Below are 144,179 nucleotides of genomic sequence, written 5' to 3'. Positions count from 1 at the left end.
GGACATAGGCTAAGAGAGCAGTAATAACATCTCTCCTTGGATCATACAAATTTAGCATTGAGAATATACATATTCCTGGAACTACCTAAGAATACAGTAGCAGGAAAAACCTGAAGCCTAGGACAGTGCACACTCTAATACGGGAGCAGAGTTCTACTTTAATATAAAGTTAAAAATCAAGAAATATACTGGAAAAATGAGCAAAGAACACAAAAAAGACCTGACCACAAAAAGCTACTATGGTTACAGTAAAGTTCAAATTACCAGCTCAAAAGAAGTCAACAACATTAAAAGAGGTACAAGCAAAGCCTCAAAGAAAAATAAGAATGGGACATGAATCTAAAAGTATTCTTGGAAGAGTTAAAAATTATTTTAAAGATCAAATAAGAGAGGGATTGAATAAACGTTGTGAAAAGAAATGAGAACAATGCAATAAAATTATGAAAGGAGTGTCAACAGCTTAACAACAGAGGCATACACACAACCTGAAGAAAATAACACATTAAAAATAGAATAATCCATATGGTAAAAGAGGCACATAAATCCAATAGGAAAAAAGAACTCTAAATACAATTGGCCAAATGGAAAAAGAGGTACAAAGATTCACTGAAGAAAACAACCCCGGGTTTTTCAGAAAATGGCAGCTGAAAAGCAGGGACTAGCATGAGCTCCCTGCCAAATCCCTCCAGAAACCTATAAAAAATGGCTCTGAACCAATTCTAGAACTGCAGAACCCACAAAACAGCAGAGGGAAGCAGGGCTCCAGCCCAGGACAGCCTGGATGGTCTCTGGGTGAGGTCTATCCTGGACGGAGCTGGGAACAGAGCAGAGCGGAGCAGAGCAGAGCCCAGCGTGAGCAGCACGGAACAACCAAACCAGGAGCCAGGTGGAACATGCCCTAGCACCCTGAATAAGTGACCTGCAGCAGTTACCAGACTTCTCAACCCAAAAACACCAAAGACAACAGAGAAGGTTAGTGGGAAAAGCTGCAGGAGTAGAAGGAGTTTGTGGTTCAGCTACCGCCCCAGGGGCAGCGGAGGTGGGGCAGCTACAGAAGTACAGCTGCAGCTGCTTCAGGCCCCAGGCCCACCTGGTAGGAGGAATTAAGTGGTAGATCAGAGCAGGAGTGCACAGCCTGCTGAAGATCTAAGCCCAGTCTGGGTTGGGGGTTCTTGGGGAAGGAGGAGTGCTGGTGTGGCAGAGCTGGCACATCCCCACAAGTGTGGAACATAGAACTCTTTAGTCTACAAGCAGTCATACCCTGCTGAAAAACTCAAGGGTCAAGTTAGTTGGTTGGGAATATGGCCAGGCAGCAAAAACGCACCCAGATTCAGTCTCAGACTCTGGAATCCTTCTTTGGTGACCAAGAAGACTAAAACATACAGCCAGAAGAAGTCAACAAAGTCATAGAGCCTACAACAAAAGCCTCCAAGAAAAACATGAACTGATCCCAGGCCATGGAAGAGCTCAAAAAGGATTTGGAAAAGCAAGTTAGAGAAGTAGAGGAACAATTGAGGAAGAGAAATGAGAAGGATGCGAGAAAACCATGAAAAACAAGTCAATGACTTCCTAAAGGAGACCCAAAAAAATGCTGAAAAATACACTGAAGAAAACAACACCTTAAAAAATAGACTAACTCAAATGGCAAAAGAGCTCCAAAAAGCCAATGAGGAGAAGAATGCCTTGAAAGGAAGAATTAACCAAATGGAAAAGGAGGTCCAAAAGACTACTGAAGAAAATACTACCTTAAAAATTAGATTGGAGCAAGTGGAAGCTAGTGACTTGATGAGAAATCAAGATATTATAAAACAGAACAAAAAGAAGGAAAAAATGGAAGACAATGCAAAATATCTCATTGGAAAAACCACTGACCTAGAAAATAGATCCAGGAGAGATAATTTAAAAATTATTGGACTACCTGAAAGCCATGATCAAAAAAAGAGCCTAGATAGCATCTTTCAAGAAATTATCAAGGAGAACTGCCCTGATATTCTGGAGCCAGAGGGCAAAATAGAAATTAAAAGAATCCACCGATCACCTCCTCAAATAGATCCCCAAAAGAAATCTCCTAGGAATATTGTCGCCAAATTCCAGAACTTCCAGATCAAGGAGAAAGTACTTCAAGCATCCAGAAAGAAACAATTCGAGTATTGTGGAAATATAATCAGAATAATCCAAGATCTGGCAGCTTCTACATTAAAAGATCAAAGGGCTTGGAATACGATATTCCAGAGGTCAATGGAGCTAGGACTAAAACCAAGAATCACCTACCCAGCAAACCTGAGTATCATGCTCCAAGGCAAAATATGGATTTTCAATAAAATAGAGGACTTTCAAGCTTTCTCAGTGAAAAGACTAGAGCTGAATAGAAAATTTGACTTTCAAACACAAGAATCAAGAGAAGCATGATGCTGCTTCAACCTGGTTCTCCTACTATCTGTTTGACGATTCCTTCTTAGTCTCGTCTGATGGATCTTCATCCAGGTCATGATGGCTAATGGTGGGTGTCTTCCAGGTTTCTGTTCTTACCCCTCTTCTCTTCTTCCTCAATACTATTTCACTTAGTGATCTCATCAGCTGCCAGGGATTCAATTATCATCTCTACAAGGATGCTTTTCAGATTGATTTATCCAGCCTTAACTTCTCTCCCAACCTCCAAATCTATTGTATATCTCAAAGTGGAAGTCAAAAACTGGATTCACTATCTTCCCTCCCCACTTATGAACTTTCCTATGACTAGGGCACCACCATCCTCCTAGTCAACCAAGATTAGCATCTAAGTATCCTCTTGGCTCCTCTCTCTCATCTCCCACATCCAATCTGTTGCCTAGTCCTGCAGATTTACCTTCATGCTGCCCCTCGTATAGACCCCCTTTTTTCTCCTCTGATACTGCCATTAACCTAGTACAGGGCCTTATCACCACATGCCAAGACTAGTGTAATAGCTTTCTGGTTGGTCTTCCTAACTCAAATTTCTCTTCATTCTAGTCCATCCTTCACTCAACTATCAAAGTGATCTTGCTAAAGCACAATGGTTCTTAATTACCTCTTAGAGTCAAATACAATATCCTCTGTTTGGCATTTAAAGCCCTTAATAATCTGGCCTCTTTCTATCTTTATAGTCTTCTTATACCTTACTCACCCCCACCTACTTGGTGATCTAGTGACACCTTCTTGCTGTTCCTTATAAGAGACACTTCACCTTCCAACTTCAAGCATTTTCACCAGCTGACCTAGAATATTCTCCTTCCTCATCTATGGCTTCCTTCAACAGTTTTTAAAAAAATTTAAAATCATGGTCAGTCTGCCTAGAATAATTTAGCCATCATAAAATCTACTAATAAAAAAGTTTTTAAGCCAATTACTAGCTGTGTGACTTTGGGCAAATTACTTCCCCTGGATGGACTTCACTTTCTTCTTGTGTAAAATCAGAAGATGAGACACAATGACCTTTGTGATTCCTTGAAGCTCCAAATTTATGATCTCATGTTCCTACATCATCTTTATCTCGAGGTTTTTGGAAATAAAGGGGATGGTTGGTTTGCGCTGAGGAGCTGATTATTTTAAGGGCAAGTGACTGGGTTTTAACTGGATTCAACTGGCTACTTTAAAAATAAGCATTTGTTTGGATTCAATAAATATCTGCCACCCTTCTCCCCCCCCCACCAAAAAAAATCCCTTAAAATTTGTATTTGGACAAGTGGAAGCTAATGACTCCATGAGACATAAAGAAATAATAAAATAAAGTAAAAAGATAAAAAAATAGAAAAAAAATGTGAAATGTCTCATTAAGAAACAAGAGAGCTGGGAAACAGATCCAGGAGAGAGAGTTTAAGTATTATTAGACTACCCAAAAACATTATTTAAAAAATGAGCCTAGACATCACATTTTAAGGAAAACTCCCCTGATATCTGAAAACCAGAGGGTAAAACAGAGACTGAAATAATCTTCCAATCATCTCCTGGAAAAGGTCACAAAATAAATATTCTCAGGAATAATATAGCTAAATTCCAGAGCTCCCAGGTCAAGGAGAGAACAGTGAAAACATTCAGTAAGAAAGAATTCAAATATATTGAATTCATATTCAGTATGACACAAGATTTAGCATCTCCCTCATTAAAGGAGCACAGGGCTTAGAATATGATATTCTAGAATGCAAAGAACTAGGATTACAGACAAGAATAGCTTGGCAATCAAAACTGAGTATACTTTTTCAGAATATTTAATGAAATGGAGGACTTTTAAGCATTTCTTATGAAAAGACTAATGTTGAATAGAAAATTTGACTTTCAAATACAAGACACCAGAGAACCACAAAATGGAAAAGAAAAATGAGAAATCATACGAGACTCAAAGGAGTTAAACTGTTTACATATGTATATGGGGAAATAAGATATTTGTAGCTCCTAAAAATATTGTCATTATCCAGGCAATTAGAAAGAGTATACATAGATAGAAGATGTGGCTGTGAGTTGACTATCATGAGATGATCTAAAAAAAAAATAAGGCATGAAAAAGAGACATGCACTGGGAGAAGGGGAAAGAGAGAGAAAGAACAGGGAAAACTATCTCACAGTAAAGAGGCACACAAAGAAGAGTTTTTACACTGGAGGGCAAAATGGGGTAGGATGGCAGGCCATACTTGAACCTTACTCTCATCAGAACTATCCCTAAGAAGGAACCACCCCTACCCAATTAGTTGGCTATAGAAATATATCTTACATAACAACAGGGAAGTAGGAGGGGGAGGGAATAAAAGAAGGGTGAGAGGTGATACAAAAGTGGGTAGTTTAAGGGAGGCAGTGAAAAGAAAGAAAACAGACTTTTGAGCAGAAATAGGGTAAAAAAGGAGAAAGAAGGATAAACAGGGAAAAATAAGAAGGAGGGAAATACAAAGTTACTAATCATATCTGTGAATGTGAATGGAATGAGCTCACCCATAAAATGGAATCTGGTAGCAGAATAGATTAGAAGCTTGAATCAATAAAATGTTGTTTACAAGAAACACACTTGAACAAGACATACACTGAGTAAAAAATAAGGAGCTGAAGCAGATCCCATTATCCTTCAGCTGATCTTAGAAAAAAAGAAAGCATAGCAATCATGATTTCAGACAAAGCAAAAGTACAAATGGACATAATTAAAAGAGATAAATAGGGAAACTACATTTTTTAAAAAGGTACCTTAGACAATGAAGTAGTATCAACACTAAACATATGTACAGCAAATGGCATGGTATCCAATTCCTAAAGGAGAAGTTAAGTGAGTTACAGGAGTAAATACATGATAAAATTATACTAGGTGGGGGAACTTAACTGCCTGTTCTCAGAACTAGATAAATCTCACTATAACAATATGAGGGAAAAAAAGTTAAAGAAAAAAATAATTTTAGAAAAGTTAACTATAATAGAACTCTGGAGAAAACTGAATGGAAATAGAAAGGACTATAACATTTTTTAGCTGTGCATGGCACCTCCATAAAAACTGAACATGAACTAGGGCATAAAAATCTCACAAACAAATGCAGAAAGGCAAAAAAATATTAAATTCACCCTTTTCAGACAATAATGCAACAAAATTACATTATTTAAAGGATCACACATACTCAGATTAAAGTCAATTGAAACATAAATAATCTAATACTAAAGAATGAACAGGTCATAAAACAAATGATAGAAACAATCAATAACTTCCCTAAAGAGAAAGACAATGAGACAATATGCCAAAAATTATTGGATGCAACCCAAATACTACTTAGGAGAAAATCTATATCTCTAAATGCTTATATCAAAAGAAAAGAGAAATAAAAGATCAGTGGTTTGGATATGCAATAACAGAGAAAACAACAAATTAGGAAAAAAGCAAATTTAAAATCTTGGATTAAACACCAAATTAGAAATCCTGAAAATCAAAGACAGGTTGTTAAAATGAAAGTAAGAAATCCACTGATCTTAAAAAAATAAAAGTAGTATTTGTCTTATGCGAAACTCCAATAACATAGATAAGACAATGATTAATTTAATTTTAAAAAGGAAGAAGAAAAACAAATTCCTACCATAAAAAGTGAAAAGGGCTATTGCACAACCAATGAAAATGAAATTAAAGGAATTATTAGAAACTACCATGCCAACCATGTGCCAGTAAATCTTACAATCTGACAATAAGAAATGGAGAATATTTACAAAAATATAAATTGTCTACATTAACAGAAGGAATAGAATACATAAATAGCCTTACTTTATAAAAAACTTAGATAAGCATAAATGAGCTCCTAATTAATTCCTAAAACCAGAAAATTCATAAGTTAATTCTATTCTATATTTAAAGAACAATTAATTCCAATACTGCATAAATTATTTGGAAAAATAGGCAAGAGTTCTTTGAAAATTTTCTTATGATACAAATATGGAATTGAAACCTAAACCATGAAGAGCCAAAACAGAGAAACTTACAGACTGATTCTTTTAATGTTTATTGATGCCAAAAAAATAAAATACCAGCAAGGAGGTTAAAAAATAAATCACAAGAGAATCTATTATAAGCATGTGGGATTTATATCAGAAAAGCAGGGTTGATTCAATATTAGGAAAACTATCAGCACAACCAACCATATCAATAACAAATACAACAAAATCATATGATTATCTCAATAGATTTAGAAAAAATTTTTGATAAAATACAATACCTTTTCTTCCTATTAGAAAAATAACCTCTTGATACCTTAGTAGTAAACATACTTTTCCTTAAAATGGCAAGTAGTATCTATCTAAAACCATCAGCAAGCATATACATAATGGGGATAAGCTAGAAGCCTTCTCAATAAAACTGGGTAGAGAAAAGATGCCAATTATGACCACTATTATCCAATGTTGCATTAGAAATGTATCTATAGCCATAAGCCAAGAAAAAAATTGGAAACAAAACTTTCACTCTTTGTTGAAAATATCATGGTATACTTAGAGAACCATAACAATAAAATGACCAAATACTTAGCAAATCTTATGGAATCTACTAAAAATATTAGTTTGAATAATTACAAATTTCACCAGATTTTCAGGATATAAAACAAACCTGCATAAATCATGAGCATTTCTATATACTATCAATGAAGTCCAGCAGAAGGGACAGAAAAAAATCACTTAAAATATCTGCAGACAGTATAAAAACTTGGGAGTCTACCTGCCAAGACAAATACAGGTATTATATGAACAGAATTGCAAAATACTTTTCGCAAAAATAAAAATAGATGTAAACATTTGGAGAAATATTCATTGCTAAGTGTTGGCTGAGCCACTCTAATAAAAATGACAATTCTGCCTAAATTAATTTACTTATTCAGTGTCATACCAATCAAATTAGCAAAAAAAAATAGCACAAGAAAGTAATTTCAAAAAAAATCATCTGAAAAAAGTCCAGAATATAAAGGGAATCAATGAATTTGAAGGAAGTTGTCAAAGCAATATCAAATCTCAAAACATATTACACAGCGGTAGCTATTGAGACAATCTGGTATTGACTAAGAAATAGAATGTTGGATCAATAGATTAGATTAGGTACGTAATATACTGTAGTAATTGACCATATTAATATATTTTTTGATAAGCCCAAGGTTCCAAGCTTTTGGCACAAAAGCTCACTATGTGACTAAAATTTCTGGGAAATCTAGAAAGCAATTTGGCAGTAACTAGATATAGACCAACATTTCATTACTATATATATTAATTCACAGTAACTCTTACCAAAATGTAATTAAAAGAAAAAAGAAACTGACAGTGGTGACTATCATCTTGAACCAATGTGTTCCTCCACAGTATTTATCAGAAAATAAAATACTTCAGGACTTGCATTAAACAATTTATACAGAGGCTGTTGCCATTGCATCAACCATAGGAAAAAAAAAAGGTGATGCTATCATGGAATGTTCTAAGGATATTTGTCAAATGTCAATATGATAGAAGTAATTTGAAAGAGCTATTAAATATCTGTGGGAAGTGATTGGAAGTTTACATCTAAATCTAGCTCATATGTGCAATCAGAAATTTGAATGCCTTACCATTAGGCAATACCGACAACAACAAAAATTAAAAGTATGGAAAGGATACCAGAAAAACAAGATTTCCTTGGTCAATTAACAGTGAAAAAGTAAAGGCAATACAGAGTCAAATCATTGCACAGAACTCAACAAACATTTCAACACCAATTTAAAAACTTTACTACAGTCTTGTTAAAAAAAAAAGGAATAAAAATATCCCCCAAAGAAGAAGGATGTAGAAAATTTCAGTATAGCTCTATGATGGCAAGAATTCCCTCACAATGAAAATATAAGTTGGATCAAGTGAGCAAAGAAAATTTGCACAGCATTAATAACCAATAAAACAGTTCCATGAAGGGATGTGACTCAACCTTTAGTTTCTCCGCAAATATTGTAGGGAAAGATAAGTTCCATAAAAATTGGCTCAAAAGCTTTACGGTCCTGTGTGGATCACTAGCAAAGCCTTTTATTAGAATCCTTGAAGACACAACCATGATCTCATCTGTCTTGACAGAAAACAAAAGCTACCTACTATCAGAGAAAGGGCTTGGAAAAAAGAAGGGAATACATATTTATACAGGACCTTCTATGTGCCAGGCACTGTGTTAACCAGTTTATACATATTATCTGAAAAGACTAGAACAAGTGTTTATTCTAAATAAGGGTCAATTACTTATTGATTTACTATATGTAAAGTATTCATTTTGTATTGCTTTAAAAAGAAACAACTAGAAAAAGAAACGAGAAAAATATATTGGCAAAGAAGCAATAAAATGATCTGTCAAAACATCTCAGAACTATAAAGAACAATTTATTGTTGAGTTATTAATTATAAAACAAGTTATTCAACATGTGGTATAACATTTATAACATATATTGATGATAGTAAAATCTCTGACTCTATTCAACATTTAGGGCTTGGTCACTTTCTATACATATAGAAATTTGAACAAAGTATAAACAGAACACTACAATGTTTGGTGTCCACATGGAATATTGCTATACATTTAAGAAATGTCAATAATATAATAATATTAAGACTAATTGGTATACATTATTTGATTTGCCCATGAATAGTTTAAACATGTTATACTTGTGTCTAGCCTTGAATCTATTAGAATTTCTTCAGAAGAGAAATGAAAATAAATTACAAATGAAACAGAGGAGTCAAATAAAACCATCTTATTAATTGTTTTATGTATATGGATGGCATCTCCATCAGGGGAAAATTAAAAATAGTTCTTTTAATTTTTAGAATATTTTGTAATTATTTCAAAATATTATTTAAACTCAATAAATTAAAATTTCCACAAAAGACAGTAAAAGCTATGAATTTAAATCTGGATGTCAAATTTAACCAACAGATGAAGGCATCACTTAAAAATACTTATTTTCCCACACATAAAACTATAAAGATGAAAGCTACATATGAATATGTGAAGTTTTATTAGGGTTTTCTATATATCATGCTTACTATGTGCCAGATACTATAATAAGCACTTTACAATTAGTAACTCATTTCTAAACAGATATAGATGAAATACATATGGAAATAGATAATTATAATCAGAGAATAAATAGTATAAATGATAGACAAATCATTAATGATAAACATTATGAGACAATATTTAAATTTTTTCAGATGGAGCCAAAATAGTAGGGAAATTTTATATTTCTAAATACTTTTTTAAGCATAAAAGAGAAAGAACAAATAAATAAATTGAAATGCGATTAAAATACTGGAAAACCAACAAAGTTGAAAACCTCTATTACATAACAATATGGAAACCCTGAAAATTGAAGAAAAATAGCAATTGAAAAACAAAAAAGATGAAATAGAAAAAATTTGTTTCTTTAAAAGAAAGAATCTTCTTGGAATTCTAAAAATCAAAGTTAAATGTGAATTTATTCCCCAGTTGATAAATTATGAAAGGATATGACCAAGCAGTTTACAGATGAAGAAATCAAAGCTATCTTTAGGCATGTGAAGAAGTTTTCTATATTACTTTTGATTAGAGAAATGCAAATTAAAACAACCCTGAAATACTACTTCACACCAGTTAGATTCATTAATATGACAACAAAGAAACATGATAAATATTGGAGAGATGTGGGAAAATTGGAGCACTGATGCACTGTTGGTGTAATTATGAACTGATCCAACCATTCTCGAGAGGAATTTAGAACTACATAAAGACATCAAAACACTCCTAAGAATTTACCTGGTTATCTACACTGCAATGGGAGCATTATGATAGACTAAATACTAATCTTTTGTTGCCCAGAAACAAAATTAATCTATGAAAATTTAAGTACAACATGTTTATTAGCTGCTATCATACAAAAAAAAACTCTCAAAGTATCTGAAATACACAGAACAAATAAATTTCCAAAGATTTAGCAGGAGAAATCAAAACAATATGTGAATAAGATAACATATATATAACTCCTGATATTCTGTTTGCTAATGGTAGAAGGGAAGGGTAAAACCATTTCTTAAAAACCTACTACGTGTCAAGTGCTTCATAAATATTATCAAATTTTATCTTCACAATAACTTTGGTGGGGGGGAGGTAATATTATTATCCCCAATTGACCATTGAAGAAACTGAGACAGAAAGAGATCACATGACTCACCTAGGGTCACAGAGCTCATAAGTATCTAAGGCCAAATTTGAACTCAGCACTTGCTGATTGCTGGTCTGGCACCCTACCATTTAGCTGCCAATGTGTACTTGTCAAAGTTGCATTAAAGCAAGCCTGTATGTGAGGAGATTATGTCGTAATATTTTTATTCAATTACAGAAAGTATTTTTCTATTTGTAGAATTATCTGCAGAATATTTAATATTAGAACAAAACCTAATGGCATGATAGCAACTTCTTCCTGGCTGAATTCTGACTGTCATAAAACAAGAAGGAAAAATTTAAAACACAATAATGAGGACAATGAAAATAGCTACATTATTATTACTACTACTCGTCATGATGATGATGATGGTGGTGATGATGATGGTGATGATGGTGGTGGTGGTGGTGGTGGTGATGATGATGGTGGTGGTAGTGGTGATGATGATGGTGGTGGTGATGGTGGTGATGGTGGTGATGATGGTGGTGGTAGTGGTGATGATGATGGTGGTGGTGATGTTGGTGGTGGTGGTGGTGGTGGTGGTGGTGGTGATGATGATGATGGTGGTGGTAGTAGTGATGATGATGGTGGTGGTGGTGGTGGTGGTGGTGGTGGTGGTGCTGGTGCTGGTGGTGATGATGATGATTACAATAATAATCCATGCTCATTCTACCTCTCAGGGTTGTTGTGAGAATGATAATAAAGATGACATTTAGATATTGGTTAAAGTTTTTTAAAGGGCTTTTTTCAAAACAATGATGTGAATTTGGATGCATAATTATTTTTTTTTTCTTAAACAGATGAAGAAACCAAGGCTCAGGGACATAAAATGATTTACCCAATATTTTTTAGTATGTGTTCAAACTATTATTCAAGCTAAAGACATACAGTAATTGCTTCAGATCAGAATGAGACTACAATCCAATTTTGGTCAACAGATGAAACAAATAAGGCCACAATTTAGTCAGTGAGAAAAACGTTATTTGAATGGAGACTCTCCTGCTTCAAAGATATCTATCCCTAAGTCTTGCATTCTTTCAGTTGTAACGTACTGACTGGTATCAGAAATGATTGATGTTAGCATTTTTGATAATATTATAAGTATGCAAGTTATTGTTGTCAAGATCATTTAATCAAAATAAAATACCTGAGATTTGATACATTTTATCCTTTTAGAGCTTCCATAGTGCTAGACGTAAAATCATTTGATTACACACACACACATGTACATACACACACCCTCTTTATATGTATAAACATACACATATATACATACACACACATACACATCTACACAAACACACAAAATATAAATACATACATGCATTTTCCAAGTGTCTCCTTCCTTCCCTCTTTGTAACTTGCACAGTGCAACTCCTATCTTTCTGATGAACGTATTAGGTAAAATATCTGATATTGTAAAACTGTGGCTTTTAAAGCCCTTCATAACTTGGCCCCCTCCTACATTTCTAATCTTCTTATACTTTACTCCCCTCCATGGATTCTGTGATCCAGTTATTCACCTTGTGTGGCCACAGTGGCCTTTGTTTTCTGTGAGTGACTCAGTTTATCTCATTGAGCCTTGCTGGGTGCTGGGTCTTCAGCTTCTCTTCCGGGGCAGGAAGCCCAGAGACCATGCCTGGGAGCAGAGAACTTCCTGTGTGATGAGTCATGGGGCTGGCTGAGGGGAGGTGTTGACTTCAGAGCCACGCCCTATTGGGTGTTAACCTAGGGGAAGGGGCCAACTCAAGAACCAATTGGCCCTGGTCATTCGGGCAGCGCTTAATGATGTCAAAAACTCTATAAGAGGGGAGAAGATGGTTTGAAGATCCCATTTTTAACTTTCCATTGGAGCCAGAGACGCCTACAGCTGAAGCTGACGCAGGAGCTGCTGGTAGCCGAGCTGACCCACGTGTGGAGCGAGGAGTGCTGAGCAAGGACTTGAGGCCAGTGGGTAATCTTCTTACCGTAGAGGGGAAGCATGTACATGATTTTGTTTTATACCATCATGCTTCTCTGTGGCCTCCTGGTTACTCTTGTGAGGCGGACTTATTGGGCCTAGAAGCTTTTGATCAAAATATCAAAATGGGGACGCTGGTTTATGGGTCTGTTACAGTGGAGTTTAAATACATGCTTTAGTTCTTCTGCCTTCTACCTAGAGAATTCCTTATATCCTGTGGTTCCGAACCTTTCAGGCATACATATGATTCTCTTTGAAATTATACATTCTGCCTTCATAGTACACCTTGCCATTCCTCACAAATCTCTATCTTCCAACTCTGCACATTTTCTGGCTATCTTTTCTCCTGGAATTACTTCTACCTTCTGGATTCCCTGGGTTTCTTCAAGTCTTAACTAAAATAACACCTTATTCAAGAAGTCCTAGGTCCCTTAATGCAAAAGACATCCCTCCAAGACTGCCTCTAATTTACTTTGTATGTGCATTGTTGTCCACATATTAATTTTGTTTTAAGATTGTGAGGTCCTTGGGGGGCGGAGCCAAGATGGCAGCTGGTAAGCAGGGACTAGAGTGAGCTCCGTACCGAGTCCCTCCAAAAACCTATGAAAAATGGCTCTGAACCAATTCTAGAACGGCAGAACCCACAGAACAGCAGAGGGAAGCAGGGCTCCAGCCCAGGACAGCCTGGATGGTCTCTGGGTGAGGTCTATTCCACACGGAGCTGGGAGCTGGGAGCTGGGAATGGAGTGGAGCAGAGCCCAGCCTGAGCGGCGTGGAACAACCAAACTTGGAGTCGGGCGGATGGGGCCTCTAGCGCCCTGAATATGTGAGCTGCGGCAGTAACCAGACCCCTCGACCCACAAACACCAAAGACTGCAGAGAAGGTTAGTGGGAAAAGCTGCGGGAGTGGAAGGAGTTCAAGGTTCGGCTTCCAGCCCGGGGGCAGTGGAGGTGGGGCAGCTCCAGTTGCTGCTGCTTCTGGCCCCAGGCCCACCTGGTGGGAGGAATTAAGTGGCGGATCAGAGCAGGAGTGCAACAGCCTGCTGAAGATCTAAGCCCAGGCCGGGCTGGGGGTTCTTGGGGAAGGAGTAGTGTGGGTCTGACAGAGCTGGCACCTCCCTCCCAAATGTGGAACATAGAACTCATTAGTCTACAAGCAGTCATACCCCACTGAAAAACTCAAGGGTCAAGTTAGTTGGTTGGGAATATGGTCAGGCAGCGAAAATGCGCCCAGATTCAGTCTCAGACTTTGGATTCTTTCTTTTGTGACAAAGAAGACCAAAACATACAGCCTAAAGAAGACAACAAAGGCATAGAGCCTACAACAAAAGCCTCCAAGAAAAACATGAACTGGCCCCAGGCCATAGAAGAACTCAAAAAGGATTTGGAAAAGCAAGTTAGAGAAGTAGAGGAAAAATTGGGAAGAGAAATGAGAAGGATGCGAGAAAACCATGAAAAACAAGTCAATGACTTGCTAAAGGAGACCCAAAAAAATACTGAAAAATACACTGAAGAAAACAACACTTTAAAAAACAGACTAACTCAAATGGCAAAAGAGCTCCAAAAAGCCAATGAGGAGAAGGATGCCTTGAAAGGCAGAATTAGCCAAATGGAAAAGGAGGTCCAAAAGACCACTGAAGAAAATACTACCTTAAAAATTAGATTGGAGCAAGTGGAAGCTAGTGACTTGATGAGAAATCAGGATATTATAAAACAGAACCAAAGGAATGAAAAAATGGAAGACAATGCAAAATATCTCCTTGGAAAAACCACTGACCTGGAAAATAGATCCAGGAGAGATAATTTAAAAATTATTGGACTACCTGAAAGCCATGATCAAAAAAAGAGCCTAGATACCATCTTTCAAGAAATTATCAAGGAGAACTGCCCTGATATTCTAGAGCCACAGGGCAAAATAGAAATTGAAAGAATCCATCGATCGCCTCCTCAAATAGATCCCAAAAAGAAATCTCCTAGGAATATTGTCGCTAAATTCCAGAGCTCCCAGATCAAGGAGAAAATACTTCAAGCAGCCAGAAAGAAACAATTTGAATATTGTGGAAACCCAATCAGAGTAATCCAAGATCTGGCAGCTTCTACATTAAGAGATCGAAGGGCTTGGAATGCGATATTCCGGAGGTCAATGGAGCTAGGATTAAAACCTAGAATCACCTACCCAGCAAAACTGAGTATCATGTTCCAAGGCAAAATATGGATTTTCAATAAAATAGAGGACTTTCAAGCTTTCTCAGTGAAAAGACCAGAACTGAATAGAAAATTTGACTTTCAAACACAAGAATCAATAGAAGCATGAAAAGGTAATCAAGAAACAGAAATTGCAAGGGACTTACTAAAGTTGAACTGTTTTGTTTACATTCCTACATGGAAAGATGATGTGTATGATTCATGAGACCTCAGTATTAGGGTAGTTGAAGGGAATATGCATATATATATGTATGTATATGTTTATGTGTATATATATATAAGTGAATGCATATGTATGTATATATCTATGTGTATGTGTATGTATGTGTATGTATTTGTATATATATATGTGTTTATATGTGTATATATATGTATATGTGTATGTGTATATATATATATGTAAAAGAGAGAGCAGACACAGGGTGAGTTGAAGATGAAGGGAAGATATCTAAAAGAAATAAAATGAAATTAAGGGATGAGAGAGCAACATACTGAGAGAGGGAGATAGGGAGAGATAGAATGGGGTGGATTATCTCGCATAAAGGTGGCAAGAGGAAGCAGTTCTGTGGGAGGAGGGGAGAGGGCAGGTGAGGGGGGAATGAGTGAACCTTGCTCTCATCACATCTGGCCTGAGGGGGAATACCATACATACTCAGTTGGGTATCTTACCCCACAGGAAAGAAGAGGGAGGAAGATAAAAAAAAAAATAAAACGTCGGGGGATGATGGAGGGGACGGCAGATAGGGGTGGAGGTAATCAAAACAAACACTTTGGAAAGGGGACAGGGTCAAGGGAGAAAATTCAATAAAGCGGGATGGGTTGGGAAGGAGCAAAATGTAGTTAGCCTTTCACAACATGAGTATTGTGGAAGGGTTATACATAATGATACATGTGTGGCCTAGGTTGAATTCCTTGACTTCTTAGGGAGGGTGGGTGGGAAGGGAAGAGGGGAGAGAATTTGGAACTCAAAGTTTTAAAATCAGATGTTCAAAAAAAAAATTTTTGCATGCAACTAAAAAATAAGATACACAGGCAATGGGGTGTAGAAATTTATCTTGCCCTACAAGAAAGGAAGGGAAAAGGGGACGAGAGGGGAGGGGGGTGATAGATGGGAGGGCTGACTGGGGAACAGGGCAACCAGAATTTAAGCCATCTTGGAGTGGGGGGGAGGGTAGAAATGGGGAGAAAATTTGTAATTCAAACTCTTGTGAAAATCAATGCTGAAAACCAAATACGTTAAATAAATAAATTTAAATTAAATTAAATTTAAAAAAAAGAACAAAAAAAAAAAGATTGTGAGGTCCTTAAGGGCAGGGACTTTATTTTGCCTTTGTTTGTTTACCAGGCTGCTTAATACATATTAAGTACTTAAGGAATGTTGTTTTGACTGATCAGCATTTTCAATTTGGGAGTGAGTGAGGTGATGCTGGGGAAAAAACAGATAAAATAGAGAATGTAAGAGGGGACCAGGTCAAAATGAGCTGTGGATATTAATATCTTTCTTTTAAAATCATTCTCTTGCATGAGCAATCTGCATTTTGATCGTTTGCAATTCATCATAACAGTGACCATCAAAATCCACTTTTAGAGAGTTATTTCTTTTGGTTAATGAGTATTATATTTTAAAATGCAAATTCTCCTATGAGGATAAACTTCTTAATCCAGGCCTTAGATTATTCAAACAGAGACAATTGCTCTGAACAGATTCCTTCATCTTAACAGATGACCAAAGACAGATGAAATGAGACTTTTTTGTTTTGAGCATAAGCATGGGGGGAAATTTAAAGCAATTTGGTGTACTGAAATATTGGTAGGAAGAGAAGGCTTTTTAGGTAGGAAATATTAGAACTCTTTGGCTAGTGAAATGACAGTGTGAGAACACTGGGTACTGTGGCAAGACAATCACATTTCAGGAGAAGAGAGTGCATGTACTTTTGTTGCTCCCATGGTGGCATGTCCATATCTATTCATTTTTATCCTTCTTGTCTATATCCATACCCCAGACTCTCCCTCCCCACTCTCCAGGCAGCCTCAGGACACATATATAGTAGTGACAGTTAAATATTAAAGCCATGTCAGATTCCAAGACTCTCAGTGAGATACCATGAAGTCAAAATGCCTTCTACCTTCAGACATATCAAATGATTCCCAAGTAATAAGTGTCCCTTACTGTATGAAAACTGTAAATGGCATCCAAATTAATTTTAGAAAATACAAACCTTATGAAAATGTGCAAGCTAACAACATCTAGGTGTTAGTAAATGTGATTATTTAGTAATGAAAATTATTCAGTTTTTAGTTCTAGGTAATAAATTAAAAAGAATTCATATTAAACAGAATGAATTATGTTTCTTTGTTGGTTCTATTTTGGTTCTATATTGTGGAGAGATCTTATGTGTAATTTTTGAGTAATGAGTAATAGACATGAGGAACAATATTCAAATGGAGGATTGGCTCTGTGCCTTCTTAGTCTTATATAGACACAAGTCACTTATCTGAGATTGGCTTTGTCTTCAAAACGCTTGTGCCATCATCCTCACATTTCCATTTTAGGGAAGATATCCTGGCCAACTACAAAATATGTCAGCAATAGGAGTTATTCAATATTGTCATTTCTTCATTGGGGATGTCATACAAAATTTGTTTCTGAAAACCATAGTAATGTCTAATTGTGTTTAAAAAAGTAAATCTCCTAATCTTCTTCTAATAAATTTCTATCAATTATCATATTAAGGATCCATATACAATCTACATCAAACTAATTTTTCCCACCTAGGAAAGAATTAGTATGCATGTTGTTGGAATAACTGTTTATACGCAAACTATAATACTATTATTATCTGCTTATACTTTTTAGTATAGGAACATCTTAGACAACACCAGGGATGTGGTTACTAGAAGAACTAAAAGAACAAAAACAAATAAACTTGCATCTAATTTAGGAAGATATCATCGCATTGCAAATAACAGATATAGTTTTAAAAAGGTAAGTACTTTTGTTTTTCTACAATTCCTTTCCAATGATTCTAGAATTAAACACATCATGAGGAAAGTAGCTGGGCACATTCATAAATAATTTAATCTGTTTCATATATTTTGAAATAGTGCTCAAAATTCTGAATGGTTCCCCTTTGACTACAAAATAAAGTTAGAATTCCTCAGCTGGGAAACTTTCTATAATAGGGTCCCAATTGATCTATTCAGTCTTATACTCCAGTACTCTCTAATACATAATGTATGCCATAGAAAATTCAGTGTTTCTCAAACACATGCCATCCTTTCTTACCTCTGAGACTTTGTTCGTGCTCCTCCCTTCATCTGTCATGTCTTCTTAATATTCGAAGGTCAAAATCCTATCTATCATTCAAGGCCAAAGGCAAATCCTTATTTCCTCATACTTGCAGATTCAAAAAGGTGAGTTACTGATTCCACTTCTTGCTTGATTAGGTTTGTAGAAGATCCAGAATTTTACATAGGAATTTCACATTATAGAAGTTAAAGGACATAAAAAAGAAAAGGAAAAGATAGGATACTTAAGCTGATGTCTAATTTTTGATAGTTTTTTTTTTTCTCTTTAGAGGAAGGAAATAATAATTTCCCTTTCAAATCCTTAGGCCATTAGAGATTTCTTGAAGGAACTCTAAGCTTTGACATAGTAATATTATTCCCATGGAATCTGGTCATCTTCATTATCACAGATCCCAAACCCATAATCAAATTTTATTCCAAGGATAAGATGCCTTAGGATATTTTAATAATTGCATCAATTTGCAGGGTGCAAATTTCTCCCATCATAGTGTATCCATACTAGGTAACAATGCCCTTCTTTATATTTTCTTACAAGGTATATTTCTAAGACTGTCAAAGCCAATTTATTATTTTTCACAAATCACAATCATCAAGTTGAAATTTTGGGGAGTTGTTTTTGAGAATAAACAATATAGGTCATTCACTGATATGTTTTCTCTCTCCAACTCAAGTAAGCAGAACAAAAATTACTTATGCAACTAGAAATCAATATTTAAGGCATTCTTACAAAAATAAATAAATAAAATCTCTGACTAATGAAAGCTGTGAATAAAAAAAGATTTCTTAGGATTTTTGTTTTTTTTTTTCTATGAAAGAAATTTACAATGGGTGGTTAGTGTCATAAGTTCATAGATTGAGATCTTACAGGGCCCTAGTAGCACATGTGGTCCCACACCTTCATTTTACAGATGAGAAAACCTCCAAATGCCATGTCTCTTCCATTGTTCTGTGTGCCTGCCATTCCATCTGGTATCATACATTGCATTAATGAAATTACTCAATGAGTATTAAAGCTAGATAGAAAGATGGGAATAACATGGTCTACCTTCCTTCCCCTTTTTTCCCTCTTGTAGATGAAACCAAGATCTAGATCTGTCTTGCCCAAAGTCAACTATCAAACAAATGGTACTGCTGAGCTTCAAATCTCCTCTGATGACAAAGATAGTGATATTTTCCCTATCCCATGAGTAACATGTCTCCAGTTAAAAAAACAAAACAGAACAAAACGAGGAGTCAGGACTCCTTTTCATCATTACTTGCTTTCCTCCCTGGGAAGGACAATTTCTATTCTCTACGGACTAATAGATTAATCCTGCAAGGGAGTTAAAATTTGAATATGTGCCCTCAGTTTGGTTAGATCACTAAGTAAATTGATCATTGTGGTTAAAGTTTACACAAAAGGAAATGCTTATTTGTTTTATTTAGTGTAGTTTTAGCTTCTGTCACTTCAATAAATGATGATAATGAGAGAGTTTATCCGCATTGTCAATTTACCTTGCATTAGGGGCAGAGTGGTTTGGAATAATTTGAAGCTATGAAAAGCAGCCACAAAAGCAATCCAAGAGAGAAGGAAAATCTGGTGAATTACTGATAATTGATAGGTAAACTCACATCTCTTGCTGTGATACAACATGAGCTCCAGAGCCAAGACTTGGATTTGAAATTTTTATAATGAGGCTTATTACAAAGGCACTGAATGGTGAGATTCCTATAAGAGATTTCCTCCCAGTTTCTGTTATCTATAGTCTGCCCCTCCATCCCTTTTTAGTACATTTTATCTTACTCAAGCTTCAGACAGGCTCCTGCTGAGAAATGAAGGTAGACACAGCAGTGGATCATGTTTCAGACAAACCCAAAGCTCAGTGACCCATACACAATGTGCTTACCTGCTGCCTTTTTGTCAACATCCTGACAAGGTCACTATGCATTAAGCAGAATCATTTGGACTCTAACACTCTAATTTTCACTATTCCTCAAAGCCATAGGGACAAGAACTGTTATTTTAAAAATATTTGGATCCTCTTTGGCTCCTTAGTGGGCACTTTCTGCCCATCCAAAACAACAGAGTTTGCATACAAATTATTCTATCAGAAAGGAAGGTGATGTAGCTAGTTACCAACTAAATCATGGAATCTTATAACAATCAACCTTTAGATAAAAGGACAAACAACAACAATGACAGTGACTATAACCTATTCTGAGATCTCAGCTATTCAGAAATATGATTGGTTATGGGATATAGAATAAAGTCCGCAATATTCTGAGCCTTGCCACAATCTGTACATTTGGCATTCACAAATGGGATTATAGGGAGAGATTCTAAGATGAATCTTTATGTATTTGAACTCTGCACTGGATGAAGGATCAAAGACTTAAAACTGGAAGGAGCATGAGGCCATATAGTTTGATCATCTAACTTTACAGATAAGGAAATCAAGGTTCAAAGGGAAATTGAGACCAAAAGTTTAAGTGAATTACCCAAAGTCAAACAGGTAGAAAGAGGAAGACATATGATTGAAATCTGGATCCCATAACTCCAAATCCATTACTCTTTCTAATTTACCAAATCTTCCATAATAATGGAAAACACCTTTGACAGGATACATCCCTGTCTTACACCTCTTTTGATATTAATTGTCAAAGAGTAATCAAACACAGTTGTCTAAGTTGTTCTTTCAAATAATCTCATGATTTTGGAGAAGATATTTTAAGGTAATGATGATGATGATAAGGAGCATTTGCAAGGTGCAATATGATTGGTAGAGCATTTTACAAATATTATTTCATTTTATCCTCACAGCAGCCCTGGAAGGTAGGTGCTATTATTGTCCATATTTTACTTTTGAAGAAACTGGGGCTGACAAGGGTTACTTATCCAGAGCCCTACAGCTAATTAACGTCAGAAGCTTAATTTGAACTCACATCTTCCTGACTCCAGGTGCACTGCTCTATACACTGCACCACCTAGAGTCTTTTATAAAATCAAGTGCTTTTTGTGGGCCAGAAAATTATCAAACTTAATGAATAAAGTAGAGTCTTGCATTTTCTAAGCCTCTTGTCACTATAGAATATCTTCTCAGAAAATCATTGGTGCACATTATCATAGCTTTCCAAAACTTCTTCTTAAGTTAATAATATATGGGATCATGGATTTAGAACTCTAAAGGAATAGTAATGACCACCTTATGAAATGGACTCATTTTAAGGCATTGGTTGCACAATGGATAGAGTGCCATGTCTGGAGGCAGGAAGACCTCAGTTCAAATGTGACCACAGACACTTACTAGCTGCATAATCCTGGGAAAGCCATTTCATCCAGTTTGGCTCAGCTTTCTCCTCTGTAAAAGGAGCTAGAGAAGGAAACAGCAAATCAGTCCAGTGTCTTTGCCAAGAAAACTTCAAATGGGGTCACAAAGAGTTGGACACAACTGAAATGATTGAACAAATGAGACATTAAAGAAGAATCATAAGTTCTAAGTAGTGAAATGACTTGTTTAAGGTTATACAAATAGTAAACCTACAGAGTAGGAATTTCAACCTAGGGCTTCTGACAGCAGATTGACTTTATGCCTCTCTGCCAGCTTTGGTGGGAAAGTATTGGGTCTTCAGTTCTCAGGCAACCTTCGATGTTTGTTTTAATTAAAAATGAAAATTACTTGTGATGAAATGTTGCTATTTAAAAAAGTAATAGCAAAGGCACAAGGATAATAAAAATCAATAGAAAATATTATTCTGGATTAGATATATTATGTATTAAGTGAAACCTTCAGAAAGTTATGGATGGATATCCAAACAGTTGCAATACCTTTGACAGCCCTTCACAGCTCTGTTTCTCCCTTTATGGTCTGAAGTCATCTGTAGAAACCTTTTAGTAGCAGGAGCAGAATCTTGGAATGAATTAGTAGTAGTGTTTGTTGGTGCATAAAACATCCACAAAGACTTTCAACTGAGGATTAAGAAAAGTGGTTCACTGGTTATTGTAATTAACATTTATTGAGCATAGAGACTGTAAAATTTTGGATAGACCATCAAGAAGACAAAGGTCTTACTCAGTGGGATTTTGATTGATCATCTTTCACAAGGATTCCTTTATTCAACAATAGTTCAATGAAATGGAAAAGAAGAAAGACTGTCAGGCTTATAGGTTTGAGCTCAAAGTTGTCATGGCTTCAAATACATTTTATTTTTTGTTGAATTAATTGTTTTGTTCACATGGAATTCTCTTTCTGCTAAAGCTCTTGCAAATTGAACTGAGATTTTGGTTTAGCTTTGTTTAATCAATGTGTCCTCTATTGACATATTTCTCACATAGGTATGTGTTTTCACCCATCAGGGTATTTTCTTCAACATTGCAGATTATAATGAATCCATCGTTTCTCATCCTTGCTGCTGTTATTCATGTCCTTTCATAATCCTCCACCGTGGGCCCATACCACATTCTAGGTTTCTTTCTCTCATTATCTTGACATGATGAAATTGCTTGGTTATCAATGAAAAGGTTATGCTAATTCAGTTGTTACACCTTGTTTTCAACAAATGACTGAGTCACTTTATTTTACAATCATATACCTTTCTGATGGAATCTGTTATGCTACCGCAGTTGTGAAATTTTGGTCGATAATATGCTACTATTTATGCACACCCAATATCCCTTTGCAAATAAGGAAATGCATTTATTACATGAATTTAGTAAATAAAAGCACATATTATAATGTGTCAGGCATTGTGCTAAGAACTGGAAATGTAAATACAAAAGTGAGGGAGTCTTGGCCCTCAAAGAGCTCACATACTATTGGTGGAAACAACATACATGGGAGAGTAGTCATCAAAAATGTGAGTTTTAATTTAGGAAATCACAAGGATCTAGAGATTATTGAAAGAACATTTGATTAACAAACTCTTTATTGCTGTAATGGTAGGATTTATTTAATTACTTTGGCCAGAGAAAGAAATAGAAAGCAGTGACAATATAATGGGAAAGCAGAGGAGCCTGGCTGGTGATAAGATGCCCCCAGACGAATGGCTAAGTGGGATACAAAGGCTGATCTGGGATGAGTTGCCAGTTGTTTAGGGAAATCTGGCTATCTTCTACTCCAACATATTTATATTTGTATCTACAATCCAGTAGCCTCTGGAAATGACTTCTAAATGGACTTTATATACTGCTTATACACTGCTTGGAAATGGTCATGTATCCTAGACTATGAGTTCTTCCACTTGAAGCTTATAATTACTTAAAACAATGCCACTTATTGTTTTAGTTAGTGATTTCTTGAGGCACTGAATTTAATACAGTTCAATCCAATTCAATTGCATTCACCAAACATTCATTAAGGCTCTTTTTTTTTTTTTTTTTTTGCAGAATGAACACTCTACTAGGATTTAGGGAAATGTCCACTTTCAAATTTTGAAAAAAAAAGATATACATAGAACAAATTTCCCTTCCTAAGAAGGTACATCACTAGAAAAATAACTTGATATAGTAAAATCTATAGAATAATTAAACATTTTAAAGCACATCTAAGAACTCAATACCAGCTTCTCCAATATTTTCTTCTTATACACTTGGAGTTTTTATTAGTAGTGGTGATAGTAGTAATAGTTGTATTTGATGTATTAAACATTCGACAAAAAAAGTGTGTGTGTGTGTGTGTGTGTGTGTGTGTGTGTGTGTGTGTGCATGTGTGTGTTTAATCAGGGGAGTTTTGACCAATTTGATTAGCTTACAGGACAGTGATACTTGGTTTGGGATTTTTTTTGTATCTCATCAATTGGGGAATGTAATTTTAGGTGAACTGACAGGTTTGTACTGCTGTGGGTCAGAGTCAACTCCTTTACACTGGGCCTATAACTTGTTAGTTTCCTTTTTCAAGGTAGAGCACAGAATACCGTAGACTAGACAGATTCCTGTGGAGAACTGCCTGTGTATATTCACAAACTCCATCCCAGAATTTGGAGCCCTAGTTGTCACTAATGTACATAATTTGGTCCCAAAATATATGATAATCACATAGACTCTTATCTAGATGGCTTGGGAGGAAAATTCCTGAAAACTATGTTACTGGAGAAAAGAAGGTAGATTTCTTGTACAATGTAAAGTTTCTGAAGAGTTTAAAGAACAAGCCATTTGTTTAATGAATAAAGAGGACATTAATATTCTATTGAGAAGTAGAGTCTCATGCACGCAGCCTCAGAGTTAGAAGGAAAGCAAAATATATAGAAGAGCAAAAAACTTTGTGTTTTGCCTTGGTAGCCTTTTAAAATTTGGGGGGTTATTATCCCAACTGCCATTTACACTGACAGATTGTATCCTCATGTTGAAGCCAGTCAAATCTCCTCTTCAGAGACTCAGAGGTTTCACTAAGGAATTAGGTATATCTTTTTGTATTATTTATTTAAGATTCTATTCTTTCCAAAATCAATTATGATTGTTACATCATATCTCCTCTATACCATTGATTAATCCCAGTGGTGAATTCCCCAGTATTACTAAATTAATTACTATAAATTACCATTTACAAAGAACTATATATCTCCCTCATAAATAGGAATACTCTATCACCTTGGTACTTAAGGAGAGTTGGCACAAACTTAAAGTAATTTCTATAAATCATTCACTTTAACCACTTCTCTATTAAATGTCATATAACTATTTTTTCCACATTCCAATGATTATTTATTTAATATTTTTAGTTTTCAGCATTGATTTTCACAAGATTTTGAATTGCAAATTTTTTCCCCATTTCTACCCCACACACCAAGATGGCATATATTCTGATGGCTCCATTCCCCAGGCAGTCCTCCCTTCTGTCATACCACTCCTCCCCATCCCCTTTTCCCTTACTTTCTTGTAGGGCAAGATAGATTTCTATGCCCCATTGCCTGTATATCTTATTTCCTAGTTGCATGCAAAAACTTTTTTTTTGAACATCTGCTTTTAAAATTTTGAGTTCCAAATTCTCTCTCCTCTTCCCTCTCCACCCACCCTCTCTAAGAAGGCAAGCAATTCAACATAGGCCACATGTGTACCATTATGCAAAAGCCTTCCACAATACTGATGTTGTGAAAGACTAGCTATATTTTTCTCCTTCCTATCCTATTCATCTTCGTTCAATTTTCTCCCTTGACACTGTCCTTTTTCAAAAGTGTTTGTTTTTTATTACCTTCTCCCCCATCTGCCCTCCCTTCTATCACTCCTCCTTTTTTTATCTCTTTACCCCTTCTTTCCTGTGTGGTAAGATACCCAATTGAGTGTGTATGTTATTCCCTCCTCAGGTCAAATCCAATGAGAGCATGATCCACTCATTCCCCCTTGCCTGCCCCCCTTCCCTTCCTATAGAACTGTTTTTTCTTGCCAATTTTATGTGAGATAATTTATCCCATTCTGTCTCTCACTTTCTCCCTCTCCCAGTAAATTCCTCTCTCATCTCTTAATTTGATTTTATTTTTTTAAGATATCATCCCTTCATTTTCAACTCACCCTGTGTCCTCTGTCTATATATACATACATACATACATACATACATATATATATATATATATATATATATATATATATATATATATATATATATATATATATATATATTCCCTTCAGCTACCCTAATACTAAGGTCTTATGAATTACAAACATCATCTTTCCATATAGGAATGTAAACAAAACTGCTCAACTTTAGAAAGTCCCTTATGCTTTCTCTTTCTTGGTTATTTTTGTGCTTCTCTTGATTCTTGTGTTTGAAAGTCAAATTTTATATTCAGCTCTGGTCTTTTCACTGAGAAAAATTGAAAGTCCTCTATTTTATTAAAAATCCATATTTTGCCTTGGACCATTATACTTAGTTTTGCTGGGTAGCTGATTGTTGATTTTAGTCCTAGCTCCATTGACTTCCAGAATATATTCCAAGTCCTTCAATCCCTTAATATAGAAGCTGCTATATCTTGTGTTATCCTGATTTTGTTTCCATAGTACTCAAATTGTTTCTTTCTGGCTGCTTGCAGTATTTTCTCCCTGATCTGGGAGCTCTGGAATTTGGCAACAATGTTCCTAGGAGTTTTCTTTTTAGGATCTTCTTGAGGAGGCAATCGGTGGATTCTTTCAATTTCAATTTTACCCTGTGGCTCTAGAATATCAGGGCAGTTCTCCTTGATAATTTCTTGAAAGATGATATCTAGTCCCTTTTTTTTATCATGGCTTTCAGGTAGTCCAATAATTTTTAAACTATCTCTCCTGGATCTATTCTCCAAGTCAGTGGTTTTTCCAATGAGATATTTCACATTGTCTTCCACTTTTTCATTCCTTTGGTTCTGTTTGATAATATCTTGATTTCTCATAAAGTCATTAGCTTCCACTTGCTCCAATCTAATTTTTAAGGTGGTATTTTCTTCAGTGGTCTTTTGGACCTCCTTTTCCATTTGGCTAATTCTGCCTTTCAAGGCATTCTTCTCCCCATTGGCTTTTTGGAGCTCTTTTGCCATTTGAGTTAGTCTATTTTTAAGGTGTTATTTTCTTCAGTATTTTTTTGGGTCTCCTTTAGCAAGTTGTTGACATGTTTTTCATGGTTTTCTCACATGACTTTCATTTCTCTTCCCAATTTTTCCTCTACTTCTCTAACTTGCTTTTCAAATTCTTTTTGAGCTCTTCCATGGCCTGAGACCGGTTCGTATTTTCTTGTAGGCTTAGGATGTAGGCTCTTTGATTTTGTCGACTTCCTCTGGCTGTGTTTGGGTCTTCTTTGTCACCAAAGAAAGATTCCAAAGTCAGAGTCTGAATCTGAGTCCTTTTTCGCTGCCTGTTCATGTTCCCAGGCAACTACTTGACCATAGAGCTTTTTGTCAGTGTATGACTGCTTGTATAGTATAGAGTACTTTGTCCCAAGCTTGAGGGGCAGCACTGTTGTTTTCAGAGCTATTTCTACACAGCAGGCTCTGCCACGCCAGTGTTCCTCCTCCCGCAAGAACCACCAATCTGTACTTAAACTCAGATCTAAGCAGGCTCTGCACTCCCGCTTGGATCTGCCACTTAATTCCTCTAACCAGGTAGGCCTGGGGCAGAAAGCAACTGCAGCTGTAGCTCTGGAAGCAGCCTCAGAGCTGCACCACCTCCACTGCTCCATTGTTGCTTTCATTTGCATCTCTATATCTGTATTTGCAAAGGGGACTGCCTCCTTTTATTTGTCAATGCTTCTATCAATCCTTCCCATATTTACTAAAAGGGGTGATCGTTAAGGGGAAGAATTCAGATTTACCAAGACTGATATGGGAGGTCCTCAATGAACAAATGAGAGGAGAAATTGAGTGGGATAGTGAGGAACTCTCATGAAATCTAAATCCCAACCTTTCTGTAAATTGAATGGGATCAGCATGGTTCAGGGCTTCTGATTGACAGCTAGGTCTAAGTCTTGAGTTACTGAGAAATCACCTGACTTATAGGAATCCAGAACTTAGAGTAGCTGGACCCACTTCGTCCCCACTACCACCTCAGGATGAGCCTCACCAAATAAGGAAAAAGATGTTTTTTATGAGCTTGCATTGGTTAAACTAGCACTTCCTTGTTCCTGGGTTAGATTTCTCACAAGATTGTGAGCCTGAACTCCACCAAATAGGGAAGGTCAATGGTGGAAGGAGGATGGAACCGCTAAGGTATATAATCATGCTTTACTTCCTGTATCACAGCTCTCCTACTAGCTTGTTGCTGGTGGTGATGACGCCTGTTCTCGTGAAATTGTAATGAAGAAGTTTTCTGTTTCTACCTTGAAAAACCTCTGATTTTTTTTTTTATTAAATGCTGGGTGGTCTCACCACACACACCATCTGAAAGTAGGGGAAAATTGAGACAGAAAATTATTTTTTAATGATTTCACATAACCTTCAGGTAAGAAAACCCAGAGGTTCCTCTACTACAGAGGACCACAGTAATTCATCCTCTTATCTCATTAAAAGGAAAGGAAAACAGATGAATTTCTCTTTTGGAACATTATTTTCACTCTCACTTTTGGCTTAGTAGCCAACTATATTCATAAAACAGTGATAGAACGCCCATACAGGCTCTGAAATGGAGAGGAGGGCACTCTGTTACGGATGCCCCAGAACAGGCTCACTAGATATCATTGTGGGACAACTTGACATGATCACATTACTGCAGCCTAACCAATTAGAACCCTGTGCAAATTTTCATTAATACTGGGAACTATTTGAACTTTGAGGAAGTTTAGTTGTATAGTGGATAGAGTGCTATACCTTGAAACAGGAAGAACTGAGTTCAAATGAGGCCTCAAACATTTACTAGCTGTGTAAACATGGGCAAGAGATTTAACCTCTATATACTTCAGTTTTCTCATTTATAGAAATGGGGATAATAATAGCACCTGCCTCCCAGGATTGTTAAAAAGATAAAATTAAATAATATTTATAAAATGTTTTACATACATTAAAGTGCTACAGAAAGGTTATTTTTGTTATTGTTAAACAACACAGATGGAGAGAGAGATTGTCTTGTAGTCCCACAAAACTTGCTTTTGCTTGTCTTTCAGGATTTGGCTAGTATAGTAAGGCTAGATGGCATTTAATGCTATGTAAACTGTTTTTCCTAGGCATGCCCAGATCTTCTAACATGGAGACACACTGCATCCTGTGGTTTCTTACTACATGGGTCAGAAAAGCCTCCTTTATTTTACTGTGTAGCTGGAACAGGCTGCATCTTTTAATTGGATAGATAAGGATAGTCACTCTCTTTTCAGGCTCCTTTCTGTTCTCTTTGTATTGAGATGGTGAAAATTCACCCCAGGTGCAACAGTGCAGGCATCATGAACTGAACTGAGGTGGTAGGGGTGTGTGTGTGTGTGTGTGTGTGTGTGTGTGTGTGTAGGTGTGTGTGTGTGTGTCTGTGTGTCTGTGTGTGTGTGTGTGTCTGTGTAAATATTACTTTTCTCATCTCTCTTTTATCCTTGTTCCTCCTAATGAATGGTTCTGAGGGTATTTGCTTTATATCTGTTTTTTTTACCCTTTCAGTTTTCAGTGCTGACAGTGATCCCCAGTGGACCTAGGAGTTAAAGGTATGGCAATATTGGAGACAAGATTGCAGGCAAGATATTGCAACCAGCTAACCTGGCAGGGACACCTGGAAAAGTTAGTGTGTTTGGGACTGGGAGGAGTATGGTGGTTAGATTGGAATTTGCCCTGACCTCTATAGGAACTGGGCTAAACTCTGAACCTAACCCCTTCCCTCCCAAGAGACTGAGTGTTATACAGGCATGGATTAAGCCTCAATATGTTGAAAGAGTATGCATATTTTAATATATTTTTAAAGTAAATATTCCTTTGTAAAAGTTAATCTGACTGTTAATGTTTAAATGGAACTGAGGTATAGGAGATCCACTGTCTATAACTGAGGAACCCCATCAGTGGTGGCTAGAGTAATTGGCATAAAGCCTAGATATTCAAAACCCCCTTAAAGATAGGAACCCTGGAAGAGAGGTCAGATTCAATATACCTGGCCATCAGCTAGTGTAAGTCAGGATAGCCAATGTTACAACTATACCAATACCTCTGGTAAAGATAGATGAGGGGTAGAGCAAACCTCCAGACTTGACCCTTCTCTCGTTCCCCTCAAAGTGAAAATTATGTTCTCACAAGGGAAGGGAATGGTAAGAATCCAGAAATATCTATTCATACTGCCTATGAGTTATGTTGCTATATTTAGATATCTTGTGTGGACAAACATTTTTCATGGGGACATATATATTTCAATCTGAGATGTTACATTAACCCTTTCTGCACTTTCTATGGGAGTAAATTAAGACTGTCCTATTTGTGATATACATTTTTACCTCAAAATATAAGAGCTGGGAGTCCAGCCCCACACCCCTCCCCTCCACACACACACATACAATCATGAATACTTTAACAATTATATGAAAGCTACCTTAGAAGATTTTTTTTCCACAGAAAACTCTGTTTAAGGGTCAAACCAACAAAAAAGTAGAGAAGAGGTTCTGTAGGATTGAACAAGGTCCGTTCAAGACTAGATCCTAAAGTTCTTGGCTCTGGTAACAAAAGCAACTGACATTTATATAGCACTTTAAGATTTGCAAAGCTATCTGACTTAGCTCTTTGTCCTCAAAAAAGAGTCTTCCAAGAAGCTGAGTCAAAATTCAAATCAAAATGATAATTGTAACATAAGCCACAGAGAGACTTACTGGTATTGTTGGAAGTGCCAGAGCAGTCTGAGGTTTTGTTGAATCTTGAAAGACAGTTATAATACATTCTGTGTGATCACAGTGCTGACCTGTCATGGGAGTTAAGTGTGTTTAAACATCCCTCCAGCATATTTTTTGCTTGCTCCTTTTTTGTCAGATTTCTACTCAGTTTGTTCATGATAAATTCAACTTTAAGGGTAAAAAAAGAATGTAAAAGCCTGAAGCTTTTCACGGACTGCATTGCTAATCTAATGACACTATAATAGTTCTCTTGCAAGCAGTAGTAATGGTTAAAATTAACCAATAAACCTGACAGCACATGGAGCAATCTTTAAGTACAAGTAAATTCCCTACTAGCTGTCAGCCAGGCACAGAAAGTCTGCATTACTAATGCCATTTCTAAAGTTAATTCAATATTTTATAAAACTGTGTCTTTCAAAATGACAGCAAGCAATAAGGAACTGCATAATGTTTTAGTTCCTCGATTTAAATGTAAGACATTTCTAAATGATTAAAAAGGCTTCCTATCCTCAAATAAATGATATAAACTAGCACTTTTAATTGACTGTAGTTGTACATAAAATCAAAAACCTATAAAGCATTATCATATGGTCAACATTGATAGTGATAAGCTCCAGAGAGTCCACTGAATTCGCATTTATTTTTAAGGGAAAATATTTTTAAAGCCTTTGAAACCATTGTAATGTCTAAATGAATTCCCTTCTCTTTTCTTCCTTTCCATTCTTTCTTCTCTGCTTTTCCCTTCCTTTTCCTCATCTTCCCTTGCCTTCTTTTTTCCTCCTCCCTTCCTTCCTCTTTTTCTCTCCTCTGTCTTTCCTTCTTTTCATCCTTCCTTCCCTCTTTCCTCTCTTTTTCTTTCTCCTCTCCTCTTCCCACTCTTTCCAACTCTTTGCCTTTCTTTCTGACTTTCTCCCATCCAATATTCTTCTTTTATACTTATGAGCTTAGAAAAGGACAGAGGAGAAAATTCTGATGCTTATTCATTCCCTCAAATCATTATATTATAGACAATAGCTCAGACAATATTGCTAATACTCTGCTAAGAACACAACAGCTTAGGCCAAGGCTGTAGAGGAAATTCACATAGAGGATCAAATAAGGATCTTGTATTTTCACTGTCTTTCACTTATTTCCTGCTCTGCTTGTGTTCAGGACTAACTGCCCTGCAACTTTGCAGCAATTGCTTAACCCTTCTGTGTGTCAGTTTCCATGTCTGAAAATAAGTAGTTGAATCCCATTATTTCAAAGCTTCATTTTGGCTTTTGAAATGCTTTGATATTTCACTCACATATTCCTTCTGCATCCTTCCCAAGTTTCTATTAGAATATTGGGAAAAAGGGAATACTGGACAAATGCTAAATTAAATCAAAAGGAATTGAATGGAGAGGACAAAAGCATGAGTTATCTTTGAAAAGACAGTCTGCTTGGACTGTGAAAATGATGGCCTCCAAATATATGCTACAATATCTGTAATGTATAACTGAAGTTATGAGTAGTATCCATAAGCCTTGATTTCAAATTACTCTCATAATTTATTAATAAGTAGGCATAATAAAGGAAGGGACAGGAAGGTGGTATAGTGGATAGTGTCCTGGGCCTGGAGTCACAAAGACCTAAGTTCCAATTCTGCCTGAGACACTTACTAGCTGTATGATCCCGAGCAAGTCATTTGACCTGGTTTGTCTCAAATTCCTCATCTATAAAATAAGCTGGAGAAAGTAATGGCAAACTACTCCAGTATTTTTGCTAAGAAAGCCCCAAAAAGGTCACAAAGAATCATATGTGATTTAAAATAATTTTAAAAAAAGTTTCTTCTGTAGATCTCATCCTGCTGACTATATTGTTACCAAAACATCTTTAGGTTACATTTGTATGGCATTTTAAGGATTTTAAAATACTTTCTTAACAAAAAAATAAAAATAAAGAAATAGTATATTACATTTATGCATTCATTCATTTGTTTATTTATTAATTCCATTTTACACTTGTTGAAAGTGAGGCTCTATAGATTAAATAGCTTTTCCATGATCATTCACCTTGTAGGTGTTGGCAAATCTATATTGATTTTTATGATTTTCTCTATACCTTGTTTGCTTAAATATTACTTTCCCTGGCAATAGATAAGACAGCTACCTTCTTCCATTCCCTTTTATTCATTTATTAATGTACATATTTATGCATTGATCCATGTATTTATAAATTAATTCATTTTGGGGATGGAGACTTTTATAATAATCGAGTTGAATATACAGTCAGAGATTATTGTGGTATATGATAAAAGGTGGTTTTTCTAAATATAACTTTTTTCAAACAGATTTCCTAGTAGTTCTTGTAAAAAGAAAATGAGCTTTTTTTACCTAGGAATTGTTGCTATAGGACTTATCAACTAGTGGGCTGTTTTCAGTTGGTTCCATTCCAATTTATTTTATTGATCTATTTTTTTAAACCAGTATCCAATAGTTTTGAAAGGTTATTGCTTCATGAGGTAATTAGAGGTACGGAAGTGTTGTGCCTATTCGGTTTATAATTTTTCATTACTTTCCATGTAATTCTAAAATCACAGATTTTTTGTTCTTTGAAATGAAATTTGGATTTACTTATTTCCATGAAACATTACACTAGTAATTTGATAGAGTATTATATATCTAGATAAATTTAGGTAGCATAGTGATTTTAATATATTATTATTATTACTCAAACAAAAAAGAAGATGAATTTATCTTTCTGATTAGACCATTTGCCTTCCTATATTTATATCTAGGTCTTCCACTAATGTTCTTCTACCATTATAAATTGTCTCCTACCATTTACAGATGGTCTTTATAGTTTGTTATTTTTCTAAGAATCATTTTTTCATAACTTTTTGATCTACTATATTTTGGGGAACAACTCTTGATCCCACATTTTAACAATTCCCTAAATACCTTATGTATCAGACTTCTCTGTACATGGCATATGATGTATTTTTCTATGCACACATTCTGTTAGTCTATTTGCACTGCTTTTGTTCAAGAAAAAAGACTTTTTGACTTAATTAGCATTTAGTGTAGGAGTGTGTAACACCACTCCTAATCAATGGTAGGTGGTAGGATGTTGCATCAGTTTAAAGAAGAGACAGCTTTCAGCTTTGTCTCTTTTCTATTACTCTTCAGTACTTCAAACATCTGAACGGTTTAAAGTCCTAAAATATGGTGCAGTTAAAATGTTGCATGCTATATGCCAGAAAATTTAGAAAGCTCAACAGTGGCTACTACACTGGAAAAAGTCAGTTTATGTCCTAATCCTAAAGAACTGTGCAAAAAAGTGTTCAGACTACCAAACAATCAAACTCATTTCACACACCAGCAAGATTATGCTTAGGATTCCGCAAGTGAAGCTTAAGCAATATGTGAACCAAGAATTACCAGAAATGCGGGTTGGTTTTTGAAGAAGTAGAGGTACTAGAGGCCAAATTGCTGACATTTGCTGGATTGTGGAGAAAGCAAGAGAGTCCCAGAAAAGGATTTACTTCTGCTTCATTTTCTACAATAAAGAGTTTGATTGTGTGGATTACGACAAGTTGTGGCAAGTCCACAAAAAGGTGGGAGTACCAGATCATCTTACTCATCTCTTGAAGAACCTCTGTGCAAGTCAAGAAGCAACAGTTAGAACCAACCATGGAACAAATGGTTAGTTCAGGATTGAGAAAGGAGTATTATGAGGCTGTTTATTGTCACCTTATTTATTTAACTAATACATAATGTTCATCGTGTTAAATGTGAGGCTGCATGAATCAAAAGATAGAGTTAAGGTTGACAGGAGAAATGCTCATAATCTCAGATATGAAGATGACACCATTATGGTAGGAAAAAGTGAAGAAGAATGAAGAATCCTCTTGATTGGAGTGAAAGAGGAGAGTGAAAAAGCTGGCTTGAAGCTTAACATTAAAAATAAGCCATAAGAGCATGGCATCTGGTCTTATCACACCCTGGCAAATAAAGAGAGAAAGAATGGAAGCAGTATCACATTTTAGATTCTTACTCTGTGGCAAATCTAGATAGCATACTAAAAAGCAGAGATTTTACCTTGATGACAAAGGTCTTTATGGTCAAAGCTCTGTTTGTTTGTTCCCAGTTTTAGTATATGTTTGTGACAATGGGACTATAAGGAAAGCTGAATGAGACAAAATTGAGGCTTTTTTATTGTAGTTCAGGAGGAGACTTTTGAAAGTCCCTTGGACAGCAAGTAGATCAAATCAGTCAATACTTAAAGAAATCAGCTCTGACTAGTCTTGGAAGGAAAAATCCTGAAGCTGAAGTTTGAATAGTTCAGTCACATAATGAAGACAAAATTCATTGGAAGAGACTGATTCTGAGAAAGATTTAAGTCAAAAAGTAGAAGTGAATGACAGGGAATGAGACAGATAGATATTGTCATGGAAGGAATGAACATGAACTTGGATAGACTTTGGTACATGGTGGAAGATAGAAGGGCCTAGTTTTCTGTGGTCCATGGGGTCATGAAAGGTCAGACATGATTGAATGACTGAACAACAACAACAATGGCAAATGGTGCATTGTGTCTCTAGACTCTTTGCAGAAGTGTTGAACGATGACCTGTTTGCCTTATGCCTACCTTTTTATCACTCCCTTGGAGAGTAGACCTTCATCTGGAAGAAATTTCCCCTTGAAATATACCTGGCTTTTCTGTAGTTTTCCTCTTCTGAGTAAGCAATTGAACATCAGCCACGAGTGACCAGGTTTGGAGGCAAATCCATGAACTCAAGCGTTGCAGAGGTTCTGGGTCCAATGAGCATAACTACCTCATTTCAGGAGAAGTTTTTGTGTGAGAGAGGACAGCCACTACCAAGAGAATTGACACAATTTTAATCATTTTGCCAAGAAACATGTACCATAAGTTATTTGAACAACATAGAATTGTGGTAAAATGTACAATATTTAGTCAGCTTGAGCTCTAATGAAAATGTTATAGATCTCTTTTATAACACCTTGAAATAGTTTGTTCCTCAAGAGATCACAACTTTCATTAGATACCCTATTCACGAGGACTGAAGAAATTATAATGAATATTTCTAAGAAGGATCATTTTATTCCTTCCTCTTTCATACTCCTTTCCCCTTCAATCAAGGGGGTGAAAACTTAATTCTCAAAGCAGGCAATAAGGTCCTCTGTAACTCTAGTCTTCTCTGTGTGTAGAGGGAGAAGGAGGGGAGGATATGCTTGTCTTTTATATGTCTTTACCTTCATCATCTGTCCCTTCTCATGTTATGTCAATATCTCTTTCAATCAATGTTTCTTTCCTCAGCTATCTCTGAACTATGTACCTTGTCTCTTTCAACTAATTCCTCCTTCGAGTGACAGTAACATTGAAAATGGCTCTAGTTAAGAAAAGCTATTTTCCTGAAATGTCTAATGCTATGTGTACTTTCCCTACACCCCCCCCTTTTTTTAAAGAATACATTACAAGAAACTTACCTCAGCCTGTCTGATAGTTTGGGTTGGCTTCAATATGGTAACAGATCATTCTCTCTGTTGACAGGACATAACTCCAATTTCTTCCCCTGTGATTTACATCCCAATATTCTATCATATTTTGCCAGAATGAATAAGGCAGGAGGAGAATTTTAAAGCATTCTGTTTGCTTCTTCTTAAAGACCTAATCACCTTTTTGCCTTTTAATGGATATCTTTGTTCCACCCAGTCCTTCTCCTCACCAGAAGAATTATAACACCAATAATATTGATTTGCTATCCTTTCATTCATTATACTTATTTACTAAAGAAGGAATGAGATAAAGATGTGTTTCTGACCTTATTACTTTATTTTTCTACCACCTTCCTGATTTTACTTCCTATATCTATTGATAAATTATGTAGCTATTTTTTGCTTTTCAGTATCTCTCAATATTAGATGTTAATTAAAAATTTTTAAAGACCCTTTTATCACACACTCATTTCTTTGTCTAGCCTAGCCCCATAAAAACATATATTTCATCTCATAAACATTCATTGGTATTTGAAAAAAAATAATCTTTCGTCTGTTTGGTCAGTCTGAATATTGAATACCCTGCTTAACTTGGGTATTTTTGGATGGATGATTTGAATTTTGTTGAATGTAAAATTATTTTCTTTGATGTTTAGCTTTAATTTTAGAATATAGTTCAATTTTGGTACATAGTTAAGCTTTTAATAATTAATTTTTATTATAGTTCAGCATTTTATGTTCAAATTCTATTCCGTCATTTTTAGTAAAAATATATTTTTCTAAATTCTAGATTTTCTTGTTACCTTTGCTGATTACTTACACCTTAGAAGCTCTACTCTATGTCTTTATAAATTTTATATTCTCCCTTCATTCTTTGATTGCTTTTATGATTCTTTTTTGGAAGTTTAGGGTGTAGGCATATTTAGGGAAGAGTAGTACCACTGGTGTGAAGGCTGCCAAGCCCTTTGGAGGGCTGCTTTCCACCTTTGGTGTTCATCTGATTCAGCCAACATTCACCTGTGGCTCTAAACGCTATAGCATGCACAGTGGCCACTCCCCAGTAAATGATTACAGCAGATGGGCTAAACCAGGTTGAGAATGACAGAAGCATTTCAAACCATTTGGTGAGTTAGGGAGGTTTCTATCCCCAGAATATTATGACTTCTTATTGGAATGGGTGGATTCAAACAATTTGTTCCAATGGCCATGAAGGCAGCTGAAATAGGCACTGTGGAATGTGCAGAGCTTGACTAGATATAGAAGACACCAAGGTCATTCACTACATCCTGAGCCCTGAGATGCAATAGAATATAGATTGGTTCTCTGCTTCTTGGGCTAATTTTGGCCTGACAACTTAAAATAAACAGAGGTTCTCTACCAGCCAGCACCACATCATCCATACATGGAACCATTAATTACAGCAAATGGAGAAATTCTTAATGTTGTGGATAAATTCACTTACCTTGGCTGTGTGCTTTCAAGGGATGTATGCATAGATAATGAGGTTGATATGCAAATGGCCAGATCTAGTCCTGTATTTGTGAGGCTCCAAAGGAAAGAGAAGAGGTATTATACTACAAACTGTAGGTCTACAAAGCTATTGTGCCAACCTCATTGTTATATGCCTGTGAAATAAATATATACTGAGGACAGTATACTATCATACCAGGAAACTGAAAAACATCCATTTGAATTGTCTTAGGAAGACTGAAGATCACCTGATAAGAGAAGGTAATGTCTAATGAGGTCTTTTCTGGAACTGAATTGCTAAGCATTCAAACTCTACTACAGAGAGTTTAACTCCAATGTGTTGGCCACTTTGTTCAAACACCAAACATACTTTTTCCTCAAAGACTATTTTAGGGAGAACTTCCATAAGGCAAGCATTCACCTGGAGGTCATAAGAAAATTTACAAGGAGTCTCTCAAGGTTTCTCTGAAGAACTTTGGAGTCAGTTATAAGACATGGGAGACACCGGCACAGGATTACCCAGGATGGCATGCCTGCAACAAAGAAGGCACTGGGCTCTAGGTGCAAAGCAGAACTGCAATAACTGAAAAGAAAGGTTAAATTGCACAAACTTAGAGACATATCCACTCTAAATTTTGATATGACCTATTAGTACCTGAACCGTGATAGGCCTTCATCATTTGTATTTGTCTAGTCAGCCACGTTCTGTGTCTATACTGATTAATACTGGCACGAAATCACTTGTGTAAACTACAGTTTTAGGCATTAATTTGGAGATATCCCCTAAATAATGTCCCTAGGATAGGGGGCAAGAAAATAAAATTACAGAGTATGTGGAGGCCTATGGAGAATATTATGCTCAAGATTAGAGAAGATGGAATGGAAATACCTTCAAAGGTATATGTTGCTTAGCAGAAGGTAGTGGCAAAGAAATGGGTCCTGAATTGTGTTGTTGGATGGAGTAGTTAATATTGTACAAGAGAGGGGAAAAAAAAGCAGAAAATAGGAGGAAATGGGCAAAGGAAGAGGGATCCAAGTTTTTTAAAAAAGGGAAACTTCTCAGAGTTTGCCTTTCGCAGTATTCTGGGGCCCCTCCCTCATTTACTTTGAAGCCAGTTCTCCTGGATCAACCTAGAGACTGAATTTATAGAGTCAAGAAGTCTTCCAGTCAAGTGGCAAAAAGTGTATTGTAATGCTACATAGCAGGCAGAGCTTTTTAGGGAACTTGCTACTTAATGGGGGTGATTCTAAAGCTTATAAAGAAAAAGTTCAGGGAGGCAGAGCCAAGGTGGTAGAGTGAAAGCAGCGATGCAGCTGGGCTCTCTTACAAATTCTTTCAGATACCTCTAAAAAGTGAATCTGAACAAATTTGAGAGTGGTAGAATCCACTAGGAGACAGATTGTGGCAGATTTCCAACCCAAGAGAGTCTGGAAGATCCACAGGAAGGATTTGTTGCACCAGACTGGGAGAGTACATTGCGCGGACTACACCTGAATATAGCAGAGTGGGAGCAGGCCCTATGGTCTGAATCACATGCAGCAGTGGGGATTACCAAACCTCTCAGCTCAGGACTCTGTCTGAGGTGGATGAGGGAAGCCCAGGGACTGCAATAGCAGTAGCAGCAGCTACTCCTGGGTCTATCAGCCCCCAGACTAAACGTTTGAAACTCACCTGCTTGACCATCCAGGAGTGATGATTGCAGAGTAAATTGTAAGTGTTCTCATCCTCCCCCCACTTCCTGGCTGACATGAAATACCCAGAGAACATTGCCACAGGAAAAATCCTAGAATAGTGGAGCCAGAAGTAGGGGTATAGCTGTCTTTTAGCTCAGGAAGCTAGGGAGATGGGTTCCTCTTGTGGTGGCTGAAGGGAACCAGTGAAGGAGATGAGGTATCACCCCGATCCCATTAAAATATGAACATGAATCAGCCAGTGGCAGCCCTGAGTGTCTGAAGAAGCAGATGGCCTTGTTTTTAGAGAAGCAGCAGACCAGCAAGATTTCCTGAGTGCCAGGGGTATGGAGCTGTGAAGCATTAATGTCAGGACCCCAGGAGTGCCTACACAGAGCCAGGGGAATTGGCAGACACCACTGCAGAAAATGGCTGAGGCTACACATGCTATTGCACAGCCCTAGGGGAAGAGGAGGCTTCCAGCATCCCGACAACCCCTCCTCCACACCTCATACTGCAAGCTTCAATGTAACCTTGGGGAAACTCAGAAAGACTTCACTGGGCCTTGATCCTTGGCACACAACAGCCATCTGTTGAATTTGAACTGGTTTCAAGCCCAAAGAGCATTCTTGGAAGAGCTCAAAGAAGATCTGAAAAGCCAAATTACAGAGGCAAAAGAAAAATCAAACAATTCTTTTAAAAATACAACGGAGAAAATGAAAGAAAAATCACTGATAAGTATAAATTGTTAAAAAGTAAAATTGATGAAGTAGATAAGGAGGTACAGAATCTAATGGGAGGAAATAACTTCCTGGAAAATAAAATTGGCCAAATGGAAAAGGAGGAACAGAAGCTAACTGAAAAAATCAATTCATTAAAAATTAGTATTGGGCAAATAGAAATAAATGACACTAGGAAGCATCAAGAATCAGTCAAACAAAATCTAAAGAATGAAAAAATAAAAGAAAATGTAAAATATCTCATTGGAAAAACGACTTACCTGGAAAATAGATCCTGGAGAGATAATCTAAGAATTATTGGTCTACTGGAAAGCCATGATGAAAAAAGAGCCTAGACAGTATCTTCCAAGAAATCATCAAGGAAAATATCCCGAGGTTCTAGAACCGGAGGACAAAGTACTCTTCAAAGGATCCACTGATCCTCTCCTGAAAGAGATCCCAAATTGAAAACTCCAAAGAATATTTTAGCCAAATTTCAGAACTCTCAGGTCAAGGAGAAAATAATGGAAGCAGCCAGAAAGAAAAAACAAATCAAGTATCATGGAACTACAGACAAGATCACACAGAAGATTGCAGCTTCTAGGTTAAAAGATTGTAGGGATTGGAATATAATAATTGGAATAATAAGGCAAAGGAGCTTGGACTAAAACCAAGGAACAACTAGTCAGAAAATTTGAGCATAATCTTTCAGGTAAGGATAAAGATATTCAATGAAATAAAGGACTTCCTGACAGTCCTGATGAAAAGGCCAGAGCTCAATGGAAAATTTGATCTTCAAAGAAAAGACTCACAAGAGGCATAAAAAGGTAAACAAGGGGAAAAAAGGATAGAAAAAACCTCTTCTTATTCCATGAGGGCAAATTATTTATATCCCTATATGGGAGGATGATACTTGTTAATCTTGAGAATGGTATATTTATTACAACATTTAAAAGGGATATATATATATATATATATATATATATATATATATATATATATATATATACACACATATATATGTATATATATATACATATATATATGTGTATATATATGTATGTATATGTATATATACACAGAGGGTGTGAGAATAAATTAACTAATGTGATAATAAAATCCTAATTAAGGGGTACAAAGGGATTGTAATGGAAGAAGAGGTAAGGAGGAGGCAGAAAAGAGTTAATTATATCACATGAAGAGGCACAAAAACATATTACACTAGAGAGAAAGAAGGGAGGGTGAAGAGCAATGTTTGAACTTTACTCTCATCAGATTTGGTTCAAGGAGTGAATAACATACTCTGTCAACTATAGAAATCAAACTTTCCTATAGGCAGTGGAAGAGGAAAGGGGAAAGAAAAGGGAGGGGGGTTAGAAGGGAGAGAAGTAGTAATAAGGGAAAAGGGTAACATAAGGAAGAGGGGCTGATAGGAAGGGAAAATTGAGGGAAGCAGTCGTCAAAGGCAAAACTCTTTTGAGGAGGGCAAAGGAGAAAGGAGAAACAAAAGCATAAAAAGGAGGAAGGATAGGATGGAGAGAAAGACACAGATAGTAATCACAACTATGAATGTGAATGGGAAGAACTCTCCCATAAAACAGAGGTGGATAGCAAAATGGATTAAAAACCATAATCCTGCAATACACTGTTTCCAGGAAACACATTTGAAACAGGGGGATACACACAGGGTAAAGTTAAAAGGCTGGAGAAGAATATATTATGTTTCAACTAAAGTGAAAAAAAAGCAGGTGCAGCAATCCTAATCTCAGACAAAGCAAAAGCAAAGATCTAATTAAAAGAGATAAGGAAAGACACTATACCCCACTAAAAGGCACCATAGACAATGAAGCAATATCATTACTTAACATACATGCTCCAAGTGGTAAAACATCCAAATTATTAGAGGAGAAGTTAAGGCAGTTGCAGGAAGAAATAGAAAGCAAAATTATACTAGTGGGGAACCTCAACCTCCTCCTCTCTGAATTTAATAAATCTAACTTTAAAATATACAAGAAAGAAACACTTTTCACACAAATAAAGTCACATCTAAACAATTGGAAAAACATCACTTGCTCACGGTAAGGCTGAGCTAATATAATAAAAACAACAATTTTACCTAAATTAATTTACTTATTTATTGCCATACCAATCAAACTACTAAAAATTACTTTATATAGCAAGAAAAATAATAACCAAATTCATTTGGAAGAACAAAATTTCCAGAATATCAAGGGAATTAATGAAAAGAAATGCTAGAGAAGGTGACCTAGCCATACTAGATCTTAAACTGTATTATAAAGCAGCAATCATCAAAACTAATTGATATTGGCTAAGAAATAGAATGGTGGGTCAGTGAATAGTTTAGGTACACGAAAATCAGTAGTCAATTACTATAGTAATCTACTATTTGATAAACCCAAAGAATGCAGCTTCTGAGATAAGAACTCACTATTTTATGAAAACTGCTGGGAAAGCTGGAAAATATTATGGAAGAAACCAGGCATAGACCAGTATCTTACACTGTATGTCAAATGAAAGTCAAATTGGGTTCACAATTTAGATATAAAGGCTGATACTATAAGCAATTTGGGGAGCAAGGAATAGTTTACCTATCAGATTTATGGAGAAGGGAAAAATTTATGATGAAAGAAGAGACAGAAAGTGTTATGAAATGCAAAATGGATAATTTTGATTATGTTAAATTGAAAAGTTTTGTACAAACAAAGCCAATGCAACCAAGATTAACAGAGAAGCAGAAAATTGGGAAAGAATATTTACAACCACTGTCTCTGATAAAGGACTCATTTCTAAAATATACAGGGAACTGAGTCAAATTTACAGGAATACAAGTCATTACCTAATTGATAAATTGTCAAAGGATATGAACAGGCAATTTTCAGAGGAAGTAATTAAAGATATCTATAGTCACATAAAATGCTCTAAATCACTATTGATTAGAGAAATGCAAATCAAAACAGTTCTTAGGTACCACATCTCTCCTGTCAGATTGGCTAACATGACAAAACAGGAAAATTGTAAATGCTGGAGATGTGGGAAAATTGGAACACTAATGCATTGTGGGTGGAATTGTGAACTGATCCAACCATTCTGGAGAGCAATTTGGAACTATGCCTAAAAGGCTATAAAAATGTGCATACCCTTTGATCCAGCAATAAGGCTGTATTCCAAAAACATCATCAAACCTGGAAAAGGATCAGCATGTACAAAAAACATGTGTAGCAGCTCTTTTCGTGGTGGCAAAGAATTGGAAATCAAGGGGTTTGCTCATCATTGGAGAATGGCTGAACAAGTTGTGGTATATGACTGTAATAGAATACTATTGTGCCATAAGAAATGAGGACCAGACAGACTTCATAATAAACTGGAAAGACATATATGAACTGATCCTGAGTGAGGGGAGTAGAACCAGGAGAGCATTGTATACAATTACAGACACATTGTATCTGTGATGACTAACTGCTAGACTTGGCTCTTCTCAGCAATGCAATGTTCTAAGACAACTCCAAAAGACTCATGATGGAAAAAGAGCAGACCTTTAGAGGAATGATGGCTAGTGATGTCAGCTCCCAAACTCTGAACAAACGGGGAAATAAAAATACCCACAATAATAACAACAAAAATATCTACATCCAGAGAAAGAATTACAGAGTCTTGATGCAGACTGAAGAAAACTATTTGCTCTCTCTTTTGTTTTGTTTTGTTTCTTCTTTCTCATAGTCCATTCCATTGGTTATAATTATTTACAACTTGACTATTGTGAAAATGTATTTAATGTGAAGGTATATGTAGAACCTATATTGGATTACATGTCATCTTAGGTGGGGAGGGGGTTGGACAGGAAGAGGGAGAAAATTTGTAACTCAAATACTTGTGAAACTGAATGTTGTGAACTATAAATAAATAAATTTAAAAGGCAAAAAAGAAAAAGTTAAGTGGCTGATGTGCCAAATATGCTAATTAAGTGGTAACATACAATTTCTGTTCTTTGGGCACAGGAATCATTCTTTACTGGCATGGCCTGGGCAGGGGGATGATTCTGAGGGATGTGCTTTTGGTCTGTTACGTCTATAACAATATAGCCTTGGGAGTTGATGTCTAAAGGTTGACCTCTGGGTTCTGTATGGTAACTGTGATAGGGCTTTTGGTACAAGATAGTCCTGTTCATACAAGGGAAATTCTACAGAGGTCAACTTGTTCTTGTAACAGGGAGAGGTAGTTTACCTCACCATGGGGCCCACCCATGAGTTATTGCCAAAGATATGATTTTTCGGTTGGGGAGAGATATGGTCCTAGGGCTGGGGTCTAAGCACTTCATTAGCAGCAATGTAGCAAATACATTTCACAAATGCATAGATATAAATTATGGCATGTGCCACAAAAGTGAAAGAGCATCCAACTTCCCTTTCTTTTCCCAAAAGTTAGTACTTTGTGTAATAAGCTGTGTAAACTTCTTTTTCTCTTTTATTTATTTTTCCTTTGTATTTATTATTTTTTTAAGAAATGCTAGAATGAAGCAAATAATTATACAACTATTAGTAGGTTTTCATACATGTATGTGTATACATATACATATATCTATACAAATGTGTATATATACACATATATATACTTCTATACATATGTGTGTGCATGCACACATGTATGTATAGATGTATATGGATATATATGTACACATACATATATATTAATATGTTTGGATATAAATATATGGGAGGGTGTATTCTGCATGGAGTTAACAAACAGCAGGGTCACTACATGTATTTTAATTGGTAGGAAAGTGCCAATAAACAACCATTTTTCTTCCATATCTGAAGATGCTAGTGGTGAGATAATTTCTAATATTTGCCCTTTCTCAATTATCATGAAACACTTGAAAATTTATATAAATAATCCATGTCTCCTAAACCAGGGATGGGGAACCTGTGTCCTTGAGGCCATATGTGGCCTTCTAGGTCCCCAATTGTGGCCCTTTAACTGAATCCAAACTTCCTGTAACAAATCCCCTAAATAAAAGAATTTCTTCCATAAAACTTGGATTCAGTGAAAAGGCTGCACCCAAGGACCTAGAAGGTGACATGTGGCCCCAAAGTCACAGGTTTCCCATCCTTGTGGCCTAAACCATTGCTAGGAAGGTCCAACTGCCAGACATCCCATGAAGGATTGAAGGATTCTACCACAAGGAGTGAGGCACCTCAGGGAAGACCTTTAAATGGAAATTATCTTTCTATCTCTTGCTGTTGGGCTTTGTTAGTAACATATAGGAATGCCAAGGATTTAGGTGGGTTTATTTTATATCCTGCAACTGTGCTAAAGTTTTTATTATTTCAAGTAGTTTTTAATGGATTGTCTAAGTAAATCATCATATCATCTGCAAAGCATGATAGCTTAGTTATTTCTTTGACTATTCTAATTCCTTCAATTTCTTTTTCTTCTCTTATTGCTAAAACTAACATTTCTAGTGTCAAATTGAATAATAGGGGTAATAAAGAACATCTTTATTTCACCCCCCCATCTTATTGGAAATGCGCCTAGCTCATCCCCATTACATATAATGCTTGCTGATGGTTTTAGGTAGATGCTATTTATAATTTTAAGGAAGACTCCATTTGTTCCTGTGATTTCTAGTATTTTTAATAGGAATTGGTGTTGTATTTTATCAAAAGCTTTTTCTGCATCTACTGAGGTAATCATATGATTTCTGGTAGTTTTGTTGTTAATATGATCAATTATGCTGATAGTTTTCCTAATATTAAACCAGCCTTGCATTCCTGGAATTAATCCTACCTGTTCTTAGTGTATTATTTTCATGATAAGTTGCTGCAATCTTTTTGCTAATATTTTATTAAAAATTCTTGCATCAATATTCATTAGGGAAATCAATCTATAATTTTCTTTCTCTGTTTTGACTCTTCCTGGTTTAGATATTAGTACCATATTTGTCTCATAAAAAGAATTTGGTAGGACTCTTTCTTCTCCTATTTTCCCAAATATTCTATAAGTTATGGGAATTAATTTTCCCTTAAATGTTTGATAGAATTCACATGTAAAACCATCTAGCCCCAGAGATTTTTTTCCTAGGGAGTTCATTGATGGCTTGCTCAATTTCTTTTTTCTGAGATGGGATTATTTAGGTATTTTGCTTCCTCTTCTGTTAACCTGGGCAATTTATATTTTGTAAATATTCATCTATTTCCCTAAGGTTGTCAAATTTATGGGCATACAATTGGGCAAAATAGCTACTAATTATTGTTTTAATTTCCTCTTCATTGCAGTTGAATTCACCCTTTTCATTTTTGTTACTTGTAATTTCGTTTTCTTCTTTTTTTAATCAAATTGACCAAAGGTTTATCAATTTTATTTTTTTTTCATAAAACCAGCTCTTAGTTTTATTTACTAGCTCAATAGTTTTCTTAACTTTAAATTTATTAATCTCTCCTTTGGTTTTCGGTATCTCTAGTCTGGTACTTAGTTGAGGATTTTCGATTTGTTCTTTTTCTAGCTTTTTCAGTTGCCTGCCCATTTCCTTGATTTCCTTTTTCTCTATTTTATTCATGTAAGCTTTTACAGATATAAAACTTCCCCTAAGAACTGCTCTTGCTGCATCCCATAATTTTTGTTTTGTTGCCTCATTATTGTCATTCTCTTGAATGAAATTTTTGGTTATTTCTATGATTTGTTCTTTGGCCCACTCATTCTTTAGGATTTGATTATTTAGTTTCCAATTAATTTTTAGTCTATCTTTCCATGGTCCTTTATTCCAGATAATTCCTATTGTGTCATGACCTGAAAAGGATGCATTGACTATTTCTCCCTTTCTGCACTGGGTCGTGAGGTTTTTATGCTGTAGTACATAGTCAGTTTTTGTGTATGTGTCACATACCCCTGAGAAAAGGTATATTCCTTTTTATCCCCATTCAGTTTTCCCCAGAGGTCTATCATATCTACCTCTTCTAAAATTCTATTCATCTCCTTAACTTTTTTCTAGTTTAGTTTGTGGTTAGATTTATTGAGTTCAGAGAGGGGAAGGTTAAGGTTCCCCAGTAGAATAGTTTTTCTATCTATTTCTTCCTTTAACTCTCCTGGCTTGGAAAGCAGATTCTAACTCTCTCAAATCTGATCAGAGTCACTTTTTAGAGGTATCTAACAGAATATGTGAGAGCTGGGGTAAGAAGCTGTTTTCACTCCACCATCTTAGCTTTGCCCTCCAATCTGCAATTGTGAATATAATTAAAGGGACATTGTTGACCCCTTTAAAGTTGATTTCCTTTAGAAAAGCAGACCAAAGAACCTGTACTAGCAAGCCATCCTGGATGTGCCAGGGTGCTTGCTGTTACACTAATGTGACAAAAAAAGGATGAAACTAATTTTGGAGGGGATGCAGAAAAATTGAGACATTAAGACATTGTTGGTAGAATTGTTATTGATTCAATCATTCTGCAGAGCGATTTGGAAGTATGCCCAACTGTACTTACCCTTTGAACCAGAAAAACCACTACCTCATCTGTATCCCAAGGATATGGAAAAAGGAAAAAGACATATGTAGCAGCTTTTTGTCTTGGCAAATAATTAGATATTGAGAGGATGCCCATCAATTGTGGACTGACTAGACAAGTTGTACTTTATGATAGTGATGGAATGTTTTCTGCTATAAGATTTGATGAACAGGATGCTCTCAGGGGAAAAAAAAAACGTGGAAAATTTTACATGAACTGATGCAAAGTGAAATGGGCAGAATCAGGAGAACACTGTACAGCGTAACAACTATCGTACAATGATCAACTTTGAATGACTTAGCAATTCTCAATCTAACAATGATCCAAGCATCTGAAGGATGCTATCCATCTGTAGAGAAAGAACTGATGGACTCTGAATGCAGATCAAAGTATACTTTTTTTTTACTTTTTCTTTTTTGTTGCTGTTTATGTTTTCTTTCACAACATGACTAACATAGAAATATGTTTTTCATGACTTCACACGTAAGAAAAAATATGGGTGACTTTTCAGGGGATCATTTGCAAACCCATGGATGGAATCCTTTTATGTGGGGATTCTCATTGGAGTCTGTTTTCATTGGGGGCCAAAGCAAAGATCTTGCTTTGTTTGACAACTGCCTTTCTCTCTTTCTCCACTGGAAATCAGAGGAAAATGAGAGCCAGCTTCAGTTCATCAGATTAGAACAGGAAAATGCTGCTAATGAGGATGGGCTTTAGGCTAGGTTAGTTAGCCTCTTATCTGAGTGTGCTGTTTTGAGGCACTCCTTTTTGCTACATTTTTCTTTTACCACCCATGGAAGAATTAAGCCCCTTTAAAGTCTGTCTTGCAAAAATTCTGGAAAGCTTTAGATTTAGAAAAAAGTTACTGAGCATATAAGATTTTCTTTAGTCCTCATTCACAGTTTATAATGCCAGCACCTTTTCTTTCATCAATCTTTCTTTATACTTTTCTACATGTTTCTTTAATAAAAATTAAGCAAGACCTGGGAATTCCCACATGGATACCCAGAAAAAAAATGTAATGAAATGGAATAAAGAAGAAAGGTCCTAGTATATTAAGCTTGCTGTAGGTTCATTGTTTGCTGTCCTTCAGGTGGATCTTAATTTATTTTTGGCAGTGAGCATTGTGATATTTCCATGATTTATCTACATCCCTGCTGTCTTATTGCACACATTGGCATAGCTGTAGTGGATTAGGGCAAAACATTAAGGCAAATACACAAAGCTGTAGACCTTAACCATCATCCCCTCACAACACAGTTTGAAAATGCAAATGTTACCTCTGAGATAACACAAAAAAGTCTAATTTAAAGATTTTTAAAACATACCTCCTGGAAATTTGGCAGTGGTGAGAACAAAGTGCAATTAATTATATTCTCTCTGCTACTTAAATCCACTTTCCTAGGGTTCAGGACATTGCTTGACTAAGCAGATAAATCTGGGACTGTCAGGAAGCAAGTTATTTACCAAAGGAAATAATATCTAGTCTTATGGAAAGCTCCTCTGTTCAGCATGTAAAGCATTTACAAACCTGTCTCTATCCTTTCTTTCTAGTATACTTACTCATCACTATCCCTCACCAAATCAGTGTTCAGCCACATTGACCAGCTTGCTGTTTCTCACACATGATGTACCATTTCCCATCTTCTTGACTTTGCGTTTAGAATCTCTGCCTTCATGCAAGCCTTTGCTCAAGTCACACCTTTTGCAGGAGGTTGTTCTAGTTTCCTCCAGTTACCGGTGCCTTCCCCTCCAAAGTCACCTTGTGCCTACCTGCACTCTGAATGTATCTGGGATGTGTCTGTGGGTGGACTAGAACCAGCTTGTAAAAGTTCACAAGAGCCAATGGTTAAATTAATAGTGTAAGTATTTATACTATGAAAACTGGCAAATGCTACAAATCAGGGCTTGATTTTTTTGTGATTATCTAGATATTAAAAAATGATAAAGAAAATGTCAGCCAGGCAGATTAAACATAAAAGTTTGTTGGGCATAAGTTTTTAAAGTTTAGAAGGCTGTTTGTTGAACATCTGCCACAATATCCCTGAATATACCTGTCCATGTCTATGCTGTTATCCACATTAGAATGTAAGCTCCTTTTTTCTTTTTATCCCCAGAGCTTAGCATGGTCATCACTTAATAAAAAGTGGTTGATTGAAATAGATGCAAAAAACCCCTTACACACATAGTATACCCCTTTGGGATGATAAAACTCACAACAGTAATTCTGAATTAATTAATAGATGAATGAAAAATATTAAATATTTGTTAGATTTCTATAGATCATTTAGCATAAGAACATACTAAATCATGACCTCTCACTGAACAGTTAAAGGTAGCACAGCATAATGAGATAATTAATTTCAATATATTTCTTTTATTTTTAAAAATTTATAATTTAAAATTATAAATGACTCTAGACATTTCCCAATATATACTTTATCCCCATTATATTATATTATATACATTGCATCCTCACGTGTAAAAACAATTTTTAACATTCATTTAAAATATTTGATTCCAAAATTTCTCCCTCCCTTTCATTTCCCCTCCTTTCCCTTTCCCCTCCCGATTATGCTAAGCAATTTGATATGGGTCATACATATGCATTCATACAAAAATATTATAATATCAGTCATGTTGTAAAAAGAAAACACAAACAAAACTACAGTAAAATAAATTAAAACATAGTATGCTTTGATCTGCATTCAGCTTCAACAGTTCTTTTTCTGGAAGTGCTTCAAATATGTTTGTTTTTATTGTTTTATTTTTTCAAATTCCCTCTTCTCTTTGCTTCCATTTTGAGTTCATCCCATTCAAATTCACACTTATGATTACGAGCTGAGTATTTCCCTCCATCCTATTTTTCCCCTGTTCATCCTTACTCTCTCTCTGTCTGTCTCTCTCTCTCTGTCTCTCTCTCTTTCTCTCCCTTTTTCCCTCTCTCTCCCTCTCCCTCTCCCTCTCTCTCTCTCTCTCTCTCTCTCTCTCTCTCTCTCTCTCTCTCTCTCTCTCTCTATCTCTATCTCTCTGTCTCTCTCTCTTCTCACCTCATCCCGTTTCACTAGTGTTTTTTCTTTTGACTACCACATTCCCCAATTCACCCTTCCTTCTATCAACCCCCCTCTTTTCTTATCCCTCTCCCCTTCAACTTCCCTATGGAGTAAGATAGATTTTTATACCCAATGGAGTTTATACTTTATTCCTTTTTTCAGCTAATTCTGATGAGAATAAGGTTCAACAAATGCCCATCCACATCATCTTTCCATCTACCATAATAGGTCTTTCTTATCTCTTCATGTGAGATAATCTACCTCATTCTACTTATACTTTCCCTCTTCTTGCAGTGCAATTCTTTTTCTCTTCCCTTTATTTTGTATTTTTTTGGATGTCATCCTATGAAAGTCAACTTATATCCATACCCTCTGGCGAAGTATAGTCCTTCCTACCTCTGTAATAAAGTTCTTAAGAGCTACAAGTATCCTGCGTAGGGATGTAAACAGTTTAACCTTATTGAATCTGTTAGGTTGTCTCTTTTTTGCTTCTCTTGAATCTTGTATTTGAAAATCAGATTTTCTATTCAGCTCTGGTCTTTTCATCTGGAATGGTTGAAGTCCTCTCTTTCACTTAAAATACATTTTTCTCCTGAATTTTACTCAGTTTTACTGAATAGGTTGTTGTCATTTGTTTTTCGTTCTGGAAGAGGACCATGATATCAGGAAAAGGATGCTATGACTTGTGATTGAATTGGATTTAAGTGAGGGAAGGTTCTGCAAAGTTACCAACCTCACTCTCTCTTCGAGAGACATCTTGGACCAGTGGCAAGATATAGATCAGGAAGATTGGAGATGGCCCTGGAATGTAGTGAGAGACCATGGCCTTTTTAAGTTAAGCTCTTCCCCAGGTTTCAGTTTGACTGAGGCAATGCCATTCACTGATTAAGGCTAAGTAATACATGAGGCAAAGAATGGCCTCTTTAACTTGGTCAAAAAAATTAATCTGGGAGAAGACCCTCAAGGTTTCTTGCCAGACGAGAAACAATTGTGATTTACACTCACTTTGAGCAATCAGGGCCCAAACAATGACCAAGTGAGTCTGTGACCTATTGTTGGTCAATCAGTGAGAGCCAGAGTGATTATGTTTAAGCCATGGGCCTTAAGATAGAAATTTCGTCTGCAATCCCAAAGGTATCTTTCAAGATTTCAGTGATCAAAATTTATATTCCTTTGGGCAGAGCACCTGCAGGTAAGGGTATTATATCCTATGTGGACAGAAGGAGTGGGGAGATAGAGAAGAACTGGGTAGAGGGTTCTTAGTTGTAATCCTAGCTCCTTTGCCTTTTCAATATCATATTTCAAGCCCCTTCCACCATCTTTTAGGTTAGAATCTACTAAATCCTGTGTAATCAAGACTGTGACTCCACAATATTTGAATTTTTTGTTTCTAGTTGATGGTAGTATTTTCTCCTTCACCTGGGAGCTCTAGAATTTGTCTCTATTATTCATGGGAGTTTTCATTTTGAGATATCTTTTGGGAGGTGATCAGTGGATTCTTTGATTTCCATTTTATTCTTTTGTTCTGCAGTATCAAGAAAGCTTTCATTGATAATTTCTTGAATTATGATGTCCAAACTCTCTAAATTCATACCTTTCAGGTAATCCAATAATTCTTAAATTGTCTATTTTGGATCTGTTTTTCAGTTCTGTTGTTTGCCAATGAGATATTTCACATTTTCCTCTATTTTTTCATTCTTTTGATTTTGCTTTATTGTTTGTTGACATCTCATGGAGTCATTAGCTTTTACTTGCCCAAGTTGAATTTTTAAATAATTAATAACTTCAGTCAGCTTTTGTACTTCCTTTCCCATTTGGCCAATTCTATTTTTTAGGGAGTTATTTTCTTCACTGAATGTTTGTCCATTTCTTTTCCACTTTTGTGCTTCTTTTACTAAGTTGTTGACTTTTTTCATTTCCTTACATCACTCTCATCTTCTTTCCCATTTTTAACGTTTCTTTTATGAGTTTTTTTTTTTAAATTGAGCTCTTTTCCAAGCATTAATTTTTTGGCCTTAAAGCCTGTTTTAGATTCATATTTAGATTTATATTTTTCTTTGGGGTTTCACATGAAGTCATTTTGACCTTATTATTCTTTTCTAAGTTTGTATTTTGATCTTCCTTGTCCCTATGGCAGCTTTCTGTGGTCAGGTTCTATTTTTTGCTCATTTTTATTGTCTATTTTATGACTTTAATTTTATGTTAAAATTGGTCTCTTCTCCTGGGGTGGAGGAGGCGCAGTTCCAAGGCTGTTGGTCCAAGGGCACTGAGCCTCACTTCTGTTCTCTGCTCTGGGGTTGCAGGGCCTCATTGCTGTCATTCTGTGCTGAGGCTGTGGGGCCTCACAGCTGGCTTGCTAGAGTGTGGCCTCTTTCTGGCTTTCTCAGACACTGAATGCACTGGACTGTTCTCTTTTGCCTGGTTGTGACATATCTTTCTGGTCAACCTTCTAAGTTGTATTAAGCTGGAAAATTATTTTGCCCCAACTTTTTGTTGGTTCTGCCACTCCAGAATTTATTTTGAAGTGTTATTTTAGAGATGCAAGTGAATTTTGGAGAGTTCAGGTAAGTTTCTGACTTACCCCACCGTCTTGGCTCCACCCCCCACATATGCTTTAGCTCACTATTTCTCCTCTGTTCAATTTAATGACTCTTTTACATGAGTTTAAACATTTTTCCAAAATCTCTAGACAAAATTATAATTTATACAAATTTTGTCATTATCATGTATAATAAAATCTATAATTCCACCACTCGTATATTAGTATAAATAAGTTTTACTTTTGAAGGAGACATTCAGGAAATTAAAATTATTTTTCAAAATATTGAATAATTTGAGAGAAGACATTAGTCAAGCTAGTCAAAACACCAGAACAAATTTGCCAAAAGAGGACAATTTGGGGAAACAGGCACTCTCGTGTTAACTTTCTATTATATCAACCTTGTAAATGGAACTTTATAGCTAATTTACAAACTATTGTATTTTCTATTATAAACTCCTTATATATGTTCATTATTTTTCCCTCATGAGCCTTCTTGATGTAAATAAAACATTTCTTTCCTCTAGTTTAAGTCCTCCCTGCATCTGCAAAATTTTAGAATTTCCAGTTTATTCTTAGCTCTTATCCTTCTACAGGCTTTCCTTGGCAATTCCTTACATTCTCATCATTTGAACTATTAATCAAAGCAGCTGACTTCTGAGTTATATAAAAATCTCAATCTGTCTCCTGTGGTTTTAGACACTTGTCTCCAATTGTCTGCTTGGTATCTCTCTTAAAGTATCCTCCAACCACATAAGGTCAGCATATCTAAATCTGAATTAAACATCTTTCCCAAAATCATTTCTTCTCCTGACTGTTTTTGGGTAGCCATATTTACAAACTTTTGACCTTTTACAGCATTTCACTTTTACCTTTAATATAATCTTATTTAAATTATAGGTATTTAAATTGTAATTATTTATGTAATTCTACTTTCTTCCATATGAGGTTATAAAGGTCCTTGAAATCCTTTATACCCCTACTTTAATTTTATATTTTTTTTCCTTAAGACCCAATTTAATTACTACATGACTCATGAAGGTTTTCAACCCCTCCCAAAATCCTATCAAAAGAAAAAAATTATCAGGAGCAGCTAGGTGGTATAGTGAGTAGAGCACTGGCCCTGGAATCAGGAGGACCTGAGTTCAAATCTGGCCTCAGATACATGACACATTTACTAGGTGTGTGATGTCCTGCCTTTCCCTTTCAAAAAAAAAAGAAAATTATCTCTCCTCTAATTTCTTATAGTATTTACCTGTATCTTTCCTTTGCCCCAATTACATGCCTTTGCCTGTCTCCTATTAATGGAAAATTATGTCAAAATTAGGCTGCCCAGAGAAATTTATCATCATTGTACATCAATTTCATGATGCCATGCTTGCCAGTGTTCTAGATAAGGGACAATGCTCTCGTGCTTTCCCAGTCACCAATGGAGTGAAACAAGGCTGTGTGCTTGCTCCCATGCTTTTCAGCATGATGTTTTCAGTCATGTTGTCAAATGAGTTCAATGAGGATACAAATGGCATCAAGGTCAGCTACTGCACTGATGGTAAATTCTTCAACTTGAAAAGGCTGCAAGCCAAGACCAAAGTGGAAAGAGTGTCAGTGCATGATTTTCTGTTTGCAGATGATATTGTACACTCAATGCAACCTCTGTAGCTGGGATGCAACAAAGTATGGATCAATTTGCTGCTGCTTGTATGAATTTTGATCTAACAATTAACACCAAGAAAACAGGTGCTTCATCAGCCACCAGCACACCATTCATATGTGGAACCAAATGAAGAAGTTTTTAATGCTGTGGATAAGTTCACTTACCTTGGTAGTGTACTTTACATGGATGTACACATTGATAATGAGATTGAGGCATGCATTGCCAGAGCTAACTCAGTGTTTGGGAGGATCTGAAGGAAAGTATGGGAGAGAAGAGGTATTAGACTGATTACCAAACTGCAGGTCTACAGAGCCATTGTGCTGATCTCATTATTGTATGCCTGTGCAACCTGGACAGTCTACCAGTGCCATGCAAAGAAACTGAATAACTTTCCTTTGAATTGTCTTAAGAAGATTCTGAAGATCACCTAGCAGGATAAGGTACCAGACACTGAGGTCCTTACTTGAACTAAACTGCCAAGCATTCAAACTATGCTTTAGAGAACACAACTCTGATGGGCTGGCCCTGTTGTTCAAATGCAAAACATATGCTTTCCAAAAAGACTATTTTATGGAGAAGTCACAGAGAGCAAGCATTTACATGGCAGTCAGAAGAAGCAATACAAGGACTCTTTCAAGGTCTCTTTCAAGAATTTTGGAATTGATTGTATGACATGGGAGATACTGGCACAGGACTGCTTAGCATGGCATCCCCACATCAGAGAAGGTGTTGTGCTCCATGAGGAAAGCAGAATTGAAACAGCTCAAAGGAGATGTGGGATGCACAAATTTGCAGAATCCACCCCTAATGTTCACAAAAACTATTTGTGCCCAACTTGTGATAGAGCATTATGAGCTCATATTGGTCTGATCAGCCACAGTCAGACACATTGAAACATAACTATAGCACAGTGATGTCATTTTGGTCCTCTTCGAGGAAGAACATTAGGGGTGCAAAAATAAAGAAAAAAAGGGCAAAAAGTTTGCCTCAATCTGCACTCAGACTCCATAATTCTTTTTCTAGATGTGCATATCTTTTTCCATTATGAGTCCTTTGGAACTGTCTTTGAACCTTGTTTGGATGAGAGGGGTCAAGTCTATCAAAGTTAGTCCTTACAGATATCGTATGTCTATAATCATGTATAATGATCTCCTGGTTCTGCTCCCTTCACTTAGCATCAGTTCATGTAAATCATTCAAGGTTATAATGAAGTCTGTCTGATCCTCATTTCTTATAGCACAAAAATATCCCATTACTTTCATATACTGCAATTTGTTTAGCCATTCTTCAAGTGATGGGCATCATTTGGATTTCCAATTCTTTGCCACCACAAAAAGAGCTGCTATAAATATTTTCGTACATAGGGACCCCTTTCCCACTTGTAAGATCACTTTGGGATATGGCCCTAGCAGTCATATTTCTGGGTCAAAGAGTATGCACATTTTTATAGCCCTTTGGACATAGTTCCAAATTGCTATACAGAATGGCTGGATTAGTTCACAACTCCACCAGCAATGTATTAATGGTCCAATTTTCCAAAATCCTCTCCAGCATTCATCATTTTTCCCTTTTGTCATGTTAGCCATTCTGACAGGAGAGATGTGGTACCTAAGAGTTGTTTTGATTTGCATTTCTCTAATCAATAGCTATTTAGAACATTTTTCATATGCCTACAGATATTTTAATTTGTTCCTCTGAAAACTGCCTGTTCATATTCTTTGACCATTTCTCAATTGGGGAATGAGTTGGATTCCTACGAATTTGGTTCAGTTCCCTGTATATTTTATATTTGAAGCCTTTATCAGAGACACTGGTTGTAAAGATTTTCTCCCAATTTTCTGTTCCCTCCTAATCTTTGTTGCATTGGCTTTGTTTACAAAAAAAACTTTTCAATTTAACATAATCAAAATTATCCATTTTGCATTTTGTAACACTTGCTACCTCTTGGTGGGTCATAAATTCTTTCCTTTCCCATAAATCAGACAGGTAAACTATTCCTTGCTCTCCCAAATTGCTTATAGTATCAGCCCTTATTCCTAAATCATGAACTTAGTTTTCTTTTTCTAGCTTTTTCATTTGCCTGCCCAATTCATTGATGTCCTTTTTCTCTATTTCATTCATGTAAGCATTAAGAGATATAAAACTTCCCCTATTTGAAGATCAAATTTTCCATTGAACTCTGGCCTTTTTATCAGGAAGATCTGGAATTCCCTTATTTCATTGAATGTCTACCTTCTTGCCTGAAAAATTATGCTCCATTTTTCTGGGTAGTTGACCCTTGGTTATAGTCCAACCTCTTCTGCCTTTTGGAAAATTATATTCCAATTCCTCCTGTCTTTTAATGTAGAAGCAACAAGATCCTGCATGATTCTGACTGTAGTTCCAAAGTATTTGAATTGTTTCTTTCTAGCTGCTTACATTATTTTCTCCTTGACCTGATAATTCTGGAAATTGACTACAATATTCCTTGGAGTTTTCAATTGGAGATTTCTTTCAGGGAGTGATTGGTGGATTCTTTGATGACTATTTTACCTTTTGGTTCTAGGACCTCAGAGCAGTAATCTTTAATGATTTTTTGGAAGATAATGTCCAGGATTTCTTTTTTCATCATGACATTCCAGTAGACCAATACTTTTTAGATTATCTCTTCTGCATCTATTTTCCAGGTCAGTTGTTTTTCCAATCAGATATTTCACCTTTTCTTCTATTTTTTTCATTCTTTAGATCTTGTTTGACTGATTCTTGATGCCTCACTGAGTCATTAGCTTCTACTTGCCCAATTCTAATTTTTAACAAATTGTTTTCTTCATTTAGCTTCTGATCGTCCTTTTCCATTTGGCTAATTTTCCTTTTGAGAGCATCATTCTTTTCAATTAGATTTTGATCCTCCTTAACCATTTAGCAAATTGTGCTTTTTAAAGATCTGATCTCACCAGCAATTTTGTTTTCCATTTTTTCTTTTACCTCTCCAATTTGGTTTTAAAATCTTCCTTGAGTTCTTCAAGGAATGCTTTTGGGGCTGGAAACTAGTTGACATTCCCTTTTGAGGTTTCAGATGTGGGTATAGTGTCAATGCTGTCCTCTTCTGAATTGGTATTTTGATCTTCCCTGTCTCCATAAAAAGAATCAATAGTCCTTGGCTTTCTGGATTGCTTCTTTATGTTATTTGTCTTTTTCCTGCCTTTCAAAGTGGACCTCTGCTTCTGGCCCCAGGGGGATCTATCCTACGGTTCTTCTGTTGGGGACTGGTGCCCTGGTTACTGGCTTTGTGTGCTATGGCCTCTGGTTTTGTGAGGCATGGCAGAGGGGTGGTTTGGCTGCTGGAAGTTTCCTCCTCTCCTTGGACTGTGCTAAAGCATGAGTGGTCTCAGCCCTTGTCTGCACTGGTGTTTGCCACTTCCCCTGGCTGTGTGAAGACACCTCTGGGTTCTTGGTGTTGACCCTTGTGGGCTCCACCCCCCAGGGCTCAGGAACTCCCATTGTTTGGGTACTGAAGCCCCACTTCTGGCTCCTCTATTTCAGGGTTTCTCCCAAGGGAATGTTATCTGAGTGAGGAAGGGAGGGATGAGAGCCATTTTTACCTGGTCATCATGGCTCCTGGAAGGTCAAGAAGGCAAGTTTCAAACATTTAGACTGGGGGCTGTAAGTCTTTTGAGTAGTTGCTCTCACAGCAGCAGGCACTGTGCTACTGTCTCCCATATCTCTGAAAGACTCTTGTCCTGGGCTGGGAGGCCTGGGGATTGCCACCAGTTTTGTGCACCCAGCATTCTCCCAGCCTGAATGGCTGGCTGAGCTCTTCAGCTGCTCCTGCTTTGATGTGGTCTGGTGTAGTTCCATGTGCTGGGTGCTCTCCCAGCCTACAGATCTGTCCTGTCAACCCTGCAGACTCTCCTGGCTTGGAAATTTGCCCCACTCAGTCTACTAGTGGCTTTTAACTCTCCCAAATCTGAATAAAGGTGCTGAGACAGCTATCATTTTTAGAAACCATAATTACCAAAGTTATATGAAAGGGACCTACTTATTTAAAAATAACTGGTTAGTCACTGACCAATAATATAGTAAACATGCTTATATTGAAGTTCCATAGGTACCAAATGCATATGCTTATTAGGTATCTTAGGCAATTCGATTCACCAAACATTCATTAGATATCTATTGCATAGAAGGCACTGTGCCAATTCTTTGGAATATAAAGATGAAAAATAAAGGCATCTCAGCCCTCAATGGACTTTTAGTCCACTGTGAGAAAAGACACATATACAGATAAATTTAATGGAAATTAGTAGGTTTTGCAGAGAAATGAAGAGGTCAGAGTAATTAATAAAAGAATATCTGAAAAGAGAGAGATTAATTCTGAAATAAAAAAATCTGTAGGAATGAAAATGATGATGAAATGAAGAGAAATATATTGGCTGAAACAAATGCTAACGTATTTGATATTTTCTTGGTAGATCTGTTCTGATGTGTCAAAGTCTCTATTAGTTTGTGAAAAACTAGCTAGTGTTAGTTGTAGGAAATTGAAAAGCTTCAAAAGAAATAAAATGAAAGAAACTATTCAGTAGTGCATAATACAGAAATGTGAATAAAGAGATTTTGGTTTGAGTCTCATCTGTAAGAATTACTGGCTTTGTAATGTGCAAGTTGCAGCTCACTGGCACTATGGACCTAAAGTCAGGAAGATTTGAGTTCAAATTCTTGCTCACATATTTCCTAGCTCTATTACCCTAGGAAGTATCACTTCATCTTTAAGTCTGCCTCTGTTGTATCATCTATAAAACGGGGATAATAACAATATCTACCTCCCAGGGTTGTTGTAAAGATGGAATGACATCATCTTTGTAAAATGTTTCAAAATCTTAAAGTCTTACATAAATGCTAGCATTAATTATTAAATAGAAGTTATTAAAGTTATTTGCCTTTGGAGAATCTGAGTTTCTTTAGGTTTTGAAGATAAAATACTTCATATAAATGTTTACTTAGTATGTTAAAGAGATAGCATAAAGGAAAGTGAGTTGTAAACTGTAAAATATCATAATTGTTGTTGAACTTATTGTACATGAAGAAGTCTGGTGTGGTGGAGAGTTGTATTTGGAATCAGGAAATCATGAATTCAATTCCTATCTCAGACTTGCTAATTGTGTGAACATGGGCAAATTGCTTAGGCTTTGGTTTTCCAGAGAACTAAGACTATTATTTACAGATGAGTTGCTGATTTAAATTGAAGAAAAGACTTTCATAATGGAAGTTCTCTGCACAGATAACATCATAGGTCTGGGCCAGGGGAAGAAATTCATATACGATATCTATCTACTGACATTGGAATTATCAGGTATTCATTTTCCAGTATATTAGTAAAAACTCATTTATTTATCACTTTTGTTTCTAGTTTCTACATTATAGCCCTTATACTTCTCCTTTTCAGAATAACAGATTGGAAAAAGTCCTCCAGGCTATCTAATCTAATTCATACATGAATAAGAATCATATTTTCTACATATTCAACAAAAAAAGCTAAAACTATGCATTTTTGTACCTGGGACAAGTACAGAAACAATCTCCCAGAGAGTATGGGGAGTGTATCCTCAACTGATTGAGGCCCAGAATAGTCTAGGGAAGGATAGGAGCTCATCCCAACCCTCCATTTGGTACCTTCCTATTTTTTTTTTAAATTACTTTTGTTAACTTTATGGTAAGCTCTCTCTCTCTGACTCTGTCTCTCCATCTCTGTCTCAGTCTCTGTCTCTGTCTCTCTCTGTCTGTCTCTCTCTCTCTCTCTTTCTCTCTCTCTCTCTCTCCCTCTCTCTCTCTTTCTCTCTTTCTTCATTCTGCTATAGGACAACAAATCCTGTCAACGCCCTTTAACCCAGTGTTCCCTAAATTTGGCTCCCTGAGGCATATTCCCAGTTTACCCACCACAATAACAATTTGTGGAAACTTAGTCAATTCTTCCTATTTTAATCGTTGCCCTGTTGCTTGCCAAAGGACTTCTGAGAAAACAGAAAGATTGTATGATTGGTTAAGTTGTAGACAAGAAAAGAATTTGGACTAGCAGATGGCAGAGAGATCATGACATGGCCCAGGATATCCTTGGATAACAAAGCATATACATATATTATTTTATTTGGGATTGCATTTACCTGAAGACTCACTGAAATTCATTAGAGTAGTTTATTTTTGGAGAGAGGTTGTAGGTACAAGTTTCTTGAAGCCCTTCTTCCTAAGGCATGATGTGAGGGTACTTTGTTGTTGAATGGTGGTCATACAGTTACCCTGAATCCCATTTCTTATGTAAAGACAGACCAACTCCTCAAAACTGCTTGTTTGTACTTTTGATCCTATGCATTATTATGGGAAGTTCCAGGATGTTTTGGGTTATATACTCCCAAACACTTGATTTATTTATCATTCCCATTGTCTGAATTGCTTTGTAGTTGTCCTTGAAACAAGTGAAAAGAATACATTCTTTTTTATATTAGTCTGTTTACAAAGAGGGATGTTTATCATGTACTGACATGCTTTGGAATATTGTTGACTACTATATCACAGATTACTGTATTACAAAGAATCTTGGGGCATGATTGACTAGAACAATCCTTAAGTTTTACAATAATATATTCCATTTTATAGATCAGTCAATCAAGTGGAATCCATTAATATCTACTACGTGGCAGACATATATACAGAAACTGAGGCCCAATGACATAAGTGACTTCCTTATGTCTTTTGACTTCCAGGCTTATACTTTTTCTACTAAATTTTATTCTGTGATATCCATGGCAAGGAGATAGGTGAGAGAGATGAATGAATGAGTCTGCTTTAAATGTTTTCTACTCAGAAAAAAAGCATTTCACCCAAATCAAAATGGATTTTATTCCCAGTGAAAAGTCAAATATAATGACTCATAATATTAAGAAATATGATCATTATGTTGTAGATGGAAATGATATTGCTTAATTTACTGAGAGAAGAGGGAGTAACTTAAGAGTTCTTTGAAAATATCTATTTGAAAAAGATAGCAGGGGCAAAAATAATCACAGGAGAAAGACAGAGATGATCCAACTAGTCATAATATGTCTATTGACATGTTAACCTACTAAGAGAAATAGTGAATATAATTGCAAGGCTTCATAGTATTAATACATTTGAAATTGAGAACTGTAGCTTCAGCCAAAAGAATAGAAAAAGAGAAATCCTCATAAAAGTTTCCCTTGGAAAATTGTACAAATGGAGAAACCCAAAACAGAGGATGGCAGTCATGCAAACATTTTCATTTTGTACAGTGAGATGAAGAAAGTTTGAGGGATTGAGCAAGATCTTATTGGATATTACTGGTTCTTCAAATGAATTTTTTCTCATGTTCAAAATGAAGTTTAGTAAACTTGTAGGTGTTTTGGATGACATATCAGAGGCAGAAATTTCTGAGTTTTCTGGCCCAAAATTTCTTACTAAGGGGTAAGTCAAGGTAGTTGTTCTATGCCTCTTTGTCCCCCTCTTGTAATGATATTCCTATTGCTTGCAATCTGTTCAGCTTGCCTAAGGGTTGAAGTTATACCACAAAAGATAGTTAAGTACTGTACTTCACAATTATGTGGATGCAGGTGATTAATTGGAGCAACAAAAGGCTTTATAGAAAGACCTTTAACCGAGGTACTCAAAATACTTTGCATTAATTAGCCAACTCAAACTTGGACCTTTTAAAGCTCAGGGAGTCTATACAGACCTGAGTATGTTTGCTAATATCTCAATGATTAGCAAATTAGTAAAATAGCCTTTAAAAACACTTCTTTTAAGTTAAGGATTGGGAAAATTTTAAGTTTCCACAATTAAAACCAATCATTAGCACCACTCTAGCTTGTTTAGGAATATCTGTATAGGTTCTTAAGGGTGAAGTGTCTTGGGTTACAGTTATACAGGTGTCAACAGTTCTTAACTGCTTTTCTCTTGATCAAAACAAATCAGTACTCTGAGGTTCATCATTTAATAACTTTTATAATCTGGGTCCAACCTAGCTTTCCAGACTTGTTTCACATTATTGTTCTTCTGATACTTTATATTCCAGACAAATTGGATTACTTTCTCTCATCAGTTCATGGCATTTCCTATCCTTTCTTCTTGGGCTTTGCTTTAGTTTTTCTCTGTCCTTTGAATTCTTTAACTTTGGCCTTTTGTCATCCATAACTCCATTTGCAGCTCAACTAAATAACTTGGCCTGTTTTGAAGGTCTTTGTTGGTCTTCCTAATTATTAGTGCTTCCATTACCACCAAAAGATTACTTTGTACTATTTTCCATTCACTTCTCTAGGTTCCAGTTGTTTCTCCCATGAGGATATAAGCTTCTAGAGGGCAGGGAGTTTTTCATTTTTGTCTATTTCCTCAGATACTAACAATGTCTAGCACATGGCATAGGGTTACTAGAGACTTGAATTTAAATGATATGACTAACCCTGGATTTTAACACAAATAGTATAATTTAAAGTTTCCTTTCTATAGTGTTTTTCTTTCAAACTTTTTGGTAATAAAAATTGGAAAAAAATTCCCTTTGTGTTTGAATAAATGTCCTAAATATAAAACTTAGAGAAAAATATAGACATGAAAGAAGAAAACCAACCATATTTTCAAGTATATCAAATATTAAATTCCCTTCTGAATAAAAAGTCTTCACTTTTCTCACTTTAAGGAACATTTTCTTCAAGATCTGGGTAGGAATTGATCTTGAAAGCCATTTCAGAATAGGTTTTTCTGCCTGCATGTACTGACATGTTGGTTGGTCACAGCAGTTCTTACAAGGCCTCTATTCTGATGTGGATGGTGATTCTGTGGTAGGGGGGGAGGGGATGAAACATCTATTACTGCAAAAGAAAGTTATTATTTTCTACAGCTCTGTTTTCTCATTGTTTTGAAGATGTCAGTCATACTCAAAGTTAGAGCCCTAAACTTCCTGAATCCTTCTTCATTCATACTGAGAAAGCACCTTCCTATTGTTCTGTTTATAGAGTAGAATCAATAGAATAGAATCACCAGGAATGGAAAATGTAATACCTAGAAAATATTTTACATCTGAGCCAATGATATAGTGACTGAAGTGTTGGATGTTGAGGCTGTAAGACTAGGGTTCAAATCATGTCTGTGTAACTTGCTAGCCGTTTAAAAACCATCAAAGCATTTAATCTTTCTAAAGACCTCTGATAAAACAGACTAACAATGTATATAATAACTATCTCATGGGGGAAAAAGATCTAGATGTAAAACACTGTGCAAATATTAAAGTTTTATACAAATGTCAATTTCATATAACTAACATATTAATCAGATCAAACACTAGCATTGTGTGAACAAATTAAAATTTTTGGTCATGTAGGCTTTGATCTTTCATAGTTATTGCTATACAGATTTATAATACAGGTACTGTGAAATACAACTATACATTTTTTCCTAGGCTTATTGTTGGAAATGTTGGGATAGTGAAAAGTTGATTAACTGTAACACTTAACTACAATGTAAGTTTCTGCAATCTAATTCTAAGGATGGTGAAAACATGAAGGTAGTTGAGAAAGCTGCTGTAAAGTAATAGCTGAGATCTTTTGAAGAGGAGCCAATTAACTGTACTTTGGTAGGTCCCAAGAAGGCAACACTTAGAACACTGTATAGGAATGGCTGAGATACATATTTTAGTCAAATATATATATATATATATATATATATATATATATATGTATATATATCTTAAAAATCCTTTTTCAAGACAAGAGCTGTCTAAAACTGAAATGAGCAGCCCCAAGAGGTGATAAGTTCTCTATCACCTATAGTCGTTTGGGAGAAACTGGATATCCACTTGGTGGGGATGCTATAGAACGGATTTCTGCTAAGTTAAATTTTGGATTAAGTGAATTCTGAGATCACTTTGAGTTCTGAGATTCCCTGATGACATCAAAATAAAACCGACAATGCCAGTAACAAAAATTGATTTTCACTATACTGCATGGTTTGTTGTGCCAGGAAGGGATGGTAGTGGCTAACACATTTAAAAATGTATGTCTGCCATCACAAATTACTTTCCATAAATAAATGAATCAGCTCCCTAAGTAAAAAATTGGGACCAGATGTATTTATAAGAAATTTCTAACAAATATTAAAAAAAAACCCAGTTAATTCTAATAACAAATAAACTGCTTGAAAAAATAAAGGAGGAGTCCTACCAAATTCCTTTTAAAAAACAAACTTAGTTTTGATACCTAAACTAGGGTGAGCAAAAACAGAGAAAGAAAGGTACAGGCCAATTTCCCTAACATATTATAACGAAAAATTTTAAATGAAATAAAAGCAAGGAAATTACAGCAATATATGACGCAAATAATATGTACTGACTAGGTTGGATTTACATAAGAATGCAAGGTTGGTTAAATATTATAAAACTTTGAGCATAATTAAACAAATCAATAACAAAAACAAATAATAGGATTACATCATCAAATGAAAAATAAAACATTTTAACAAAATGCAACACCCATTCCTGTTAAAATCAGGAAAAGCATAGGGATCAACTGAACTTTTCTTAAAATGATAAATAGCTTCTATCAAAAATGGAGAACAAGCATTTTCCGTGATGAGGATAAACTAGAAACTTTTCTGATAATTCAGGGGTGAAGCAAGAGTGTCTATTGTCACAAATATTCAATATTATAATTAGAAATGTTAGAATAAGAATAAAAAAACCAGGACCCAGAAATATCATTTTTTGCAAATGTGATATATTTAGAGAGCCCTAGAATATCAATTAATAAACTGGTTGAAACATTTAACAACTTAGCAAAGCTGTGGGATATAAAATAAATCCACAACAATTATCATCATTTCTATATATGGTATTACCAACCAAAACTGGCAGGAAAGTATAGAAAGAGGAATTCCATTTAGAATAACTGCAGTGTAAAATATTTGGGAATTTACCTGCTAGGACACATACAGGAACTATATGAAGACTTTTACAAATGTTCTTCACACAAATAAAGACATATTTAAACTACTAGAGAATTATGAATTACTCAAGGTTAGGCCAAATCAGCATAATAAAAGTGACAAATTAAATTACTTATTTGATGCTCCAATCAAGCTAACAAAGAATTTATTTATAGATCTACAAAAAATGATAACAAAATTCACCTGGAAAAAGAAAACATCAAGAATATCAAGGGAATCAATAAAAAAAAGAGAAACTAGCAGTATGAGATTTCAAAATATCCTACAAAGCATTACTCATCAGAACAATTTGGTACTGGATAAGACTTAGAATGATTGATCAATGGAACAGATTAAAATACACAACACATAGAAGCAAATTAATTCAGTAACGCAAAAATAAACCCAAAGATCCCAGCTATTGTAATAAGTACTCATTATTTCACAAAAACTGCTGGGAAATCTGGAAAGTAGCTTGTCAAAAACTAGGCATAGAACAACAACCCTTCAAATTATTGACTAGTCTTGGACAAGTAAATTTATCTCTCTAGGCAATGGTTTTATAAAGTGTCCATTGAGGAAGTTTAACAAGATAAATACCATAGTTCTCTCTCAATCCTATACTTTCTTTCTTTTCTGAATTCCAATGGCATACATTGTCAATGATACATAGGTTAGCTCTTAACTATTAACTCTTAACTATTCACATGAATACTGTAAGTTTCCAAGGCGGGGGTGGGACTTGGGTTGTTTGTCAGAAGCTGGTTAATGTACCTTTTAAAAAAATATAGGTCATAAAAAAAAGGGTCAGAGGATCCTGCCAAGGACATCTTTGCCAAAAGACACTGTCAAACATAGGAGAAAAATTGATTTTATAAGGATTGCTAATAATCACTGTCCTGAGAAGCATTGTTCCTCATTTCAGAGGAGACAGTGAGCCTGATGACTTTGCACAGCTCTGCCTCACTTAAATCCACTTTACATGCAAGTCAAGATATCATGCCCATGATGTCATTAGTCATCTTTGAGAATGAATGAGAAAACATAAGAACAACAAAGAGCTCTGTATGAAGGTTCTACACAGAAAGAGTTACTTCCAGAGCAGTTGTGGTGAATTAAACATTTGTCACATATTTCTTACAAGTATTCCTCACTACTATTATGGTCTAAGTTTAAGCTTACTCCTCCCATGGATGCTGTGCCCATTTGTGGGAAGGAATGAACCAGGATTTTAGAACATTTTGTATTAACTGTCTTTACCATGTTATATGAATAAATACCATTGGTTAAAAACTCATTAAGGCTATCGAATGACTGGCAAGGGAGACTACTGCATTGAGCACTTAGGACCTAAAGTAGGAAAAACACAGTCTGACAGTTATCTCTGGAGCCCTGAAAGAAGTAGTAGCTGCCCTCTGGGGAAAAAACCTATCAATCCCAGCACAAACTGGTGAATGCTACTATTTCTTCTTGTTGTTGTTCTTCCTTTACCATACATGGTCCCTCCCTCTACTTGGGGTGCCATATCCTTAATGTGGGCATTATGTCTCTAGGAATATAATTTTTCACTTATATTCATGCAATATTTTGGGGTTTTGAGGCCAGATTTTTTAATTTATTCATTTTATTATTTATTTTTAAAATTTTTACTTTTTTTCCCAAAAGCTAAGACAATTTACTTTTTCTATGGTGATCTGGGTATGGTGATCTGGAAATGATTATAATGTAGAATATAAATATGGTAGTAAAACTGAGAAAGCAGAGGAGAGGGAGAGAAAGACAGAGAAAGAGACAGAGAGAGGTAGAGATAGAGAGGTAGAAAGGACAGATTTGAGAGTTTCATCATCTGTGATTGAAGCAGGAAGTGATGGATATTAAATTGTTGAGAAGAAAGTTCATCCAAGCAGAGAAATAAGCTAGTTTTACTTAGATGCTGTTTCCAGTGAGGCATTAGTTAAGCAAAGTGTGGAATCAATTCAGTTTAGCAGTAGGAGCAAAAGATATGCTCATCCAGGACATTTTATGGACAGTTCCTCAGAGAGGACACCAATGTTTAAAGTCCAGGAATATATCATATTTCCCCATGTATAAGATGCTCCCATGTATAAAGCACACCTTAATTTTGAGGCCTGAAATTTGAAAAAAAAATGTATTACATAAAATTATTGAACTCAAGTTTTATTCATCTGCTCATAGCTTTCAGGCATCTTTTGGGCAAGTCTGGTGCATGTACGCATGCTTAGTACATTCCATTTCATGAACCTGAAGCACCAATTGTGTCCTCCTTTGAAATCAGTAACTTCTTTTTCATCAGCAATTCTTCTTGCTTCATGCTGAACCATCTTTATGGACACAGGAATTCTATTTGCCCTTTGCTCTTCAATCCATATGTTCAATTCTCTCTCTAAATCAGGCCATTTTGCTGACTTGCCTCTCATGGCCTTTGTCCGGCATAGTGTTTTCAGTAGGGCTTCTTCTTCCTGTAACCAGTTTCAGATTGTTTTCTCAGTTGGAGGAGGACCAAACTTAAGTTCAGCAGCATGATTTCCATTCACTTCTGCAAACTGGATCACTTTTAACTTGAATTCAACACTGTATGAAAATCTTTTCTGAGCCATTTCTGGGCAGAATGTGGCAAAATGTAACCTAATATTCCAGTAACAAATGCAAAACAATGAGTGCAAAAAAAGCAGGAAATGCAAGTAAAAACATCTACACCACTGTATAAGACACACCCTGTTTTTAGACTCCAAATTTTTCAAAAAAATGTGCATCTTATAGATGGAGAAATACAGTAAGTTATTTGGAATATATAGTCTTTTTTTCATTCATGTGTCTTTTTGTGTAGTGTCTGTACATTTCCACTCTCCTCACCCTCCTGCACAGATATTGAGTGCATTGGTAGCAGAGTATAACCCAGATTTCTATGGATTATTATGTATTTATTGTTCCAACTTTTGATATAATGTATTAATAGTTGTGATGTTGAAAGAGAGAGAGAGACAGAGATACACATACAGAGAGAGGAAGAGAGAGGGAGAGAGTGAGAGAGAGAGAATATAAATGCTAAGACAGAGCAATTGATTAGATATATTTGGTTAAAGAGAAGAAAAACTCAATAGTGGTGCCAAGATTGTTAAAGTCTATTACTCAGAATTTTGGTGCCTTCGACAGAAATACTAGAGTTAAGAAAAAGGTTTGAAATTTACCATGAGTTATGTTTTAGACATGCTGCTTTTTAGATGCTTTGTGGGACATCCATCTTTGTGAATAAGATACACATATATGTTTTTGGATCAACAGCTAACCACTGAATATTCTTTTCTACTTTTGATCAATGCTGATCTACTTAAAGAATTGAACATAAGATTTCAGTTACATTTACTAAATATTTAGTGAAAGAGAAATATCCTCAAGTTCAGAATATATGTGCATATATGTATACATATGTAAATACATACACATACATATATAGTGATATAGAAATCAATATATTTAAGGAAATGAACCTTTTCATTCATCTGGAAAAACAAAACATTATCTAACATGCTACTGAAAAAATAAAATGATGAAAGGAAATGCACAATTTGGGTACCCCACCCCCATTTTAAGATTATACAGGAATGCTTTTTGAAAAATGCAGAAACTTAACAAGTTCACATTTCTGAGACAGAAATGACACATCAAATGCGAACATTAGCAGACCTGTTTTGTGGGTAGTTAAGTTGTAATTTCTTACATGTAAACTATAATTCACTCTACCCTTCATATTTTGTATAATAATTTTAGGATGGTTTTAAAAGCGAGGGTGCCCTAGCATCTGTAAAGGTTCATCAAGTATTGACTTTTTTCTTGTAATAATGACAGTAGCAGAACACACAATGGTCTACTCAGCTCCTGCTTGGTTATTAAATCTATTTTAAGAATTAAATTTCTTTCAAAACTTGTTAAGGGAAAACAGAAATCAAAGAATTCAAAATCCTCAGAGTTATAAAACATTATCCCTTTGTTCTCTTGGTTCTAGCCACAATTATTTATAATGTTGAATGCTTGGTGAGTGACAGTCATTTTGGAAAGTTAAATTTCTAGAGGCTCCTTGAACTGACATTTCAGCCTAGAAAATCATCTTTTAGAGAGTAAAAAATAGAATATCTGTCCAGTTAATATCTTTCACTGCTTGCATGATTTTATTCCAAGTATCTTATAGGAACATTCTCAAGACTAACTTCTTGCTTAAGAAGAATGAATGTAAAAATGTGTTTTAAGGTATTAGACAATGTACGCAATAGTTAAGAAAGGAAGATGAGAAGATTATATAAGTTTTTCATCTAATCAAAAGAGAGCTGAAGCCCAGTAATAACTGCTTTTTTTCCCAGTAGAAGCATGCTACTACCATTCTTGTTGATAGTTGCCAATGAAGTTCCAGTTGCTCAGTTGAATAAGATACAGTCATCTCTGCCACTGAACAAAAACAATTAGACAATTTTGCAGTTGGAAAGATTTTTAAGGCTGTAAACTTTACCTTAAAAATAAGCAAGCTCAGCCACAGAAAGATGAAGTGATTTTCCCAAGATCAGGGAGCTTCTTCATACCAGACCTAGAATAATAACTGGTATGCAACAGAATGGAACCCAAACTTACTGTGGCAGCTTAAGGGGGAAGAACAAGCATTGTGAGTTCCTTAACTGAAGAAAACTGGGGGACCTAGAAGGCCTTACCTGACATTACAATAACCTTCCATCAGCCTTAGTAATATGCATATTCCTATTGAATGTGCCATTGGAGCAATTGATATTTTCCTTGTTTAGCTTAGTACCCTCATTTAGCATTGAAATCTCAATTTCTGCCTACTGCAATTTGTCTCCAACCCTCAGAATCACACAGTCTCAGGACCAGAAGGGACAGCAAATATCATCTAGTCCAACATGAACTGGAACAGTAAATGCCTTTGTTTCATATTCAAAAATGTGTCATCTAACTTTTACCTGAAGAACTCAAGGGAGGCCACCTACTCTACTTTTGATTGCTTTCATTGTTTTGATTTTTCCTTCTTATAGATAGTCCAGATTTGGCTCTTTGTAATTCTGCTTGTTGCCCCTAGTTCTGCCCTCAGGGACCAAGCAGAGAGAATATAATTAAACTTACATGTGATAGCTGTTCAAATACTATTATGTTGTTCCTTAGTTTTCCCTTCTCTATGAAAAACATTGTCAATCCCTCCAGCTGATCCTCACATATAATGCTCTCAAGGCATTTTGTGAACCTTGCTGCCCTCCTTCAGTTGCTCTAGAGTTTATCAATGTCCTTTCTTTAAAAGGAATGATAAACATGATGAAAAACAATATTCTATATGTGGTCTGAGTATAGCAGAGCAAAGTGAGTCTGTCCCTGAGAATTATGCTACCCTTAGAGGATCCCAAGTATACATATACTATGGTTTCATAAGAACATATCCTATGTATTTTACTTGCTACTTTTTTTTGAAGTTTAGTTTTTATTTCATAGTCATAAACTTAACTCTGTTGTCTAGTCAGACTTGTGGAAGGAAAAAGGAAAATGAAATCCAAAGAGAATTGCAGCAAGTGAGAGCACAAGGATTACAGCGTGTAAGAGCAGATGGGGTTTGGGGGTGGTCTCTCCAGCTACAGAGGAAGGGTTTGATGGTTAAGACAAAAAACAAAACAAAAAATCTTGTGAGAGTTGTCCACAGTCAGCGATAGTGATCTTCTTGCTGGTCTTGCCATCCTGAGAACCGAAACGCTCCATGGCTTCCACAATGTTCATGCCTTCTTTCACTTGGCCAAAGACCACATACTTGCCATCCAACCAATCAGTCTTAGCCGTACAGATGAAAAACTGGGAGTCATTTGTGTTGGGTCCAGCATTTGCCATGGACAAGATGCCAGGACCAGTACGCTTCAGGATGAAGTTATCATCAGCAAATTTCTCCCCATAGATGGACTTGCCACCAGTGTCATTATGGTGTGTGAAGTCACCACCCTAGCACATGAACCCAGGAATGATTCTGTGGAAGCAGGATCCCTTGTAACCTAATCCCTTCTCTCCAGTGATCAGAGCACAGAAGTTTTCTGCTGCCTTTGGAACCTTGTCTGCAAAGATCTCAAAAATAATCCGGCCCAGGGGCTCGTTATCGACAGCGATGTCGAAGTACACGCTGGGGTTGGCCATGGCCACAGATGCCTGGGCTGGGTGCGATGGCAGAGGAATAGGCAGCAGGGATCGGCATCCGGCAGAGGGAACCCAGATGAGGTCTCCCAGTGGTGGCGTCTGCAAAGCCTACTTGCTATTTTTTTAATCCAAGTTTAAGGTCTTTGTTTAATTTCTTGTTTATATTGGATCCAGTGTTCTAGGTTATCAAAACATTTTTGAATTCAGTATGTATCATCTAATTGTTTTACAAAAATGTTAAATAATACAGGATCAAATTCAGGTCCTTTCAAGTTCACGTTAAAGTGTTAATGGATATATTTTGGGTCCAATTGTTCAACCAGTTCTCAATACACCTAATTATGCCTTTTATTCTCCCAGGTCTCTCCAACTTTTGAATAAGAGTAATATAGGTCATTTTTTTCAATTTTTTTTGCTAAAATATTGGTAAACTCTATAACATTCACTTGAATGATCTGTCTGGTAATGCTCTTAGCAAATAAAAAGACACACACACACAGAGACAGACAGACAGACAGACAGACAGACACACACACACACACACACACACACACAGAGAAAGATGACTAGCCTGTTATGACAGATCCTTGATAAAGACATCATAGCTCTTCTTAATGTCAACAGATATCAACGAAACCTGTAATTTTAGATTCTTTTATACCTTCTATAACATATCAAAGCTTCTATTTAATTTTGGGTTTAGAATATACTAAGGAAAAAAGTTCAATGTCTTCTTTTTTTAACATGAAGTATCACTTATGTGGTGTAGTGGATATAATTCTGGATCAGAGTCAGGAAAACATGGGTTTGAATCCTACCTCAGATGCCAGATCTGTGATGCCTTGCACATGTCACATAACCTCTTTCAGCCTCAGTTTCCTCGGTAGTAAAACACACACAGTAAAAGCACTTACATTCCTAGATTATTGTATGGATCAAATAAGGTAATGTATATAAAACACTCTCTAAGCCTTAAAGCTTTATATAACTGTTAGCTATTATCATCTTCATCATAACCATTATTATCACTATCACTATTACTATTGCTTTGTGACTAATTTAATAATCATATAGCTAACTGTTTTTGAACTTAATAATCATAGTTTGCTCATTATTTAGTATTTTAAGTAGTTTAGGCACTCTAAGCTACTGTCCCTCTTTTATAAATTTGTAAATGGAGGACCAGGTAGACTTATTGACTTATAGATATACAGTGAGTAAATATTGGCATCTAGAATGAGACGCTTGCCTTCAAACCAGATCTTCTGGCTCTAACATCTTTATTTAGGATTTAAATTTACCCATTGAAAAGGCACATGATTTCCAAATCACAAATTCCCTAAATATCAGAGAATTACCAATGAAGAAAATACCTTATACTCATTTAATAAAAATATTTTAAAATAGGCAGCTACATAGTGCAATGGATGGAATACTGGATTTGGATCCTGGAAAATCCCACCACAGACACTTAAGAGGTTGCAAACCTGGCCAAATCACTTAACATGTCTTCCTCAGTTTCCTTATCTTGTAAAATGAGGATAATACTACCGACCTCCCATGGTTATGTCTTAAAGTGCAATACAAATGGTATCTCTTATTTAAAGCATGATATGGATGGGCTCTTCTACTTTTCGTAGCAATGTAGGTATCTGCAAACATTTTGGCAGCAGTAGAGTCTTGGGAAGATAGGTGGCACAGTGGGTAGAGTGCTTGGCTGGGAGTTGGGAAGACCTGAGTTCAAATCTGACTTGGACACTTACTAGCTGTGTGACCTTGGGTAACCCACTTAACCCTGTTTACCTCAGTTTCTTCATCTGTAAAACAAGCTAGGGAAGGAAATCACAAGTCTCCGGTATCTTTGTCAAGAAAACCTCAAAGAAGTGGTCAAAAGAATAAGACATGACTAAAAAGACTAAACAAGTAAAGAGTCATAAAACTGCCTCTTCATTTTTACAAAATGATTCCATTGCTGGGACTATAGTATCAAAAGAGGGGAGAAATCCATTTGTGCAAATATATTTACAGTTATTCTATTTGCAATAAAAATTATATGTCTCTAAGCTGTTGAAAACAATTCTCTTGAAAAGGGTTCATCTGAAAGCAGATTAATCAGCTAAAAAAAAGAAATAAAAGAAAAAAATTATATTTGAAACCAACCTATATGGCCAATGATTGGAGTATTAACAAATTAATTCAAATGAACACTATGGTGCCAGGCTAATGCTAAAAATGAACCATAAGACAAAGTCTAAATACTTACATGAGATGATGTGTAATTGAATCAGAGCAAGAATCATACTGAATGAAGCTATATTTTTTAAAAAGAGTGAAGAGATAAGGGAAAGAAAAAGAAAGGAAGGAAGGTAATTAGAAGTCATGAGAAAGCAAGGAGTTAGCATGCTCATAATATCTGTAGGTGACATAAAGCTAGAAAGGCTAGTTAGGGAACAGAGATTTCAAAAAAATCCTCAACAGACTGGCATGATACTCCAAAACTACCTAAAAAATTTAATAGAGATGAATGGGAAATATATTATAGACCAAGCAACTATCAACAAAAATAAATAACAAAAACAAAAATAACGAAACCCACAAAAGCAAGCAGGAAAAAAATCCTCTATTCCTTCTTTACTTGCTACCTTCTTTCTACTAATCATACTGCTATGAATTTGTCTACTGCATTTGGCCAAGGTTAGACAACTTCATTTAAATGGCCTAAAAGTGGGAGAGAAGGCAGTCGTGTGGCAGAATTGGGCATCTAAGTAGAGTATCTGCCTTTCAACTTCACTTTGATATTCATTACTCGAGTGATCTTGGGCAAATTGCTGGGCCACTCTAGATCTCAATTCACTCCTCTGTAAAATAAATTCAATTTGATATAACTCAATAAACATTTATTAAGTGACTGTTATGTACCAAACATTGCATTAAGTTCTGGGGATACCAAAAGAGGCAAAAGATAGTTCCTCAAGTAGCTTACAACCTAATGGAGGAGACAACATGCAAACAAATACATACAAATCATATACAGGAAAAACAGGAAATAATGAACAGTGAAGGCACTGGAATTAAGAAGGAATGGGAGAGACTTACTGTAACAGGTGGGATTTTTTTTTGAGACTTAAAAGAAGCCACAGAGGCTGGTAGTCAGGTAAAAGGTTTAAAATAATTTCAATTAAATGATACCTAAAGTCTTATGAACTCATCAAAGAATGTTTCTGTATGTGTATATGTGTGCATATATGTGTGTGTGTGTGTTGTCAATAATTATGTGACTTTTAATGAGAAAGAATGTCATTAACAGTACCTCCTAGTTGTGTATATATCATGTCCAATGTCCCACTGCCACGTTGATTATTCTGTTATGTTTCTTAATTCCACAAAATATTCATTGGAACCTTTATTTTTTTCTTTCCTTTTTTTCTTTCCTTGAGGCTGTGTTGGGCCACTGTCACAAAAGTTCATGAGGTATTTATGGTCTGCATTTAAACAAGACTACTTAGTAATCACAGTATAAAGGAGCTGCCCCAAGAGAACATAACAACGTACTTTTCTGGAGGAACAATATCGAGCTGTGCAGCTGTCAGACCTTGAACATTATTGTTTTATGTTCAGTAGCTGGCTTACATGAAGATTTAAAAAAATAAATGAAATAATTTTCCCTATCATTCACGTCTACCACGCATATAGAAGGATAAAGGATAACCATGTTGTCAGTGATTTTCCAATCCTACATCAAAGAATTGTACGCCAGTTGTCTGGCTTTGCCCTAGACACCTGCAGTGAACCTCTTAAAAGGAGAGCTCCCAGAAACAAATTCCAGGCTTCACAAAGAACTCCAAAGAGGAAAAGGTTAAATGGTGGCAAGAACTGCTTTGCTTTGTATGTGGAACCCAGGAACAGAAGTAGCATTGTTCCAATTTAGAGGAAGGGAAAGATTTCAAATTTATGATTGAGGATCATCTCAGGGCATAACTGCAAAGATTAACCAAATAGGGCTGAACTAAGGAAAATGGAGGAAGAGGTGAAAGAGTTACCATACCTCTCAAACACAGGGAAGTCAGACTTTAGACAAAAGGTACGCAAAATTGGATTTTTTAAAAAATCTCTTGTAACTCCTACCTTTACCTAAATAAACACTTGTAAATTGAACAATGAGGGGGAGGCAGGTTTGAGAAAGAATCAGTTCAGATTCTATACTTACATAATCATTTCTTTTCCACATAGTTCCTAGTATTTTAGAAAGAACTCCTAGCGTAAGTCAGACCACTAGAAAAAAGAGTTTAAAAAAAGTAAGATAGTATGTCTGTTGGCTTAAGGAAAGCTGGAAATGCTGTTTTTCTGCCTTGCATGTATCACTCTTAAAGTCCTGCTTGGTAGGAATTGTGATTTCAAGGAAAGGGTTAAAAACAGACAAAATAGATAGTATAATTGACCAGTGAAAGGGGGAACTAGGTAACATTTAGTAAGTTTAGCTACTGCTAACCGATAAAGTGAGACAATGAGGTGGCGTAGTGGATAGAATGCCATGCCTGGAGTCAGGAACATAGAAAAAAGTTAGCACGAGGAATTGAAAACCATGATAAGTGAGGAAATGGTAAGAGAGGACCTTGAATGAGTTCAAGTGACTAGGCTTAATTGAATTATATTCAAAATATGCATTTTTATTTTCACAATAAAATATAATTGATATTTTTAAAACATCATTAAATTTCTCCCAGTATCCTTAACCTATCCTCTGTCCTATAGAAGCATCTCATATGACAAATAGTATTCCTAAAGAAAGGAAATGAAAAGAAAGGAAAAAAACATTTATCAGTATATATAAAACTCTGTAAATATTTCCAGTGGGCCATATCCAGTGAATTTCCACACCTGCAATGGGGGTAGGGTTAGGTTTTCTTTTCTTATCATATTTTTGCAGCCAGTCTTATTCTTTATGCCTTTGAAATATTCACTTTTTATAAATTTACAATTACAAGTGAATTTATAATTATTCAATTTAAGTTACTGTAATAACTGTCTTTACTGTTTTCTTGTCTTTAATCTCTTTATTCTGCATTATTCCATATAAAACTTTTCATGCTTCTTTGTGTTGCTTTTAGAAGCACAGTAATTAATATTCCATTAAATTTATGTGTCATAATATCTTTAGCCATTCTTCAATTAATAAGCATTAAAATGTAAATTAATTCTGAAAATATTGTGATTATTTTTATTATATTGAAATGGGCCATCCATACCTTCAGCTATTTAAATTCTTCTTTATTTCTAAAGAAGCCCTTTATAATTGAGCCTATGCAATATTTTGTGTTGATATATCAATCCCCACGCATTTTATTATTTTGTTTTAGTTAGAATGATTTCCCTTTCTATTGTCGTCTCTTTTGTTCTGTTATCATTATAAAGAAATGCTTTGATTTGTGATTGTTCATTTACTTGTAGGTTCTCTGTTGTGAGGTTTAGTCTCAGGTGTTTCAAGCTTGTTCCTATACTGTAACATCAGTATGATTTCTACTTTCACCCTTATTTCTGTGTACATTGAGAAAAAAATCTCTTGACAGTTGTGCTCTCTCAACAATTGATATTGTTGTTATGATTTCTTAATTGAAATACCTAGTGCCCCCTTTCAACCCTCATCCTTGTTGATCTCTTTGCAGCTATCAATACTGACAATAATTTTCCCTATGATACTCTCTTCTATCTAGGTTTTTGCAACATGACTGTATCCTGGTGTTCTTCATTCCTATTTGAACACTCCCCAATATGTTTTGTGGATCTTTCTTCAGGTTATACCTGCTAACAATGAATGTCATACAGGTATCTCTCTTGAGCCCTCTTCTCTTCTCCTTCAATGCTGTTTCACTTGGTAATTACATTAGTTCCTATGGATTCAGTTATCATCTCTATACTATATCTGATTCTTAGATTAACCTACTCTTCCTAGATTGTCTCTTAACCCCAAGAATCATGTCTTCAACTGCCTATTAAACATTTTGAACTGCATGTCCCACAAGCATCTCAAATACATGTTCAAAAAAGAACTTATTTCTCCCTAAAACACACCCTCTAAATCCTTTCAATGGGCCATATCCAATGAATTTACAGAGCTTTAAAGGGAGTGGAGATAGGTTTTCTTCTCTTATCATATTTTTTGCAGCCAATCATTCCTAAACCCTCTTCCCTAACTAGCTTGCCTATTACAGTAATCTCAAAGGCACTACCATGCTATCAGATTATGAACTCAGTGGCATTCCCAACTCCTCTCTCTCTCACCCCTCAAATCCAATAAGTTGCCAAGGCCTATTGATGTTATTTTCATAACATAGCTAGATTTTGCTTCTATTGTTCTCTGACACTGCACAATCTCTGGCTTAGGCACTCATTATTTCACATCCAGATTATTACTGTAAACTATTTATTGGTTTTCTTGCTTCTCTTTCATTCAAATTTATTCTCCATTAAGCTGTCAAAATAAACAAATCCCACACATGTGTATGTATGTATATATTTCTCAAGATCTATGTCAGCCCTCCTAGTTAACAAACTCTAGTGACTCCCTATCATATCCAGGATCAATTGTAGAATTCCCTATTTGGCATTTAAATCCCTTCATAATCTGTTTCCTTGCTGTTTTTGCACTCTTCTTACCTCTAAACCTACTCCTCACTCCATGAATTCTGTGGTTCTGCAATATTGGCTTCCTTGTTCTTTGCACAAGACACTCCTTCTCTAAACATTGTTTTTTACTGGTATTTCTCCAGGCCTAAAAAAATAATCCTCCTTATTTTTGCCTCCTGGCTTCCCTGATTTCTTTCAGGTCCCAAATAAAATCCCCTTTTCTAGCCCCTTTCAATACTAGTGCCTTCCTTCTATTGGTTATCTATTCTTTATCCTATATATTACCTTTTTGTACATACATGGTTTTATATTGTCACCACTTTTAATATGTGAGTTCCATGGGAGGAGGTACTATATTTTTGCCCTGTTTTTGGGGGGGAGGGTTAGCAGAGTTCCTGGTACTTACTGGTTACTTAATAAATGCTGGTTGACTTTCTGACTAACTGTTGTCATTATTAACCACAAATATGTCTTTCTGTTTTTAGTGTCCCCATCCCTCCCTTGGTAATTTATTTACCTCATGACTTTTTGGTTGCTGTATTTAATTTTCTTAAATTTCTGTTTTCTAGGATATTTATAGGGAAAATAACCTGCTCAGTCCTCATTGACACTTTAAATGTCCCTTTCTAATTGAATATTCATCTTGATTCATTGATAGTTATGGATATGTTTTCAGAGCACATCACCTTTGGCTGCATCCTTACCTCTTTCATTCTTTAAAACTCCTTAAACCATTCCCTCCTTCAGTTTCTAATGGGTGTGGAATAGTATTTTGTTATTCAAATATCCTTTGCTGCATATTTGAAGGTATTTTCCTTGTTTGTTGCAGAAATTATGGTCATGGGAATTTTAGAATTTGCAACATATTTTTAAAAAACTGTGGAGACGACTTATGGATTCTTTTGACTGGCACTGTTTTCTGTGTTCAGAATTTCTCAGTGGTTTTTATTTTTTAGTATGCTAGTCAGAATTTTTGAAGTTTTATTCTCTTTTGAAAGAACTATAATCCTTAAAATCTCTCTATGAATACTGTTTTTGATATCAATACGATTTTAATTTACAGACAGCATATTTTCTCTTAATGCTATTATTTTTACTTCTATTTTCTGATTGTCTTTCATTTCTGTGAAACATTTTTTTGTTGTTGATGGTGCAATTTGCCACTGTGGATTCCAGTTTTTCTATTCTGCCAATAATTTCTGATGTGCAGGGCATTGTTTCTGCTTCCATGACTGTTATTTCTATGTTGAACCATTTGGAACATCTTACTGTTGTTTCATGATCTCTTGGGGTTTTCTATCTCACAGTATCTTCTGTCTCATTAGGCATTTATTCATTTTCCTTGTCTTGCAATATTTACTCATAGGTGCATGAACTTGTTTAGTGATCTAGAGGCCTTCTATTATAGTTTCCTTTTGGGGTTTATATGCTTTTATTCATTTAAGTCTTTGAGCTTCTTCCTCTAAAGATCTTTGGTACTTTCAGTCTTTTGTTCCCCTTATATTCCCTTTTTATTCACTTTTTTTGAATCACATTTCCCTTTGATGACTGTTTACCTGTGGGCTAAAACTTGGAGCTGTCTCAAACTTCTCATTGTATGCTGGAAGTGACTTTGTAAGAGTCAGAACTGGCTATATCTGGATGAGTCTCCTTTTACTCTGGCCTAATAGAGTTTCCTTGCCAAAAGTTTCTCACCTACCTCTCTCCACCCCAACAAAATTGCATCTTGCCCCAGTTCCCCTTTTCACTCAGTTTCTGGCTGAGTGCTGTTGTAGCAGAGTGTTACCATATTGTCATTCCACACAAAGGATACTTTCTGTTTTCTACAATGCAGAGAGAGGTTGGTACAGCCAGAGTTTGTTTCTGTTGTAAGAGAGGGGCTTTAGAGCAAGCATTCTAGAAATTAAGGATTATATATCTCTGTTGTTAATTCATTGGCTTTTTATCTCATTGAGGTTCATCAATCATGTCTTTGTGGAGACAGATGAAATTGCTGTATCTCATGCATGTAATTCCTATTTTGGAAATGTTTAAGGTGAATAAGAACTACAGAAAATCTCTGTTCCTCCATACTGTTGATCATGTGACCAAAAGTTGGGTATTGGTTTTCTTAACTTTGCTCTACCAAGTTGTCCAGACTACACACTGAAAAACTGTCAATGGATCTCATATCAATTATGTCCAGTTTGTAAGATGAGACCAGCCATTGTTTATTATGCTATTTATAGTATACTGCTTATAATGCTATGCCCATTCTCTCTTGATGTCCTTCAAGAAGAAATACCCATGTTGTGTAGAAGTGAGTCTGTCAAGTAGTCTATAAACTTTTGTCATCTTTGTTTTCTAATGCTAAGGCTCAGTTTTCAAAAACATCTTTTGCCATCTTTCCTTTCAACAACTTCTATTGATATTCCCAAGTACTAAAGTTGGTATATGTTGATATAACTTTATGGATCTACAGAAGTTCTATGTTGAATTTCTTTACCTCTTTATTTTCTCTAATGGATATTGGATTTGAAAGCTCCAATTTTAGGTATCCTATAGTCTTTTTCCTTATGCTTATCGTGCAACACAATATGATCATGTCAACATGAAACTTATGATAAAACTTATTCAACCATTTTTTTCTAATTGCCTCTAGAAGTAGAATCTGTGAGCCATCTTTTCAGTTCATGGCAATTTCACACACACACACACACACACACGCACACGCACACACACATACCTTGTTTTTTTTTGTTTCACTTATACAAATAATATACAAATATACAAATACCTGATTGATATTCAGGTTTCCAGTCATATAATAATTCACATATGCAGGGCAGCAGGTTGCACAGTGGATTGAGTAGTGGGCTTAGAATAACAAAGACTTGAGTTCAAATCCAGCCTCAGACACTCACTAGCTATGTGAGCAAGTCACAACCTCTGACTACTTCAGTTTCCTCAACTGAATATGGGGATAATAATAATATCTACCTCACAGGGTTGCTGTGAGAATAAAATTAAATAATATTGTAAAAGCACTTAGCATAGTGCCTAACATATAGTAGGCACTATATAAATCCTTACCTTCCCTTAGTTCATTGGAGAATTTCTTGCTTTAGAACACCCACAGAAGATATAAATGTTTATAGACAGTTTAAAACCACTGCTATTCTAATTACCATAGGTGTGTTCTTTTACTGCACATCTCTGCCACTTTCCCTGTAGAAACTGAAGTAAATGATATAGGACAAACATCATCTTGAAATTTTCTTTGTGACTTCCTTTGGTAAAGACTAGATTACTTTCCAGCTTATTAGTGACGAGCTTCTCCATAAGCTTCAGATTAGTCATCAGTAAATAGTGGCAAGAAAAATAGTCAGAATCTGTATTGTACTGGCATAGCCTTTGAAAAACCATGGTCATTTTCAACACAGGGCATTATCTTGGGGCTTTGTACAATTGATTCAAGGTACTAGTCCATTAAAACAGTAAGCAGTAATATAAGCTATGCTGCTGGTGAATCAGAAAAAAAACAGCTTCTAATCTTAATTCTGCTCATAGCTGGCTCTGTAATTTGGAAAATCATTTATTTGTTTTGGGGCCCAATTTCCTCATCCATTTTAAGATGATGCTAGATGGCCTCTATGGAGATTTCCAGGGAGTAACATTCGTTCTACAAATCTAAATCATAACTTAAATAGCAGAATAATATGCATGGTCAATAGACTGATGAGGATGGAATCAAGAGTTCAAATCAATTTTTCAGAGGTCTATAAGGTCTAGCCCCTGAACAAACCATTTAATACTTCTGTTCCTCAATTTCCTCAGCTGGAATGTGAGGAAAATTTTATTCCAAAATTAATACAGTTACTGGGAGGTCCTCATAGGATCGTGCGTTTTTTAATGTGAAAACACTAATGCTACGTAAATGGTTATTTCTATTCTTTTGTTGTTGTTTCTCTTTTTATTGGTGGTGGTGGTGGTGGTGAAGGTGCTGGTAGCAGAGGTATAACTTTTACCTTGCTTCTTCATTGAAAGGATTGCAGAGCATTTTTAAAGGACACTATGCTGGGACCTTGTGATGATCTAAAACTACATCATGCTGAAAGAAATACCTGTCCAGATACTGGTCAAAAATGACTTATGTCATCAACATTGAATTGGGGAAATAAATTACCTCTGAGAGAACAGCTGCGACATATTCTGCTGGGATCACAGAACTCAGCATTTGTCAAATTTAGTAGGGCTTAAGGATTCCATAGAACAAATGCCACTGAGCTTAACATGAAGCTATAAATTCCTTTGAATAAGTGATTATTCTTCAAGGCATGGAAGTTCACAGTTCTTTCTCAGTTCCTTCGCCTACATACATTTTTTTCAGAACGGTCTTCAAATTTTAGTGAAAAAAATATCTAGGGGGAAGTTACTTTACTTGCTTGCTTTGAGCATCATTTACCAATTCAGTAATTAGTAGTTACAGATGAAATATATTATTAATTGATTTAAAATCTGGTTGGTTTCTAGAATAAGAAGATAAAATTATATCAAGAATATTAAAACTGAATAAAAATGTCAAAATCTAAAAATTACAAGTTAAATACCAGCATTAAAATAATGATTAAAAACTGAAGACAATGTTATTTTGGTTTCTGAAAAGTACCAAGGACTAGCTGATATATTTTGCTTTTGAATTGACTGCATTTCTTCTTGCATATTTATAACCACTCCAGCTCTGGAGAGTCATCTTTTATTTTTTATTCTTTCTGAAATTAATTTATTTGTTTTTAGTTTTCAACATTCATTACCACAAGATTTTGAGTTACAAATTTTCTCTCCATCTCTCCCTTCCCCTCCACCCTGAGATGCCATGTATTCTGATTGCCCCATTCCCCAGTCTACCCTCCCTTATATCACCCCACTCCCACCCACCCTTATCCTCTTCCCCCTTACTTTCTTGTGGGGCAAGATATATTTCTGTACCCCATTACCTGTATATATTATTTCCCAGTTGCATGTGAAAATAATTTTTAACATTTGTCTTTAGAACTTTGAGTTCCAAATTCCCTCCCTTCTTCCCTCCCCATCCACCCTCCTTGAGAAAGCAAGCAATTCCATATGGGTTATACATATATCATTATGTAAAACACTTCCATAATAGTCATATTGTGAAAGACTATATTCCCCTCCATCCTATCCCATTCCCCATTTATTCAATTTTCTCCTTTGATCCTGTCCCTTTTCAAAATTGTTTGCTTCTGACTACCCCCTCCTCCAATCTGCCCTCCCTTCTATCATCCCTCTCCCTCTTATCCCCTTCCCCCCTACTTTCCTGTAGAGTAAGTTGCCCAATTGAGTGTGTATGTTATTACCTCCTTAAGCCATATCTGATAAGGGTAAAGTTCACTCATTCACTTTCACCTCTCCCCTCTTTGCTTCCATTATAACAACTTTTTCTTGCCTCATATTTACAGGTGTTTGGAAGGATTTGGGGGAGAGAGCAAGCAAGTCCCTGCTTTTACTCTGCCATCTTCGCTCTCCCTGAGTCATCTTTTAAAATAAAGAAAAATAAATATTTTTAAAAAGAATAAATTTGGCAATATACTATAATGTCAGATATTTATCTGGGACAGTGACTACAATTTTCCTCCATTTGACTACTTCCCTTCTTCCTTTAGATTTATTGATTTTTCCTCCATTTGACTACTTCCCTTCTTACTTTAGATTCATTGATTTCCTTTGTGTAAAATCTTTTTAATCACACAGTATCAAATTTTTTATTTGATCTTTTGCCACAGGCTCTAGCATTGGCTTGGTTAAGAATTCGCTCAGTATTCATAGTTGTAAAAAGACCATAGTTTGCTTCTATTCTAATTTTTTAATTATTTCAATAGTGTTTATATGTGTGTATACATACACATATACACTCATGTGTGTATATTCACAGATATGTGTGAACGCATATGTATATATGGGTGTACACAATTCATCCACAAACATATGTATATGTGTGTGTGTATGTGTGTGTGTGTGTGTTCAGATATGTGGTACTTTGTTCCATGAATTATTTCTGCCAGATTGCTTTCCAGTTTTCCCAGCAGTTCTTATGAAATAAAGAGTTCTATTGGAGGTAATTTATATTTTGGTATTTATTGAACACTGACTTCTTAAGTTTCATTATTTCCAATTCTTTCTTGTTGAGGGTGCTCTATTGACATAGTTTGTATATATTTTAACTATCATCTATTTTTCATTGATTGTTGCTTATAATAACATTTGTATTCTAGAAGTGCTACTCCCACCCCAATTCTATCTTTAAAAAAAATTCTTCTCTTAATATTCTATACCTTCTTTTGATCCTTTAAATGAATTATGGTATTTTGACAAGTTCTTTAAAATATCCCTTTGTTAGATTGCTTGGAATACCATTAAAACTGTAATTTGTCTTTGTTGGTATCATCATTTTTATAGATATTTTTATGACTAAGGCATAAATATTCCACCTACAATTTAAGTTGTTCCTTAGTTATTTAAGGAAAATTGTGCTACTGAATGTAATACATACAAACACATACATATACATGTATGTGTATATGTATATAATACATTGGTAGCTTGATTGCTAAATACTTTGTAGCAATATTAAATTGGACTTTCCTTGCTATTATTACCTCCAGCATTTTTACATTTTTATACAGAAATGTTCCTGAGTTTTGCAGGATTTTTTTGTATCCTGTAAATTTGCCAAACCTAATATTTATCCTCATTAATTATTCTTTCTGATACTTGAGTTTTATTGAAGTAAAACATCTGGTCATTGATAAATAGGAATATTTTTTTCTAATCTTGACCATTAAGCAATTGTATCCTTTCTCTTCTAGTGTTACTTTGGTTAGAATTTCTATAAGTATATTAAATAATAGAGGTGAAAGGGGACATCATTGTATTTAGAAGGAAAGCTTCTAGTGTGTTTTCTCATTGCACATAATGTCTCCTTTTGGTTTTAGATAATAATTTTTTCATATTAATCATGTAATAATATTTTCTGCATTCATTGGAAATTATATTCTGAGATTTGTTTTGTTTTTATGGTCCTTGATTTTCTGAATTTTTTTATTTAAATATTAATCAATGCATGTTTTCCTATTATAAATCTAATTTATAGAACTGGGAGCAGCAGACCTCAGAGCAGCAGGATTCAGAAGCAAGTTTACTGAAGGCTTCCTGTAGAAGGTGAGAACTTTTGTTGAGACTCAAAGGAAGTCAGAGAGGTCAGTAGAGCAGAGGAAGAACATTCTAGGCATGGGGGATGACTAGGAAAAATGCATGAAGCAGAGAGATAGTGTCTTGTTCATGGAACAGCCAGGAGGACAGCTTCACTGAATTGAAGAGTAACAGTTAGGAATGAGGTTTAAGAAGATTGGAAAGCTAAGAGGCACTTTGAAAAGAGAGCATTTTTGTATTTTCTCCTGATGGCAATAGAAAACCACTGGATTTTATTAAATAGGAAGGTGAAAAGATGAAACCTGCATTTTAGGAAAATCACTGTAATGGGTGAATGGAGAATAGGTTGAATTGTGGAATGACTTGAGGCAGGCATATCCACAAAAAAAAAAGCTACTGCAAAAATTCATGTCAGATGATGAGGGCCTGCAGTAGAATGTTTTATTTTTTCTATAAAAGTTTGATAGAATTATCCTGTAAATCTATCTTGATCAGAAGTCTCCTATCCCCACCACTGACCCCCAACTTGGTTGGTCTTTTACGTAATATATTGCTATAATCTCTTGGCTAGTGCTTTATTTAAAAAGTTTGCATCTCTATTTATCAGGGTAATTGGTCTATAGTTTTCTTTCTGTTCTTGTTCTACCAGGTTTAGGCATCAAAATCATATTTGTGTTGTAAAAGGAATTTGGTAAGATTTTATCGACCTATTTTTTTTTTTTTCAAATAGCTTATATGGTATTAGGATCAATTGCTCCTTAAATGTATGGTAGCATTCTCTTGTGAATTTTTCTGGTCCTTGTGATTTTTTTTCTCTCAGGGTGCTCATTTATGGCTTGTGCAATTTCTTTTTTCTGAGATATAGTTATTTAAATATTCTATTTTCTCTTCTGTTAATCTGAGCAATTTGGACTTTTTGGTAAATATTCATTTAACTTAGATTGTCAGTTTTACTGGCATATTATTAGTCAAAATAACTCCTAATGATCATTTAATTTTCTTTTCATTGGTGGTGCATTCACCCTTTTCCCTTTTGGTACCATAATTTGATTTTTTTTCCCTTTCTTTTGTTAATCAAGTGAATTGATGGTTTATCAATTTTATTGTATTTTTATAAAATCTAGTTATTTAATTGTTCATTTTTTTTTTACTTTTAATTTTACTAATCTCTCCTTAGATTTTCAGAATTTGCCTTTTGGTGTTTCTTTAGGAATTTTTAATTTTTTCATTTTCTAGTATTATTTATTTGCATGCCCAATTAATTGATCTGCTCTTTCAGTTAATTATGCATATATTTAGACATATAAAATTTCCCCTAAGTACTGCTTTGGAAGCATCTCACAAATTTTTTTCTGTTGTTTCATTATTATCATTTTTTAATGAAATTGTTGATTATTTCTACGATTTGTTCTTTCAAATCGATTTATTGCTTAGTATTAAATTATTTAATTTCCCATTTATTTTTAATTTATGTGTCCAAGGTCCTTTATTTTTTTAAATCATCACAGCATAATGGACTCACTTATGCATACTCTTTCTATGTAGAATCCTTCTAACTGCACTAATAATGAAAAAATTCTTAGAATTTACATGCATACTCTTCCCATTTGGAAACATAAGTAGTTTAACCTTATTCAGTCCTTTCTGATTTCTCTTTCATGTTTACCTTTTTATGTTTCTCCTAAATCTTGTGTTTTAAAGTTAAATTCACTATTCAACTCTGGTCTTTTCATCAGGAATATATGAAAGTTTTCTATTTCATTGTGTCATTTCCCCCCAGGGAAGGTCTATACTCAATTCTGGTGAATAGGTTATTCTTGGTTATAATCCCAGTTGTTTGCCTTCTGGAATATCATGTTCCAAGCCCCTTTCTTCTTTAACATAGTAGCTGTGAAATCTTGTGTGATGCTTACTGTGGTTCATTATATTTGAAAGTTTTATGGGGTTTTTTTATTTTTTTTTTCTGTTTGCTTAAATTATTTTCTTTTAGCCCTGGGAGTTCTGGAATTTGGCTATGGGAGTTTTCACTTTGGGATCTCCTTCAGGGGGTTATTAGTAGATTCATTCAATTTCTATTTTACCCTCTGGTTCTAGGATATCAGGGCAGTATTCCTTGATAATTTCTTAAAATATTTCACTTAGGATCTTTGTTTAATCAGGCTACCAGGTAGTCAAATAATTCTTGAATTTTCTTCTTCTCAATCTGTCTTCCATATCAGCTGTTTTTACAATGAAATATTTCAGTTTTTCTCTGTTTTTCATTATTTTGACTTTATTTTATTGTTTGGTATCTCATGGAATCATCACTTTCCACTTGCCCAATTCTACTTTTTAAGAATTATTTTCTGCAGTGAGTTTATGTACCTCTTTTTCCATTTGGCCAATTATGATGTATAAGGAGTTATTTTCATCTATGAAGTTTTGTATCTCTCTGTTTTTAAAAATTTTCCACTTCTGTTTTTAATGTGCTATTTTCTTTAGTATTTTTGTGCTTAACTTTTATCAAGCTATTTGATTGTATTTGTATTTTTCTTTCTTTTTCATACCCTTAGCTAATTTTTACTAGTCCCCTCTTACATGATTTTGAAAATACTTTTTTAGCTTTTCCAGGAATTCTTCTCAGACTTGTATCCAATTTACATTTTTTTCAAGGCTTTACTTATAGCTATTTTGACTTCATTGTCTCCTTCTGAGTTTGTGTCTTGATCTTTCCTGTCTCCATGGTAGTTTTTTATACTCAGGTTCTTTTTTTTTGTTGTTTGTTATTTTTTTCCACTCTATTTCTTAATTATGAATTTTATGTTAAAATTTTGCTCTGTTCATGGCATAAGAGTGGGGGGAAGTAGGGCAGTTTTTCAAGTTTCAGTCTTTTGCATATCGCTGTTTTCAGAGCTAATTCTGGATGTTTGGATGTTTTTGGTGTTTCCATGGTAGTGTGATCTGGGGAGAAGTGTAGATATTGCTCTCCTGATCTGTACTCTTGTCTTTACCTAGGAAAGGCCCCTGATCCCTTGGGGTTGCAATTAATACTGCTCCTTAAGACCTATGCTCCCTTGGGACTGGATGTTGTTCTCTTCCTGGGGGTCTATGATTCCTTGGAACCAAAACTGCCCTTCAGAGCTTTTTCTCCCTCTTGACCAAAAGTGTTTCTCTCCACCCTTGAACTATGACTTAGAAGTGCACATAGACAATGGAGTTGCCAAACAGCATCTTGTCCTCCATCCAGTACTAGCACAGGAATCTCCTATAATCTCTTTCTGACTAGTTTCTGCATCCCCTTACCATTTCTGGCTTGAAAGTTCCCAAAGGTGCTGCTGCTTCTATTGCTTCCACCTAGTCTCACTTAATTTCGTTTCATCGATGGAGGCTCTGAACCAGCCTTTACCCCCATGTCACAGATGTCTATTTCTAATATCTGTTATCTTGGCCTGGAAGAATGTTACTTTCTGACCCTTTGTTGGCTCTGCTGCACCAGAATTCAATTGCAGGTATTATTTAAAGTTATTTGGAGATAAATGTTGGGAGAGCACAGCTGAATACTTTCTCTACTCTGCCATTGTCTCTCCACCCCCAGAAGGGACCAGTGGATTTCTTTATTTTATTTTACCATTGCTTTGTGTGTCTAAGATATCTCAAAAATGAGTTTTAAAAAGTTCTTGAGATATGATATCTAAGCTCTTTTCTTGGGGCTATCGAATTTGTACAGCAAAATAATTCTTTGTTTTTTTTTCTTTCTCTCTTAGTGATCTGTCTTCCAGGCAAGTTTTTTTTGTTTGTTCCTTATTTTGCTCTATGATACCTTAAATTTGCTTATTTTTTTCAGTCTTTTAACTCTGTTTCAATATTTCTTATGGTCTCATATAATCATGGCTTTTATTTAGGCCATTCTAATCTTATGAAGTTTTTTGCTTGGACAAGTCTTGAGTGTCTTGTGCCAAACTGTTAATTCCATTTCCAATTCTTTCTTCCTTTGCTCACATTTATTTTCCATCATTCCCCTAAAGTAGTCTCATGAAATTTATTTTTTTTAAAAAAGAATACTTTTTAAAAAACATACTTTAAAGTACTCTCATTAAATTTGTTTTAAAAAGCATACTTTTAAAATTTAACCTGTTTTTAATTCATGCTTCATTACTTTTAAGAATTCAAGCTGAGGTTATGCTTAAGCTGTGTTTTTCTCTAAGATATTGCTTATAGACATTTGGGAATCATTCACTTTTTTTGCATTTGTTTCTTGAGAATCTCTGATATCATAATAACTCTTTATGATAGCGTTCTTTTTGCCCCTTCTCCTGGTCCACTTTCTGATTTCAAACCTGATGTTAAGGTGGGGCTTTGACACACTTCTGTGGGGAAATTCTAGGCTCATCCTGTTGCTTTTTTCCTTGAGGGTAGTAAGAGTTGTGTTGCAGGATCTTAGGAATAGGCTAGCAAACTGCAAGCTTTTAGTGCTCTGAAAACTGATCTAGGGCAAAATCTGACTACTTCCCCCACACCCATTATTATTTGAACTCTGCAAGTTCCTGACCTGGGATTAAGTCAGAAAAACAATTTAATGGTTTTTTTTTTTTAAATAGTGTTTTTCCCCCCAATTACATGTCATGACAATTTTTAGCATTCATTTTCACAAGATTTTGAGTTCCAAATTTTTCTCCCTCCATGTTTCCCCTCCCCTCTTCCTAAAGTGGTAGGCAATTTAATATAGGTTATACATATGTAAAACATATTTCAATATTGTGAAAGAAGAAACAGATTAAAAAAAACATAAGTGAAAAAAAGTGCTTCAATTGGCATTCAGAGTCCATCAGTTCTTTATTTCAGTGTAGATAGCATTTTTCTTAGTGAGTCCTTTGTATTTGTTTTGGCTCACTGTGTTGCTGGAAAAAAATGGAGTCATTCATAGCTGGATATCACACAACATTGCTGAAACTGGGTACAATGTTTTCCTGGTTCTTCTCATTTCACTTTGTATCAGTTCATACAAGTCTTTCTAGAATTTTTTGAAATCTGACTGCTCATCATTTCTTATTGCACAATAGCATTCTATTTCATTAAAGTACCACAGCTTGTCCAGCCATTGCCCAGCTGATGAGTGTCCTCACAGTTTTCAATATTTTGCCACCACAAAAAGGGCTACTATAAATATTTTTGCACATGTAGGTCCTTTTCCTTTTGTATGATCTCTTTAGGATACAGACATAGAATGTTATTGATAGATCAAAGGGTATGCACAGTTTTATAGCCCTTTGGCCATAGTTCTAACTGCTCTCTAGAATGGTTGAATCAGTTCACAACTCCACCAACAGTGAATTAGTGTCCCAATTTTCCCATGTGCTCTCTGGCTATTTACCTGGTGCTGCACTGATATTGCGCTAACATCTATCCCTGGGTTTGGTGCTGTGTTGAGGGGGTGAAAGTGGTATGGCAGCTTACCTGGTGCTAAGTCTGGGTCCCAGTGCTAGTCTGAGACCAGTGGGGTGATCTGGCTACTGGAAGTTGCCTGTTTGCCCAGGGTTATGTTGAGGCATGTAACAGTTCTTGGAGCTGGAGTCTGTCCATTCTCCTGGCTATGCTGAGGCATGTGAAGGATCCTGGTGTTGGCTTTTGCCTGTTCCACTGCACTGGGGCTCAGGATCTCCTACTTGTTTTCTGAGGTTGAATCAATCTAATATTGTTCAATTCAGCCCCTATCATCCATGTAGGAAGCTTATCATTCGAAAGTAATAGAACTGCGGGATTTTCTTTTGTCTGGGATTACTGCCCTGATTATTCCTCTACAGCCTGGGATAGAAGCTGGCGTTGAAACTCTGCACTTTCTCTTTTGTCTGAGCTGTTGCTGTGGATGGCTTCTGAATTTCCTCCTTAGTTCACTGCTCCTCAGTGCCTTCCTACCTGGTAATGCTATCCCCATATGGAGGTATCATTCTCACTTCACCTTGGATCTACAATGTAGAGCTGGGTAGTAGATGATAAAGCTGCAAGTTGTTGCCTGTCCCCACATTACACTGGTCTGTGACAGTGGGTACCCTATTATTGTATTGGGACTTCTTTTTCTGGTACACCACCTCTCCCTGGATTGTGGAGTCCTTCACGATCTGTTTGTTCTATACCAACCTTGGTCTCAGTGCTCACAGATTGCTCTGTTTATCTCCCTATTCCTACATTGGTCAGACAAAACCTCATGTTTTTTGTTTGTTTGTTTTTCCTGGATCTCCTCATTTTGATTTGGATGGGTGCATTTTGTAGACTTGGTATAGTTCTGTGGACAGAAGCTCAGTTCAATTTCTTCCTATCATTCTAGTATCGTGGATTCACTCCTGAAAAACCCAAAACAACAATTATTTTAAAAAGTTGATGCAAGTCAACCGATTTGAGAAGGTAATCCCTAGACTAGGTTAGGTACATTGCATATGGAAGCAAATGAATTTAGGACTATAGTATTCAACAAAATCAAAGGCTCCAGATGATTCAGTAAAAAAAAGAAAATTACCATTCAACAGAAAATTCTAGGGAAATGAGAAAGTTACCTGGTAGAAATTAGATTTGTTTATATATTGAATCTATATATTCAGTGCCATCCTAATTAAATTACCAAAATTTTATTTTACTTAATTAGAAAAATAGTGATAACAAAACTCATTTGGAAGAACAAAGTCAACATTATCAAATGAACTATAAAAAATTTAAAGGGAAGAGGTTTAGCAGTACCCTATCTTAAACTACTCTATAAGGAAGTAATTATTAAAACCACTTGATATTGGCTAAGATATAGAAAGGTAGATCGATGAAACAGAAGAGTGATACAATTTAGAGCAGCAAATAAATATAGGAAACTTCTATTTGACAAGTGTAAAGACTTAAGATTTTGGGATAAAAAGTAATTACCTGGAAAAAAATTAGGAAAACTGGAAAGCAATGGGTATAGACCAATATCTTACCTCATTTACCAAGATAAGGTCAAAATGGATACATGATCTACACAAAAGAGAGATATTAACAGGAAAATTTGAAGAACATGAAACAAATTACTTATCAGACCTATGGATAGATTAGCAATTTATGAATAAACAAGAGATAGGATGGATAATTTTGATTACATTAAATTAAAATGGTTTTGTACAAATAAAACAAATGTAGTAAAGATCAGAAGGAAAGCAGAAAACTGGGTGGGTGGGGGAGATTTATGACAGTTTTATCTTATCTCAACTCTACAAAGAATTTTGCCAAGTCTATAAAAAATAAGAGTCATCTCCCAATTGATAAATGGTCAAAGATATGAACAGGCAATTTTCAGATGAAGAAATCAAAGCAATTTATAGTTATATGAAAATGCCCTAAATCATTATTATAAATTGGCACATTTATTATCATTTTACACCTATCAGATAGTCTAAAATGATTGAAGGGGAAGGGGGGAAAGAAACAAATATTGAAGGGGATATGCAAAACTTAGGACACTGATTCACTGTTGGTGAAACTGTGAACTGAAACAACCATTTTGGGGACCACTCTGGAATTATGCAAAGAGTTATTAAAATCCCTATACTTTTTGATTCATCAATACAACTACCAGGTCTATTTTCGAAGATGATTGGGGGAAAAAGAAAAGAACCTATGTTTTAAAGTACTTATAGCAGCACTCTCTGTGGTGGCAAAAAGCTGGAAATTATAGGGATGCTCATCAGTTGGGGAATGGCTTAACAAATTGTGGTATATGATCACAATGGAATAATACTTTGTTATTAGACATGATGAATTCGTTGATTTTAGAAAACAAAACACATTGACTTTCACAAAATAATGAAAAGGAAAATGACCAGAACCAAGAAAATGTTTTATATAGTAATGGCAAAATTAAGAACAACTTTAAGTGACTAAGGCATTTTGACTATTATAAATACCCTGATTTACTACAAAGGTGTAGTAGCAATTTAGATTTGAAGATCTTTCCCACCCATTAATAGGCCATGTGATTTGCTTACATCATAGGAAGCCTAAGTCACATGTGGTGGGAGGAGCTTGCCAAGAGGAAAAGGAAATTGTGTCACAGGAAATGCTGAGAGAGCAGTTATGACAGTTAAAGCTGAGGGAAAGAAAGCAGACCTGTGATAGCTGTGCTGTAAGTTTTTGGGAAGGCCCCAGCAAGCGGCAGAAAGGTTTTGTGATGGAGTGGTTCTCTGCTGTGATGTTATAGACTTATTGGTTATGGGATCTGGTTATTTGGTGGCAGAATAAATGGTTTATTTCTTCTACCTTCTATGTGGAGAGTCTCATATATTTTGCGATACAGAACCACATAGGCATTTTGACAATTATCATCTATTTTGTGATTATTGCTTTGTTAATATAAAAGGACACATGAAGGAAAATGCTATCTGATAAATAGAAGCATATGTAAATTGATTATATATTTATGTACACACATACATATATGTATGCATATATGTTTATGTGTGTATGTATGTATGACTGTGTATATGCATGTGTATGCATATGTGTATGTCTAGGTATATACATATTCTTTAATAATTGTGACCATCTCTAGGGCAGAGGAGAGAAGAAAAAAATTTACATGATGAATTTACTGCATATTTTAAAGGAATAGCAAGTTGCACATAGTAGATTTGCAGTTTCATGTACAATTATCATTTATTATTTGCAATGTTATGGAAAAGCTTGTTTTATTTCATACATTAAAAATAAATGAAATAAAAAATAGATTTTGATCCATACTTCATATCATATCCTATGATTAGCTCGAACTGGATTCACAGCATAGATATAAAAAGGTCATATCATAAATGATTTACAGGAACAAGGAAGAAATTTCTTTCAGATTTATAGAGTTCAGAACTATAAACAAATCCATCACTAAACACCAATAAAGTAATGTAGCTAATGTTAGAAGGGAAACAATTACTTCTGAAAGCATATTTGCAGCAAGTTTCCTTGTTATATAAATAAAGGATTCATATTTATTCAAAAAAGGGGCCATTTCCTAATTGATAAATGGTCAAAGGATTTGAAAATGCACTTCTTAAAAATATCCAAGATATGTATTTTTATATTTTAAGATGCTCCAAAGTCACTAGAGAAATTCAAGTTAAAATAATGTTAATTTTCCATTTTATATCATCAAATTGGCACCGTTGTCAACAAAAGGTTTAAAAAAAATCCTGGAGAAGCTGTTAGGAAGTGGTCATGTGGTGGTATGGTGCAGGTAAAACTGTGAATTAGTTTAGGCATTCTGGAGTGAGATTTAGAACTATGTCTCCAAACTTGCTAAATGGTTCATACCTTTTGACGCTGAAATACCTTTAAGAGCTCCATATGAAAAGATATCTGAGAAAGGAGAAGTGCCCACATATGGGGGGAAAAATTATTGTAACTCCTTTTGTGCTAGCAATGAATTAGAAATCGTGAGGTTGCTCATCAAGTGGAGAATTATTGGAAAAAATATTTCATGTAAAGTAATAGAATATGGCAAATTGTTCAATTAAAAAAAGATGATAGAAACAATTTTAGAGAGACCTGAGAAAACTATCAGATAAAGCAGAGTGAGGTGAGCCGAACCAGGAAAATAATTTAAAAAATAATAACAATATTGCATAAACGATGATTCCTTTCCCCCTTAACTCAAGATTAATGATTCATTCATTTATAGAATTTCTTGCCATGTTTCATTACTGATAACATATTGCAATCCAGTCATTAACACCCCCCATCTTAGTTCCTTTGAAGTTGACTATTGTTTATACTTATATATTGATCCATAGTTACAAAACACTTTCACACCTCTAACTCATCCCCCATATATCTGTTAAATTAAAAATCCTTTAAAAAAAAAAAAACATGTCCATGTCACTGCCTTACTTAAAAACTGTCAGTTTTTCCCTGCTGGCTCCAATAAAAGTACAAAGTTTTCAACCTGGTTTGAAGACACTTTGATTTGTTCAATTTTCCTATACAGACCATTTCATCTCTCAACTTTTTGCTTTTGTGCTGGTGGTTCTCCATGTCTATCATATACTCTCTCCTCATTTCTAGACATTTGCATCTTCTCAACTTCTCTGAATGTTACTGATCCTATTCTGTCTGATAGGAGGGAGAACAAGTAGATCTTCAAAGGAATTATTATATGTATGGATGAATTCAATGCTTATTGTATACCAAGCACTGGACTAAGTGAAGGGGATTCAAATATAATAGTAAACACTATCCCTTCCCTAAAGTTTATATTCTAATAGGGGAAACTAAACAAAAGGGCCATGGGCATAAATTGTCACTTTGACTAAGATAGTTATTTTGATGTGAATGAGTGTATAGAGTTTTAGACTGACACATCCATCCACATACAAGGACAGAACTAATTTAATCATGGTTCATATTGAAAAATTGTACTTCATATTAGTAGTAATAGAGATATGTAAGATTTTTGGGTGGGAGAATAAGATGACGTGGTCAGTTCTGTGTTTTATGAATTTCACTGTCTGATATAAGTGAAGGACAGATTATAAAGATGAGAGACTCAAAAGAGAAATAGCAAATTCTTAAGTTAAGAGGAAATGAGAGAACAAAATAGGGACAATTTCTACTGTAGAGACTGTAATTGGAGGAAAGAAATGGATTTGAAAAAAATGCCAGAAAGATAAAACATGTTAGCTTATTTGATTTAGAGGTTGAGGTTAGAAAGAAGAGTCACTGAAGACTCTAAGGTTTCAAATTTGGATGACTGGAAATAAAAAGGGGGAATTTTCAAGCAGGGATGGGCTGGGAGAAAATAATTTATAATGGATCCTTTTTCAGATCTATTGTTTGAGATGTCTAATTTGGGATGATCTTCAATTACTTGCAAATGTGGGACTAGAGAGAGAATAATATACATAGGAATGTTGAACCCTCCACCCCCCAAAAAAGAACAGAGTTTATTCTAAGACAGAAAGAAATTATTTAGGTTGTATGTCCATGTTTTATTTCTCTCACAAGCTGGTGACATGCATTGCATGGGAGTTATACTCCAGAACCAGACCACCCCCCCCCCCAAAGGGGGCTGGTCCAGAACTGGCTCAATTTGGGATGTGGGGGTACAGAGTTATATACCTTTTCAACAGAGGTTGATATCCAGCTATCATTCTATCTCAGACCAGAGGAAATACCTGTTCTATCAGACCCCCCACCCCCTCCAACCATACCAGACCACTCCCAGTCTTGGGCTATCTAGGCAGAAGAATCTAACTCCACTCAACCTGAGAAGATTAAATCAATTCAGGGCTGGTTTGGAGTTTGACCAGGATAAGACTCAGTGCGATCTTATTGTTAGTAATGTCCTTGCTAGGAACTTTAGAGAAGGGGCTGAGGGTGGGAGTTCTGAGTCTTCAAGTCACCTATTACTAAAAAAACTCATTTTTCACAGGAATGATCATTTTGGGGGTGGTGAAATAAGCAATGTAGAGGGAATAGAAAAAAAAAAAAGGTTAATGTTAGAGCCTTTGGAAGGTCCATGACTAGGAGCTGTCTGCAAAGTGACTATCCAACTAAAGAAACTGTGGAGTACTCATACAAGTTACTAGTCAGTCAGTCAAACAAACATTTCTGGAGTGCTTACTATATACTGTGCATTTTGGAAAGTGCTGAATATACAAATGACAACAAAAACACATACTAGCAGATGGAGTGGAGGAAGGGCTTCGGGCTTTTGCAACTGAAATTAGCTATGAGTCTTAAAGAAAGCTATGGAAAGTAAGAGGCAGAGAGAAGGAGGGAGACCATTTCAGGCATAGGATATAGCCAGTGGAAATTCTCATTGTCAGGAAGGGAGGCTCTTGTTCAAGCAACAGCAAAGAGACCAGTGTCACTGTGAAGAGGTTTGGGGTTGAGGGGTGCTCGACACCCCAAAGTACCGATACCGGGTCCTGCCGAAAGAATTCGACTCAAGCCTTCTCAGCCAAGGGAAAAGACAAAGTTTATTAGGGATTCACCATAATGGGTTGCCTTAAGAAATCCCACCTTTTGTGATGCCTGTTTCCACAAGCGGGCCAGATTCAATCTACTGAGCCAGATTGAATCTGAGCTGAGATAGATTGAACCTGAGTGCCTTCATGGAGGAAAGATGGAGATTATATACACAAAGATTGTAGGAGGGATTGAGGGGTGGTCTGGGGTGACTAGAGGAGAGGTTCAGGGAGGGTCTTGAGGAGGAGTCTAAGGAGGACAAGATGAGGTCAGAGTCCAGGAAACCAAGAGAATGGGATTAAGGATGGGAAGTAGCTGAAGGCATGGATACTGATAGTATCAAGGGTGGGAAGTAGCTGGACAATAAAGGGTGAGGCTAGGTAGAGATTTGGGCCTAATGATAATGTAAGGCTTATGGCCTTAGGGAAAGGCCAGATCTAGTTGGAAGATTCAAGGACAGTTCAAGGGGGGTCCCAGAGACTGTGCCCTCCTCAACTGTATTGAAGAGTACATGGTGTCAAACCTTTCAGATTATTTGAACCCCAATAATATCTAAAGCCTCCAAACTGCTTTTGCTCTATGCTAAAAATCCCTTTTTCCTGCCTCAGCAACTTCGAAGACTAGGAGTATCTTTATTGTTTGTGGTGACAGAAAGTCTGCAGCCAGAGCTGTGGGCTAGAAACATTTGCATCTCTAAGTGACCCTACCTTGTCAATGGTTTTGTTTACCTGAGAACTACCTTTCTTTCATAAGGAGATCATAAACTGCAGCTCTGTATTGTTACTTCAACCTTCTCTCTCTCTTGTTCAAGTTAATCAGAAGCTTGCTTCTGGTTCCATGATCATGTAAATGCTTGCTCCAAGAGAATAAATCTATACTAATTTTTATTTCACTCCCTTTAACCAAGCTCTAGTTTGACAATGGTAAGGGAAGTTGGCTTAATGTATAAGAAGACTAAAAAAAACTAGGTAAGAGAATTTGATGAAAGGATTTTGACTGCAAACAGAGGATTTTATATTTAATCCTAATGTTAATAGGGAGCCACTGGATTTTTATGAATAGGGAGTTAAATATCTCCTTTAGAAAGATCACTTTGACAGATGATGGAATGCAATGGTGAGAGACTTGTGGCAGGGAAACCAACTAACATCTTATATAATAATGTAGGTTTGAGGTGATGAGAACTTGCTTCTGGTTAGTGGCAGAGTCAGAAGAGAGAAAGACATTTAAAAAGGTAAATTTGAAAGATCTTATTACATATTGGGTAGAGAGATTGAGGAGTTAAGGATGACAATAAAGTTGTGGGACTGGCTAACTGTGAGGATAATGGTGACCTCTACAATGATAGCAAATTTTGCATCAGTGGAGGATTTGAGGAGAAAGATAACTGAGCTTAGTTTGGGACATATTGAATTTGGAATGTATACAGTATAACAAGTTTGAGACTTCTAGTAAACAATTAGAGATATGAGACTGGAGGTCAGCATACAGTTTAGGGGTGGATAAGTAATTTTGAGTGTCCTCAGTAAATATATGGTAATTATATCCATGGGAAACATTTGGTCACTAAGTAAAATATTATAGAAGGAAAAGAGAGCCCAGGCAGATCACCCAGGGCTAGCCCTTAAATTCAAATCACTCTGGTTCTCATGGATTGGCCAACAATGCATGCCAGGCCAAACTCCACTAGGTCTTTGTTTGGGCCCTAATAGGCTTCAGCACGAATATAAATAGCAATTGTTTCTGTTTGGCCAGAAACCCTGAGGGTCTTCCCCTCCCAGACTGATTTTTTTTTTGACTGAGTAAAGAGGCCATTCTTTGCTGAATGCCTTATTAAGTCTTAATTACTGAATGGGCATCACCTCAGTCAAACTGAAACCTGTTAAAGACCTTAGCTTGAAAAGGCCAAGGTCTCCCATTGCATTTTGGGCTGTTTCGAGTTGTCCAGATCTATATTCGGCTACTGGACCCAGATGGCACCAGAGAATAGAAATAGTCTGTTTTTGCTTATATTTATATTCCTAGTGACTAGCACAGTATTTCACATATATAAAGCACTTAATAATGTTTTTTTACTGTCTTTTGCTTGTTGCAGGTAACCCTTTCTAGCAATATGAAATGATACACAAGAAGATAGTTTGAGAGTTCTACAGGGGCAAAAGATGATTTTTCTCATGAGTACCAGAATCCTTAGCATATCTGTGGTCATCAAAGAGATAGTCAGGAGATTGAAGAGAGAATGATCAAGGAGAAAATTCTCTGAGGAGAGGGGTAGGGGTTGGGTGGGAGGATGGGGGATGAGAATAAGAGCACAAATGGAAAGTTACACTTGCCAAGGAGAGCTTTACTAGAGGAGGAAAGAGGAGAGAATGAGAAATGAAGAATGTTTATTTCCCTCAATTTTCTTAGCCAAGTAGTAGGTAAGACAGTCTGTTGAAAGATATAGGGAAAGAGAAGACATAAAAGGCCTGGGAAGAGAGCTTTAGAATAGCCACTTTATAAAGTGGGGTGTATGACTGAGAATCAACTTATAAGAATAAAAGTATTGATGTATATAGCATTGAGAGGTAAACTGAAACTACATAACAAAATCGTAATGAATCCATTCAACATGATTGCATTTCCTCAGAAGAATATGAATTTGAAACTTTTCATCATTCTGGATATCTTCTCATGAATAGTTTCTAGCTTATCATGAGACTGATAAAGTTAATCTCTTCATTGTAATGTTCTCCCTAAAATTTAATGAAGATATCGTGGAATCAAGAATAAATCTCAAATCAAATAAATCTTGAGTTCAAGGCCCACCTCTGACAAATACTGGCTAAAGTTCCTGTGATCTACCTAAATTTTCAATACTTCAAAGAACTAAGTCCACAAGGGGCAGAGAAGGTGCCAATCTGCATTTCTAGAGAAACTCTTCTCCTTGGAGTTTCTCACATCAAATATACACACACCCACACATCCACACACACACACACACATCCACACACACACACACACACACATCCACACACACACACACACATCCACACACACACACACATCCACACACACACACATCCACACACACACACACATCCACACACACACATCCACCCCCACACCCCCACACCCCCACACCCCCACACCCCCATACCCCCACACACACACCCACACACACCCCCACCCCCCCCCCACACATATATATATATATATATACATCCATATATACATATTGTGGAAAATATTATACTATTTTATATCATTTCTAATTTCAACTAGACCCAGAGCCTGAATTAATGAGTAGCTGGATGAAGATCCAGGACCTGGGCTTCTTTGTTCTCTCTAAAAGTTTGCTCAGGAAATACCCTTACCACTGTCAACAAGGCCAGATACCCGTTAGCCATTAAGGACATTACCCTAACGCCAAGAGAGATTACCTTGCTTAATATTCTACAGGTATATACTATGTTATGGAATGTAATGAGACACAGAGACGCTGGGCTGTAGTTTCAACTGACTTTTGTCAACATCCTTTACAACTCTATTCAATTAAGGAAAACCCTCTTCTTGTATCATGGTTAAACATACATGGGGGTCATAAAAGATGAGGTAATACAGGCTTGCTAGCTCTGCTAAAATAATGTATATAAGTTTTCTCATTGCTTTGTTCAGGCAGCCAGAGCCTGTGCTCTGACTCCTTGTACGTACAAGTAAGCTAGCTTCGCTATGCTTTAAGGGAAAATAATAACAACATGGATTTTTCTATCACCTAGCTCTGTTGTTTCCTTCAACCAAATTTTCAGGTTTAACAATATCTATATCTATGTCTATGTATATACCTATATTTATATCTATACCTATATCTATCTATATCTGTCTATCTCTATATCTATATCTATATATCTCCAGTTCCTATTCCAGATATGATCTGAGCAAGACAGAGCCTGACTATTTCTTCTTTAATTTTGGATAGTAGATTCATGAGTGATCTTCTTATAGGAGGGCCCTAGCATTGAGGGGAAGCACAAGTATGGTTGGTTTGCTGCTATAATATTTTGTTATAATCTCCTTGTTACTATAATGAGGTTGGCTAATTGGTTTTGGAATGTTAGTGCCACAATATTGAATTGGGGGCATTGGTTCTTGGGTCTGATTCTTTGGATTCTAAATAAATATTATAATTCCTCTGCCTTCTAACTAGAGAATTTATTATACTTTGCAATTCCAAACCATTCAGGACTACTCATGGTCTTCCTGAGGTCATGAATTCTGTCTTACTGATATACTGTATTTCTCCATGTATAAGATGCACCCTTTTGTTTGAAAAATTTGGAGTCTAAAAACTGGGTGCATCTTATACAGTAGTTGTATATGATGTTTTTACACTTTTTCACACTTGTTTTTGGGCTCATTGTTGTAGATTTTTTTACTTGCATTTCCCACTTTTTCACACTTGTTGTCTTTGTGCTCATTGTTTTGCATTTGTTACCAGTATATCAGGTTACATTTTGCCATGTTCTGCCCAGAAATGGCTCAGAAATGATTTTTGTATAGTGCTGAATTTAAGTTAAAAGTGATCCAGTTTGCAAAAGTGAACGGAAATTGTGCTGCTGAACGTAAGTTTTTTCCTCCACCAACTGAAAAAACAATCCGGGACTGGCTACAGGAAGAAGAAACCCTACTGAAAATGCCATGGCAGAAGAAGGCCATGAGAGGCAAGTCAGCAAAATGGCCTGATTTAGAGAGGGAATTGAAGATGTGGATTGAAGAGCAAAGGTTAATTGGAATTCCTGTGTCCACAAAGATGGTTCAGCATGAGGCAAGAAGAATTATGGATGAAAATAAAGTTACTGATTTCAAAGGGGGACACAATTGGTGCTTCAGGTTCATGAAACAGAATGGGCTAAGCATGCATACATGCACCATACTTGCCCAAAAGATGACTGAAAGCTATGAGCAGATGAATAAAGCATGAGTTCAATAACTTTATGTAATAATTTTTTTTCAAATTTTGGGCCCCCAAATTAAGGTGTATCTTATACATGGGGAAAAACGGTACTCTTCTATGTTGTGAGTGAGGGTAGGACTGTAGGTAGGATTGTAGTGGAGGCACTTCACTTTGGAATGGATCAAACAATCAATCAAAACCAGATAGGTAGTGTTTCAGGGAGTTATTGTTCTAGGCTCTACTAGGTATATTAGCAAAAATACGATATTTTCTTTCTATTAAGGAACTAATAGTTTAATCCAGGAGTGGGGAATCTGAGGCCTCAAGGCCAGATGTGGCCTTCTGGGTCCTCAAGTCCTCAAGCCCTTTGACTGAATTGAAACTTCAGAGAACAAATCCCCTCAATAAAAGGATTTAATTTGTAAAACTTGAACTCTGTCAAAGGCTGCACCCAAGGACCTAGGAGGCCACATCTGGCCTCTAGAGCCAGTTCCTCATCCCAGATCAGAGATACAGCCAATATGCATATTACTAACAATGAGCGCCTTTTGTATTGGTTAGGTTTGAAATGAAGTCCAGTGAAAGAAGTGAAAATCAAATTGAAAGCTATCAATGCAAATAAATCACAATAAGCATATACTTTGAGCAAATATGAAAAGAGAAAAGGTTCACTGTATTGTTGTTATAATTCATATTGTGTTCTTCACAAATATTGGTTCATCCAGAATAGTCAAGATAATCTCAAACTATAATTTCTTATTTTCTGGAAATGACAAAATAAATAAAGAAATATATTTGAATATTTTTTTTCCTGAAAAATCCACTTCAGTGAAGATATATTCTCTGGTTTCCTCACAGAAAAACATGAAAGTACTTTAATAAATGCTATCTCCCCTGTTAGGTTAAGATTCTGTGCACCGTATATTAATGAGAAATAATTTATAGTAGCAACCAGAATAAATGGGTAGGGGCCTTTCTCAGAACTTGGATGTCCCATTAAGCCATAAAATATTTGAGGATAATGAAAGATGAAAAATTAAAAATGAATACTGCCTGCTTTCCTTGTAATCAGCATAGTCACTCCACTTCTGCAGTAAGAAAGGGTTGTTTAAAAAAATGGAAGATATGTAAGATATTTTCTATTTCTTCAAAATGAAAAATATTATGATTATTAAGTTATATATCCTTGAGCAAGTCACAGTACCTCTCTTGACTTCAATTTTTTGTTAGTTTTATTATGGATCTATTATTGTCCACAAATATCCTACCTCCTCTATGTTAGTGGACATATTAAATTGTGAAGTTAATTCAAATATCATTTGTTAAGTGCCTACTATATTGCAGGTACTTTACACAGTGCTACTGAGAAAACAAAGAAAGGAAAGAAAAAAGAAAGCACCTACAACAACAACACAGCTGTTTCACTAAAGTATTGCACATTCTAATTGGGAAAATAATATAAAAAGGACTATTTACAAACAAAATACATGCGGGGTAAATTGGGAATAGTCTCTGTTAAAAAGCAGAGTTCTAATATCATAATATAAATAAAAGATGATATCACTTTCTCTATAACAGTCTCCATATTTACTTTTCTTGAGCATTATAAATTTAACTCACTGTTTAATAAGTGTCATTTTGGGCAAATTGTCTAAGAAGAAGGGAAATCTAAGACTTTAGAAAACAAGACATGATAGGATGAAAAATCATAGGACACTATCTTGTGGAAAGGAAACTGTGAACCTGGTACCTAGTAAGGATTGGACAATGTCATATGTGGTGTGAATCTGTAAGATAAGTCAAGAGACTTTGCTAGCTCATTAACTAGTTGCTTCCTATTTAATTAGTCTAGCTAGCTAGATGCTAAGCTCAGGGGTTTCTACCTGATAAAAGAATGTAAGTCCCTCCAAAACAAACTAAATTTTGGTAACTAGGGACAAAGTTCCTCTAACTCCCCCCTAGAAGCTCATCAAAATTTTCTTCGTAACTGTACTTATCATTTTTGTTCATTTTATACCCAATAATAATATCTTGTGAATCCATTTCAATAGCTCAATTACGGGCACAATTTGCTTTAGTATCTATATGTTACACATGATTAATAATTTCATCATCATGGCTTGAAATATTATTACTACGCAGAAAATCCTCAAACTTATGACTCTACCAGCTACATTCCACTAGCTGTAAAATCATCACAGGTGACAGATATCAAATCCTGGATAGTGAAGAATTTGTTTTGGTGCACCTCTCACAGCATTGAGATTTTAATCTGATTTTTCAACATCAATTTAATGTATTTACTCTGTCAATTTTATTTGATGAAATTAAATTGTTTTCTTGTTTCTGATTAAAAAAAAGCCTTAGGGTTCAATAATGATTCTATTTATGTATGCTCAAAAGAACAATAAATACTATGAATACAACATTTATTAAGGTTTTGCATTGATAAGACTCATTGAAATACTTAGGAGTCTTTATAAATACATTCATACACACAAACACATGTTCACCTTTTCATCTCCAACAAATATAACTTAAATTATGTATACAAAGCTATTGTGTTTGGGTTATAGGATAAAAATGATAATTGGAAATACTTATTGTTAAACTAAAACTTTAGCTTCAAGGAGTCTAGGTGAAATTAAGTTTTGATAAGGATTCAATCACCTTAAAACTTCAAAACAGCTACTAATTATGCCAATTAAAAAAACCTGAATATAATTAGTTGCAATAGAATGAGGTTAGAATTTGTAAGTGAGAAATATAAATTTTTCTTCTGTCTAAAATTCCTATAGTACCTAGTGTCTCAAAGATTCAAAGACTCCCTTCCCCTTAGACAATATGTCCAAAATACAGCTACAAAGTAATATGCTAAATTCCTAATACACATCTGTTCATTATACTCCATTGATACACACACACACACACAACATATCCCCGTACACACAAATATCAGTGCATGGGTGGGGGGGTGGATTCAGAGAAACATGATCAACATAATATGGTCATTTACAATGGTGTTTGTGTGTATCTACTCTACGGCACTGATATACCCCTCTATCTCTTTGCAAGTAGCAGATTGATTTGATAATTACCTCTCTGTAATAGAGTTTGAAATTTGGTACATCTAGGACACCTTTCTTCTTATTTTGTTTTTAAATTACCTTGATATTCTAGACCTTTTATTCTTCCAGATGGATCTTGTTATTTTTTTTCTGCCTATATAAATATTTTTGGCTAATGGGTCTGGCACTTAATAAGGGAATTAATTTAGATAAAAATGTAATTTTTAATTATGGGCTAGTCATATCCATGAAAAATTAAGATTTTTTCCTATTATTTTAGATCTGACTTTATTGTGTAAAAAGTGTTGCTTTTAATGTGTTCATATAGTTCCTGTGTTTGTTTTGGCAGGTAGACACTGAAGTATTTTTTTATTTTTGACACATATTTTAAATAGGATTTTTCTTTCTTTCTCTTGCTGCTGGACTTTGTTGGTAATTGTGGCCAGAATGGCCTTTGTTTTCTTTGGGTGGCTCAGTTTATCTCATTGGGCCTTGCTGGATGCCGGACTTGCTGCTCCTCTTCCAGTGCAGGAAGTCCAGAGACTCATGCCTGTGAGCAGAGAACTTCCTGGGTGACGAGTTATGGGGCTGGCTGAGGGGAAATGTTGACTCCAGAGCCATGCCCTATTGGGTGTTAACCTAGGGGAAGGGGCCAACTCAAGAACCAATCGGCCCTGGTCATTCGGGCAGCGCTTGATGATGTCAAAAACTCTATAAGAGGGGAGAAGATGGTTTGAAGATCCCATTTTTAACTTTCCATTGGAGCCAGAGACGCCTACAGCTGAAGCTGACGCAGGAGCTGCTGGTAGCCGAGCTGACCCACGTGTGGAGCGAGGAGTGCTGAGCAAGGACTTGAGGCCAGTGGGTAATCTTCTTACCGTAGAGGGGAAGCATGTATATGATTTTGCTTTATACCATCATGCTTCTCTGTGGCCTCCTGGTTACTCTTGTGAGGCGGACTTATTGGGCCTGGAAGCTTTTGATCAAAATATCAAAATGGGGACACTGGTTTGTGGGTCTGTTACTGTGGAGTTTAAATATATGCTTTAGTTCTTCTGCCTTCTACCTAGAGAATTCCTTATATCCTGTGGTTCCGAACCTTTCAGGCATACATATGATTCTCTTTGAAATTATACATTCTGCCTTCTTAATACAGTAATATATGAAAATGTTGATTATTTATAAGGATTTATTTTATATGCTGCAACTTCACTAAAGTTATTACTTATTTCAACTATTTTTTTTAATTTATTCTCTAGGATTCTCTAACTATACCATAATATCATTTGCAAAGAGTGGTAGATTTGTTTTCCCATTGCTTGTTCTAATTCCTTTAATTTCTTTTTCTTATCTTATTGCTATAGCTAGCATTTCTAGCAAAATATTCAATAATAATGGTGATAAATGTCATCCTTCCTTCTGATCTTATTGGGAAGGAGTCTAGCTTATCCCCATTACAGATAATGCTTGCTGATGGTTTTAGGTAGATACTATTTTAAGGAAAGTTCTATTTATTAATATGGTCTATAGTGCTATTTTAATAGAAATGTGTGCTATGTTTTGTCAAAAGCTTCTTCTGCTCTATTGAGATAATCATATAACTTTTCTTGTTTTGGTTATTGCTATGCTCAATTATGCTGATAGTTTTTAAAAAATATATATTTAACTAACCCTATGTTCCTTATATAAATCCCACCTGATGATAGCGCATGATCTTTGTTATACATTGCTGTCATCTCCTTGCTATTATTTTATTTATGTTTTCATCAATATTCATTTGAGAAATTCTTCTTTACTTTTCTTTCTCTGTTTTTGCTCTTCTTGGTTTTGGTATCAGCACCATATTTGTTCCATAAAAGGGATTTGATGGAAATACTTGTCTATTTTTCCAATTAGTTTAGATTGTATTGGAATTGTGTATTAAATGTTTGGTAGAATTCCATCTAGTCATGGGGAATTTTTCTTGAAGAGCTGATTAAATTTCTTTTTCTAAGATGTGGTTATTTATGTGTGTTATTTCTTCTTCTGTTAATCTGAGGAATCTATGTTTGTAAATGTTCATTCATTTTGCTTAGCTTGTTTGATTTATTGACATGTAATTAGGCAAAATAGCTCCTGATAATTGCTTTAATTGCCTCTTCATTGGGGGTAAATTCATACTTTTCCTTTATGATATTGTTAATTTGTCTTTTTTCTTTCTTTTTAAGGAAATAAACCAATGGTTTATATATTTTCATAAAACTAGCTTATACATTTTATTTATTAGTTCCAAGGTTTTCTTACTGTCAGTTTAGTTAATCTCTCCTTTGATTTTCAAGATTTTCTATTTGGTATTATTTGGAAATTTTTAATTTTAAAAAATGTTTATTAGCATCATGCTCAGTTCATTGATTTACCTTTTCCTCTATTAACGTAAGCATTTAAAGATATAAATGTCCCCCTAAGTACTGCTTTGACTGCATCCCATAAACTTTATTATGTTATTTCATTCTTGTCACCCTCTTTTAAGAAATTATTGATTGTTTCTGTGATTTGCTCTTTGACCCACTCATTCTTTTGGATTAAATTATTTGGTTTCCAATTAATTTTTAATCTATATTTCCATGGCCTTTCATTGGATGTTATTTTTATTGCATTATGATCTGAAAAGGATGTTTTTAATATTTCTGCTTTTCTATATTTGATTGTGAGATTTTCATGCCCTAATATATAGTCAATTTTTGCGCAGGTGCCATGTACCTCTGATGAAAAAAGCTATGTTCCTTTCTATCCCCATTTATTTTTTCCCCAGAAGTCTATCAATTCTAACTTTTGTAAAAGAATATTCACCCTCTTAACTTCTTATCTACTTTTGGTTAGATTTATCTATCTCTGAGAGGGTAAAGATTATTTCCTTTAATGTAGAAGCTGCTAAATCTTGTATTATCCTGACTACGGCTCCACAATATTTGATTTTTTTTTCTTTCTGGCTGCTTGCAATAGTTTCTCCTTGACTGGGGAACATTGGAATTTGGCTATAATATTCTAGGAATTTTCATTTTGGGATCTCTTTAAAGAGGTGATTGCTGGATTTTTTTTCAATTTGTTTTATCCTTTGGTTATAGAATATCAGGGCAGTCTTCTTTTATTTTTTTTTCCTATTTAATATTTTATTTTTGCCAATTACATGTAAAAACATTTTTAACATTGTGGTTTTTCAAATTTTACTTCCAAATTTTCTCCCTCCCTCCCACCCACCATTGAGAAACCAAGCAATTTGAACTAGGTTATACATGTGTTGTCGTGCAAAACAAATTTCCATGTAAATCATTCTGTGAAAGAAAACACAGACAAAAAAATTCAAGAAAAATAAAGAAACTAAAAAAAAATTCTGATCTGCATTCGGATGCAGTTCTTTCTCTGAAAGTGGACAGTACCTTTAATCATAAGTCCTACAAAACTCTCTTGGATCAATGTATTGCTGAGAATAGGTAAGTTATTCACAGTAGATCCTCTTATAATATTGCTGTTACTGTGTATGATGTTCACCTGGTTCTGCTCATTTCACTTTGCATTTGTTCATGTAAGTCTTTCCATGTTTTTTTTTCTTTCTGATAATATCCTGCTTATCATTTTTTAAAGTACAGTAGTATTCCATCACAATATACAACTTGTTCAACCATTCCCCAACTGATGGATGCCCCCTCAATTTCCAATTCTTTGATGCCACTGAAAGGATTACTGTAAATATTTTTGTGCACATGGGTTCTCTTTATTTTTGCTTTTATCTTTTTGGGATACAGATCCAGTAGTGGTATTGCTTGATCAAAGGGTTTTATAGTCCTTTGGGCACAGTTCCAAACTGCTTTCCAGAGTGGTTGAATCAGTATGCAACTTCACCAAATAGGACATGAGTGTTTCAATTTTCCCACATCCCATCTAACATTTGTCATTTTCTGTTTATGTCATGTTGACCAATCTAACAGGTGTGAGGTAGTACTCAGAATTGTTTTAATTTATATTTCTCTCATCAATAGCGATTTACAACATTTTTAATATAACTATAGATAGCTTCAATTACTTTGACTGAAAATTTCCTGTTCATATCATTTGACTATTTATCAATTGAAAATTGCTCTTATTTCTATAACTTACCTGTTTTCTTTATATCTGAGAAATGAAGTCTTTATCAGAGAAACTTACTGTAAATTTTTTTTCCCACAGTAATGATTGCCAACTATGTATTTCCCTCCATCCTATTTTCCCCGTTTATCCTACTTTCTCTTTTTCCCTGTCCATTCTCAAGTTTTTTTTTTTGTTTTTTTGTTTTTTTTGCTTCTGACATTTACCTCCCCGAAACTGCCGTCCCTTCTATCAGCTGTCCCAACACCTTCTCATACCCCCTCCCTTCCTGCTTGCAAGTATGGTAAGATAGATTTCTATACCCAACTGAATGTGTGTATCATTCCCTGTTTGAGTCAATTCCAATGAGAATAAGCCTCATGGGCAACCCTCCCCACTTCATTATTTTTGCCTCCACTGTAAAATCTTTTGGGGGCCTCTTTTAAGTCAGATAGTTTATTCCATTCTACCTCTCCTTTTTTCTTTATCCCAGTGTATTTTTTATTCTCATGCCTTAATTTTATTATTTTTTAAGATGATCATATCATCACATTTAACTCACACCTCTACTTTTATACTCCTTCTAACTACCCTAACAATAAGGTTTTTTTTTTCCCCAGAGAGTCACATTCTGTTTATTCATTGAATATTTTTAGTTTTCAGCACTGATTTCCACGAGATTGAGTGGCAAATTTTCTCTCTGTTTCTACCCTCCCCCCACTCCAAGATGGCATATATTCTGATAGGCCCATTCCCTAGCCAGCCCTCCCTTCTGTCACCCCACTCCCCCCCACCCCCTTTTACCTTACTTTCTTGTAGGGCAAGGTAGATTTCTATGCCCCATTGCCTGTATTATCTTATTTCCCAGTTGCATGCAAAAATAACTTTTTTTTAAACATCTGCTTTTAAAACTTTGATTTCCAAGTTCTCTCCCTTCTTCCATCCCTAAGAAGGCAAGCAATTCAACATAGGCCACACACGTATCATTATGTAAAACTCTTCCAAAATACTCATGTTGGGAAAGACTAACTATATTTTGCTCCCTCCTATCTTGTCCCCCTTTATTCAATTTTCTCCCTTGACCCTGTCCCTTTTCAAAAGTGTTTGCTTTTGATTACCTCCTCCCTCTATCTGCCCTCCCTTCTATCATGCCCCCTTTTTCATCTCCTTCCCCCTTCTTTCCTGTGGGGTAAGATACCCAATTGAGTGTGTTTGTTATTCCCTGCTCAAGTCAAATCTGATGAGTGCAAGATTCCCTCATTCCCCCCTCACCTGCCCCCTCCTCCCTTTCAATGAACTGCTTTTCCTTGCCACTTTTATGTGAGATAATTTACCCCATTCTATCACTCCCTTTTCCCCTCTCTGAATACGTTCCTCTCATCCCTTAATTTCATTTTTTTTGATATCATCCCTTCATATTCAACTCACCCTGTACCCTCTGTCTATATACATATGTATATTCCCTTCAGCTACCCCAATACTGAAGTCTCATAAATTACACACATCATCTTTCCATGTAGCAATGTAAATAAAACAGTTCAACTTTAGTAAGTCCCTTATGATTTCTCTTTCTTGATTACCTGTTCATGCTTCTCTTGATTCTTGTGTATGAAAGTTAAATTTTCTATTCAGCTCTTCTCTTTTCACTGAGAAAACTTTAAAGTCCTCTATTTTATTAAAAGTCCATATTTTGCCTCGGAGCATTATACTCAGCTTTGCTGGGTATGTGATTCTTGGTTTTAATCCTAACTCCTTTGACCTCCAGAATAACATATCCCAAGCTCTTAGATCCCTTAAGGTAGAAGCTGCCAGATCTTGGGTTATTCTGATTGGGTTTCCACAATACTCAAATTGTTTCTTTCTGGCTGCTTGCAGTATTTTCTCCTTGATCTGGGAGCTCTGGAATTTGGCAACAATATTCCTAGGAGTTATCTTTTTGGGATCTTTTTGAGGAGGTGATTAGTGGATTCTTTCAATTTCTATTTTACTGTCTGGCTCTAGAATATCAGGGCAGTTCTCCTTGGTAATTTCTTGAAAGATGATATCTAGGCTCTTTTTTTGATCGTGGCTTTCAGGTAGTCCAATTGTTTTTAAATTATCTCACCTGGATCTATTTTCCAGGTCAGTGGTTTTTCCAGTGAGATATTTCACATTGTCTTCTACTTTCTTATTCCTTTGGTTCTGTTTTATAATATCTCAATTTCTCATAAAGTCACTAGCTTCCACTTGCTCCAATCCAATTTTTAAGGTAGTATTTCCTTCAGTGGTCTTTTGGACCTCTTTTCCATTTGGCTAATTCTGCCCTTCAAGGTATTTTTCTGCTCATTGGCTTTTTGGAGCTCTTTTGTCATTTGAGTTAGTATGTTTTTAAGGTGTTGTTTTCTTCAGTATTTTTTTGGGTCTCCTTTAGCAAGTCATTGACTTGTTTTTCATGGTTTTCTCACATTGCTCCCATTTCTCCTCCCAATTTTTCCTCTACTTCTCTAACTTGCTTTTCCAAATCCTTTTGGAGATTTTCCATGGCCTGAGACCAATTCATATTTTTCTTGTAGGCTTATGATGTAGGTTCTTTGACTTTGTTGACTTCTTCTGGCTGTATGTTTTGGTCTTCTTTGTCACCACAAAAAGATTCCAAAGTCTGAGTCTGAATCTGAGTCCATTTTCACTGCCTGGCCATGTTCCCAGCCAACTACTTGACCCTTGAGCTCTTTGTTGGGGTATGACTGCTTGTAGAGTAGACAGTAGTTTGTCCCAAACTTGAGATGCTATGCTGCTGTTTTCAGAGCTACTTCTACACAGCAAGCTCTATTACACCAGTGCTCCTTCTCCCCCACGAACTGCCAACCAGGATTGTGGTCCAGATCCAGGCAGGACAAAGCAGGCTTTGCACTCCTGATCTAATCCACCACTTAATTGCTCCCACAGAGTAGGCCAGTAGCTGGAAGCAACTACAGGTATAGCTCTGCAAGCAGCCTCAGAGCTGTACCACGTCTGCCACCCCCAGGACCGCGGACAACCTTGAACTCCTTTTACTCTGTCCTAGCAGTTTTTCCCACTAACCTTCTCTGTCGTCTTTGGTGTTTGTGGGTTGAGAAGTCTGGTAACTGCCACTGCTCAATGATTCAGGGCCCTACGGCCTGTTCAGCCCAGCTCCCAGTCTTGTTGGTCCTGGCATAGCCCTCGCTGTGCTCTGCTCCCAGCTCTGTGTGATAGACCCTTCCCATTCACCATTCAGGCTGTCCTGGGCTGGAGCCCTGCTTCCCTCTGCTATTTTGTGGGTTCTGCACATCTAGAATTTGTTCAGAGCCATTTTTATACATGTTTGGAGGGACCTGGGGGAGAGTTTAAACAAGTCCCTGCTTTCCAGCCACCATCTTGACTCCACCCCCCATCCCCCCCAATAAGAAACCTTTTACAAGTTCTAAATATCATTCTCCAATGGAGGAATAGAAATATCCTAGCTTTATTGAATCCCTTATGATTTATCTTTCCTGTTTACCTTTTTTGCTTCTTTTGTAAGTTGTATTTGAAAGTCAAATTTTCTATTCAGTTTGGGTCTTTTCATTAGGAATGCTTGAAAGTCCTCTATTTAATTGAATATTCTCAAGGATGATATGCCGTTTTTCTGGGTAGGTGATGCTTGTTTTTAATCCTAGCTCTTTTGCCTCCTGGAATATCATAAGCCAAGATCTCTGAATAATTTCATAAAATATGGTTTCTAGACTTCATTTTTTATCATTGCTTTCATACAGTCCACTAGTTCTTAAATGTTTTCTTTCCCCAATCTGTTTTCTAGCTTGCTTGTTTTTCCAAAGTGTTATTTCACATTTTCTTCCATTTTGTTCATTCTTTTGATTTTGTTTTATTTTTTCTTGATGTCTCATGGAGTCATTAGTTTCCATTTGTCAAATTCTAATTTATGAGGAATTATTGTCTTTTTTAAACTCTTGGACCTCCTTTTCACTTTGGCCAATTCTACTTTTTAAGGAGTTGTTTTCATCATTCAATTTTTATACATCTTTTTTCCAGTTTTTGTGCTTCCTTTTCAAACTACTGACTTTTTCATGATGCTGTTGTACCACTCTCATTTCTCATCCATTTTTCCCTCTATCTCACCTGTTTGGTTTTTAAAATTCTTCTTGAGCTTCTCTTGTAATTATTTTCAGGGCTGACACTAATTCACCATTTTAAAAAAAAGTCATTGCACCTGGTTTTGATCTTGTTTTTCTTCTTAGTTTGTTTTTTAATTTTTCATGTTACCATAGTAACTTTCTGTGACCAGTTTTCTTTTTTTTTTTTTTTGCTTTTTACTCATTTTTTCCCAGCCTATTTATTGTCTTTTTTTCTTAATGTTAGAGGTAGTCTCTGCTCCTAAGGGGGAGGAGCTACTCGCCCAAGCTTCAGGGTTTTTGTGCTACTGTTTTCACAATTAATTCTGGGGACCTATAAGATTTCAGTTCTTCCGAGGTAGTATGATCTAAGGAGACCTGTGGTTGCTGCTCCCCTGGCCTGTGCTCTGTGATCTGTGAGTGACCACCCTGGCACTCTGACCAGAGCATCCCCAAACTCTAACGTGTTAGTGCTTCTCCTTTTCCTGGGACTGGAACCCGGTCCTGTGTCCCAAATCCTGATATGGGCAATGCAACAACATCATGAACCCAGTTCCAGGAAATTCTCCTCTATCTTCTGAACAGTTGTCTCTCCCTACTTACTGTCTATGGGCTGAGAACTCTGGAATCCCTGCTGCAATTTCAACTAATTTAGTTTCCCCCAAGGTCTGCACTGGGTAACTGGGATGTGGCTTGCTGCTGGTTTGCTGGGGCTGTTTGTGCTGGATTGTAATCCATCTCACCCCAGCAAGACAGACTTTTCCTGTCAACCTCGTAAGTTGTCTTGGGCTGGAAAATTGTTTCACCCTATCCTTTATTGGGTTTTACTACTCCAGAATTCATTTTGACATGTTATTTAAAATTGTTCAGAGGGGAATTTGGAAGATCTCTGCTGAGTCCCTGCCTTTGCTCTGCCATCTTGGCTCTGCCATGTAAATGACTTAGGAAAGACATGATACCTCCCCTCATGGAACTTCTACTGTGGGAAAGGTCTATAATACATATAAAACTACCAATAATACAAAGATAATAGCACATTATTAGAGGGTTTCAGAGATCATATTATGTAAGGTTCCATAGAGAAAACAGGGAGGGATGACCTGAAGCAGCAACAACGGCTTCCTGATGGGTATGGTAGGTGAATAGGACTTTAATGTATTAGTAGGACCTCAGTAGGTAGAATGAGAAGAGGACTTTTCAGGGATAGAGATGAGTTTGAGCAGAGGCCTAGGACAGGAAAAATGTGAGGAAGGGACATGTAATGCATAATAAATGGTTTACTTTTGCTCAAATACATGGGGAAGAAAGTAGAAAGGCAGATTACAGTATATCTTTGATTCTGGAGAAGATAGTTTGATTTTCACCCTATAGGCAATAAAGAAAAACTGAGAAGTTGTTAAACATGATCAAAGGAATCTAGGACTGGTGGAAGAGGCAGGAATACTTAGCTTGAGATTAATGAATTTATTTGGGCACTGGTGATAAATTTATATTTTGGATGACAGTTGAGAAAGAAAGGCAGGGACAGATATGTGAAATATTACAGAGACAAAATCAATATGACTTGCCAATTATGAAATGTGAGAGAACGAGAAGAGTAAAAAAAATAATATGCACACTTCAAAGATTTTGTTTAATATACTACTTTGCACCAAGTAAAATGATCTACAAAGCTGCCCTATGACATTGAAAATCACAGAATGTTCCTTCCAAAAGAAGCACAAATTTCAATCTTCTTATTTTCTAGATTTTTCCCTAAAATAATCTGTAGTGGAATTTTGAAATATATGAAATGCATGACAGCTTTGGGACTTACTTATTTCATGGAAATGAAAGCAAGAAGACTCTGAATGCTTCCATGATGTTCACAGAGTAAGGAAGAGTGAAATGGAAAACAATGTTAGGACATTTATACTGTGGTATGAGAGCCATAACTAGTAGTTCTGGTATCCAGAAAAAGAACCACAAAATACAGTGCTGAAAGTAGCACAAATGGCACTACAGGACACTACCAGGAACCAGGGGATCCTTTAGGGCTCACAGAGACATTGACCTGCATGCAGTTCCTGAAGAATCAACTATTAGATACATAATCTATCTAAGTTCAATTATTTTTACCTGCTGAAGAAGAACATATTCTGTCCGTACTCTCTGTCTTTTATTGCCCTGAGGCAAAACCCTATCATCCTATCTTTGTTTCAGGTCCAGGTCTCTTTTCAGCTGGTAAGTGATAGGGCTTCATTTTGATGATATTGTAAAGGGGAAACAAGGTATCTCCTTTATTGTGGCAGAGATTAGAACTAAAAACTAGACATAGTTGTTAGAGGGAAGCAAATTCTGACTCACTATGGCAGAACTTACTAATTTTTTGATTTATCCAATAATGAAATAAGCATTCTCGTAAAACAATGCATGTTTCATAACATAGTCTGGATGACCACCTGACGTCACCCCCCCTTACATTGTGTATTTGACAAGTCATTTTCATTTTGTGTCACTTAATACTGAACCTCACATAATGCTGTTTTTGAACTCCTTCAGTAATTTATTATCTCTTCTTTTCTATAATTGGTAGTTGTATATATGTTACATGCCTCTACCAGACTAGAAGCTCTCTAAGGGGATGCAACACATCTTTCCTAAGTGTTTATACCTTCCCCAGTATAGAGGAGTACTAGGGGCACAGCAGGTACTTAATAAATATTAGTAAATGTTGCGATTCTTGTTAGTTAAGAAATTGGACCAAATGACCTTAAAGTAGTTAGGAAGCCAGTCAGTGAGACATTTATTAAATGTCTCCTAACATCTAGGCACTCTAATTCTATGACATGATCCCTTACACAAAAGATATTGCCAAGGGATTGTTCAATGAATAAAGATAGCGAGAGGGACCAGACCTGACATTGATGTAGGGAAATCCCTTTGCCAATTCAGGCTGACAGTTTTTGCCATTTATAATATTGTAAAATTTCCAAGAGCACAGAAAGGTTACATGCTTTACTCAGGGGCACACAGCTGTTAGAGGCAGGTCTTAAACTCATGTCTTCTTGGCACTGTGCCTGGCTTTTTAGCCACTCCATCACATAATCTATTGTTGACTTGAAATGGAAGTTGACTGAACTCTATGATGCCATACTGTCACAGAGTGGGGATTGGAAGGTATGTCATTCCCGCAATACAAATGCGAAGCTTGTGGTCAAAATATAGGTGAAATATGTAAGACAATTTTGCTCCACAGATGAAGTGGGTGAAAATTGACCTTATTCTTACAAAATTGCTTCCACATTCCTCTTAACTTAAGGATATTCTATGAGCTGTGATGGTTATAAAAGAAAAGCAGCTCTGATAAAGTAAAGATTTAACATATCTACTGACCCAAGTATAGTTTATCTTTAAATATAACTAATGTTTGATTTCCAGAAAGAAATTATCTTTCTTCTTATAAGATTATTTGAACATAAAATTGAATTTATTTTCAATGGTGAAGGAAAAAAAGTGGTGGTGAAGAGGAATAAAGCTTTTAATCTAGAATAAGCCATTTTCCTAACTAACCTATGTGCAATGAGCCATTAGGAAATGAAATAGGTTATGAGATAACATAAAAAGGTATTATTAATAATATCTAAAGTAGTTCAGGGTTAAACAGATGAAATAAAAATGAAACTTCGGGCCAAGTATATAACTTGTGAGCTTCTATATTACTCTGTTGGACTGGTCAGTAGCCCTATAGGCACAAGCTGTTCTGTATCTATGTAAGATATGAAAAAAAAATGTTATTGTCATGCTATGGGCATCCTCCTGGGGAATTCTCAAAGGGGAGGTCCTTGAGGAGATATGCTTAATCATTTTGTGATGTCAACCACTCCTCCTAGGCATTCATCTCTCTGACCTTGTTAAGAAGCTGTCACTTAAGAACAGAGAAGGATTTGGAGGTGGTGAATGGAGGTAATATTAACCAGCAAGCCATCATGGATAACCTTTGCTTTTAGTTGAACTTTGTGACAGAAGTGAGAGCAAGAGGATGTCCTTTGATATATCAATTTACTATATTATTCCCAACTTTAACAATAAGGGACAATGTTGTCAAAGTGTCTAGAACAGGTGTCTTCTAGATAAAAGAATTGATGGCAGGCAGAACTGGGCCTTTGAGAGTGAACACTTTTGCTCTCTTATTTTTTTCCTATTTCCACAATCTTTATTTTAGCTGAAGAAGGTGAACAGGGACAATTTCATAGTTTCCAGTCTCAACTGTCCCCAGAGACTACACTGCCACTCTTCTATCTTTTTACAATGCAAAATTTAGCTTTCTGTGCTATTTGTTTTAAAAGGAAGGACAAAAATAAATTTGATGTGGAAGATATATGTATACTATGCAGGAAGTAATTATTTAAAATTTTTTGTTCAAAGACTACCTTTGATACCATTAATACAATTACAGCATCTTTTCTCTAATGTAAAATAAGCAATCATGGAGGGCAGTGATGTTTTGTTCTGTTTTTAATTTTTGCTTTTTCTTAGTATCCTAAGATCAAAGCATGCTGCCTTGCACGTAGTAGGAACTTAGTAAATGTTTCCTTAGTCGAAGTTCTCAGGGCAATAGACTACCTCTAAATAAAGCACTGACAATGATTGCAGATTGTTACATTTCCATTTTAAACACATATTTAGAGAGTAAAAAGTGTTTTTTTTTTAAATTTCATCATAGAATCTTTGGATGGGAAGAGACCTTGTTAGGTTATCTAGATCACCACTCCCCAGGCTAATACTTGAATCATCCAGGAAAAAAGAAAATCTAATCTTTTTTAAAGACCTCCACAAAAGGGGAATGCACAGCTTTAGTCAATAATCCATTCCTATATCTTAGAAATCTCACTGTGAAGTAATTTTTCTTTATATGGGCCCTAAATCCCTCAGCATGCTGTTTCAACAAGCATTTCCCCCTTGTTCCACCCTCAGAAGAGGATTAAAACAGATGGTCACCAATCTATGTTTAAGAGCCCTTTAGATTTTTGAAAATTGTAAGAGATGGCCATGGATAAGTACCATATAAATTTTCTTCTTCTACTTGAAACTACATTTGGATAAAAATTGATCAAACAATAATATTTATCAAGTGACTGGTGATAGAGCAAGTCCTGACAGTCATATTTCAATAGGAACAACCCTTAATAGAGCATTCCAGAAATACAATAGGAAACAACTAAATTAAAGTACCTACCTTGTTACTAAAGAGCCCAGAGCATAAAGTCTTCTGTTATTTTCCATACTATCTGCTGCTCTTCACCTTTCAAGTGTTCCTCCTTATATTTTTCCTCAAATATCTATTAGACTAATCAACACCAATTAGAAAAGCAAACCGAAATTAGGAATGTGTATATGAGCACTCACTGCTCTCCAAAAGGCTATCATTAAACTTTTAGATCAGTCTTAAATAAAATAGAAAATCAACACAGATATAGAACTTCCAAAACAAATATATCCCTTTGATTCTGAGCAGCCAAACAAAAGATACCTACTTAATACAGAAAGGCATTATAATCAGAATAACAACTAAAATATTGAAAGGTAATAATGCTACTGCTCTTTATTCCTTTGAATGGATCCCTGTAATTTTTAGTAGTATCTGCTAATGATCCAGATGTCAGACATTTGACTGTTCATTAATAAGAAATTAATTTACCATGCCATTTTTACAAAAGAAAAATGACATTTGGAGGGAGTGAAATATAATTATTTTAGGGCTATGTCATGTCAACTCACAGTTATGCTGCACTTTCCCTCTTAGAACTATTAAATGAAGCCCTAATTTGATAAATTGTTAAAGATTTCATCCTATGGATCTGAGATTCACAGAGCATAATTTAAGTGTTATTTTCCTTAATTATCTATACACAGAACAGGTTTGTAAAAAAAAAAATTAAACAACCCAAACATTTGGCCTAAAGCAGTAGTTCACATTTTTGAATACTGAAAACTTCTCTCTAAGTAAAGTCATTCCTTCCTTTCCCACACTCTCCTGTTAAAGTTGTCTGTAGGAGAGAACAGAAATCCAATACGCTTGAATCAAAGCTCTGATTTTGCTAAGTGGTATGTACAGCTCTGTTTCAGGTTGAGGTTGTGTCCTCCTTCCTGAAAGCCATTCTGCCCTTTGTATAACATTTTATCTAATAGACAGATTCAGTTTAGACACCATAGTCCTCATTTTTGTCTTTCAGGAGGTAGCAAAACACTTCTCTCTCTAAATTTAGAGTGTTAGTTATAAAGAATATCACCCTTTCAGCTATGATGGGGAGTTAGCACTTTATCTATTGTGGTTTATCCTTCCTGGGGAAGTACCATCTTGTGACAGTTATTAGGCAAATAGCAGAAGAGGAGAAGAAAATCTTTTTCAAGGAAGAGAAAGAAGATTGGAACCAGGATCCATAAAAGGATAAAACATAAGGTCAAATAAGGCCATGCCATTTGGATAACGGCAAGTTATTAATATACCAAAATCCAAAGGGCTGACGTTAGTGAAGAACGTGGCAGTAGGAGTCAAGATTTAGGGTGATAGGCCAATGTTGGACAAGGTGAAAAGTGTGTAGGCTGCTTAAGTCAGTTAACCTATCTCCTAAAAATTAATTGGAAACTAAATAATCTAATCCTAAAGAATGAGCAGGTCATACAACAAATCATAGAAATAATCAATAACTTCATCAAAGAGAATGAAAATGATGAGACAACATACCAAAACTTATGGGACGTAGCCAAAGCAGCTCTTAGGGGAAATTTTGCATCTCTAAATGTCTACATGAATAAAATAGAGAAAGAGAAGACCAATAAATTGGACATGCAACTAACAAAGCTAGAAAAAACATAAATTTAAAATCCCAAATTTAATAACAAATTAGAAATTTTGAAAATCTAAGGAGACATGAATAAAATCAAAATTAAGAAAACTATTGAACTAATAAATAAAACTAAGAGCTGGTTTTATGGAAAAAAACAATAAAATAGACCTTTGGTTAATTTGTTTAAAAAAAGAGAAAGAATAAAAACAAATTACTGTAATCAAAAATGAAAAGAGTGAATTCACCACCAATGAGTATGAAATTAAAACGATAATTAGGAACTATTTTGTCAAATTGTGTGCCAATAAATCTGACAATCTAAGAGAAAAGGATGAATATTTACAAATATATATTATAAATATAATATTTATAAATATTTATGAAAATATAAATTGCCCAGGTTAACAGAAGGGGAAATAAAATACTTAACCCCATTTCAGAAAGAGAAATTGAATAAGCCATCAAGAAAAAAGCTCCAGGGCCAGATGGATTTACGAGAGAATTCTACCAACCATTAAAGAACAATTAATCCCAATACAGAGCAGCCTTTCAAAAAAACTGCAGTGTTCACTTCTTGGTGGGAGGAAGGGAAGAGGAAAGGTGTGCTAAAAACTGTCTGCTTTACCTAACCCTGTCCTGCTTACTGGAACAGGTGGGCAATCCCACCTTGTGGTTGAAACAAACAAACCAAAAAAAACAAGCCAACTGAACAAACTTTTTGAAAGAAGATTCTACTTACCCTTGGCAAGAAATGTGTGTACACTTATGGACAAAATGAAATCCACTACTCCTGAAAGGCGAGCAGCTCTTTTTGTGGGACAACTCAGAAGATATCACATACAACTAGCAATCCTAAGTGGAAAAATGCTGGCAAATGAAGGACAACTTACTGAAGTTGGAGCTGGATGCATGTTTTTATGTAATCAGCTGCAGTGATGGGGAGCACCATGAAGGTGGCGTAGGTTTCCCAATCAAATTTAATCAAGTCAACAAGCTTATATGACTTCTACAAGGATTAAATAACAGGCTCCTGACAATGTGATTATGACTTGCAGGAAAATGCTGTGCCATGATCATTAGTGCTTATGTTCCCACCATGATGATCCCTGATGAGGTCAAACAAAAATTTTTATGAAGATATGGAAACTTTTATCATAAATGTACAGAAAGAGAATAAGCATGTAATTTTGGGTGACTTTCATGCCAAAGTAGGCACAGACTATGACACATGAACGGGAGTCCTTGGAAGGAATAGAGTAAGAAATAGCAACAGCAAGGGCCTCTTACTACTGAAGACTTACGCATTTCATGACCTTTTCATCATCAATACCATCTTCTATTTACCTAAACACAATAAAACTTCATGGATACACCCTTGCAGCAACAAAGCCATTTATTAGACTGTGTCTTTGTAAGGAAAATAGTAAGACAAGATGTTAGAGTGATGAAGGTGATGTGTAGTGAAGAGTGCTGGAACCATCACAGACTTATCCCCTCCAAGCTAAACATTCATAATTAAAAAATGTGGCAGCCCTAAGGCAAAACGACTACCACAAGACATAACGAAAACAGATTAGAGTTGCTTCTCTGAGCCTGGACTGTTTGTTGCTAACGTGGAGGGTAAGTTGATCCAATACAAGGTTGACAACAGTGGAGCAGAAAAGAAGTGGGCAGCTTTCAGGGATTTGGTGTAGAGTACAGTACTCAACTGGGCCAGATTACTTGCAAACACCAAGATTCTTTTGACGAAAACAATGGGGAAATTCAGAAGCTACCAAATGAAAAAACTCCACAGAATTTGCCACCAGGAGAGTTCATCTATCTATAAAGAGGAAGCATTTAGATACATAAAAAGTGAATTGAAATTGAAGCTTGGAGAGATGTAGAATTCTTGTGTGAGTATGAAAGCAGATGAGATTCTGTTTTACACTGATAGTAACAATCCAAAGCACTTCTACTGTACCCCGAAAGTAATTTATGAATCAAAAAGAACTTTGATGCAGCTCAGCTACTAGTGGTGATGAAGCCATACTGATCAGTGCTGAGAATATTTTCTTGGAGAGAGAGAGGCTGTTCACTTCCATAGTGTCCTCAAGAGACTGTCATCAACCAGTGTTGAAGCCATTTAGTATATACCTCGGGTTGAAGTCAGTCCCTCCCTAGGTGTAGTTCCAACTGAAGAAAAGGTTTAGAATGCCATTAGGCTCCTCTTATGCAGCAAAGCACCTGGTGCTGATTCTATTCCAGCTGAGATTTACAAGGTAGGGGATCCACTGCTCATATAAAAGCTGACTGAAATTTTCCAGGTTACATGGCAAGAGGAGGTTATGCTCTAAGAGTTCAAGGATGCCTCAATTGTTTCTCTCTATAAAGGTAAAGGAAATAGATTGTCCTGTGACAATTATAGGGGGGTCTCCCTCTTAGTCACTGATGGCAAGATTCTTGCCAGAGCGCCTCTTAATAGACTCATGTGAAGATGACCATCTACCTGAGAGCCAGTGTGGCTTCAGAAAGGGCAGAGTAATGGTCAATATGGTGTGCGCTGCCTGACAAATCCAGGAGCAATTCCAGGAGCACAACAGAGTTATGTGTACAATGTTTATAGATTTTACCAATGAGTTTGAGGGCTTTTATAAAATTATGTCAAAATTTGGTTGCCTAGAGAAGTTCATCAGTATTATACATCAATTTTATGATAGAATGCTTGACCAGGTTCTAGATAATGGGCAGTGCTCTTGCACTTTCCCAGTCACCAAAGGAGTAAAACAAAGCTGTTTGCTTGATTTCATGCTTTTTAGCATGATGTTTTCAGTCATGTTGTCAGATGCCTTCCATGAGGATGAACATGGCATCAAGGTCAACTATCTCGTTGATGGAAAATTCTTCAGCTTGAAAAGTCTACAAGCCAAGAGTATGGTGGAGGGATTGTTGGTGCATGATTCTTTTTTTTTTGCAGATGACTGTGCACTCAATGCAGCCTTTGAAGCTGAGATGCAACAAAATATGGATCTATTCTCTGCTGCTTGTGCTAATTTTGGCCTAACAATTAGAATCAGGTGAAACACAGGTGTTCCATCAGCCAGCACCACACCATCCATATGTGGAACCATTAGTTACAATAAATGGAGAAGTTTTTGAATACTGTGGATAGATTTGCTTAACTGGGCAGCATACTTTCCAGTGATGTACATATTGATAATGAGGTTGACACACTCATTGCCAGAGCTAACTCAGTGTTTGGGAGGCTCCAAAGGAAAGCGTGGGGGAGAAGAGTACCAAACTGAAGGTCTACAGAGCCATTGTGCTGGCCTCATTGTTGTATGTCTGTGAAACCTGGACAATATACCAGTGCCATGTAGAGTGGGCCTTACAATGGGTTAGATTATCTGACATAAAAGAGGTTCAAAGACATTTTACAGTGGAGGTAAAGATGTGAGGAGGGGGAGGGGTGCATCTGAACCTTACTCTCAATAGATTTGGCTTAGAGAAGAAATAACACACACACCCTTAGCTGGGTGTAGAAATCAATCTGGCCACATAGAAAAGTAGGAGGGAAAGGAGATACTAGAAGGGGGTGGGGCTGATAGAAAGGAGGTAAAAAACAGAAGCAAAACACTTTTAAGAATGGACAGGGTAAAAGGAGAGAGAGTAGGATAAACAAGAGAAAAATAAAATTGAGTTGGTAATCATTACTGTGGGAAATAAATTATAACAAGTTTCTCTGATAAAGACCTCATTTCTCAAATGTATAGAGAAGTGAGTCAAATTTATAGAAGTAAGAGTCATTTCTCCATTGATAAAAGTTACAAGAAGTTTTCAGATGAAATAATCAAAGCTATCTATAGTCAGATTTTAAAAAATTCTCTAAATCATTATTGATTAAAGAAATGCAGATTAAAACAACTCTGTGCTACCACTTCTTACCCGTCAGATTGGCCAATATGAAAATGACAAATGTTCTAGGGGATGTGGGAAAATTAAAACACTAATGTGCTGATGGTGAAGTTGTATACTGATTCATCCATTCTGGAGAGCAATCTAGAATTATGCCAAAAGGGCTGTATAACCATGCATAGCCTTTTACCCAGAAATACCACTACTAGATCTGTATCACAAAAAGACAAAGAAAAAAGGAAGAGGAGCTATATATGCAATAATATTATAGTAGCTCTTTTAGTGGTGACAAAGAATTGGAAATTGAGGGAATCACTATCAATTGGGGAATGACTGAAAAAGTTGACATACATGATTGTGATAAAATACTTTTGTGCTGTAAGAAATGATGAGCAGGATGTCCTCAGAAAAACTACTGTGGCTGTGTAAGGCCAGTAATTCCAGCATAAGGGCTGCTAGCACAGCTTCTCTGATCTGCTTTTCTAAGGAAAGCAACTTAAAGAGGTTTACAACCTCACTTTCATCAAACATGCATATATCATTCACTTAGTTCAGGGAAAAAAGCCAGCACTCTGAACTTCAGAGCAAATACAAACAGAAATTACAAAGAGAGAAAATATATACAGAGCAAATAACTCAAATCAACAGACAGGCTTTTCAGCTGTCTGACCAAAGCTATGCATACATCATTACCAGACAGAGAAGCACCAACATCTGGGTTTTCAAAGCCTGGGGGCCTCTTTAATGGCTACCCAGAGTCTCCACACCAACATTGTTCCAATGAGTGAGCCCCAAAGCAAAACCTCTCCTCCCACAGTTCTGAGAGTTCTCAATTCTTAATTCTGAGTTCAATGGCTATCTTCTGGGTATATATACCCTTTTTCAGGGCCTGAGTGCTTCACACCTCTTGAGGGTTCACATCTCTCTAGGGCTTCACACATCTCAAGGGTTTCACACAGAAAAAGCTGGAAAGACTTACATGAACTGATGCAAAGTGAAAAGAGTAGAATCGGGACATTGTACACTCTAAAAGCAATATCATATGATAATCTACTATAAGTAACTTAGTTATTCTTAATACAATTATCCAAGAAAATTCAGAAGGGCTTATGATGACAAGTGCTGTCCATCTCCAAAGAAAGAAAAGGTGGATCTCAAACTTAAAAGCAAAAATCAAGAGTCGAATTGATTACGGAAAGTATATATTTCTATATGTCTGTATGCCTTTACACACACACACACACACACACACACACACACACACGTATGTATGCATGTCTCTATAAAGATAGAGAAAGATGTGTGTGTGTGTACACACACACACACACACACACACACACACACATATATATGCCTATACCTAATTATAGCCTTTGGGGGGGGTGAGGGAGAACAAAGTAAAAACTGCACAGCAAAGAACAAAAGAAAACTTACAAGGGAATACAGAAAGGATGGACAGCTCTCAACACAACATGTAGTATTCATTATATAGGCTTTCTTGAAATGGAAATTTATTGCTATGTATTTTGAATCCTCTGATATGTTCTGCTGTATACATGAAATGTTTTTTTTTCCTCATTTTGTATTTGTTTCAATATTTAAGCATAATGTTTCTTTTTCATTTCTTATTGTGTATTTAAGTTTTAATATTTAAGGCTAAAATTTTAAAAAGTATATAAAAAGAAAAGAAACAAACAAAAAAGAATTGGTGGAGCCTGAATGCATATTGAAGATCTTTTTTCTTTATTTTTCTTGGGATTTTATTTTTCTGTGTTTTCTTTCACAGCATGGCTTACATGAAATATTAAATTAAAAAAAACACTTTTGAGGAGAGAAAGAGTGAAAGAAGAGATAATAGAATAAATAGGGAGGATTGGATGGAGGTAAATACAGTTAGCAATCATAAATGAGAAAAAAAATTGAAGCAAGTTTTTTTCTGATAAAAGTCTCATCTCTCAAATATATAGGGAAATGATTCAAATTTATAAAAGGAAAGGCCATTCCCCAATTGATAAATTATCAAAACACATAAATAGTCAATTTTCTCAAGAATTAATCAAAGCTATCTATCATCATATGCAAAAATACTCTAAATCACTATTGATTGAAAAAATGCAAATTAAAATAACGGTGAGGTACTACCTCACACCTCTTTGATTAGCTAATAGGACAGAAAAGGGAAATTACAAATGTTGGAGGTAATGTGAGAAAAGTGAGACACTAATGCAGTACTGGTGGAGTTGTGAACGTATTCAATCGTTATGTAAAGCAATTTGGAACTACACTCATAGACCTATAAAAACATGCATGCCTTTTGACCTAGCAATACCACTACTAGGTTTGTATCCCTAAAGTGATTTTTCAAAAACGGAAAGGGCCTATGTATGGTTTACTTTCTTAGATTTCAGTTTTACTCTAACAATAGGGTTGATAAGAGCATATGACCTCTGATGAGCAGAAAGAATAAGGGACGTAAAGGTTTATTGTAATTGTTTTCCTACAGTAAGTTGTCATTATCAACCATTTTAAAGAATAAATACCTAATTCAATGATTAACATAACTTCTTAAAAATCTGGACAGCCCAATGCATAATGTGAAGGGAATTTGGTCCTCTAATAGCATTTCTCAATACTTTAGAAAAATTTTACCCAATCTCATGTATTGTAAAACATGAAATAAGACTTCTTACAATTTGTGTAACATTCATTCAATTGAACAAGTTCCCACTTTGCTTTATATAAAAATTCATTCATTTTAGATGCTTAAAGTAACAATAACAATAGGGAAAAATTATAAAGTGCTCACCACATTCACTTTACAATGTTGGTATGACTCCTCTCTTAAGAGTTGAATAAAACCTTCCACACTCTAAATTTATTTATAAATAAGGCAGGCCTGATAATTACCTAAAGAATCATTTCCACAAAGCATAATAGTGCAAATTATAGGGTTTAAAGCTAATTGCCAAAGAATATCTTCTCTCATCCTTCTTAGAGGAACTTTTTGTTGGAAATACTTGCACAGATTTAGTGTGTTTAGGATTTTAACTGCTCTCTTAGTCTTTTGGGCAATTAGTTTTAGTTTTAATAAGTGATAGCCAAACAAACCCAAATACAATTTACTCAATACAGGAGCAGAGTTTAGTGTTCCTCCTAGTTCTTCATTGTAGAGTTACAGATTTAAGTAAGCAAGAAGACTTTGGAGAACAAGTTATCTATGTCTTGCTCAAAGTTACCTCTTACATTATAGAGCATTTGTATACCTATTTCACAAAGGAGTATACTTGGAAATGACTAGGGGGATTGGCTAAAGCCCAGTTATGGCATAGGAGCCTCACAGATATGGGTACCTTAAAAGGTTTCTTTTTAGAACAGTACTGCTACTCTTCCTATGACAGTAAATTTATATTACTATCTACTTTGTTATGTACTCTAAATACAATATTCATAAGCTTTCTTCACATTTCAACTGTTTTCTTTTCTCAATTTATAGTCTATTACAAAACAAAAAAGAAACTTTCATTTTGGTGCTGGGGCTTAAATGTGGAAAGAAGCTTGAAAACAAGCATTTTTTTTTAACGGTGAAAGATCCTATTTCCTAATTTTCCTTTCCTTTTACAAAGTGTGTGATATTTTCCAGTACTGTAGGTTATTAAATTATTTTACCTATTTAAGCAGTTAGGGGTTTTGGGGTCTCTCATCAGAAGAGGAGTTAAAGTTTTCTAATGATTTTACATTAACAGAAATCCTTATCACATTAATTTTGTATTCAACTAAATCAAATATACCTCTGTAAACGTGAATGTTAATACTTTAAAATTTTGATGCTGAGTGCTATTACTTGCCAGGATTTCACATTTCAGGGCCCACTGTTCTCAATTGGCTTAAGCTTTGATTAAAAAAAAAGACCAGATGGTGATACATTTGTTGGAATACTATTGTGAAAATTACATTGGTTCCAGTTAAAACAATTATTTTTCAACATTTCAACACTTTCATAGTTTGATAGTGTTGATAATTTACTTTGATAGTAAAGCAGGCTATTATCCTTTATAACTTTTAATAAAATTCACCTCATTTTCAATTGACTATCAATAATTTGCATTAGAAAAATCCATTGATTTGTAGTATAATAATTTCTTTATTTAAAGTATTTGTTTTTATCACAATATAATTTTTACTTTGTAAATTAATTAGAATCAATATGAATTACATTATTGAAAAAACAGTGTCTGATAGAGGCTTTAATATTTTAAGGGCTCAAGATGTAACTTTTTTCTCTATTTCTAATCAAAACTCTGATCAGTAACACTTATCCTAATTTATTATACCCTTTATATAAAAACATTAAATTTTACTTACTTTTTAGTTGCTTCCTAATTTTAAAGGAAGTTTTTTCTCTCTGGGAGTACTTTGGGATTCATCTTGAATCTGGGAGTCCAAATATAGTGTGCAATAACAGAGCAAATTGATTTTTTTAAAAGTGGTGAGCAAGAGAAGGGTAAATTAATTCAAACCTTACCTTCGTTTATCCTTTAGAAGACAGAAAACTGAAGTTGGTCTAAAATTTTCCTGATCTGCCATTTATTCAGCCTGCAAAAATCACTTTTCCATCCTGTAATAAACTTGTCATTTCCTTTAAGTGTAGCTTTTAAGTATACCCTTTCACTGAAAACTTCAGCCTCTGAGACTGACAAACTGAAGCTTCTTTGGTATTGTTCTCCCGACCAAAAAGTGAAACTGACTGCTCTTGCTCCATACGTGACAGTGAGAAGTTAGGAATCTAATCTCAATCTACAATTCTCTAACACATCACTTTAATATTCAATAGCAAACATAATTGATTTTAAAGTAATCTAATAGATCCTCCAATTTTTGATTTTGTCAAATTAAAAAAATATATTCCTATTTAGACAATCTCTATAGGCTGGTACCCCAAAACCTCATAAAAATGCTCATAAAACATTCAAATCATAATTTAGAAATTCCAATAAGGACATTTTTCACATATTCACTCATTAATTGGTTTTTGTGTCTGTCTTTCATCTCTGCAATCTCCAAGGTGGCCAGTGTTGGAATAGAGAGAGAAAAGAGGGAGTTATCTTTTCTGAAGACTTTTAAAAATTTATGTTATTCTGAACTTAAGAAATAAAATAAGCACTTCCATAACATAAAAGAATGGAAAAACAAAGATTGGACTGCTAATCTATTAGGTACATCTTGCTATTCTTTTTAAAAATATAACGAAGTTATCATATTACTTTCTTCATTTTTTTTCCTTTTTTCTTCCCTTTCCTACTCCTCACCATGAAGATGGCTAGCATTAGACTTCTGAATGTTTCAGTTTTACAGTCTTCTTCCCCTGGCTCATCAGACCAAAGGAAAAAGCTAGGTTGTGTTAGGACATGGAACAAAACAAATGCTTGGAAACATTTTCTGACACAGATTAGCAAAAAGCACAAATGACACAGAAACTTAGGCCCACACTTTCATAATGCCAATTTCTATTTAGATTCTCCCAGCATCTCATTTTTATTCTCCTTTTTCTTTCTGCAGTTTCTGGTAAAATGCCCTCTATTGTGGCAATAAAAACCTATCCATTCTCTGAGGTTTTGTGACAAGGCTTGAACAGGAACCAGAGGCATTATGGCAGTGGCCAAAATTATCTGAGATTTCTATTTAATTTTCTGCTTTTTTAATCTCTTCCTTCATATTGGGTGATTTCTGACATAACAAGATAGAATCCTTAAGTGTATCATTTTTCGGCAACATCAGGTATAATCTTTTTTGTAGGGAAAAACAACTGATAGCTGATCCCCCTTGTCTGAAAGAGGTTAGATCTCTTACCATAGTGGAAAAGGAATCAGATGGAAGAGTAAAAGAGGAGGGTACAGTTGGGACAGAGCAGTCAGAATTGAGCCTTTTAGGGAGGGCTGGGCATTCTTCATCAGACAGAGCTGCTCCATGCCAAATGGACACATAGCTCATTTGTTTGGTTGAGATGGTTCAACCACCATGACTAGTTTTTTAATGTACAATGATCAAAAGTGCTAAATTTAGACAAAATAGTTGAATCTCTTAACAGGACAGAATGTTGTTTTTTTTTTTTTTTAACATTCCTAGCTGACCTGGCAGCTTGCCTTGATTCCAAGTTTTAAGCAGTTTTCCCAGGGGCTGTTCCCATTGGAACGATAGTATCTGTCCCCATTGTCAATAATAAAGATGTATTAAATGGGAGTCCAGCAGCAGCAGTCACAAGTAACCCAGAAAGAGTAATTATTTTTTTTTAATTTAAATTTATTTATTTAACATATTTGGTTTTCAGCATTGATTTTCACAACAGTTTGAATTACAAATTTTCTCCCCATTTCTACCCTCCCCTCCACTCCAAGATGGCGTATATTCTGGTTGCCCTGTTCCCCAGTCAGCCCTCCCCTCTATCACTCCCCTCCCCTCTCATCCCCTTTTCCCTTCCTTTCTTGTAGGGCAAGATAAATTTCTATGCCCCATTGCCTGTGTATCTTATTTTTTAGTTGCATGCAAAAACTTTTTTTGTTTTTGAACATCTGATTTTAAAACTTTGAGTTCCAAATTCTCTCCCCTCTTCCCTTCCCACCCACCCTCCCTAAGAAGTCGAGCAATTCAACCTAGGCCACACATGTATCATTATGTATAACCCTTCCACAATACTCATGTTGTGAAAGGCTAACTACATTTTGCTCCTTCCCAACCCATCCCGCTTTATTGAATTTTCTCCCTTGACCCTGTCCCCTTTCCAAAGTGTTTGTTTTGATTACCTCCACCCCCATCTGCCATCCCCTCCATCATCCCACCCTCTTTTATTTTTTTTTATCTTCCTCCCTCTTCTTTCCTGTGGGGTAAGATACCCAACTGAGTATGTATGGTATTCCCCCTCAGGCCAAATCTGATGAGAGCAAGGTTCACTCATTCCACCCTCACCTGCCCTCTCCCCTCGTCCCACAGAACTGCTTCCTCTTGCCACCTTTATGCGAGATAATCCACCACATTCTATCTCTCCCTATCTCCCTCTCTCAGTATGTTGCTCTCTCATCCCTTAATTTCATTTTATTTCTTTTAGATATCTTCCCTTCATCTTCAACTCACCCTGTGTCTGCTCTCTCTCTTTTACATATATATATATATACATATATAAACACACATATATATATACACATACATACACATACATACTTATACACAGAGATATATACATACATACACATTCACATATATATACATAAACATATATATATATATGTATATATATATATATATGCATATTCCCTTCAACTACCCTAATACTGAGGTCTCATGAATCGTACACATCATCTTTCCATGTAGGAATGTAAACAAAACAGTTCAACTTTAGTAAGTCCCTGCAATTTCCGTTTCTTGATTACCTTTTCATGCTTCTCTTGATTCTTGTGTTTGAAAATCAAATTTTCTATTGAGTTCTGGTCTTTTCACTGAGAAAGCTTGAAAGTCCTCTATTTTATTGAAAATCCATATTTTGCCTTGGAACATGATACTCAGTTTTGCTGGGTAGGTGATTCGAGGTTTTAATCCTAGCTCCATTGACCTCCGGAATATTGCATTCCAAGCCCTTCAATCACTTAATGTAGAAGCTGCCAGATCTTGGGTTATTCTGATTGGGTTTCCACAATACTCAAATTGTTTCTTTCTGGCTGCTTGCAGTATTTTCTCCTTGATCTGGGAGCTCTGGAATTTGGCGACAATATTCCTAGAAGATTTCTTTTTGGGATCTTTTTGAGAGGCGATTGATGGATTCTTTCAATTTCTATTTTGCCCTGTGGCTCTACAATATCAGGGCAGTTCTCCTTGATAATTTCTTGAAAGATGGTATCTAGGCTCTTTTTTTGATCATGGCTTTCAGGTAGTCCAATAATTTTAAAATTATCTCTCCTGGATCTATTTTCCAGGTCATTGGTTTTCCCAAGGAGATATTTCACATTGTCTTCCATTTTTTCATTCCTTTGGTTCTGTTTTATAATATCCTGATTTCTCATAAAGTCACTAGCTTCCACTTGCTCCAATCTAATTTTTAAAGTAGTATTTTCTTCAGTGGTCTTTTGGACTTCCTTTTCCATTTGGCTAATTCTGCCTTTCAAGGCATTCTTCTCCTCATTGGCTTTTTGGAGCTCTTTTGCCATTTGAGTTAGTCTGTTTTTTAAGGTGTTGTTTTCTTCAGTGTATTTTTCAGTATTTTTTTGGGTCTCCTTTAGCAAGTCATTGACTTGTTTTTCATGGTTTTCTCGCATCCTTCTCATTTCTCTTCCCAATTTTTCCTCTACTTCTCTAACTTGCTTTTCCAAATCCTTTTTGAGTTCTTCTATGGCCTGGGGCCAGTTCATGTTTTTCTTGGAGGCTTTTGTTGTAGGCTCTATGACTTTGTTGTCTTCTTTAGGCTGTATGTTTTGGTCTTCTTTGTCACCAAAGAAAGAATCCAAAGTCTGAGACTGAATCTGGGCGCGTTTTCGCTGCCTGGCCATATTCCCAACCAACTAACTTGACCCTTGAGTTTTTCAGTGGGGTATGACTGCTTGTAGACTAACGAGTTCTATGTTCCACGTTTGGGGGGGAGGTGCCAGCTCTGTCAGATCCGCACTACTCCTTCCCCAAGAACCCCCAGTCCAGATTGGGCTTAGATCTTCAGCAGGCTGTTGCACTCCTGCTCTGATCCGCCACTTAATTCCTCCCACCAGGTGGGATCAGATCAGATCTCTGTCCACCACAATGCAGCAGTATGAAGGAGAGTTTAACCCTGGAGAAAGATGGTGAAGTTATATTTGGCTCATTTCCAGGAGAGAGCCAACAATTCTTGACTATTCAGTCACATAAATAGAGAAAAAAAAAAACTTTGAAAAACTTGATTAGTGCATACCAATCACTCTGAACCTGAGGTATTTGGTGCACAACATTGATAAAATCAGGATGAATTATAAAGATAGATATAATAAATTTTTAAGCTCCCTGAAGTTTACTCTAAGCTTCTAGGAACCACCTGCCTTCCTCACAGGTAACACTGGTATGTTGTAAGGGAGTCTGCTAGAATTCAGCACTCCAACTTTTATCTCCATCACTAGAGAAGGAATACACTTCACTTCCCTTGAAATTCTATATTCTATGTTGTTAACTACATGGGATGGTTCAGGTAACTCTAAGAGTTTTCCATTTGACCTTACCCATAATAATGTCTAGGGGGTGCTGAAAGGGCATGCACAAGAATTCCTGTGATTCTGGGCACTAAGTTTGAGAGACAAGAACATCATCTGGGACCTTTTTATGCATCTAGAACACTAAGGTAAATCAATAAAGGTGGAGATAATCAAGGTTTGTGGGGATACAAAATTTTCTCAGGATTGGGGAAGCTGTATCACAAAACTGCTGGTCCTCTCACACTTGGTGTAGAAAATTTGTGATAAAAGCTGGAATTACTGCCATTAAAAGTTGAAGCGAAATATGCGGGATCAGGTTAAGATTGCAGGATACTTCACCATGCTCTTGGCATAAACACATTAAATTATTATATGTAATAAGTTATGTTTTGTCAAATTTGTAGTCACAAAATTCCTCAGTGATGATATGTCACATATTCATACAGTTCTCATGATCATCACTGGCATAATGGTGTTTTATGACCAGGAAAAATTGTAGGAGTCTAAGACATTCCCTTAGACATGGATATTGTACCTTTATAGAGGTAAAATGGAGGCACCTTTGAAGTCCTGGCAGGGGTATAACTTCTTCTTGCCATATAAGCCAGAAATTTTCAGTCAGCTTTTGTATTAGCAATGGACCCCATCTTGTAAATCTCAGCTGGAATAGAATCTGTACCAGGTGCTTTGCCACATGAAAAGAGATCAATGGTATTCAAAACCTCTTCTTCAGTTGGAACTTCAGCCAAGGAGGGATTGACTTAACCCTGACAGAAATGGTCAATGGCTTCAGATTTGATTGATGATGCTCCGTTGAGAACACTTTGGAAATGTTTTGCCTATCTCCCCAGGATCGTGTTCTTATTATTAATCAATGTGGCTCCATCAGCACTGAGTAGCTGAGATGCACCATATGTCTTTGGCCCATAAATATACTTCAGGACATCACAAAATGCTTTGGATTATTACAATCAGCATATAACTTAATTTCATCTGCCTTCTTACTGAGCCAAGAATCTTGCTTCTCTCTAAGCTTTATTTGTACTTTACTTTGATGGAGTTAAATGCTGCCTTCTTAGAGATGAGTGAATTATCCTGCTAGTAAATTCTGTGGAGTTCTTGTTTTTCAATTATCAGCTTCTGAATTTCACCATCTTTTTCATCAATTCAGTCTTGATGTTTCTGAGTATACAGACCCAGATGAGCAAATGCAGTGCTATACACCAAATCTCAGAAAACTGTCCACTCCTTTTCTGCTCCACTGCTGCCAACTGTGTGCTGACTCAACTTTCCTTCCAAATTAGCAACAAATTGTTCCCACTGAGAGAAGTGCTCTAATCTGTTGACATTGTCTTCTGGTAATTATTTTGCTTCATTGTTGTATGCCTGTGAAACCTGGACAGTATACCAGTGCCATGCCAGGAAACTGAATAGGTTCCATTTCAATTGTCTTAGGAAGGTTCTGAGGCTCACCTGGCAGGATAAGACACCTGATACTGAGGTCCTTTGTCAAGCCAAACTGCCAAGCATTCAAACTCTACTGCAGAGACTGCAACTCTGATAGACTGGCTACCTCATTCAAAGGCCAAATATATGCTTGCCTAAAGACTATTTTATGGAGAACTCACACAGAGCAAGTGCTCACATGGTGGTCAAAAGAAGTGATGCAAGGACATTCCCCAGGTCTCTCTTAACTTTGGAATTGATTGGATGATGTGAGGGACACAGTCATGGGGTACTCAGCATGGGGTGCCTTCATCAGAAAAGGTGCTGTGCTCTATGAGCAAAACAGAATTGAAATAGCTCGAAAGAAATGTGAGATGTTCTAGTTTAGAGAATCCACCCCAAATATTTACATAGACTATTTCTGCCCAATCTGTTTTAGAGCGTTCTGAGTTCATATTGGTCTGATCAACCAGTCAGATACACTGTAACTTGACTCTAACACAGTAATGTTAATTTGTTCCTCTTCAAGAATATTGGACATAGATACATGCATACTACATACATACATACATACATACATATACTAACACATAAAACTGGGTCTGAGTAGAGACCCATGCCCACTATTAGCAACTTAGTTTTAATAAATTTGGTGAATATTTGGTTGTGATGAAGCATATAGGGTGCATAAGAGCCTATTGATTGACTGATCTGTCAAATTACAAGTTTCCTAACACTTTAATTTTCTCAGAGTTGCAATGCCAAGGAATAAAGGCCAACATGAATTAGAACCTAATGAAAATTAATGCTCAAAGGAGGTGGCACTGGTGTAGTTGCCAAAATATATGGATATTTCAAATTTTATAGTCACTTTGGATGATAATGGGATATTGTATCCTCATGAAATTATGCTTCACACATTGCACATGCATATTTGACTGTGAGAAGTACCTATTCTAAAATCTCCTACTTCTTTTATGATTTGGTTAAATTGCCAAAGATTAATGCACAGGGTTGAGAGAGGAAGCAGGGTATCACAGCTTGAAAAAAGCCAGAATGATGACTACCTTGGATTTGTCAGTCTTCTCACTGAACAATTTGCATATTATCTACTCGTTTCAAGAAAAGGCATGGTGTGAATTAGTCCTTTGAACCTTTAAATTAATTCTGTCCCTTGAGTGTCCATTAGAAAAGACTTAATATACTTTAGTAGATTGATATAAAGGGCTTCAAGGTATAAAATCTATGGAAAAGTGGGGGTCATTCCCTACAACTTCAAGGAACTAATATGGGGAAGTAGCGATTCTATAATATAGTATCTCTTATAATTTGTGTAGCTCAATATGGCATGTAGCATTTTGTGTCCTAGGAACTGCATATTTTCCCCCTTCAGATTATATTTCTCCAATTAGGCAGGTAATAGAAAGTGTTATTGTTGGACAATGTTTCTGGCTAATTCTTCATTTTGTAAAGTATACCAAAAGTAAATGACTACTTCCTAGATATATTTTACCCCTTCTTGGTTAATCATAAATTACCAAATTCATGAACCTCTTTGAAAAGCTATAAGAATCCTAAACAGCCTTTAAAAAGAGGAAGGAAAAAAAAAACATACCAAGACTGGAAATATTTGCATGTGTTAATTCTCCATCTTGACTAGTTGTGTGTTCCCCAGAAGTCCAGTTTGATCTTGAATTTCACCCTTTCTCTCACCCCACCAACTCTATGAGTGGATATGGATAAATATTTTAGAAATAATTTCAGTAAAAATGACACAAATGAGAGAGGAATACCTGACATACTAGATGAGATGATATAATTGTGATACAATATTTACTCAGCTGTCTTTCATTGTGGGCAAGATCAATAAGATTAAATTTGACAGGGTCAAAGTTAAAGTCCTGAGCTTGGGTTCCAAAAAACACTATATTTGGAGGCTCACTGAGAAATTACTATGCAACAATTTATATGACATATGAATAAGATTTTAGTGAATTTTAAGCACAATAGGAGTAAATACAAAGACAAAGTCTTGGGAACATTAAGAAAACTGTGGTGTCCAGAGTAAGGAAGGTGAGAAACACTTCTACTGTCTTCTTCTCTGGTAAGAACACATTGGGAAAATTGTGCTTGGTAGAAACTAGGAATAAACCAACATCTCACACTCTATACTGAGATAAACACCAAATGGGTGCATAACTTAGACATAAAGAGTGATGTCATGATCAAATTAGTAGAGCATGCAAGGAATTGCCAGTCAAAGGAGCCAAGATGGCCACGTGAAAACAGGGTCTTACCGGAGCTCTCTCAAAGCTCTGTCAGATACCTGTAAAAAAGTGAATCTGAGCAGATTTGAGAGAGTTAGAAACTACTAGCAGTCTGAGTGGGGCAAATTTACAAGCCAGGAGAGTCCAAAAAGTCAACAGGATGGATCTCTAGGCTGTGAGAGCGCTAGGTGTGCAGAGCTGCTCCAGACAGCACCAAAGCAGAAGCAGCTGCGAAATCCAGCCAGCGAGTCAGGCTGGGAGAAAGCTGGGCACCTGAAAGCAGCAGAGATCCCCAGGCCTCCCAACACAGGATGGCGGTCTGTGGAAGCAGCAAGAGGTGGCAGTGCAATGCCACCAGCCATGAGACATCAACTCCTGAGGCTTGCAGCCCAAAGGTATGAAACGTGTCTTCGTGAACTTCTGGGAGACATAATGGTCAGGTAAATAGCTCTAATGTCTCCCCCACACACACCCAGAGAATTCCTCAGGAAAAAAATGCTGGAATAAAGGAGACAGAAGTGGGGCTTCAATGGCTGAGCAGTGGGAGTTCCTGAGTCCCAGAGGGGCAGAGCCAGCAGGGGTCAACACCAGAAGTCTAGATGTACCTTTGCACAGCCAGGGGAAGTGGCAGACACCAGCAGAGACAACAAACAGCTGAGAACATTGGTGAAAAGCAACAGTGCTGGCGAGAAGCCCAGGGCAACAGGAGACTTCAGGCAGCTAGACCCCTCCCCCACACCTCAGGAAACAGAAGGCTATAATACACAAACCCAGCAACTAGACTCAAAATCCCCAGATCAAGAAACCTGGGACAGAGAACCTTGAGCCTCAAAAGCAGAAATCCACTGTAAAGACAGAAAAAGCTAACCAACATGAAGAGGAACATGAAAAAACCAAGAACCATTGTTTCATTTTATGGCGACAGGGATGATCAAAATACCAATTTAGAAGAGGATAGCAATGCCACTATACCCACATCTGATACCTCAAAAGGGAATGTGTATTGGTTTCAAGCCCAAAAGGCATTATTGGAAGAGCTAAAGGAGGATTTTAAAAAGCAAATTAGGGAGGTAAAAGAAAAAATGGAAAAAAAAAAAACACTGACAAAATCAAGTCCTTAAAAAATAAGAGTGGGGAAATGGCTACAGAGATTCAGAATCTAAATAGAGAAAATGACATCCTGAGAGGTAAAATCAACCAATTGGAAAAGGAGACTCAAAAGCAAAATGAAGACAGTAACTCATTAAAAATTAGAATTGAGCAAGTGGAAGCTAATGACACTATGAGGAATTAAGAAGTATTCAAACAAAATGTAAAGAATGAAAAAATAGAAAACAAATGTGAAATATCTGATTGGAAAAAGAACTGACCTGGAAAATAGATCTAGGAGAGACAATTTAAGAAGTATTAGTTTCCCGGCAATCCATGATGAAAAAAAGAGCCTTGATAGTATCTTCGAAGAAATTATCAAAGATAACTGCCCAGAGGTCCTAGAATCAGGGGATAAAATAGTCACTGAAAGAATACACGGATCACCCCCTGAAAGAGATCCCAAATTGAAAACACCAAGAAATTTTATAGCCACATTTCAGAATTACAAAGTCAAGGAGAAAATACTGCAAGCAGCCAAATATTGTGGAACCGTAGTAGGGATCATGCAAGATCTTTCAGCTTCTACATTAAATGACAGAAGAGACTGCAATATGATATTCAGAAGGGCAAAGGAGCTGGGACTACAACCGAGGATCAACTAGACAGCAAAATTAAGTATAATTTTTCAGGCAAGGAGATGGACATTCAATGAAATAAGGGGATTCCAGACCTTCCTGATGAAAAGGCCAGAACTCAATGGAAAATTTGATCTTCAAATACAAAACTCAAGAGAGACATAAAAAGGTAAACAGGGGGAAAAACCCCCACAAACCTTATTAATCAATAAGAGCAAATTATTTACATCTTTATATAGGATTATATCATCTTATGTATGTTATATATATGTGGGAAAATTGGAACACTGTTACATTGCTGGTGGAGTTGTGAATTGATCCTGCCATTCTGGAGAGCAATTTGAAACTATGCCCAAAGAGCTATGAAAGTGTTCATATCCTTTGACCCAGCAATACCACTTCTAGGGTTGTATCCCAAAGAGATCACACAAGTGGGAAAAGGACCCATATGTACAAAAATATTTATAGCAGCTCTTTTTGTGGTAGCTAAGAATTGGAAATCAAGGGGATGCCCATCAATTGGGAAATGGCTGAACAAGTTGTGGTATATGAAGGTAATGGAATACTATTGTGCTATAAGAAATGGGGATGATACGGACTTCATAACAACCTGGAAAAGCCTACACGATATAATGCTGAGTGAGCAGAGCAGAGCCAGGAGAACACTATACACAACCACAGATATATGGATTCTGTGAGGACTATCCCTGATAGACTTTGCTCTTCTCAGCAACACAAAGTGCAAAGACAACTCCGAAGGACTCAAAATGGAGAATGCTAAGTACATCTAGAGAAAGAACTATGGAGTCTGAATGCAGATTGAGGCACACTTTATGATCGCCTTTTTTTCTCCCTAATTTTCTCTTCTGTTTTTCTTTTTGGGTTTTTTTTTTGGTTCTGTTTCTTCTTGCTCATGATTCATTCCATTGGTCATAATTCTTCTTCACAATTTGATTAGTGTGTAAATAAGTTCAATGTGAAGTTATACGTAGAAGACATATCGGATTCCGTGCTGTCTTGGGGGAGAGGAAGAAAATCTTGAACTCAAAATTACGTAGAACCAAGTGCTGTAAACTAAAAATAAAAAAATCTCAAAAGTGAAAAAAGAAGATTGGAAAAAAAAGAAATTGCCAGTCAGAACTATGGATAGGAAATAGTTCATGAAGAAATAAGAGATAAAGAGGTTCATAGGAGGTAAATGGATAATTTTGATTATATAAGATTAAAAAATGTTTTCGCACTAACAAAACCAATGCAGCTAAAATTAGAAGAAAAGCAGGAAACTGGGGGAAAATCTATGCAGAAAATTGTTCTGTTAAAGATCTCATTTCTAAAATATTTAGTAAAACAAGTCAAATTTACAAGAATAAGAGCCATTCCTCAATTGATAAATGGTCCAACCATATGAAAAGTCAGCTTTTACAAGAAGAAACAAAAGTTATCATTAGTCATCTTAAAATGCTCTAAATCACTAATAATTAGAAAAATACAAATTAAACAACTCTGAGGCACCACTACATATTCATCATTTAGGCTAAGATAACAAAAAAGAAAAAAAAATGATGAATGCTGGAGAGAATGTGGGAAAGCTGGCCCACTAATTCAATGTTGATTGAGCTACGAACTAGGCCAATCATTCTGGTAAGCAATTTAGAACTATACTGAAAAAGTTATTGAACTGGGCATACCCATTTTCCAAGCATTACTACTACAAAGGCTTTATCATAAGGAGGATACCTTGGGTGGGAGAACATGCAAACAAATTTTCATCAAGACATATTCTACATCTAGTAAATTCCATACTTTACACTTAATTATGAGTTTCAGCCCCCTGAACAGAGGACTGAAAAAAATCACAATCTCTTTATAGTACTCAGAGAGTAGAATACTTTTTATCTAGCAACTCTATTTTTCTCTGCAGGAAAAAAAAACCTATAATTCATTATCTAGGAGAAATGCATTTACCTAATAAGAAGCTCTCAAATACCCACCTTAGCAAAACTGGCCTCTTCCTTTACCTTGCTACTTTTCACACAGACCTAGTCATATGACCCTGTCATTATGGCATTGACACTCCATCAAAAAAGATAGGCATATTTGTAATACTGCATGCAGTAATTAAAACTAAACATAGAATCAATTAACATACACAAATAAAATTTTAAAATGTGCATCACATCATCCATTGTCTACTACATATACTCTTCCAGTTGCCAGTCCCCATTAGTTTCCAGATAGTAAATAAACTGCTCAGACATAGTAGTTCTAAGAAATGTACAATTTGATTGGCTTAGCTCCAAACTCCTTTACTTAGGCATAGAGTTCAATTAGGCAACAGAGTTCAAAACTTAGGCTTAAGTCAGGCTTTCAGAAAAACTGTTCATCTAGTGAAGATTCAGGGATTATGCAGGATCTCTGGGTCCAGAAGCACACACATCATGAGAACCCAATATAAACTACATATCTAGAGGTTGATGCTCCCCCAATTTTGGTTTTATCTCTGGATGGACCTCCAACTCATTCTTAATGTCACTAATACATCTCAGAATAAGATGAATGAACTCAATTACAGGTTCTGCCAATGAACTGTGCTGTTTTTGCACTCTCTCAACCATCTGACTTTATGACCTTTACTCTCTGAGGCCTCTCCTTTCTACCATGTTGTACTAATCCCCCTCTACCTCCTCAGTCTGAAGTCCCACTATTTCTTGCAGTTGTGTGAGAGGAGCAGCCAGATTGTGAGGGGTAATATGCAGACAAAACTTTGGTGTTGAGAATGACAACAATGCAATTTGGAGGTAGTAAAGATCACGATCAGACTGGAGAAAAACATTTCCAATGGATCTGGTGTGTGATTAAAATATAAAAACAAGGTGAAGCCAGACAATCAAAGGCAGTAAATTGTGAGTTGGGGATTATTTATTCTATTAGAAACTGTGAGTGACAGGAAGTTCTTGTGTTTGGAATGACTAATAAAATTGTTGTGCTGAGGAAATAATCTATAAGTCATAAACATTATAGATTCATCACTCAAGAGTATCTATCTGTTAATCCCTACTGTGTGCCAATAACCATGCTAGGCAACAGATTGCAGTAGAAAGAAAAAGATGATAGGGAAACTAGATAGAATACTCTTCCAGTCAGGAGGATTATCTGGTCTAGAGTGGCAGGAGTGAAGAAGAAAAGGAACAATAAGTACAGAAGGGAGACAATGTTAGAGGAAAAAATAGATAACATTTCTTATTTGGATATATGGGGAGAAAAAATAGGAAAAGTTAAAGATGAATTAAAAATTTCAGATCTTGGTGACTCCAAGAATGCTGTTTCTTTTGGCAGAAATCAGGGCAGTGGGAGAGGGGAGCTGTGTTTCAGGGAGAATGATGAGTCCAGCTTCAGGATATGAAAAGTCTGAGGTAAGGACTGACGTCTAAGTGAAATGCCTACAGGCAATTGGAGATACAGGACTTGCATTGGGAAGAAAGGTTACAGCTGGAGATATAGATTTGAGAGGTAACAGCATAGAAGTGAAGGTTGATGCCCTAAAGCAGGATCAGTTTAACAAGGGAAAAACTGTAGAAAACTGCATGCAGAGGGACAGGGGCTGAATTTTGTAGGATGCTGTTAGCCCAGAAACAAATGAGGAAGAGAAAGGGGAGCCATAACAGGAGAAAGAAAAAAAAGCATTAAAAAATAACAAAGAACTGAAGGAAATGACTAGATGTCAAAGGGTGAAATTTTTAAAGGACCTATTTAAAATGAACAGAAAGAAAATCATTTTGATGGTATTATAAAGAAACTATTAAAATCCCTTTCATATATACATTATATGATAACACTGCACTTTTGACATTATAATACTTTGAATTTCCCTACCTATTTTACTAAAATTCTTTTAATTAAGTGTGAATTTTAATACAACCACATAAACCTTATTAGGAAAATAAATATTTCATGTGAAAAAAGTTATGACTATTCAAATATGAATGAATGAATTAATAAAAAAACATTTAGTGAGTACTTACTACGTGCCAGAAACTGTAAAATTCAGGGGATAGAAATGAAAGCAAGACATTCCCATTTTCAAGGACATTATAATGGGGAAACACAACACAACTGGAATCTAGAACAAGCTCATTGTATTGTTGGTGGCATGAATTAGAAATGAACAGAAAGCGATATCAAAGCCTTTTTTCAGGTAAGAGAAAGTGACAACTGACCTACACATACTCAAGAATGACAGGAACAATGTCCAAGATTCCAGTGAGAAGGAAGAACAAGATGGCAGGCAGGAGTGTAGGTGCCATTACTTGGAAATGGCTAAGAATTGTTATGATTATGATTTTGGATTTTTTCATCTAATGATGGACTTTGACATGTTGTAAAATTTGAGAATTGCTGGGAGATAAACTTATGAAATGGATATATTTCTCAAACCATTTTTTTCATTAAATTGACAAATATTTTTAAACATCAACTATGCACAAACACTGCTGTAAATTCTTTCATGGATAAAATAACAGTAACAATAATAAAACACTTATATATTCTATAATGTTTTATCCTCACAAAAGTTCTGGAAGGTATTTATTTTCATTAGCTCTATTCTACTGATGAAAAAACTGAAGGAAGCCAAGATTTATTAACCCATCAAGGGTCACACAGCTAGTAAGTTTCTGAGGTTAGATTTGAACTTAGATTTTTTCGATTCCAGGACCAGCACTCAATCTATCATACTACCTAGCATGAACACAATGTCTGATTAGGGAGTTTGAGATTTATATATTAGACAATGGGTAACCATTAATTGATGTAAATATTGAATAAAGTCATAAATATATTCCTAAAACTTAAGGTAAATTCACATTCAAGTACAATTTAGATTTGGAAATCCATGGTTTGATATTATGGTGCTTATAATTTATAATTGTTAAAGACAGTAAATAACATGATTGCTTGCTCGGAAAAGTATAATCTATATGCCTATTTGCTATGTTGAAACTATTCTATGTTCAGTGCTTATGCTATAAATTATAAAATATTTTTCAGTGAATCTATCATATTTTCAGATAAATTCATACTTTTCTTCCAAAATAAATAGTTTTTGAAACATTACTGAATTGTTTACCTCTCCATATAAAATCAGAGATGGCTTCTGAAGAAGTATTAATTATTGCACTATACCTACTAGATTGCATCTTCTTTTACTATGCTGTGATTGCAGCTT

At 35.8% G+C, this 144,179-nt stretch overlaps 1 pseudogene; it reads right to left on the bottom strand.

The window, feature by feature from the left end:
- Positions 1-71,108: 71,108 nt before the first annotated feature.
- Positions 71,109-71,598, bottom strand: LOC118831229 (annotated as a pseudogene).
- Between the last annotated feature and the right edge of the window lie 72,581 nt (positions 71,599-144,179).

The sequence above is a fragment of the Trichosurus vulpecula genome, chromosome 1, assembly GCF_011100635.1.
Source record: "Trichosurus vulpecula isolate mTriVul1 chromosome 1, mTriVul1.pri, whole genome shotgun sequence".
NCBI lineage: Eukaryota > Metazoa > Chordata > Mammalia > Diprotodontia > Phalangeridae > Trichosurus > Trichosurus vulpecula.
This window is presented reverse-complemented; position numbering and strand designations above follow the sequence as displayed.